The sequence below is a fragment of the Vicugna pacos genome, chromosome 3 (genome assembly GCF_048564905.1).
Source record: "Vicugna pacos chromosome 3, VicPac4, whole genome shotgun sequence".
Lineage (NCBI taxonomy): Eukaryota > Metazoa > Chordata > Mammalia > Artiodactyla > Camelidae > Vicugna > Vicugna pacos.
Window position 1 is genome coordinate 52,130,163 of NC_132989.1, and position 144,179 is coordinate 52,274,341.

Consider the following 144,179-nt stretch of genomic DNA (forward strand, 5'->3'; position numbering starts at 1 on the left):
TGAACATCTATATGAAACTTTCATTGCCCATCTAAATAAATGCCACACTAAGCATTCGGTATATTTGAACGTGCAGTCTCTCCTGCAAAAAAAAAAAACACTCTTTCTTCAAACCATAATGTTATACATTATCTTACTACGGGGCTTTTAATATCATATTAGAGTGTGATTCTGTACATATCATCTTTGGGATTTTGTGCTGTGAGCCATGGTCTGTTCCTGTACTGTGGTGCTGGGATGAATGGACCTGAGCTTTATTATCCCACTGCGAAGAGAAAGTAGAGCAGAGGTGCTTGTCACTTACATGACTGTCTCTTATTTGGATTGTTTCATTTAGAGAATAAGTCTCAGTGGCATTAAGGGTGATCTGAAAGTTAAATATTGTAAAGGATTTCCAAAAGTAACAGTGGGCAGCTTCCAACAGCACAATGAACAAAATCCACTTAAAACTCTAGGTTGTATTTATTTTTTTTTCTTCACTTCTTTTTATTCTCCTGTAAGCTTCCAAGAATTAATTAAGCAGCATCCCTCCCTTTTTTATCTAAAGCCTGCAGCGATACGGGGCTTCCTGAAGTTAGCCATTGTAGGAAGTGTCAGACATAAGCTGCCCGATTGCTGTAAAATCCTACGTTTCTTGGAAGAAATATATTGTCATTCTCAGAGAAATGTTAAATAACAAAACTCCAATGTGTGTAACTTAAAATAGCTGTCACGTGAGTCAACACTGATGACAGTAGAAAATAAACCTAATGAAACCTGAATCAGCTTACTTAAAACCCCAGGAATTATAGTAAAAACAGGAAGGAACAAAGATGATAAATTTCTTAATGAATGCAAAATCAAGGAGTGACCAACCAGTACAGCGTCATTCTCAGTCACTTTCTGTAATGGGTAATATGACATGCACCCAGACACCCCCTACAGGACGGGGTCACTCATTCCTCACCTTCTGGGAAGGCCAACAGCTGAATCCCTCTCTAGAAATTTCCTTTCGCTCAAGAGAGCATCTCTACTCAGGTCAGGTCTCATACCGTAGTGGTCTCAAGGCAAAGTCACTCTGAAGAGCCATCCCAACTCCAGTGCCTCCCGTGAAACTATATGAGCTCATCCTTTGCAACTGCATTGAAGTTCAGCTTCTCTCTTTGTCCAAGGCTAGTGCTTTTCCTCCTACAAATGCTGGTGTTGAGAGCACTGCCCAAAACTTTCCACCTGCAAATCTCCAGCTCAGAGTCTCTTTTCCAGAGATCCTAACTTAAGACAATTAGTGTCAGCAGTGGTCTAAGTAAGTAAACCATTCTTACTATGGATATTGACGCTGGATGCCCTGCCAGCAAGCTGGCAAGGAGAACGCCATCACTGGTGGGAGGTGCAGCCCTACAATTATAGCAGTTAGTTTATTAAAACTCTCACCTGTGATAAATGGGTTTGATATACTCACAGGTGCAGTATCTCAGGTTTTTCAGTGACTGAAGGAAGTAATAGTTAGAAGGAAATCGCATCAGGGGTCTCCTACTGAATGACTTTGACGCACCAGAGAAGACCAGTATAAGGCTGTGGGTGATTAATCACCAGTTGAAGGTGAAGTGCAAAATTCAGAGGGCCTCCCTGGCAGCATATAAAGAGACTCTTATCTCCTGCAGCTGGAGACAGGAAAAACACTGAGAATTCAGCCCAGGAATTAATTACAATAATAGCAGAGAGCTTTTCAGAGAAGGTTGAATTTCCAACAAAGACTGTGCCAGTGAGAGATTCCTGGTTGGGAAGCGTGAGATCCTGAGGCTTGAGCCAGGAACATTTGGGTTGATGGACTCATTATATTAGCTCTTTATCCCTTGAAACCTTTGGGCTTGAAGAAGAGGCCTGCTCCTTCCTTGTAAGGGCTAGCATGCCTCCATTGCTTGAAAATCATTCAGGAATCACTGCCTCACAGGGCATCATGAACACCCCTCAGCACCTGGCTGTAACTCCCTTTTAGTTTCCAAGCCGGGGAAGCGCTGAGTAGGCTAAGGAAGATAGGGAACTGTATCCTCAAAGACACTTGAGGGCACCTCCCAGTAAACTTCTAGTGGGTTCTGCAGGACCGAATCAATATACGCTGCAAGGAGTTGGGAGAATTTTATTGAGACTGCATCCTGAGGGTCCTGTATCAAAAAAAGTGTGCCCATTTTGGCAACACATATGTTAAAATTGGAACAATACAGAGAAGATCAGCATGGCCCTGCACAAGGATGACACGCAAATTCACAAAGTGTTCCATATTTTTATATGTGTAACTGAATCATTATGTTGTACACCAGAAATTAACACAATATAAATCACTTATACTTCAATGAAAATTTTTTAATTAAAAATAAAGTGTAATAAAAAGTAGAACATGAGATTGGATAAGTATTCCTTAGTTTATTGATAAGGGGAGAACTATCCTATGATAAAGGACCTAAAAAAATAGAGCTAATATACTAAGATGGTTCTTGGAAGCTTGGAGAAAGTGATAGCCTATAATAAGTAGAATAGAAAAGCTAAAAACTGCCATGGCAGACATGGGAAAAAAAGGAATTTAAAAATACACAAAAGTGGCCAAGCTACTGGATATATTATGTAAGGCTGGGAAACTTACCACTTAACCATGTTCTGAGGGAGAGCCTGGAATCCACCTCAGTTAGTTCAAGATGTGCAGATACTAACTACTATATATAAAACAAATAAATAACAAGTTTCTACTGTACATCACAGGGCACTTCATTCAACATCTTATAGGGAGCTAAAATTAAGAAAATATGAAAACGAATATATACATGTATACGTATGACTGAAATATTATGCTGTACCCCAGAAATAGACACAACATTGCAAGTCAACTATACTTCAATTAAAAAAAATAGTAATACACTGGTGAGAGAAACACCATCATCCTTGAGAAGCTCAAGGGCAGCTGTCCTCTCTTGGTAGGGCTCATGGCAATAAATGCTGTTAAAGAGCTGTGTTCTCTGAAGGTAAGAAGGATTTTTGCGAGCTTGGTAACACAGAGGTCCAAGGCAACATCTAACCGTCAGAAGCAAAGTGGGTACAACTGCCATGATGAGTAGCAAGTACCTGCCATGGGAGCTACCTCTCAGGAAGTTGCCTTTAAGTTACCTTTCAGACAATGTAAAACAATGCAAATAGAAACAATGCGAAAAGTCTACGAAAACACACGAGAAGCCAAGATTTGGAACTGGCACTGGCTCACTCGCTACCCAGCAGGTAAAGAAAATGCAATCCTGAACGGAAGGTGGGACATTGGTGCAAGGTGTGGCCCAACTCCTGACAATTTCACCAGTGGTGATCTGCAAAAATCACCTAGTAACACTTTGCAGGTGTGATGACATACCTATTGGTGTCAGAGAGGAGTAAATGTGAAATTCATGTGACCCACTTGGACACTTCTGTTGCTGGTTTCTTTTATTGTAATTGTGAAGAGACACTTGCAGCAACCCTGCTCTACGAAGACTGTGATCACCAAGGGCTTGAAACCCTCATGAATGGAGGTTTGGGTCAAACCACCAAATAAGCCACCAAGACTTTCAAAGGTGACTGCTGAGGAAGGAGACAGTGAGTACAGGATATGGCCCTGTGACCAACAGCAGTGACAGGCTATATTTGTTCAACCAACCACCGTCTTCCAAGGTTCCCCTCAGAAAGAGAAGCCCATGAGAATCAGAGAAGAACTGCTTCTTGAACACGTGTGGAGAAGTAGATCTGGGGCAGGGTGGGTAGGTTGGATGGGTAGAGGTAAGTGGCCCTGAAAATGTCCCCCTCACATAACTGATACATTCTGACTTCACTGCCACATTCCTGCCAGGACCCCACTTCCTATAGGCTGCTCCCAGCTAATGAATGATTGTGGCAGAAAATCCAGTGCCTTCCAGTGGACAACTTTGTCTTGAGGATTCTCCATATGCTTGATGAAACTCATAGAAGTGTACTAAAGGCTGGCATTTATTTTCCACGCAGCCCTCCTTCCTTCCCTCTTCGTTCACAGGGGTAAGACTTGCCTAACAGTCTGATGGATTTCCCTGCCTCCTCTGGCTGTCTCCTGGTATTCCTCATAGTCCCTTCCTCCCATACATCTTTTGTATCTCTAATCTTGTCTTGGCTTCTGTTTCTCAGAGGAAATAAACTAACACATATGTGATTCCCTAAGGGAGGGGAAATGCTTGAGGTGAGCCTCATGTTCACACTAGTTTCTAAATGTGTGCCACTTTCTGGATTAAAATGCAGAAAGTTAGGAGCCAAAGAGAATACAGTTTGCTTAACTGCAGAGCAGATACTGGATTTTTGGACCCCTGAGTATGCTAGAATTTGCAGGATAAGTAACAGAAGAGATAGAAATATACAGAGAAGTTGCCCCAGAATTCTGCTTGTGGTTCTTACGCATTATTGCTTGAGAGCAGGGCTGCAGTTGCCACAGTGAGTCTTAATAAGACCTAACAGAGAGTAGCTGCTGCAGGATGAGAGCTAATGCAGACACCAGAGGTCATGTGAGGATGGTAGATGTTGGAGTCACAATATAACCAACACTTCCTCTAATGTATTATCTCTCTCCAGTAGCCACCATACAGTTTTAGAAGAAAAGGAGAGATATGCAAAACATGTGACCCAAAGTCAAGAAAAAAAAAGAGTTCATAGAGACATATCCCAAGATGACCCAGATACAGAAATTATTGGGGGGGAAAAAACCTTTAAAACAGCTATAATAAGTATAGTAAAGATGTTGCAGGGAAAATTGGACATGATGAATAAGCAGATAGAGACTCTCAACTGATTTTTAAAAATCTACAAAAGTGAATTAAATGGAAACACAAAAACGCAAGATACAGTATCTGAAATGAAAAGTTTAATAGACAAGCTTAGTGGGAGATTAGATATAGCATGAGGAAATGTTAGTGAATTGGAACACAGTGCAGGAGAAATTATCGAACCTAGAGAATTAAGAGGAAAAAAAGACAAAACTAGGCTCAGTGACCAAGGCTAAATATCAAGTGATATGATACATGTCATCGGTGTTCCATAGAAGAGGAAAGAAAAAAATGGGTCAGAAAAAGAGCTCATGAATGATGGCTAAACTTCATGAAAAAATCAACCTACTTATCCAGAAAGCTTGTTAAACAACTTCTAGACATCATAATCAGACTGCTGAAAACTAAAGATAAGAAATAGAATGTTGAAAGATGTTGAAGAAAGCCAGAATTAAAGGTCCTTGCTTATAGAGGAATAAATACCTAAATCACAGCTGCCTTCTCATAAAAGAAATAATTAAATATAATGAAACAGCATCTGTAAAGTGCTGAGACAAAAACAATAAATACTATCTACTCAGTGTTCTATATCAAGCAAAAATACCCTTCAGAAAGTTGGGTGAGATGAAGAACATGTTGCCAACAGAACTGTATCGCAAAGAGTGTTGAAGGAAGTGTTTCAGGTGGAAGAAAAATGGTGCCACATGGAAATTCAGATGTGTACAAAATAAAGAAAGAAAACCAAAAGATGATAAACATACAGATGAATACAAACAAATATTTTCATGCTATATTATCTTTAATTTTTTTAAAGTAAATTAACTGAAGTAAAAACAATATTGGCAGTTTATAATATGTGCAAAATAAAAATATATGACAACAGCACAAAGTACTGGGGTAATACATGGAATTACTACTTACAATTTTCTTACATTTTACATGAAGCTTCATAATGTTATTATATGTTTTAAGTATGAACATTCTAATACATATAGCAGTCACTCTATAAAACTAATAACTAGAAATATAACTAAAGATGTAAAGAAAATAAAATGAAATGGTTAAAAAATGTTTGGAGTATGTACAAAAGGAGGTAGGAAAGGCAGGAAAAAAGAAAAGAAGAACAAAAAAAGGACCAAGTAGAAAAGTAGTATCAAATTAGTATGCCTAGACCAAAATATGTTAGTAATTGAGACTGAAAAATAGACTAAAAGCCCAAATTAGAAATTTAAAATTGTAAAATTTGAATAAAAAAATCAAGGCCTAATTACATCCTATCAGCAAATTCTCCTTAAAGGCAAAGATGAATAGAAAGAAGAAAAAGTTTACACCATACAAACTATCAATAAATACAGCATTGAAAACTCTCAAATCCAAGTCACAAAAGAGTATATACTCCATAAGTCCATCCCAAGGAGCTCAAGAACCAGATAAACTAATGTATGGTGAGACGAATAAGAAAGACTCATTGCATATGGTAGATGGAGAGTGAGTGGAGAGAGGACAGGATGATGGAAATGTTCTATGTGCTGGTCAGAATGCTGGTTATTACTTATAGACTTCACCAAACTCGTCAAATTGCATCCTTAGTAATAACAGTACATTTCACTGAACGTCAATAATTATGATATACATACTGATTTATTGATAATAAAATTAAAATGGCCCTCACTAAAGTCCACAGTGGACAAGGAGAAAGAATAGCTAAACTCATTGTTACACCTCTGTGGAAACTTCAGTTCTCATAGCCAATTGTACCTTTGTATAATTAAGTCTTTCTACCTTGATCAGGGAAGACTGGGTTGTTGGTTTGATATTCCAAAGTTTTGAAGCCAATCTTTTAACTATAAACATTATTAATTTATTAAAGCAATATAATCAAGGGAAGACTTTCTCTAAGTTTAAGAGTCAGGAATATGTGTGTATCATGTTGGTTCTCTGGAATTACAGAATAGCTACATAGCTGTGAATATATAAATGTAACCTGACTGTAGGGATTAAGAATGCTGAAGAGTAAGTGTGCCCGTCAGGAGGGGTCAAGACTAAACCAGAAATACTACAGAAAAGAAACTTGAGGATTGTAAAGTTTTGGCAGCCAAGCATAATCCTATGGAAAAAGCTTTGGCCACCAGCCTTCAAATACATTTAGCCCACTGGCAAAATCATCCCTATGCTGAGGTGAATAAAACAAGCTATTAGCTTCAAGGGCTTAATAATGCAAGCCTGCCCTTTGACACGTGGAGCATTTCTGCAGTGATGACAAAATCATATATCAGAGTCAGTAATTTGGTGGCTAGACATTGGATCATGAAAAATTTACGATGGAAGAGTTGCCACTGTCTGAGGGTTTTAGGATGTGGACTAGCTAACCTTTCTTTTCTAACAGTGTTATTCCCATTGCTTCACCTGTTTTTATTTTCTGTGATTTTTATAGAAACAAATATTGTTGATATTTATTCTGTCTTTGATTCCTTTGGACCCTGCAGACTTTGTGGTGTTTAGGTTTCTATCCAGATACAAGTCTATCTACCTAATGTAGATTTATCCGCTGAATGTTAAAGACTTATTTATTATCTCTTTTTATCTGATATGAAGTGTCGGTGCTACCTTTCAGTGGTAGATCTTATTTTTGCTGGTAAATGTTCACTCTCTTCTCTTTGTCGTAAGGAATTTACCCAGCCTTATTTGTATGGACACACAGCATGCAGAGCCCTACAGTCCTGTCTCACTGGTTTGGTTATTGGCTGCACTTTCTCTAGTCTTCTCCACTCTGCACTTTACAAAAGCTGAAGTTATCTAAAGTTCAGTACATTAGACAGGTAAATCATGAAGTATGTATCTTTTAATAGAATTATTTACACGAAGAACTGCAAATTCAAACACCTGCAAGGGCCAAGAAGTTAAAATATAAATATTTATATAAATAAAATATTTTAAAAATTCTGGAATAAACACAAATTATGAGAGGTGAAACAGCTGCTACTTAATGCCACCTAATTGTTACCATCAGAGTAAGTGAATCTGCTATTGACAAGTCTTAACGATATTTTTGAAAAGAAATCTGAAGTACTGACAAATAAGTATGTGTGTGTTTATTTTATTTCAGTCCAGTTTGTGGAAAAACAAAAGTCTTCTGCAGGCCATATCCAGCACCAGTTTGCCAGTTAGTAATGACCTCAACATTATTTTTCTTTAAAATCTTCAAATAATAAACATTAAAAATCATTTTAAATGTCTGCTTCACAAAATTCGATTTACATAGAACTGTTCCATGTTATAATACGTGTATCAAAGCAATATTTTCCAGAGATACTCATTGTGTACTATTATAACAATAAAAGCAATTACATAGATACAGATACCTAAAAAGACACACACAAATACATTTTTTAGCCTTGAACTATTTTACTATTTCTCTTTTGCTTTTATTATGGTGAATTGAAAATAATATAAAGGAAGGTGGGTCCCATTAAAGAGGATGTTAAGTGGGTGATTAGATTGGGCAATATAAGAAAATACTAGGAGAGGAGAAAGAAATTGGTTAAATCAGATACAGGAGAGACTTTCAGAAAGTACACAAAGATCAAAGAAATTACAACCCCAAGCAATGAACTTCCTAGATAGTGACACACAAAATTGCCTATTAAGTGACCACTATTCAATAGCTAAGCAGTTTGGAGTAACATTTAGCCTGATGGTTACTCTCTTTCTACCAGATAGTTTTGCCCATCACCATTAAGCAAAGAAAAACAGCAAAAGGAGAACACAAAAAATATCACTAGGTAATAAGGTAGGGCACCTAGGACTTGCCAAAATGTGTATGGGATAGTGCGTCTGTTTATTTTTAACATTTCAGGAGTCTGCACAGTTGGAAATAAAATAGCAGGAGCGAGGACTGTAGAACTAAATGAGTTAAAGACTTTATAAGCGTTTAATATGTGGACTGTGAGCAAGTGAAGTCCTATTCCAAATTGAGGCATATTTGACTAGCAGTAGTTAAAAGAGGTCAGAGAACATTTCAAATGGTTATTACAAATTAAAGGATATTTGACTAACAGTATATGAGAATTGTCTCTTCTAAGGGCATTCATGTTTAAATAGAGATTAAGTATTAAATACAAAGGATAATGTAAGTGACATGGGCTAAATAATGGGGAAGAATTGAGAATGGCAGTGATAGGATTTTTCCTGTTCTTCCAGAAATTATACAAGATTCATAATTGTATCTTGTACCTAAATCAAAATCACCCTTCTGCTGTAAGCTTACTATATTTGGTTACTACTGATGAAAAGAAAAAGTAACAGAAGGACAATGAATATACATACAGAAAAAAAATCTGTGAAGTTTTTATGAATATTTACGTGGGCAAAATGAATTAAGTTAGAATAAAGTTTTAAAACTGGGTATTTTGTCCAGAAACAAATAAAGAGATTGAGTTGATTAGTGGTGAACAGCTGAATTTTCTCATTAATATGCTTCTTGTTTTCTTGATCATTGATTTATAGGTAAAAGGCTTTGTATGAATAATTCTCACTATATTGCAAGGTCATAAACAAGAACTTCAGTCAGCTCATCTGTGATGGTTAATTTTTTCTGCCAACTTGATTAGGCCATGACACCCAGGTATTTGATCAAGCACCAGTCTAGGCATTGCTGTGAAGTTGTGTTTTTTTTAGATGAGAGTAACATTTAAATCAATAAACTTCAAGTAAAGCAGATTACCCTCCATAATGTGGGTGGGCTTATAAGCTGAAGGAGTTAAGGAAAAGTAGACTGTGGGGTTCCCCAAGGAAGAGGGCGGTCTGCCTCCAGACGGCCTTGGTACATGAGCCTCAGCATCAACTCTACCCCCTTCCAGGGTCTCCAGCCTGCCAGCTTATCTGACAGAGTTGGAAACTGCCAGCCTCCACAATTGTGTGATTAATTCCTTAAAATAAATCTCTTTCTTTCTGTATGTACACACATTCTATTGGATCTTTTTCTCTGGAGATCCCTGACTACTACACCAACATTCCCATTATTAAAATGCCATGCATGCTAGCAAGGAACAATTGGAATTTGAAATTTAAAAAACACCATTTATATTGGCACTCAAAAAATGATTTAGTTAGATACATATCTAACTAAATATGTACAAGATCTATATGAGCAAAAGCACCAAATTCTGATGAGAGGAATCACAAAAGAGCTAAATGAATGAAGAAATAATCTATGTTTATGGATAGGAAGACTCAATATTGTTAAGATGTCAGTTCTTCCCAACTTTTTACAGATTCAAAACAATTCCAGTCATAATCACAGCAAGTTATCTTCCAGATATTGACAAACTGGTTTTAAAGTTTATATGGAGAGACCAAAAAAACCAAAATAGTTAATACCGTATTGAAGGAGAACAAGGTTGGAGGAGTGACACTACCAGACTTCAAGATTAACTTTAAAGCTGTAATATCAAGACAATGTGATATTGGTGAAAGAATAGACAGATGGATCAGTGGAACAAATAAAGTACCCAGAAATAAACCCACATAAGTATATTCAGCAGATCTTTGACAAAAGAATAAAGGCAACAAAATTTAGAAAACATAGTTGCTCAACAAATGGTGCAGAAACAACTAGACACACACATACGAAAAGAAAAGAAAAAAGAATTTAGACATATACCTTACACTTTCTGCAAAAATTAACTCAAAATAGAAAGGAAACCTAAATGTAAATTGGGAAACTGTAAAAGTACTGGAAGATAACACATGAGAAAATCCATCTGTCCATGGGTTTGATGATGACTGTTTTAGATACAGCATCAAAGGCATGATCAATAGAGGAAATAATGGATAAGCTGGACTTAATCTAAGTTATAAACTTCTATGAATGTCACTGTCAAGAGACAGAAAACAAGCCATAGACTAGAAGAAATATTTGCAAAAGGCATATATGATTAAGGACTGTTATTTAAAATATACAAAAAGCTCTTAAACCCAGAAAAAAAAATGAACAACCTGATTTTAAAATGGACAAAAGATCCAAACAGACATCTCACCAAAGAAGATATACAGATGGCAGATAAGCATATCATATGTTGTCAGAGAAATGCAAATTAAAACAACAATGAAATAGCACTACACACCTATTAGATGGCCAAAAGCTAAAACGCTGAAAACAACACTGGTGAGGGTGTGGAGGAACATGAACTCTCATTCTTTGCTGGTGGGATGGAAACAGTACACTTGGTAGTCACTTCGGGTTTCTTACAAAGCTAACCATAATCTTACCATCGATCCTATCAGCAACAGCACTCTTTGGTATTTTCCCAGATGAGTTGAGAACATGTCCACACACAAACACAAATACCTGCACATGTTCAAAACAGCTTTATGATTGCCAAAACTTGGAAGCAACTAAGATGTCCTTTAGTAGGTATTTGGACAAGTAAACTGTGGTAAAGCCAGATAATGTAATATTGTTCAGCATTAAAAAGAAATGAGCTTTCAAGCCACGGAAAAAATCTGGAGGTATCTTTAAAGCATATTACTGAGTAAAACGAGGCAATATGGAAGGGCTGCATACTGTATTATTCCAACTTTATGACTTCTGGAAAAGGCCAGCCTACGGAAGTAGTAAAAAGATCACTAGTTTCCTGGAACTGACTGGGCTGCGGGGAATGGATAGCCAGAGCACAGAGGACTTTCAGGGCAGCAAAACTACTCTGTACGATGCTATAAGGGTGGATATCATTGTACATTTGTCAAAGCCCATAGAATATACAGTACCAAGAGTGAACCCTAATGTAAGCTAAGGACTGTGAGTAACAGTGATGCATCAATGTACTTTCATCGACTTTAACAAATGCACCACTCTGGTGTGAGACGTTGATAGTCGGGGAGGCTGTGCATGTTTGGAGGTGACCACACATGTGGCTGAGCCGCTCTGACTCTGTTTGTCAGCTCCATCCTCCCCACTCCCCTTCCCTCATGACTGAACTTTTCACAAGGAATGCATCCAAGCCAGATGAGTTCCCTATCAACTTTTATCCTTGCCTTCATCTGATGACGAAAACTGGAAGAATGCCTTTTGCTAATGCAGGTAGTTAATGGTCTTGGGCGTCCAGGGGAGGAAAAAGCCCTGGTCTTAGTCCCTGTAGAAGTGCTTCTTGCTTCATAGTCAGATTCTATTTTTAGCTTTGGCCCCTTTAAATTCTCCTGTACCACCTGTACCCATGGGTGGTCAGTGCAGCTACGAATACCCCTGGATCATCTGTGTGCTAGATCCTTACTGCCTGTATGTAAGTTACCCACAATAAACTTCCTCATTGCACTTTTGGAATTGCCTGCTTTGTTTTTCGATCTCAAAGTTCCTTCTCAGTTCGGAGGATATTATTCAATATCTTTGCCTCCCAAGTGGATATATTGGAAGTCTGTACTTTCTACTGAACATTACTATCCACCTAAAACTGCCCTAAAAAATAGTCTATTAAAAAATGTCATGGGCTATTAAAAATTCCACCATGAGATTGCAAATGTCTATTCATTTCTTTCCAGCTGAAGTTGAGGGCACAGCCAGCAATTAAAACATGATTTACATTAAGTTAAAGGATAAAGTAGCATTTTAAAACCAGCTGCCATTACTTGCATTATTTATTCATAGGGTGCTGTGTAATTGCAGATTTGTGCTGAATAAAGACAAATGTGTTCTCTTTATTGAAGAACTTACAGTCCAAAGATAGAATGGAAACTTAGGAACAACTTTAATTTTTCAGGATCATCAAAACAGGCATTCTAATGGAGGAAGTTAAGCCCAAAGGACTCTTCTGTGGATAAGACTTTTTACCCAACATCTATATTTACAGTTCTTGTACCTAACAGCATATTGAGAAGAACAAGACTGTCCTCAACTTGGCATTAGTGTTGGCCTGTATTGTTTTTTTTTTTGACTTCGCAAATTGTTATGGATGCATATTTTATGAATCTAATAATATCAAACAAATGACATTAAATTACACTCTCAACACTGAATTGTTCATATATGGAAAGGGGAATCTCTTGAGTTTCACTGAACCATTATCTATCATTCAGAAGTGTTCACCTCAGTATGAAAGGTGCTATGCTTAATGAATTCAGAAACAGCAGCTTTATATAATTGGAGAGTTAATTTTTTCTTTTCTTGATATTTAAATTTTCTTATATGTTTCCGTAACTAGTTCTTGGTATGCTTTAGTTGTGTTGTTTGTGGGTTTGTTTTGTTTGGGCCAGGTGAATTGTTTCCCCAAATTTACCTTAAAGCTTAATACATGAATTAAAACCACTATCCTCTTGAAGCTTTTCATGGTGCAACTTTCCTATCAGAGAAGACAGTTCGACACTGTGGAGCGTTAGATTATTATGATCACACTGAAGACATGTCCCACTACTCTCGCTTCCCACTTCCTGTTCCAACAGTATTAAACTACTTCCAAGTTCCCCCAAAGTTCCAGCATTTTATTCCTCTCTGTGTGTACGTACTTTTTCCTCTGCTTACAATGTTCCACCCTCCCTCTGCCTGGCTTCGCCCTTCACTTTGCAAACCTCAGTGTATGTGTGCCCTTTCCCAGGAAGCTCACCTTCCCTGCTGCCAAAGACAAACATTTTATCTGTTTCCATCCAGTAGCTTACCCAGATACAAGGTATATACTTCAAATGCTGCTGTTTAGCTCATGGTGCCGTACTGCAACTTATTTTTATTTAGTTATTTTTCACAACCTGTCCCTCTCTGAGTGAGTGATCTTTGTGTCTGGTTAGATGCTGTACTTTATTCATCTCTGTGTTCCCATGGCCTTACACATTGTCTGGCCCATAGGTGTTGCTTAAAAAGTGTTGGAAGAATTTAATAAAGTGATGCATATTACTCCACAGCAGCAGCAGCAGCGAGTAGCGTTTTATTTGAAATCCAGAATATGTTTGTTTACTGCTTAAAAATCAAAAGATAACCTAGAGTAGTTAGCTTCCTAACCATGCATTGCTGCCCCTCCACTTCCCGCCCCCACCCCTCCCCGTGGCATCTCAATATCCTTTTAACTTAAATGAGAAGCTGTTTTATTCTTGCTGTTTCTGCTGGTTGAGAAGTCAGTGTGATAGAGATGCATTAATGCAAGCGGGATTTGCCTAGACATCAATAAACGCAAAAGGCTCCCGGCGGGCCACTTGTAGTGTCAATAAAGGTTCATAATTACTTGCTCCTTTGAGCATTTTAGACCCAACCTCCTATTTGCTCTGTTGTAAATAGGAGACTGAAGACTTGAGAGGTTCTTAACTTTTTAAATCTTAGGGGAAGAATGGCAAACATTGCCAGGGATCGCAGGTTTTTAACCAAAGGTGTTGGCTGTTAGCTGTGTTATTTTAGGCTGTCAAGGGACTAGAAATTAAGAATACCTGCTTTTGCCCTCCTCCTTCCATGGAGGATTGGTGGTGAGTCTCACCTTTTCTGGGTTTAGGGAGGTGTAAACCCCAGGTACCAAGAGTGGATGACAGCTGGAGACACTGCTCAACCTGAAGGAACAAGGAACTGAACTGAGAGAGGCTCTGGGGGAAGGGATGGAGGCGGAGAGCTTGGAACCTGCTCAGATACATGGGGGAGATCCTGGCTTCCGGACACTGTCTCACGCGAGGGTACCACGGACCCATCTCCAGCAGCCCCGCGGTAAAAGCCAAACCATGGCGTGGTGTAACCGGAGTAGCAAGCTTCTCTTTGGGTGAGGGTGGGGACCAAAGACGTGGAGAGGTACTCTGACTAAAGACTTGACCCCAAGAATGGAAAAGTACCCCTGCCACACAATACAGTAGAAGTGACAAACAAACAAAACAAACAAAAGACAGTAGAGGGGAGGAGAGGGTGAAAATTAGGCTAAATACACATTATTGAGACTTTCAGAGAACTTGCTCTTCCGTCTTCCTTTCTTCTTCCTTCCTTCGTGTGTGTGTATGTAGGTACACTTGCGTTTAAACAGCAGTTTCTGCTTTTCTCATAATCCTGTTTCTCCACAGCGAAGTTTAAGTGGGATTGGGTTTTCCTTGACTGCTGCGTGAGGAGTTTCCAAATAGCAATGAATAAGAGTCACATAAATATCCATAAAGTTCCTAGTGACACCTCTGTCATCACTTGCTTCCTGCAAGATTCTGAGTTGGGGTGGTCATCTAGGACCCTCCCTGAGTGGACGATCTGCTGATCCGCTCATGTGTGTATCTGTACTTTCCAGATTGAGCTGTGCACGGAATATAAAACGTCCTCCGACTCCTTCCCCCTCCCTCCCCCACGCACTCTGCTAGGAAGGCGTGCGTTTGTGTGTGCGCGTGTGTATATTTAGCAAAGACACTTGGAAGAACCTACCCCTCTTGCTACCCACCCCGAGCTTTATCCGAGCAGGACATATCTCTGATCTGTCCCCAGCTGAAGTATCCCTTCCACGCTGATGCGGACAGACTATCTCGGTGCTTCCTTGTACACGGAGGTAACGCTTTGGTGTCCCGGGAGGGCGACCAGACTTAATCCTAGTGCGCTGCGCTCTTCACACGATGTGCGAGTACTGGTGCGTGCGTGAGTGTTTGCGTGTGTGTGTGTGTGTGTGTGTGTGTGTGTACATGACTGTGATTTTGTGAGCTTCCTCTCCCGGCACTGTGCAGGCAGCGCCGGCGACGTTACTCTCCAGCAACGCAAGGCAACAGCAGCCTCCGCCCCCTCAGTCCCGTGATTGGCTGGTTTTGCTCATCATTTCCCTGCTAGGAAAAGGGAAGGGCCAGTGACGCCCCCGAACCCAGCTGCAGAAGCGGCCGCCACCTCCAGTGCACAAGGTGTCTCTTCTGAAAAGAAATCTGAGCCCCAGGGAGGCAGCGCGGAGAGACTAGGGCAGGGCTGGCGGGAACCGCGAGGGAGAGCGCTGGGCAGCGTTGAGAGACCAGCGGGAGCTCGGCCGCAGAGGACCCTCGAGACCTGCTGCTGAAATCCCAGCCCCACGCTCTCCTCGCGCTTTACAGATTACCCCCCACGTCCCCGCGACTACATCTCCCCAAAACGGAGCCTTCACATGAAGAGAAGGTGAGGGAGCTGGGGCAACCAGGACTTTCCCGGGCACCCAAGATGCGCTCCATTAGGAAGAGGTGGACGATCTGCACGATAAGTCTGCTCCTGATCTTTTATAAGACAAAAGAAATAGCAAGAACTGAGGAGCACCAGGAGACGCAACTCATCGGGTAAATGCAAAGCTTCATTTTAGGATATGACAAAAAGTCTACCCGTAAATGAAATGTGAATATAGACTATAGAGTGAGGGGATAGTATGTGTGTTCGTGTCAGCTTGTGTGTGTGTTCCGTCCCAGGAATTAAATAACAAAGGCTGTTGTTGAGGTGTGTGTGCTTCTCTACGGCGTGCTCCCGGTACGAGTTCAACTTGCACTGTGCGGTGATAGTGACAGTTGTGTTGGCGCCAGGGCTCGCACGCCAAGGAGAAGTCACCGCAGAAGTGTCAACAAAGAACGGGTGCCCTTGTCCTTTTCATGACAGGTCAGAACTCATCCGAGATGTCTTTATTCACCATCTGGTTGTCCTGCCTTCTTTCTCTGCCCTATCGCTATCCGGAGATTCTAGAGAAAGCTGGCTTCCTGAAAGGCTGAAGTTAAAGCCCAGAAAGCAGGAAATGTGTCTCCTCTGTTTCTTTACAATTCTTTGGCATTGGATAGGTCTGTGTATCTTAATTTTAATTAGAAACTCCAGGACAACCAACGATACTTACTTGCTCTCCGTGGGTAAAATGCATGGGCGTCATGGTTACAGTTTTGGAAACCGGGTACTGTAGCTTCACACAGACTGTATTTCTGCTTTCTTTAGTTTGTCTAGATGAGTGCAGAATCTTCCTCCACCCAGTAAGTTCTCTAAATATCACACTTCCTTCCTCCCTCCCCCTGGCCTCTGTGTCTTTGAAGTTTACCCAGGAGGTGGCTGCGACTTTGTGTTGCTTACAGAGCTTGGAAGCGTTTTCTGAGGATGTGAACCTGGTTGTCAACTCTGTTCAAAGTCCTGTTTCGGAAATCCTCCCTCATCTGGAGGCGTCCGTTGTTGCTATCGGAAACTCAGAACTAGCAGAGATATCAGCCTGGTTTTTATTTTCCCTGACATTTATGAAAACGAAGCTAGAACCTTTGCCATTGTGTGTGTTGGGGCGGGAGAGGGGCGCACAGGACCGCTAAAATGTGCGTGCGCGTACACACACACATACACACACACACACGCACAGAAACTTCATGCACTCCATTTCGTAATATTCCTGCTCCCCCCTAAGTAAAGAGAATTTAAGTGAGCAAGACTCCGGCTTATCCTTACAGAATAAATTGTTATTTTGTAGCAAATTAAGAAAGAAGTACAATCTAAAAGGACTGAAAGAATGAAAAAGCATATAAGGGATGGGTTGGATGATTGTTATGCATCAACAAATCTCTAAATGGTCTATTTTATTCGGGGCGGGGGGGGGTGCGATGCCGAACTCTATGAGGCCGTTAACACACGGAGTGGGTGGGTGGAAAATTCAGCCTAGCTCGATTGTCAGAAAAGAAGGGCTCCGGGCGGGGGTGTGGGCATCCTCTGTAGACCTGCGCTTTCCAGGCAGACAAAGGGGTCTTCAGGAAGGTGGTGAACCGGCGCCTGGGGGAAAGGCGGAGGCTGGGGCGTGGGGGTCGAGGCTCTTTGTTCCCTTCCGGTCTGGTGGGCTCCGAAGATAAGCTTGAGTCCAGACAAAGCGGCCAAGCCTCGCCAGGACTCTGAGGTTCGGGCCCTTGGCTCGCAACCTCTGGAGAGCGAGAGTGGGCGGGACGAGTGAGGCGAGAGGAGGCGCCACACGCTGCCAAGGCGCCTTCTCCCAGCCTCCCTAAACCGCCGGCAGGAAGGAGGAGCGCACCCCAAGTCCCTCTGGGGGAAACAGACTTGGGATGCCCCCACTTCGCGGGCGACCTTCCTCCTGTGGCCTTTGCTGGACGCGGCCGGGCGTGGACGAAGAGGAGGCGGGCGCAGGCAGGCAGGGACGCGGCGGTCGGGCTAGCCGCGGGGTTTCTCCCGCACCCTTTTCCGGCTGAGCCGACCTTTCCCAGCTCCTCTGAGATTGCGCGGGGCGGGCGCAGGAGTTAATGAAGCAGGAGGAGAGGTGCGCACAGGGGCCTCCCCTTGCTCCCCGAGGGCTGGCAGCGTGGGTGGAAGAATGAGCGAGGAGACGGGGGAAGTTGTTGCAGGAATCAGGCCCCCTTAAAAATAATAATAATAACTTTTACTGCTCAGTCTCCAGCCGGGCTCCTCCTCCCTAATTAATCGCGTAATGACGGCTGTGCGGGGCGAGGCGGAGAGCCGACTGCCGGCGTCGCGCGTGCCCGTGTCCCTCAGCGCCCGCTCCCGCCGCCGCCGCCGCCGGCTCTTCCCTGAGACCCTGGAGTGGGCGCCGCCGGGGGCAGCGTGAGGACCGCTAGTGCCCCTGGGTGCCTTTTCCCTCCTCCCTCGGATGAATCGTTCAGAGGAAAAGCTTGTGGTACCAGTTGAAGATTTCGTTTCAACTCCTGACTAGTGCAGCTGGTGGAGGAGTTGACTCATCAAACATTCGTCTTTTTGACTCTCTTTCCAAGCCACGTGGAGGGGCTTCTTTTGAGATGAGTAAACTAGAGTGGCCGTTTGGCCCCAAAACCCGGGCCAGTAATCAACAGTGAGGTAACCGTTAGTCGCTGACCTTTGGGGGGCACTGCGTGCCTTGAGAGTGGGCAGTAGATTCACTTAAGGGCCTTATGTAGTCCTTGTGTCATAGAACATCCTCCGAGATTCATATTTAGCTTCCCTGCTACCATTTTTGCCATGTTTATTCGACCTCCCTTCCTTTTAACTGGGGGTCCCAACTAGAGTCAGTGCAAGTGTTCTTGTTCTATTATATATATATATATATATATATATATATATATATATGTATGTATGTATAAAAATACTGAGCAGTCATTCCACGTGGAAGGAAAAAGAACAGGAGCACAACTTTCCTACCAACCATCCATGTTCCCGTATCTCCATAGGAATTCTAGCAGCATGTTTTTTATAAGGAATTATTGGAGAATAAGTCAGGTAACTATTAGATATTTAAAAGTATTCATTTCAGAGCAAATCTATTCATTGCCTTATGTTGATTAGTTAATAAAGTTTAACTCAACGGGCATTGGGGGTTGAAATGGTCTATTTTTGATTGATTTTTTTTCTTAATAGGAAAACTGGCACTTGCCTCACAATTGACCTATAGTTTTACTAGCTCTGTGTGCTCTTTGGGTATAATTTGAAATGTGTTAACTTAAGGGTCCTATAGGTAAAAATATGTGGGTATGCTCATTTAATGAGATAATATATATGAAAGTGTAACACTAACTTTAATACCATATAAACATTTGTTTTGATTATTATTCCTTAAAATTTGCCACATACTCTTTTCCTTGTTGCCCATGAGACTTTAACTTAATTTTCTTATTATCTAGAAATCTTTATAATTTGACTGTGTGCTTTTGGTTATCTCACTAAATGATCACCAGTATTAGTTATGAAACTTTCGGTAGAACTGACAGTGGAGATAAGCATTCGTACTTAGAGTGTTAATTATTGTCAGCAAAGTTAGTTCCAGTTTGTTCCAGGGTAGAACACACTTTTGTAACTCAGGAAACCAGAACCTGCATGTTACTTCATATGTTATATTTGGAATTCTACTAAAAGCCATGGACAGTAAGTTAAGGTAGTACATCTCATCTTTATTTTTAGTTGTTTTAACACTTAAGTAATGAAAACACAAAACTGCCTGCTGTTAGTGTTCAGGTTTACTCTGATGCAAGTTCTTTTCATTTAAATGATTTAAATTTTTATATTAAGGAGGAAATTTAACCTAAGGGAACCCATTCATTCCAAAGCCAAGTCAAGAAGAGTTTACGGTGGGGCTGAATGTAGGGCTTTTGGGGACCACATTCATGAAACCAAAATTAATCATATTTGTTGTGTACTGCAGAATTAATAAATTGTAGTAATGCTGGCAATTCATACTTCGAAGAGAAAAATATTTGTAAAGACTCATAATTATTGATTAGTTTCTGTCACGGGAATCGCATAAGTAACTAAGTGGATTTCTCTTAGCTCCATATAAGCAAGAATACTTTATAGTATATATTGCTTTATGTTGGGTTATTTTTTTTGAGGTGTTGAGTGATTATCCCTTTAGAAGTACGTTTTGAGTTTTCCTGTATAGAGCCGTATGGAAGAAATGTTTTCATGCAAGAAATGTTTTCGGTGCAGCTGTTTAGCAGTTGTGTGTGATCTGGAATGAGAAACTAGTAGGGGGTGGTAACATCCTTCATGCCTTGCATTCACAGGAAGGAAAAGCCTTTTCTAAGACCAAATACAAGATCACAAGTGAGAAATCCCTTGGGACTCATTTAACTTTATACAAAGAAATTTTCTCCAGAGCCTCAAATTGTAGGAAGCCTGGCCTTCTCACACTGAATTCCATTGACTTCAAGGAGAAGTGTGACTAGTTGTAGCTATTTTCATTCAGAGTTCTTTCCAGTGATAGAAATCTGAAATTTGACTCTGAAAACAATTCAAAGAGCAGAGTAATATGGTAGCATTTCATTAATGTAAAACTGATTTAAAGTTTTAAACCACTTTTTTTTTAATCTTAGAAGTTCTGAAAAGGGTCTGCACATTATAAGTCATTCCACCTTATAGCAATGTATCTATATCTACCTGTCAGTAAAGCAGTCTTCCACAGATATTTTAAAATGCCAGCTTTCTTCTCATATAAAAGCTTGTTGGTGGTGAAAATAATTATTATAGCAGTCTGTGATTAGAAAAAGATGGTATTGATACGCCAGTTATTAGCAAGGTGAAGATTGGGAAGACCCTACACCGAGAAATGATGAGAGTTTGTGTCCATGCTTCTTGAAGGCACATCTCCTAAAGTGTGATGGTTAACTCTTTATATCCAAATTTTCATCCAGATGTAGTTTTATCATTAGAAATGTAATATAAAAATTGACTCTGAGCCACTGAGTAGTAATTGCACCCTATGTTTCCTTGCATCGTAAATGACCTCGATACAATGGCTATTATTAGCCATGTATAGGCATGCAAGTGTATCATTTTCATCAGTAGGACATTTAAAAATATTAATTTTTATAGAGTTCTTAATTTCACAGGGAGTAGTTGCATTTGATGTTTTGAATTGCTTCAAATTGAAACTACATGTTTAAAAAAGAAGGCAAACCAAAATACCAAACTATAAGCCTCCAGTTACAGAATTCATCTGGCAGCTGTTACATAGGCAATGTTTCCATTGATAGTAAGGGAGCACTGCCTACATAATAAACACAGATTTAGACTTTGTGCCTGAACAAATAGCCATGTTACTTTTTAACTATGTTTTTGAGATTCTAAAAAATTAAAAGGTAGCATGTAAAGAAATACATGCAGATATTGATAGGGCTATACCGTAAATAGGTGGCTTTTTAATTCTCTGAGTCTGGGTTTACAGCTATAAAGTATAAAGAAATAGTCTATTGAAACAATGCATAAGTTTATCTATAAAGATCCTAATGGCATGAATGCGATCATAAGTATTTGTCACCATCATCACCACCACCAGAACCCTGCTATGAGCATGCCGAATGATATACTTGCCTGATACTGTTGATTGGTGAGGGTAGCACAGTTGACTTTTTGATATAATAAAAGATACCAGTAATAACGGCTACTGAATGGGTTTCCTCTCAATTACAATATCTCCTCACCACCAGCTATCAGGAAGTGTCTCATTGTTGAGATCTTTTGAGACCAATGCAGTTTTAGAAATTAGCACTTCACTTGTGCTTTATAAATTCCTTTCACATACAGAGTCTCAATCCTCATGAAGTCAAAGCATATTAGATACTATTTTTGCAATTTTAAAGCTAGGCTAAGGCCACAGTAGCTTGGGAAGAGAATATTGTCGAAGGACATACAGCCTAACAAGTGGTAGAATTACAGACATGCCCAGATCACCTGATAATCTAAGGTCTCCTTACTTCAGAACAAAAGCTCTTTCCATTATATTTCTGTGTCTTCTGTGAAAATAAAATTACAATATTGGGATGCAGGAGAACTGGCCAAACATCCTGTCTGTATTGTCTAAACACAGCAGGGAGGGAGGGACTAAAGGGGAACAGAACTTTGATGGGAGTTTTTTTTTTTTTCTTGAAATAGCACAAAGATCTTTTCTTTAGATGAAAATATTTTTATTTCAAAAATAGTAAGTGTAAATGATTGTCCTGATAAAGCCATATTCACCTAATCTTTATAATGCCTTCCATCATGCTCATACAACTGTTCTTCTAACTTGTAGAAAAAGTTGCATCTATAATTTGTCACCTGTACTCTAAATCAATTATGTATTATGCTACGTAAACAAAATGCAGCTTACTTTCACAAAGCTGACATTTTGGTTTTTTTTCAGAGATGGTGAACTGTGTTTGAGTCGATCACTTGTCAATAGTTCTGATAAAATCACTCGAAAGGCTGGCTCTTCAATCTTCCAGCATTCTGTAGAAGGTTGGAAAATCAATTCCTCTTTGGTCCTGGAGATAAGGTGAGTTTCCTTAATAAGGCATAGTAAATTTCACATCATGTTCCAGAACACGCTGGGCTTGGCAAACTTACATTGAATGCTTGATTTATAGTTTAAGTATGAATACTTTAATAAGAGTGAACCAGCTCTATTTAATGTTGCTCACTGAAGGATGTGAAACCATAAAACTGAAATCATTATACAGTGAGAAATTTAAGGATGAATATGTGAGTTTTTAATATACTGTCTTTATACTAATGGAATAAAATATTCAACAGAATCCTAATATTTAACATACTATTCTTTACTCTATTACTCAGGATGGACATATATTTTGAGAATTATCTTTAACTTCTCTAAAATCTTCATACTGATCTTGTATTTTCTCACACTGGATAAAAATAGAACCTATCCAACTCCTCTTTTACTAACAATTAGAAATAAATTTGACTTTCTCTGTGAATGGGTATTTCTATGTGAGCTCCTGTAACAAAATTCTCAATAATTATATCCTAAGTAGGTAAAAATCAGCAAATAAGCTTTCTAGAATATTGGTTTATTTTTTTTGTAGGATTCTGGCATTTAAAAGCTTAAACAGCTCTTAAAATCAAACTTATTGCCCACACATATCCATTATATCTTGTTTTCTTTGATTATAATCCTCTAATAAGAAAGTTAGGGCCAGACCTTCCTAATTATGGAGGAAGCAGGCAGATCATTTTTTCTACAGTAACATTGCTGCATTGTTTGGTATGTTTAATCAGAGAATTTTAGTAAATCAGAGCTCTTTTAAAAAGTTCAAGAGAACAACCATTCTTTACATAATACAATCATTGCATTTTTCTAGTATTGGCAAAATGCTAGTTATTCAATGATTGGATAGTAACACAGATTTTGTAAGGGTAGGTTAGTGGTTAAGAGGGTAAGCTGCTGATCTTTGGATTTCTGCCTCCTCACTTCTTGAATCACATCTACGTCTAATATAGATTATAAGCAACTATAACTACTAGAAAGAGTCTGCTGCACTCATCTTTAGAGTTTGCATAGCAGTTTATAGAATGCATTGCAGCAAAGGCACTCACTGAAATATACTTCAAAGAATGTCTGGGAATTAAAAAGAGATGAGTGCCAGGGAAATGCAGGCATGGTTAGGCTATTTTGTTTTAAGCATTCAAAGTGACTGGAATGGCAACAGGAATCAAACCACAGCAGTGTCAGCTGGTATATGTCTGTTGCTTTTAGTTCAGAGAGAACTCTGTGTATTTGTAGGCAGAGTACCAGAACAAGGAGATGACTAGAGTCTGATGTAGTGCAACTCTGATACAGTTTATAAATTGGTGTCTTCTGGGTAGAATATGGTCAGCAAGCAATATTTATTTCAACTGGATAAAAAAAAAACTTAAAGCAGTATTAAAAATTAGGAGATGACTTTTAAAAGTACAGATGTTCATATACTCTTCAGAAATTGAAAAATGTGACAATTCTGGACCTTTATTTCTCCTGAGAACCTGTTGGCTGAAGCCAACACTAATCATAAACTCTAGTTTGACAGTTTTACACCTGGGGCTCCCTTTTCTCACGATACCTACGTAGTATCTTCCCCACTATCTCATACTCCTTTACCCATATTTGAATTTAGAAATTGTAAGAAATGAGATAATTATGAGGACAAAGCTACAGAAGGTGAGACTAGATGGAGTCATAAATACAGTGGTTGAGTTTAAACAGAGTAAGGACTTATATTTCTTGGAATTAGATTGAAAAGAAGGAAATACACATGATTTAAAAAGAAAATATTAGATCTATAAGAATGCCTAAAAAGAACCTCCAAGTTTGAATGATTTGGCAGGAAGGGTGTCAGTTAGGTAAGGCTCTACAAGTCAGGTAAAGGAAGCTAACGGAAGAAGGTAAAGTAAAATAAGAAATTGTAATTGTTTAATTAATATTATCTAGCCGTGCTAAATAATATATCAGATAAAAGAAAGTCTAATAAAAATTTAAAAAGTAAAAGATAATAGTTTAATTAATGTATCTGAGCATGCCTTCAAGCTAAGGGTATTTAACATAAATCCCTTTTGACCCAAGCAATTCATTGTTGCAACTTTATAAATTAATGAGGGTTGCATTTATATCTTTGAGGGTGATTTATTTTCAGTTATAACAGCTAACAATATGAATGAGATGACAGTGCTCTTTCCATATGGTTCTCCTTCACAGATAAAGAAGTAAACAATAAAACAGTGAGCAAATACTGAATAACACATGCAAAGTTGCCACTTCCATATAAGGAAATAATAATTTGTGAAACCATTATTGTACAATGTACAAACAGTTCATAAAAATTATAATTGCCTGTAACAGTCGTGACTAGTAAATACCAATCAATTTGACACCTGTAATACAAAATTTAGAACATAAAAATGTCTGATTGTTGGCTTAACTTTTTTTTAAGTCATGCTAGAAACATAAGGTATTTTGGATTGTTATTTTCCTTTGCTTCTTCCCCACATCTATAACATTTATGAAGAACCATATTACTTTGTGTCTGTGAGTGGATATGGGCATATTTTACAAATGTTTTAAAAATTCTTCGAAGTTTTGGATTAAGACATTACAACTAGTCGTTTTTGATCTTACATGATTGAACTATGCTTACAAATCTTTCTCATTTTTAAAAATCTCATTAAACTTATAATGCTCTTGTGCACATTCTTAATAAATTATCTATCTATTTGCATTAAAATGTGGAACAGTCCCTGAAGATAAATTGTTTTTCCCTACACTTGTAGACATGATTTTCTTTGTTATTACTAATTCTTTCAGCCGTATATGCACTCTGCTGCTTTCACAAGCACATCAAGAATTGATTCATATATATTCATTAAACAACTGTATCTCTGGGAGTTGTCGGAGAGATGGTTCCGTGTATTAGTTCATTGTACTCTGAAAATTCATCAAGATTTAGGGAAATTTATGCATTCCACAGCTAATGTCGCAATTAAACTAATTAATTTGGTTAAAGGCTTGGTTTTATTGGTAGTAGTTTGTTCTTTATTATTGTAAGCGGAGACATGACACATTTATGATACATCAGATATTGTGAGTATCTGTGAACATTGTACTGAGAGATTATTTGGTTGTGTCCAACACTTGTGACTTGATTTTTTTTTTCCATCTTTGGGTTGTTTCTCTTTTTTCTCATTTTTCATGTGTTGAATAGAAGTCTAAAGATTTCAATACTAGATATGGATATACAGAAATGTATGAGCTCAGCTACTCATCAGGACAGATTAAGCACATCGTAATTAATTAGTCAGCAAAAATATTCTCAACTCAGTCATCATATATGAAACTTCTTGAATGGACAGCATTTGCAGGCTGACTAAACATAATTGCAAATTTATATGTACTTTACCCGTCAAAAAGAATTTGCTGTGGTGTGCATTGATTTACTTTAGAAAAAGATCAACGCACATTTCTTCCACTCACTTTGTTCAGTAAGTGACCAGTAGAGCACATCTTGGGCCACACAACTGGTTGGTCCCAGAGTCGGGCTGCAAAGCCAGGCCTGTCTGACTGCAGAACCAGAGCTCTTACATGAGACAATTTTTTTTGGAAAACTACAATACTAATAATACATACTATTAAAATGTATCTTTGTGAAGTACACAGTGGTTGTGTTTTTTGCTCTAAAATGATCACGTATGAGATAGTACTCACTTAGTATTACCAAATGCTGGGGGGTGGGCCAAATACCAAATGGCCACCTGAGATGTAAATTAAATCAGAAAAGTGCTTTACTTCAAGCTTTTTGAGGCAATTTTGCCTTTTCATTTGATTGTGTTCAGGATTTTTTTCTTTTGATACTAGCAAGAATATCTTTCCTATAATAGCTAGGATCCTAACTAATCTCAGAAGCCCTAACAAGCTACAGGTTATTTTTTTTCAGAGTTTTGAGGCACGTTGCGTTGCAGAAATACTCTTTTGAGACAAAAATTATGTTCTCTCTGCTTTTTTGTAGTCATAATGAAACTCTTGGCATTTCTTAATTTTTTTTTTTAATTTTAGTAAACTGTATCAGTAACAGTTGAGTTGATTCAGGGATTTTTGTCTGGAGTCAAAAGTTTGCAAAAACAGATTCCTAGTATGTGTATCATTACCTAATTTGTTTCTCAACTTGTGATGCAGTCCAGCTGTAAGATTTGCCTCACAATACTTATTGACGGAGTCAACAGTGTCATTTAGATTAAATTTTTAGTTGTCGTAGCACGTGTGCCTGTTGTTGACGAGAAACCTACAGAGAAGAAAGAGTGGCACCTGGTGATAGGTTAGCTATATTTAACATTTCACAAGTGAAAACAATGTTTAGCAAATTAATTCCTCGGGACTCTGCAGCTGCTATTTCAAGCGATGGGTGATGTTTAAAGGGAAGTTCTGCTTGAAAATTCAGTTGAAAAGTTTCTGTATAGAATCTATTCCTGTCAGTTTAACAGTCTACACCACCCTTTCAGTTTGAGCCAACATTGCCTAACAAAAAATAATCTTTATGATTAAGTTTTTCAGTCTTACCAAAAGTGCAGCATATATTCAGTTATCTTTACCCTAAAAGAGTTGCTGAACTCAGGTGTTTCCGTTTCTAATAGGGCTTCAAAGGTTACATGATGCTTACAGAGTGACAGGTACAGGCCTGTAAAGAACTTTTCTGTTGTTGCTCTTTTGAGTCACATGCAGAAAATGCAATCCCCTGCTTTAACTATCTGGTAATAACTTGACCACATATTAGGAAAACTTAGCTGGTACAGCCTACATATTAAACGTTAGCTTTTGTTGATTCATGTTTCTGTAGAGCCCAGAAGTTGGAGTTTTCTCTCTCTCTCATTCTGGAGTAGTTTTAACCTGCTGTTTTCATTCCTGTCAATTTCCTTTTGAGCAAAGCATATGTGTTCTTGGTGATACTTTAAAGTGTTACTTCAGTTCAGCATAAATACAATAGGTTTTCATTCTCCCAATGACATTTAGTTAATTATATTTAAGCATAAATTTTCTTCTTTCTTTCTTTTTTAAAAATACATTTACAGTCTGAACAACGAGTAGACTTAGCAAATCCATAGCACTTTAGTAGTCCATTCCATCTATAATCTAAAAGATGCCTACAGCCTGCAAGGGAGAGAAAAACGTAACTTTACTGTTTCCAAAAAAAATATTAAACATTGAAGTGACAATATTATTCATTCAAAATAATTATTTTCAGTCTTTTTTGCTTCTTACGCCAGGAATCTTAGCTCAGATAAAGCCCTAAAATAGAAACTAAAAGTTTGGTTCAGTGTAAGAAAAAGAGTCAACTAGAGACATTCAAGGTTTCCTTTCCCCTCTTTCTTTCAGTTAAAAGAAAGCAAATTCTACACTAACAATTTTTCTGAGTTTTACTTTCTTATATTTTGATTAGTCTATATGAATTAGTGTTTTGTATTCTCAGGAAGTGTTTATACTATTTTTACTGCTTCCATTTAAAAAATAAACTACTGTTGAGCCTGTAGGACAGCATTGGAATAATACATACAATAATATCTGTACTTGATACTTATTTATCTGATTGAACATTATTTTCTTCATGAGCTCACTTTTTATATCAACTTTCCCTGAGAATGAATAAATTAAAGGTGTTCTATTATAGTCAGGGATTTAGAGGACTTAACGTTTGAAAATATTTTTGCTGCTAGCTTTCTATAATACAGCAAAGGTGCTATTATTGGAAAGTCCCTCTTGCTCTCAGTTGACAAGCTTTTAAGTGTTAACTTTTTCTTTTTTTAATGAGTAACTGGATTTTCCCTTTTGGATTTCTAAGCTAAAGAGTCTTCTTTCAAATCTGGACCTCTCTTCTCTTCACGCTTGCAAACATGTCACTACTTGTGAGTTACATGCAACCCTTTAAATTATGTTCGAAGGAAAATAACACCATCTAGCTTGGTTAATTTGACCACATCCGTGCAGTCTTTATTTTAGATTCAGGCTTGTCATTTTCACAGGAAATGAAAAAAAATGTTGAAATACAGTGTCAGTCATTACTAAATTTTTTCACCAAATAAATGGTACTCAATAAATACGTACAAAAGTTGATTGCTGCTCTTGATGCTAGTGGTTAACTTTTATGAAGAATCATAAGTGCTTAACATAATAAAAGACCTCTTAATTTTCTGCAATTCGTGTATTCTTTGGTTGCTGATTTCACCAGCAATTCTCTTCTTATATAATCTGCACTTCGTTAAGATGACTGTTACAGGGTCTGACAATTTCTATTAATTTTAAGACTTTATTTGTAGGGCATGTATATAGATTTTTCCCATACAAATTCCACTCCTTGTGAACCTCATATTCCAAATATTTGAGAAAATTTTTTCAAAAAATATTCTCCTTTTCAGTGAGCTGATGGACATATTTCTTATATATAATATCCGGCCAAATAATGTTTTTAATCACCTGGTTTTCTAATTAGACCACAAGTTAAACTGGGACCTATTTAAAGCAAACCAAAATAAAGAAAACAAAAGGAAAGATATGAGTTAGTGATTTTACATCGCTTCTTGCTAGTCATCCTTCTGGCTTATAAGTATGATTTGGGGAATTGCCCTTTTGATGGAGTAATAGGAAGAGATCATATTTTCTGCTCAGTGACAAAGTTTACAAAAGTGATGAAACTTTAACAATAATAGCATTAGAGGAAAAATATGTCTGTCATGTTGAATGTTATAATAATGACATTGTTTTTAGCACTCTGAAAATACAAGCTTGCAGCAAGAGCACTTCAGTAAATAATAACCAACTTCCAACCCAGAGAGTGCTTTCTCAGACTGCTTCTAGCTGGTGTATGTTTGGTAGCTTGAGAATCAAGCAGTCCCAGACTTTTGCAGACCAGGGTCACTGTTTTCTTTGTCAATAGGATTCCCAAAATTCCCTCAAAACTTTTCTAGACTCCTGGGCTATTTCCATGTCATTAGTTCCTGGTATAAGTAACTCCAAAGATTCCTTCTGAACACAGTTCTTTAGCCTTCTAATTCTCCTCTAATTATTCAGTCCTCTCCCTCCTTTTCCTCAGTGTACTGGCAGCGACTTTTAAGTCCTTTAAATCTGTAGACTCAGGGGAGAAGGCAGTATCCCTCTTGCTGCTGGGATGGCTCTGATTTGTAGTCTATCTCTTGCTAATTGGGTTATTGGAAACATTTAGGAGGTCCTAGTTACTGGATTATCACACAGTTTAGATTATTGACTGTTGCAGACAGTCTCCTCCATCTGAGCTTCCAACTCAGCTTTTTCATGCCTGGCTTCACCTCTTTTAGTGCCTTGCCAAAAGGGGCAACCAACATAAAACAACACTCAAGCGCCTTTTAGCCAGTTCTCCAAGAGCAACAGGCTTATTAGATACAGGACGTGACTCCCAAATTACTGTGGACAACGTTTATATCAGATGCTATCCAATATCATGCTAGGGATCACCAGCTTTCCAGCCAGCTCTATTTTATCATTTTTCATCTAACTTAGCATGTGCATATATGTTTATGTAGCCTTTCACATCTATTGTCAGTTTCCTTATTAGGTATGAGATGAGCTAGACTTCCATAAAAAAGGAGACTTTGAAATACAGTGGGTCAGACAGGCTGGAAGTTTCTTTCTTTCTCATATAGGGATGCACGTGACCCACTCACATCCTGTTTAAGAAAACTAACTCGCGTAAACAAACCCAGCTGCACCTGGATTTGGAAACTTGGAAATGTTCTAGCTGAGCATCTCTGTGCCCAAATAAAACAGAGAGGATTCAAATATGGAAAGAAAAGGGAAGAAAGAACGATCAGCTATCTCTGCCACACATGGTCCAGTGTTCTATCTGTCTGTCTTTTCCTCTAATATACCATCTTACTTTCTGGATTCTTGAGCTTGGAAGAAAAGCTTTCATATACCATACAGTGATATACTTTTAACTTTTCTTCAAATAATTGTAATATACCCATGATTTGGATAAATGTTAGTAAGCTTATTGGGAAAGTCAATTCTTTTAATAGAGTTAACTAAGGTATAATTCCAAACAGTTTTGAGTTTTTTGTATTCAACTTAATTGGACAACATGAAACAAAAATAGATAACTATAGATAATGAATTAACACTAGCAGAATACTATCTAGTTAAGCAAAGTCAAGGCATGGCACTTATATTTTACCTAATAAACTAATTTTTCCTTATATTTTGATAAATGAGGGGGATTTTTTCACTCCACAAATAGATGTGTATACTACATATCTGTTTACAAAATCATTGAAAAACTATGTACCAATGATTTTTTAAAATATTTTACTTCTTACAGAATCTGCTTAATTGGTTGGTTTAATTACCACCTGAAAATTAAAGAGTAGTGATTTACCAATTTACATTTTATCCTAGGTTACTTTGTAAATGGTAATACCAGTCCTTGAATATGTTGTCATTAACGAAAAACTTTGTCTGTATTTCAAATATAGGAAGAACATTCTTCGTTTCCTAGATGCAGAACGAGATGTCTCAGTGGTCAAGAGCAGTTTTAAGCCTGGCGATGTCATACACTATGTGCTGGACAGGCGCCGGACGCTGAATATTTCTCGGGATCTGCATAGCCTCCTACCCGAAGTTTCACCAATGAAAAATCGCAGATTTAAAACCTGTGCAGTTGTTGGAAATTCTGGCATTCTGCTAGATAGTGAATGTGGAAAAGAGATCGACAGTCACAATTTTGTAATAAGGTGAGCTTTCTTCTGTTCCTAAAGATTGGAATTTCTTCAAAGATGTTTTAGGAGTAGAAAACCGGCAGAAATGTTTAAATCTAATATGAGTAATCAGTTTATGAAAGCTCAGACAAATACTTATCTATAATATCTTTATCTGTAAAGTATCCAAATTTACATTTACCCTGGGATGTAAAATTAAAATTATTGTATCATTGAAGGAAAAGTTGATCTTATAGCAATAAGATTCATACCAGGTTTTTTTTTCTTTTTTGGCCACTTGACAGTTTTATTAAATTCAATACTCACACAGAAAAGCTATTTCATTCACTAACAACAATTAATTATTTCTATTAGTGAATGAATTAATTCACTTAATTATATTCATAATCTTCTTTATATTCGTTGATTATGTTAGTTTACTCATAAAATTATGAGCATTACTATGCAGTGATGTAACAGATACGAATTAATTTTACTTTTTTTAATGACAATTATTTAGCAGATCCTAAGAACGTAATTTAAGTTTATATTTGATATCTTGGGCCAAATTGTCTTAATTAGTCTTCATACATGGTATTTATGTATGTTAGTATATTTTAGTTTTTGAGTTTTCTCACATAATTAGATAATTCTGTTTGTTTTTCATTGATGGTCAGCATGTATCTGGTGAGCCACGTGTGTGATTCACTTTTGATTAACTGAAACACAACAGTAGACATAGGATTGTGATGACAACACAAGATATTACTTAGCACAATTAATTCTCAATTCATATACCTGAATGGAATTTTTGGCTTGTTTTAGTTCTTTAGAAAAATTTGCTGAATAAATGAAACATGTATGATGAAATATGAAATACTGCAATATAAAGATAGGTAGGAAAGTATACTGATTTGCCATGTTGACAAATAACGTGAAGTCTTGAAGCTATGCTGGAATCCAGCCTATATAGACCTTGAAAAATCTTTTTGAAATATAGCCTTAAAATAAGTATAATTATATAAGTATTAATCATAGTCAATAATCTTTTATAAATTGATAATAGCCGTGCAAAACCATAATAGAGAACACCCTCAGGGACTATGATTTATAACAATGAGTATAATTCATGAACATTTTACCTAACTAGTGTAAGTTTTCTCCATTGGAGGCAGGGTTAGAGATTGATTTGACATCAGCTGAGTCTTCAAAAATGTAAACTTTTAAATCGATTGAACTGAGAGAAAGACCCTGTCAACATGTAGATATACAAAGAAAATTACATCCAAAGAGGAGGCAAAAACATTTGATGAGGGAATGACAGTGGAAGTGAAAGTAATGAGCTTCAAACATTGAAGTCTGTGTGAAGTGTGGTTGTGAGGAAAAAGTGAGGCTTCTAGAATTTCTGAAGAGACTAAAATCAGAGGGCAAGTAAGATAAAGCAGAAAATATCTTAGAGCATAGTAGAAATTGTTATAATGTAAAGAAGAGAATTTTTGGAGTCAGTTGATCCTGGAGGAATCCGGGATCCAAATCTGACTGACTCCTTGTTCCTACATCCTTCTAAGCTTTGGGGATCTACGTAACCCATCAGATCCAGACCCACCTCTAACTCTGAAATGAAGATTGTAATGTTAGCTCACACCTCAGTCAGTTCACATAATTATCTCTTCTTTTTCTGTGGTGTCAGTAATTAAGATCTAGTATTTTAGCAAGTTTGAGGATAATACAGGATGACTGTAATCACTGTGCTGTGCATTAGCACTCCAGAACTTATTTATCTACTTATTGCAAGTCACTCACTGGTGATCATTTGTAAGGCGAGTGTTTTTAGGAATAGAACTTCAAGAGTTCTTTATATTTTTCTAAGCTATGATTATTTTTAAAACATATTTAACAAGAACACAATAGTGATCAATCCTGTGAATCAGTAGTTGTTTTATGGTCTTATCAAGAGGTATAGAAAAATTAGGATAAGCATCTTATGAAGACATGAAAACCATCGTCATAATTATTTTTGTTTTCTGCCTAGTTTTACTGGTTTCCAAAAATAGAAGTTGGAATGTTCTGGATTAAAGTATGTAATAGGGAAGTATAGCCCAAATTGGGTTTCTGATTTTCCAAGAAAAATTTGGGCAAGGATCCACCTATTATTAGAAGCTAATACTCCCTGCAGAAAATCATTTTTTCTTTTTCTTTTTCTTTTTCTTTTCCTTTTTCTTTTTCTTTTTCTTTTTCTTTTTCTTTTTCTTTTTCTTTTTCTTTTTCTTTTTCTTTTTCTTTTCTTTTCTTTTCTTTTCTTTTCTTTTCTTTTCTTTTCTTTTCTTTTCTCCTTCCTTCCTTTCTTTCTTTCTTTCTCTTTCTTTCTCTTTCTCTCTTTCTTTCTCTCTTTCTTTCTCTCTCTCTTTCTTTGTTTCTTTCTCTTTCTTTCTTTCTTTCTTTCTTTCTTTCTTTCTTTCTTTCTTTCTTTCTCTCTTTCTCTCTTTCTCTCTTTCTCCCTTTCTCCCTTTCTCCCTTTCTCCCTTTCTCCCTTTCTCCCTTTCTCTCTCTCTCTTTCTTTGTTTTTTGTTTGTTTGTTTTGTAATAATATCTAGTTGGGGCATTCATTCCTTTGAGTCTTATGGATGCAAGGAACTTCAGTGACATATTATACCAGACCTCCGTCCTTTCTACAACTCATCTTTCTCATGGCATCTGGCTCATCATGTGTGCACCAAGTATCTTTTCCTTCCCCAAGTATATGTGGCCTTTTGTTGGACGTGTGTCTCTTCTACTCTAGAACTCAAAGCCCCACTCCTTCAAAGCTTCCTTTCCATATCAAACTGGTTAAAATTGTTATAAATTTTAGTAACGATCTTTAAAGTCTTTCATACTTCTCTCCTTTGCAGAGCTCTGTTGTGTGTATGTGTGTCTGTATAGCAACAGCTCGTTTGAGTTGGTCGTTTGCACGTGTAGCCTGTTGTTCCCGGTTTGTTTGCCTGTTTTCCCGTTTTCCTGTTAGATTAGTAAGTTTGTTGTGAGAGGATCTGTGCCTGATCTGCTTGCAGAGGGCGCTGTTAGTTTAGTGACCTCCCAAGGATCAGATTCACCCAGGGATTGTGTTTAGGTTGGCCTCTAACTTTATAAAGCAAAGCATTATTTTTAGGTACAAGCTTCATTTAGCATTAGAGTTTAAATTTCACTGTAATTTTTTCTGAAAGTGCTTTAAAGAAATAAAATGCTGTCTTCTTGGTTTAATGACATACAGAATGCATTATTACATGCAAACAGGAATCTCTTCCTCCAAACAGTTGTCCTGTTGAGGAGCAGGGCAACCCACAGATTCATGGCATTATTATCCCGTGAAATGTAGTTTTGGAGAATGTTATTTTTAATATCCCGCAATATTTTTAAATAAGCCTGTGAAAAGCACCCATGTTTTATGTTGCACATATAATGGTAGCTATACACAAATACAGGTGCGCACGCACACACACACACACACACACACATTGTCATGTGTTACCTCTCCTAGAAGAGATACTCCCTCAGTGGCTGTTTATGTCATAAAGAAATCAACTAAATGCTGGGTTCCGTGGGCTCTTACACAAAATAGGAGCCCTGATCAATATCATTACGTGATGCTTAAAGGACAAAAAATGAGGGTAATAAAATCAAGTAAAGCCCAACTTTGATTCTGTAATTACTGACTAAATACTGAATTAATTTGTAAAATATAGGTCTCATATGTATGTAAATAACAGAAAATGAACAAAGGGAAATAATTTTATTTCTTAAAAATGCCTAAAACTCCCAACTCAAATAATAATGTTATTTCCATTTCATCAGTATTTTTTCTATGTGCAACCCTCAAGACACCCAATCTGTAGTTCCTCAAGTAGGGAGCGCCACGTTGCAAGGAAGGAGGCCAAGGTAGAGAAACACGGGCAGTCGGTCACTCACCGAGATTGAAAAGATCTTCTCTAGACCTACAATTCTCTCTGAAAGGGAAAATTTATACAGGATGATAAAGTTCTTGTGAGTCCTTTATCTTGTATTAAAGATCGTGTCATATGGCTCCAGATATGCAAAAATTTAATTTAGCCTAGCATTGATGTGTCAGTTATAAACCTTCTCTCATCTTCTTGAGAAGAAAAGAAAATGGGGGCCTAAAAGGAAATTTTTTATTTTCCTAGCTTTACTGAGATATAATGGACATAGAACATTGCATACGTTTCAGGTGTACAACGTGTTGATTTGATACACATATATATGCAGTATGATCACCTCCATAGTGTTAGCTAACACCTCCATCATGTCACATAGTTATCATTTCCTTTTTGTGATAAGAACATTTAAGATCTACTCTCTCAGCAACCTTCAGGTATTTTATACAGCATTGTTAATTATAATCACCATGCTGTACATCAGATCCCCAGAACTTACTCATCTTCTAAATGAAAGTTTGTACTCTTTGACCAGAATCTCTCCATTTCCCCCACCGCCCCAGACCCTGGTAATCACCATTCTCCTCTCTGTTTCTACATATTTGGCTACTTTAGATTCCACAAATAAATGTTATTGTATCACATTTATCTTTCTCTGTCTGACTTTCTTCTCTTAGCATAAGGCTTCAAGGTCCATCCATGTTGATACAAATGGCAAGAGAGGAAATATTATTGTAAGATTATTTATTATACCTACTTCTTCAGATATTGGTAGGTGTTTTGAATTCTCTGGATGTGCTATTTTGAAACTGGAGGAAACAGTGGCTTCCCTTTATGTGCTCCTGCATCCAGGGAGTAGGCACAGACCAGTATCTATAAAAAAGAATGTTCTGCTTGACGTTTAACTTTATCTCCAATACTATCCTCTTTTTCCTCTCTGGGATAAACTCTTCTTATCTTCAGATAACACCTGCATCTGTGCTGTTTTTAAGTAAGTGTGGTTTTAGGTCTGATGAAAGCTTTATTGCATTAATTAATAAAAAGATATTCCAAATATTTAATTGACTAATGTTACAGTTTTAACATCAATTATAATCATGTTAGACAGAAAAAAGCAGATATATATATATATATGATTTTAAAATTGTGAAACACTCCCTGTACCAGTACTTTTAAGACCAGTCAGTTTAGAGGCCTCTGCAAATAATTCCCTAAAATCCTTCTCGCATTCAGGCGCCACATTATCTACAATTCTAATCTTGAAACGCATTTGTGTGGTATTATTCTTACAGTCATTTTAAATGAAAATAACATGTTAAAAGGCAAACATCAGGTTATTTTCTCAAAGGTACTAACTTACTATATCAGTTTGTTCATAGGAGAAGCCTTTATGATTGCCAGCCATGGGCCAGTCATGAGTGGAGCACAATTAGAGACAGGAGTGTCCCAGTATTCCTCCTAAAGGAGGCCTGGGGCTGTGTGGGGTCCGGAATGATCACTGAAACAAGGTATCTCTGAAGACAAATGGTAAATTTAAAATATTTGTCTTTGGCCAGATCTATTTCCAATTATGCAGACTAATTTACAAAACTTTTGAGAATAAAAGGTTTGCTTCTAGTACTGAATGACACTGTTCAAACTCAGAATTTTACCTGAAGTCTTTGAAATATTCCAGGATGTAAAATATGTAAAGTATCACACACAATACATTTTAAGAAGATGTTACAGAACCTGACGAGGTATTAGTACCACGAACTGTCTGACAGCCTGTCATACACTGACCAGAGCACACCGAACAACTATACACCTTACAGAATGAATGGGCTAAATCACTGATACTCAGTCACCTTTACATGGTGTGGAGCAATAATTAACACAATCTAAAGAGTATGGTGAGCCCTACTATAGCTAAATTGTAAGATAGTTGAAACTACATTTAGACTTTACGTGCAGTTTATGGGATGGTCTGAGTAGTACCGTATCTGAGCCAAATTTAACTTAAGTGACTCTTTAATGTCACCTGAAGATGAATAATGATAACACTAGGAGCATCATCATTAAGTTAATAAAATTGGTAAGCATTAGAGACATTGTGCTATTGATGTTAATTTGTGTATTTTATATTTGGGTGTCCTAACTTATGCTAAATATTGGAAAGAGAGAGAGAAGGAATCAGTGCTGTACAAGAAAACCACCTCTTGATAATAGAGTCCAAGAGTCCAGGCGAAGTTCTTTGCAGGTGACACTGGATGAAGTTATGTGCCTTTCTATGCTACTTCTGTTTCTCTCTTCCTAGAATGTTACAAGTTTACCTACTCAGAGAACCCACAGAGTGAAAGCATTGCCTCTATTAAATCTCAGCCCTACATTTACCCCAGGTATAATTACTTACCTAAAGGTACGCTATAAAATTTGAAGAATTTAGAGTTTAGAAGACAGTATATATCATTTATATACCACTATAGGTGAAAGAAAACATTTATGGTCATTTAAACCCTAACAATTAAAAAGAAAATACAGAAGTACAGAAATACAATGAGTAGTATAGTGAAATGTCTGAGATATCATGAATCAGAACAGCTGAGTTCCTGACAGTTACTAGAATCACTGTGTTGTACACCTGAAACTAATAAAATGTTGTACATCAACCATAATTCAATAAAAATAAAATAAAAAATAAAAGCAGGAAATGTAATATCGGACAAATATCTTATTTTCTGAACATCATTGTTTTCACCATCCAGTGATATTAATAATCATCATAATAAGCCTATCATTTCAAAGTAATTTTCTAAGTATCAGGAAATACAGTAAAAAAATGCATGAACTGCAAATCCAAACTAATGACGATTGATACTAAAGCACATCTTGCTTGAGTTAAATATTGCAGTTGAAAGTTAAGTGTTACATTTTCTAATAGCCATGCCAACTGACTAGAAAGGCCAATTCTCATTGTCTTCTATAAACAAGAGTACAGCCCTTCCCCAAATTTATCAAATTTATCAAACATGTGTATAGTTGACACTGAATGACATACTAGATAATATAAAATGTGAAGACTCAGGGACTACTCAAATAGACAGAAGTGTCTATGAAATCTGAGTGTATAAAATTAGAAATAATTGTAGTGAAGAGATATATTTCTTAAGGAAACTAAAGCATTGAGATAAAAATGTTTTATTTTATGATGATCTAGCTTCCTAAGAGAAGGGAAGAGATGTTTCACAAAAGAAAAAGATGGAAGAATTGACCCACCTTGACCGATACAATGCATTTTTACAGCTCAATCAATGTTTGATTCTCCACTGGTGGGTAATTTATAGCAAACCTTAAATCATCCACTTTGCCCTTCCATGAATGCTAACTCTTTTATAGCAAAATAGACTCTTCCGGGAGAGAAAAAATATGCCTACTTTTCTATGTGTTCACACAGAACAAATGGCGTTATTTTACTGCCCTGCACTCTAACTGGGAATGTTTGTTCTAAACTCAAATGTTTTAACTGCAAACAACCAAGTTCCTGGTAGGGAGCCTGGTGCAGGGCATTTAAAAGATTTTAAAAAAATTCTTATTGATTAAAATAACCACTTTATATTTTAGAAATAACAGTATCACTTACGTGATATTTGCTGCATGTATTTTCTACCTTATTTTTACCTAATATTTCATTCATATTTTTAATCTATGAAATATTGTAGTTTTCAGAAAACTAATTATCTTTGTGATTTCTGTTGATTGTAACCATGAAATTCATGTTCTGTGTAGAAATCAGAGTTTCTATTTTATTCTGGGTATTTATGATTTTTAAAATTTTACTTAAAACTAAATGTGGAACTTTTTATAGATTGTGATGTGAGGTGGGCTCTAACTTTTTTTCCTCCAATCATGTCACTCCTTGGATAAAAAGATTTTATCTACAAGAGACACTTTTAAGATTATTTTTGAATGCTGATCTGATTTTCTAAAAATGCAGTGTTGTAAGTAAATACAGTTTCTCATCTATCAATCAAACAAGGATATTTAAAATTCTTAATACTCAGTGGAAAGTTACATTGATATTGGCACTCTTGTGAAATGCTTTTAAAAATGTAAATTGACACATCTTTTCCAAAAGTTAGGTCAAAAAAGTCCACCAAGCCTTAAAACAAGTGGATTCCTTTATTCGCCATTTCCAGTTCTAGGAATTTACCCAAATGTGAACAATGGTTTAAGATAAAGGTATTTTATAACACACAGCAAGAAAGGATTAGTAAATAATTGTACATCTGGATGATTAGTCATGTAACATGTGGAAGAGGAATCTCAGGAAGAGGGAACAGTAAGCACAAAGGCAGATGCTCTCCATGGTCTTGAGGTAAGACAGAGTTTGGGACTACTCGACTGTTAGGTTCATATTGAGGAACAACGTGGGAGGGGAAATGGCAAGGTATGTTGGCCTTAAATAATGAAGGACTCTTTCCCCGTGTTAAGGATTTACATGGTATCCTGTAGTCCAAGAGGGTCCTCACGGTTGGTTGGTTTGTTGGTTCGTTTGTTCATTCTTAGTAGGGTTTGGTTGTTGTTCCTGCTATTATAAGCAGGAGAAGAATGTAGAGGTATAGAAGAACGAGCGTATTTGCTGATGGAAGGGCCACGATAATAAATAAACCAAAGGTAAGAAATAGAAAGAGTGCTCAATAAGCAAGATACTAGAGGAGGCAGATGGGATGAAACCCAAGTCATAGGACAGAGTAAGATGACAAGCCAAGCTTTGATGGGAAGTCTTATAAATGTCAAATATTGTAGAGATCATTCTTCTGTGACATCCAATGAGCATTAGCAAATGGGCAGCTGGTCGTTCCGTAGATTTTCAAAATAAGGCCTCAGTTTGGGATGTTAAGCATTTGTTATTTTTCTGTTAAACTCAACTGTAAGTGGACTTTGGCCCAAATATGTACTCCAAGGCCAAACACAAAGGAACTTTTCAGTATTGTTTGTTTTCAAGTGATACATAGCAGAGCTTTGATCTGTCTTATAATTTATTCATTAATTTCTTCACTCCTTTATTCAGCTACTTATCAGGAAGGTACAGAAATGAAGAGCAAGCCTTTACTTTTGAGATGATTACAGTCTAGTAAAGGAAATAAAGTAATGAACTAATAATGTACAAACTGCTTAATTAGAGGCACTCACAGAAAAAGACACTGATAATAAGGCGGAGAGGAGACATCAGCTGGGTGGTCAAGGATGATTTCCTGAGAGAAGTTCATTTATGATGAAAACTGAGGCGATCAGAAAGGAGAGAAAAGAGAGTGAGATCTGGTTCAAACTGGATCGAGGATGTGTCATTGGACTTGGCCTTAGGATCCAGTGGCTTTTCTGGGCCTCTGAGTAGTTTCAGTTCACTGGAATAGAAGTTTGTGTGTGTCAGTGGAAGCAGTTGAGGCTGGAGAGGGAGGCTGACAGACAGGTTGTGCAGGGTCCATTGTATCTTGTTAAGGAGGTTGGACGTCATTTAGAAGGCAGCCTGTGGAGCCACTTAGCAAAGGGATGTCATGATCACATTTAAATTTCAGGAAAATTTCTAGGTGCTAAATTACAGGGGGACAAAGATGGTAATACTGAAAACAGTCTAAAGATGGAGATAATGAGGGCAAAGTAAGATAGTGACAGTGAGGAGAGACGGTGGAAGCCAATTTACGAAAATCAAGGAATATATGAATTATATAATACATGGAAAGGGCAAATGATAGTGAATGTGAATGTGCCACGTTTTAAAGTGTAACATTTTTTGGATGACGGAAAATGAATCTTGAATAATACAAATTGGTTCCCTTTGGTTCCACTGAGGAAGTTAGGCTTAGGTTAACCAACCACATTTTCCCATAGAACAGAGTTTGAGTGGCTTTCCTGAGCGCGCGTAGTAAGTTGGGGAAGGAAGCACCAACAGAGCTTTTTTTCTATGATACTCAAAGTATAATACCTTATTTTCAAATGAAGATTGGAAACATTTATCTTTTTCAGTTAGAAGTAACAGTGCTGCACTAGATTGTAAAGTAATCTGATTATATGTTTACTCTGCAACGTGAAGACCAGTGAGAAATGGTTTTAATTAGGGTACATTTCAAATTTTGATAACTTAGCATGAAAGACAGAAGAGTGAATGCCTTTTAATGCCTGACATTTCCACAAGGTACCAGCCATTTTTCAGAGTCTAGGCTAACAAAAAACAAGTTGAACAACAAATAAAATCACATACACACAAAGACACAAAATGGTAACTATGTGAATGGTAATTAGGTTGTGTCAGTCATTTCACAATATGTACATATATAAAATGATCATGTTGTACACCTTAAACTTACACAAGGTAGTATGTCAATTATATCCCAGTAAAGCTAAGAAAAGCAATAAAAAATCAAATAAATACAAAATAAAAACACCAGGTTGACTTTATAATGTTCAGCATTTTCCCCAGTTGTGATCAACTGACCATTTTGTGAGAATTCCTTTCTTTTATTAAGCACTTATTGAGTGCCAAAAATATGTCAAAATTTTCTAAAGACAGGTAAATGAGCAGGATACTCCTGACCTGTTCTCTTATGGAAGCTAACATCTTACAAATGAGATAAAACTTTAAATCAGGTAAATCTGGATTCAGGTTCCATCTTTTCCATCTAATACATGTTCATTCTTAAATGATTTATTTATTTTTCTAAGCCCCATTTTTTTTACATGTAATATGAGGAAAACAATTTCTGTCTTCCATTTTTGTGAGTATAGAAATAAAATAGCATGTGTGAAATTTTCTGGAATAAATCTAAGTACAAATCAGTTACGTATGCAGTAAATGTAAATCTGTCTTCCTTTTGATGATTTAGGACTAACGTATTTGTAGATTCATGGTGTGAAAATTCTGTCTGTGACCCAGGTACACAGAAGATGTAAATATTTGCGGTTCAATGGCCATTGTTGCTGGGTAGTACGTACTCTCCCATGAAGTGTAATTGAAATAAAACTCAGCAGGCAGTTTAGAAACTTGGATCCTCTTGCCAGCATTGCCACTAAATATAGCTGTGTGACTTTGAACAAGTAATGTCACCATTTTGAGTTTTAGTTTCCTGATATGCCAGGTGTGGCTGTTGAACTAAATGGACCCATAAATTCCTTTCTGGCTCTGAAAGTCTATGACTCTATTTTCTTATGATTCAGTAGACAACTTTGGAATAGATCCTGTCAACTTGCATTGTTGTCTGAATTTTTTTTTTCCTTCTGGTTGCCATGTTTGATGAATAAATTTCCTTCTCATCAGTCGACTTGTGGAAATAACATTTTCCTCTTAATATAATGTCCTTCAATCTGGCTTTTAGTTTCCTTTGGTTCAGGAGTATTGCCTTTCCTCCTGATGTATGCAGGCCAGTGTTAGGTCTTAGAATCATAGAAAAGGTATCATTTCTTAGCCAAGAAAACCCCAAACTACGTTTTAATGATTAATACGGATTATTGTAAGTGTGATGAGGTCAGGCTTGAGACATCATGTTGTGTATAAAATTTGTAAGGAAGAACCATTGAATAGTTATTGTCAGACGGGAGAGAAGTTGTTTTACAACAGCGTTGTATAGTATAATTTTGGGGAAAGGACCCTAGCATCTTTCTAGGAGATAAGACCTCCTTCCCATATCTTCTTCACTAGCAATCCACCGAAATTCTTGGAACCACAATTGGATTTATGCCATTACTGGAAACTTAAAAAATATATATATTAGAAGTCAATATGGTACCAAGTGTTAATAGTGATTGTCTTTTAGAGGGGGACATACCAGTGTGTTTCATTGGAAAAGTAGCTTCATTTATGTTTTTGTTAGTGAGTATCAGTGTGTGTGTGCATATTTCCCCATGCAGTGAACACAAATGCTGTTTTGAAAGTGAAAACAGTCTTAGTTTTGAAGATTATCTTTAAAATCTGGAGTGTAAATGGGAGGAGTAATATACTGGGCATTAGGAGATTTGGGCTTATGTTCCAGCTCCAGCACTGCCTGAGTGACATTAAGCATGAATTTTTTTTTTTTAACAAACACATAAAAATTCAACCTACAGAGTTTTGTAGTTCGTAGTTTTCAGTATTCTGTCATTAGTGTCAAGTGTAGTATGTGTTTTGTGTGTGTGTGTGTGTGAGAGAGAGAGAGAAAGAGAGGGAGGGAGAGGGAGAGAAAGAAGGAATTAATATGTATTTTGGATAATCAAAGCATTTCAACCTGCAGTGTTGTGCAGTAAGTTTTGGATCCATAGTGTTTTAGATTCAAAGTTGGATTTAAATTTCTGCTCTGAAGATTTGTAGACTGAAACTTTTTTCCTCACTTATAAAATATAATTACTTATACTTACTTATTTGGATGGTCTTTTAAGTTTGAATAACTTGGATATGTATAGTATCTGACATCAGGGAGTAGCTGATAGCTCTTGTTATGTTTAGTGAATTATGTAAATGATCAGGCTAAACAACATGATCTTGAGCCAAAAATGTGGTGATCCTGTAAAGAAGTAAGAGGTATTTTTCTATTGTGATTAAAACTTATTTAGGAAAAAAGTGCAAAATTAGGGTCCTATAATTATTTTTTAAACATTTGTATCACCTTTGGCAAAATGTAGGACTCCTCAGTATGATTATTTTAAAAATAAAGAAATACATTTATGTGAAGTTTAGAAATGGAAGCAGTTGCTCCATTAATTTGTTGTCACATTAATGCAACAAGTATTTCTTCATTCAGCAGCAGTAATCAAGTGGCCACTAGATGCCAAGTTCTGAGGGACTTCAGTAGGTGTTAGGGATATAAGGAGAGATCACTTGGGCTCTCCTGTTTGGAGTCTGCAGTCTGATGGAGGAGACAGATGTGGAGACAGGGGTCACAAAGCCGTACGGTAACAGTAATGGTAGGGCTAAGAGCAAAGCACTGCTGCCAGGGAGGCAGAAGGAAGGAATTATAAAAATGAATGAAACTGAGTTTTAAGGCAGCTGTGTTTGGGACAAGAAAATAATTCCCTTTACCGGAATGTTGTATTTTTATGGAAATTCTTGCCCTTATTCTTGGCAGTCAATTGTGTGGATGTGCTTTTCATGCTTTTTAGCCTCAATGACTGGGATCGTTAATAATAATCCTGCTTACCTTTCAAACGTGATCATACACACGCCTTGCCCTTCACTTTTTTTCAAATTTCCTAGGCATGATCTCCCGTATGTGACTTAAGAACACTATTAATACTTGGAATGCTTAATTTGGTTCCTTCAACACAAAGATATTTCTGATCTCTTCTTTATTTAGTGAGAAGATTTCTAAGTCTTGGATAATTTTAATGTATAGTAGATTTTTAAGCATATCTCAATATTTTATGTGATGTTTGACAAAAGAAACAGAACAGTGTCTTGGTTAAGGGAGAACTGGGAGTTTTATTTATATAAAACCACAAACTAAAACTGTTATAAATTGAAGGGGGGAGGAAGCCTACCAATTGGAAGAGTGCTAAACAATGTAGTTTCTTTTTCCACTTATCATCCCTATGTACCAACTCTTTTGTGGGTAAGTTTTTGCTTATGGGTGTTTTTAAAAATCAGGATGAAAACAATTATCAGCCTTTCTAGTCTTTCTTAACTTGTTTTGAATGATGACATTTCTACTCTCGGAAAACATTACTCCCCTGAAATGCCCACATCAGTCGAACACATTGTGTTTCTTGTTTTAATGTAAGTAATTCCAACTTAAAAGGATGATTTTTTTCAATTTAGATGTATTTTAGTTAGCACACCTTCTGAGAGAGAAACATTTTAACAGCTACAGTTGAAGTACAGTTTTCAGATTAACGACACCCTAGTATCTTTTGTTTTCCTTAACTCACCTCCCAAAACACATTGTATCAGATTTCAAATGAAACATCTTTAACATGTTTAACAGAACAAACACGTTAAAGATAAAAATTAAAGTGATTGTACAGGGAATCCGAAGATTTAGTGCAGAACTCACAGATTGTCAGTCAGGGAGCCCAATCCAGGTGGTAGATTTGTTTCCTTTAGCATTTATCATCACAAGCCCAGGAGAGCCTGTCCCCTTTAAGTGGGGAAATATCCAAGCAAAATTACACATTTTTCAGAGTTATGTTAACCTCCAGCCCAAGGGCCTTTGTGTTTTCAGAACTTGATTTAGAGCCTCCGTAGCAGTCGTGGAAGACTGAGATATTAAATATCATTGTAAACAGGTTCTCAATTCACCCAGAGTACCAGTCATCATTTTTATGGTTAGCTTGACTAATTGCATTAAAGATATCAACCCTGTACAAGCAACTGAATATAATAGAGTTCCATACAAGGTAGAGTAAAGATATAAGTAAATATTTTAGAACAGTGCAGTAGAAGCAATTAGTTCTGCCAAAGAAATCATGTAAAGCATTGCAATGGATATTAGCCTTTGAGTTTTAAGGGGAACAAAGATGCCTTTTTTTAGGTTGGAGGCTAGAGTGTCTTGGAGAGGGAGGGCTTTTCAGGCAGAGACATCACCATAAGTAAAGGGTCAGAGATAGAAAAGTACATGGAGCAGTGTGACGCCATTGGGGTCTAAGACAGGCAAATGTGTAGAGAGAAACTTCTGGAAAGTAAGGGTAGGGAGGGACAAGTTATAAATGCCCTAGACTGATGTCACTGAAGATTTTTGTTTAGGATAGTAACATGATCAAATATTCATATTAATAAGATGATATCATCCTTGAAACAGAGAATGACTAAGTTGGAGCCCTTGTGTTAGGGAACTGGTTAGAGCAGTATTTTTTAATGCTGTTTAATAAAGATGTGTGGCAAGAAATACAACTTACATCATGAGAATATTCCTACTGTTGCTTCCCCAGCTGCTGTTACTACACACACACGCACACACACACGCACACACTCGCACACACACACACACACACAAATCTGAAACAAATTTCCATAAAGTTATGTGCATGGAACACTGTCATTTTCTACTATAATCCGTTGTATTCTTATTCATTCTTTAAAAATTGCTGATCAATGACCCCAAATTTAGTTCTTGATTCACTAATGGTTCTAGCTAATAGTTTGAAAAATAATTAGGAAATTATTGCAGTGAAAGTTCAAAAAACATGGTGGTGTCTAAGCTCAGAAAATATCAATAGAAGTAGAGAACAGAGAATATATTCAGGAGAAATTTCGGAACTTTGTAATGAATTAGATATGGAGGATAAAAGAATTATGGAGATCAGGGCCTTTCAGTCAAGTCAAAATGTGACTTTCTACTAAAATAGAGTATGAGAAAGGTCCATTTAGAATTAAATATGGTGTAATAAATGTGAAGTTGCATTGGCCTATCTTGTGATATAAGAAAATAAAACATTCATTTTTATCCATTCATGACATGATACTTTTCTGAATGCTTGATGGGTATCAGAATGCCTAAATCAACTGTCTTTCCAGGAACAGGTGTCAGATAAATCATATATATTAAGTTAGAAATCATTATTTATCCTTGGATTATACTTTCAAAAAATGAAAAGAAAAACTATAATTTAGAATGACAAAATTTTTGTTTTCTTAAACAAGAAAATTTCATGTCAATGCAGTGTCACTGTGAGAAGTTTAATGGTGTAATCACTAAAAGTTAAGAAACTCAGGTATGTTTCCCACAGCCAGTGTAACAACCATATTGTACATAGTTTATTAACACCATGAATTGCAAAGAGAAAAAGTTACAGTTGTTCTACCTTGGTTTTCTGGCATGGGTGATTAAAGTCTCGGCCATAGTATTTCCTGAATGCCATTTCCTTCCTTTTAATGCACAGCATAATTTTTAAGAACATAAATTCCTTGCTGAATCAGTTCTTCCCTCTGTAAAACAACAGTAACTGCTCAGCAGCCACCGATCAGTGGAGTTGTGCTGTTCCCTGATAAGGACAAGAGTACTTGGAAATACATTTTAAGAATCTTGCTTGGTTTCCCACCCTTTTGTCTTGGCTATCACAATAATGAATTTTTACCCAAGACAGTGAACAGCTGCCAGAATTTTCTCTTCACACCCCCTTCAGAAAATTTAAAATGATCTTTCTTTTTTAATTACAAAGGAAAAATTTAGAAGGTATGCTTAATATTCATTTTATATGTGTTTTCAAGAAACTTGACATTTATAACAATTCAAATAAATATTAGTCTTGCTACTGTCTATGTTCACTTCTGTAAAACTTTTGCACAAACATGCAAGTTCTTAATTGTGATGAAGAGTGAAATGAATAGATCATATTTAAATAACTTTGAAAATTCATGTAGTATAACAACAAGTGTGGGGTTTTTTTTCAGAGATGCCTTGTTATTGACCACCTCTCTCTCTTTTTTTTTGGTGGCGGGTAATTAGGATTTTTAAAAATTTATTTATTTATTTAATGGAGGTACTAGGGATTGAATGCTAAGCATGAGCTCTGTCACTGAGCTGTACCCTCCCCCTGTAAGTTTTTAATAATGCTCATAAAATTTATGAACTTCTATAAATATATTAAGTCCCAGGTGGAGAACAGCAGTTAAAGCTCTTACCTTCATGTAGCTTAGTGTACACAACCATTCATTGACAACCAGAAAGTGTGAGATTTTATTTTTAAGTGAGGAAAATAACATATGCAAATCACTGTCCTTCTGACGTCTTACTTTTTACCTCTTACTACCACTATTATTCCCCTTCCTCTATTTTTTCATCTTTTCTCAAAAAATAGATGACTTGTAATATAGCCACTGAAAATTAAGTAGGCTCCAAGAAGAAGGATGATGAATGCTAAGTTTGAGCTTGATTAAAAATGTAGAATTACAATGAAAAACTCTTCCTGATTTCCATGATGCTAGAATTAATCATGTGAGATGCAGTCTAACATACTTCTTGGTATTCAGATCTTCGTCTTCTAGAATGAGTTTAATTTTTTTTTCATTCTGCAATTTCCCTATAAATAATATGACACTGTTCTTCCCACCTTTGCCAGTGATGTAAACAAATCTGGGTTTGTGAAAAAAATTTCTCTTCTGTTTAGTCACTTAGTTATTTTCATGATATGTGTCATTTGCGTTTATTTCTATCCACTTGAAGATTTTATTGTCAGCAAGCATAAAATGTGATATGTGTGTGATTGTGTATTTTTGTGTCCATTTACTATACTGAAAGTACAAATCTTCAATATGCTTCGTTTCTGTTCCTTATGCTTTGTTTACTACATAATGGTATACTACATATAAATCAACTGTTTTTTTTTTCTTTTTGCGTTGAAGTGTAGTCAGTTTACAGTGTTCTGTAAATTTCTGGTGTACGGCATAGTGATTCAGTTATACATAAATTCTTTTCATATTCTTTTTCATTATAGGCTAGTTCAAGGTACTTAATATAGTTCCCTGGACTATACATATAGCAGGACCTTGTTAGTCTATTTTATATATAGTAAAAATCTGCGTCTGCAAATCCCAAACTTTGAACTTACCCCTCCACCTACCCCTTTCCCACCCTGGTAACCATAAGTTTGTTTTCCATGTCTGTGAGTCTGTTTCTGTTTTGTTCAACTATTAACCCTATGCTTCATGTTTCAAAAAGTCACATAGATTAAATATTTAATCATTTTACCAGTATTTTGAAAATCCTTTTCCTCAAGAGATCTGAGGTGAAAGTATTATTTTTATGTTTCAGATACTTAAAGCCCTTTGTTTAATAACTGCTCAGAATTTGGGAAATGTCATGACTGAGTGGCCTTATATATTATGCTTATGACCAAATGGTAAGGCATTCTTTCTTCTATAGGGAGGTTGGGGCAAAATATGAACTTAAAGACATTTTCTTTGATTCTGAAAGAAATCCATGTGTAAATAGTGTCAGTTAAAACTCCTGTCCTGAAGTCATTCTAGAATAGGTGTGCTTTTCTTTTATATGCACTGTGTCCTCAGACATGTTTCTCAGTTACTTTGACCTAGTTCCTCACCTCTAAAGTGGAGGTAGTTCCTTACCTCAAAGTATTGCAAAATTGTTGGTTTCAGGTCTGTTTGGGGCCTGCTGTCCTCACCTCAAGAAAGTCAGAGAGACCGATAGGGTACACGTTTCAGCTTCCCCTAGCCACTTTGAGAGAGTAACCACAAAGCCCCAAACAAAACCAGGTATTAGAGATTCTCTGTCCTCTTGACTCTTTAAGCTCAAAAACAGGATGGGAGCAGACAGGAACCATCAGCTTCCTCTGAGGGCAGAGGAGAGGAGAGGTTATCCCCCATTTCATGCTCAGTTGACAAATGTGATTCCACTGGTAATGCCAGTTTGGGCTGAGGGATTTCAGCGTCAGTACAGAGAAATACAGAGTGAGCTTGGCCAACCGAAGGAAAAAAAAATGTGTTTGGAAAATCATGTGTTTGGAACTCCTCTGAACATTAATGATGAGAAAGAATAGAGGTTAGTCTGTGATCCACTCTTGTTTCCTTCTCATTTAATCTTTGTCATATGTGTAAAGACTGAATTAACAAATTCCCGTATCACAGTACGTGCTGTTTTACCTCAGTGCCTCGCATGACTAGTCCTGTGGGGAGCCCAAGGTGTCACATGTGCCGTGGATGCATCACCACGTGGCTAGCTGAATGAGCATCATCCTATTGCTGTTACTAGTAATAACTGTCGAGATTTTATTTTGACCAGATGCTATCATTGTAAAATAGCACGAATAGTAAGATAGCTGTGGAAAAAGAATTCTGAGCACTTAGTGAAGCATCTGCACAATGAACTCTCAAGGTGTATCTGTTGAGCTCTTGAAAGATGGACCTCCTGGTTGCTTAGACCGTTAAGCCATAACTTAAGGGAGATGAAGAGAATATGGACAAGTCTCAGAGATCTGTCTAACTAAGGAACTCAGTGATCTTGAGGTATTACACATGAAGTAAACACTTCTTTCCTTAAAAAATTGAATGAATTAAAGCATTTTTATAGTTGTGAAATGAGTGAAAGTACCTTTCATTCTGCATAAAAGAAATGTTGAGAGGCAGTACATCTAGTGTGCGATCACAGAAGTTTCAGAGGTCTAGACTACAGGTGGAGCTAGCTGTATTCCCAAAGGTTTTCAATCAATGACGGAGGGAAGAAAAACAAATTGAAAAGTGGGCAGCTGAGAGTAAACAGGGAGTTTGGCCAACATAACTAGCTCTATATGTATGTTTTCATGTTTTTGAGATGTCGAAATATTTGGACAGTACAAAACATTTAATTTGGCTAAAGAAGCAGAACCTGAGTGTATTAACTATTCTTAGGCACTCAGTAGTTTTGACTCACAAAAATCCATCATTTCAAAATTGGGCACTCTTCAGTTTTATGAGATTAAGAGTAACATGTAAAGTAAATAAATAAATGCTTGCTAATGCATTCCGACTACTTTTGAATATTATCATCCCCAAGATTTTTTTAAAAGGAAGATGAAGAATGCGTGATTGCAAATCTATTCATGATCCTGCTCAATCAGCAGTATTGCTACTAGTAACGCTATAAAGTTCACAACAAGTCTCCTGAGTCGCTGGATTGCAACACAGCTGGTTGGTTATTTTGGCTTCCTTAGTGTTCGCCCTGATTATGTGACATTTGGCTAATTATATGACTAAATATCTAACTCAGCCACAGAGAAGTTAATTTACTGGCCACATGTGGACATGATGTTAATCTTTCCTTCCAGTGAAAAATTAAACATAGTCACTCCAAAGAAAATGAGCAAGCAGGCTTATAGAGCCAGCATGCTTTACATTTTACGATGTGTCCTTCTGTCATGCTATTTATTTTCAGTACCTCTGTTTCCATCCCTTACAAAGCCTGGTCGGGCTATGCTTGGATCTTAAAACATTTACAGTAAAGCTCAGGTGGTTTGATTATGCTTTGATCTCCTGGTGCTCGTTCAGTTCACACCACATCCATTTAGCATTCTTTGATTGCATGGAGTACATTGGCTCCTCTCCTGGATCAACCCTATTCTCCAGAAATAGTGTTACTCTGTTAGTTTCCCTTCACTTCTGAGGTGGAAAGTCCCTGTCTTTCAGCACTCAACTTAATTGACGACTGTCTTATTAGTCCTTAAATAGCACATGGCCAGACAGTCCTGTTTCAGAAACACACTGAGTCAGTCCTAAAAGAGTGTGTTTTGCAAACATGAGTGTGGGAGGGCTTTTAAATATGTGATGAGAAAAAGTTATGAAAAGCAGAAAGAAATTAAGTGATTTTTTTTTCCTGAAAAGATAATTCAGTAGAATGTTATTTTGGCTCTCTGTAAGGGGACTGGCTCTGATTATTTTTACAATCATAGAGAAAATCAAGTATAGATATTATTTTTCTATGGTGGAAATTCCCTGAAAAGAGTTGCTTGAGGAACTGTTACAGCAGAAAGATCTGTCTGAAGCCATCTTCCCTGAGAGGAACCGTTAACTGTCGTGTTAACAAGTGTTGTCTATTTTTTACCTAAGGAAGGAGAGGTGTGTGTACTAATGTTCAGAATGCATTTACTCATAGTGTCCAAATTCATCTTATAATCGGGTTGGTTGGGATTTTAGACTATTTTTAAAACTGGTGTGGAGCATGTTTTAGGACTTTAAAACTGGTCATATTCTCCTTCTTCCATGAGTTCCACTGTAAGATGCTCACTTAGCTTCTTTTCACATGTCACTGTCCCTTTTCAGGGCAGTCCCATTCCTGATATTCTTACTGTAAGGGGCATGAATGATCACTCGTCTCCAGTAGTGCTGGATCACGGATGGAGACAAAATACATACTCTGTCATATAATATAGTGGGTGTAATTAAAGTCATATAACTTGAAAAGATTATTTATTTCTAAATAATATGACATGTTAATTTTTATTTGTTTTCTCTCTGAGCTCACCCTGCATATCGCAGACTTTGTTTAATTGTGTAAGGTAAAAGATATTTGTTGTGTTAGATAAATGATGTCAGAGATCTAGGAACTAATAAGATGTATTAATTAAAAGAGATAAGGAAAGATATATAAGCCAGTTATTTTGATAGCCAGAGCACACACTTTACTTTTTAATTAAATAGAAGTTGTTTGAGAAATTAGTTAATGTGGCAAAATGCACTAGGAAGAGAAATGTGAAAAACTATCCTAATGCAGTCAAGCCTGCAAAAATGCAGAAAGATACAATTAGGTTATTTTCCCTTTGCTTGAAAGGCTGATATAAGGAACAAAAAAGAAAAAAAAATTATATGTGTATGTGTTTGTCGTTGTGTAGATTGAATAGGTTCAAATGATTTTTTTTTCCAAATTAGCAAACTCTTGCTTGTTAAAAATATAATTTTTCACTTGTCAACTAATTAAAATATGCCTTTTTCAGCAAGTTGAACTATTATAAAGTAAAAAGGTGTTTTTTTAAGTCAAGTATCCAAAGATCTGTGTGACAAAATTATGAAGCATCACAAACTGGTTAAACACAAAATTCAAGGTGCTTTCCAAAGCTTTCTTGTAATATGTGGATGAAATCAGATACTTAGTGAGACCCTGGAGCTTCAGCTGCAAGAACAGGACAGCAGATTCTGTCCCTCCTTCACAGAGGGCACATGGCCTATTAGTAGGGGAAACAGGTATTTTGACGATGTCCTCAAAAGGAACAGAAAGATATTTGATCCTATAGTAAGGACTTTTCTGCATTATTTAACATCTCAAAAAGACATTTGAAATGTGATAACTCTATTTTTCTTACTTTTCTTTCCCATTTAGGCCTATAGAAGGCAATTACAAATATGTTTGTGGAAAATGCTGTAAGGAATTGTACTTTTCCCTCAACCTCAGGGTACAGAAAAGACATCTTCAGTGGCTTATGTTTATAAAGTTGTTGAAATGACTTAAGCTTGACAAGTGGTGCAGATTGAAGTATGAGGTCTACTATGTTTTCCTCACGTACAGACTAGCATGTGGTTTACACTGTCTGCTGCCTGGCGTCAGAGCCCTTGCAAACTGACCATCATAAGTTCACCTGTTAGGAATTCATATCGTGTTTTTATGAAGATAACAGTAATAAGACTTTTTAGACAATAGATCGAATTAATATAAATGACAATTTGAACCTCATACTAAGAGTGCACATCCTTATTGAAGACAGTATTCCTGAACGTGTAACAACTTATTAAAAATGTAATTTTACCGAGCAAATTATCTTTTTTTCCCACCTGGGAAACAAAACAAAACAAAACCGACAACAGAAAAACAAACCAAGAAAGACCATATTCATTCCCCATTCTTCTTTTCGTGCACACCATTTTAGGAGTGAATGTTTCATATTTATTTTTCATTTATCCATTAATTTTTTCCTCTTCAGGTGTAATCTAGCTCCTGTGGTGGAGTTTGCTGCAGATGTGGGAACTAAGTCAGATTTTATTACCATGAATCCATCAGTTGTACAAAGAGCATTTGGAGGCTTTCGGAATGAGAGTGACAGAGAAAAATTTGTGCATAGACTTTCCATGCTGAATGACAGTGTCCTTTGGATCCCCGCTTTCATGGTCAAAGGAGGAGAGAAGCACGTGGAGTGGGTTAATGCATTAATCCTTAAGAATAAACTGAAAGTGCGAACTGCCTATCCATCACTGAGACTTATTCATGCTGTCAGAGGGTAAGTGTCTGGAAAGGACCAGTCTGTCCTTGGAACATGTAACTAAATATTTTCCCTAGACAGGGAGGAGCTTCAGTAAAGTCTCCCAGTAGATACATGTTTCCATTATTTTATAATCGCTACTCTCTTCAGCAACTTGAATTCTGTTAATGCACTGTTTTATTTTAACTCATTCTCTTTCTTTGAAAAAGCAAATATTTGAACTTGGCACTTCTGTCTGCTCGTGAACAGATTACTGATTTTTATATTTTGCTGTGTTAGAGTAATAAGAATTCATAGTAAAATTGATGAATTTGGGGATGAGAAAACTGCCAACAGAACTACAAACAATCAACAGTGCTAAGTAGGTCGTGGACAGTATTGTGGGACCTTAACTGTTATGTGTATTTAAGGAGCAGTTAAGTCCCCTTTGTAGTTAAGAGGCCTACTAGTGATAGAGAAGGCTGGCTGAGGTAATGTGCCTTAACGCTTCCCCTCAAGAGGCACAGATGGCATTTTTATGAATTAAGTCAACATGTCCCTTTTATTAATATAAGCTCAAAAGAAAGACCTACAAAAATTGACTCTTGTTTAAAAGTGGCAAATGACCAAAAGGCCAAATTCAGTCATGCAAACATATGAGTGTGTAAAATACATTACACAAATAGAAACAGTTATGTGTATTTATTAAATATCTCCTAAGTGTCGGATACTGTAAATTCAAAAAGAATGAAGTACTGATTGCTGCTTTAAAGGAATGCATAGGCTTTATGATAGAACCAGAGGCGTGTACAACCCGCTAAGGCATAAACAAATAATAAGGGGATGTATTGTCCAAAGTGTAGAATTTGCCTCAGGTTAGCAAAGAAGTCTTAAAAATCTAACATTTGAACTAGTCTTTAAAAGCAGAAAACGATTTTTTAAAATTTTTTAAGTGATTGTCGGGGAAAGAAAGTGATAGAGGAAACCAGGAGGAAATGTTATTGCCTCATTTGAGCAAACTGAGGCAAGGAAATAACTAAGAACACGGTAAGCTTATGGGATAATGGAATGTATTGTGGAGCACTGGAAAAATAACTTGTGATCTGGTTGGGAAGAGAATCAATTTTATCCTTTATGGAGCACAATTAAATATGTGGGTTTAGGAGAATAAATCTTGTAACTGCAGACTCTGTAGTGGCAAAGAGAGATGCTAGAGATACGAAGACCATTTAGGTCTTTTGATTAATTTACTCATAAGATGATCAAGACATAGGGCAAAATCAGGGGACATGGAAAAGATGGGCAAGTTTAGAGGACCAGTGAAATACAATGGTTGGAAGTCCTAACAGGAAAAGGTTTTCAAACCCAGAGTTATATAAATAGTTTGCTTGGGACTGGGCTAAAGTGTTTTCCTTTTTCTTTTGTTATTGAGATATTTTCCTTCAAAGACTTACCATTTCCTTGTTTAAGACTTAAGACAGTTTCTTGGATTGTTATTCTGCACACAGTTAAACTGATTTCTTATAATTAGATCATGGTTAGTCAACATTCATTCTCTTGATGTTTGCCATGAAGTTTCAACAAAGTAAAATAAAATACAAGCATTTGGAGGAATAAGGAATTCTTTAAGTTATAAAGATTCCTGGTAGTTCCAGTTTGACAATTAAAAAAAAAAAGACACGTTCTTAACAGAGAGTAACTTCATAATGTGCTGTGCTAGGAACATATCTTAATTATTTTTTCAGTTCTTTATTGAATGCATGTATTGCAAATATTTTATCCAAGTCTGTGGTTTGCCTTTTCAATCTCTTAGTGGTGTCTTTCGATGAACATGAGTTTAAGTTTAACAAAACCCAATTTATCAATATTTTTTCTTCAATTTTAAAAAATTGTGATAAAGAACACATAAGATAAAACCTACCATCTCAGCCGTTTGTGAGTGTACACTTAAGTAGTATTAAGTTAAGTTCATATTGTGGTATAACCATCACCAGCGTCCACGTCCAGAACTCTTCCTCCTGCAAAACCGAACCTCTATACCTGTTGAACAATTTCTCCCCATTCAGCTGCTGGCAGTCACCACTCTCCTTCCTTGTCTGTGTGATTTGACTGCTCTAACTACCTCACCCAAGTGGAATCATCTTTATTTCACTTAGCATAATGTCATTGTTTCTTACAATGTTTTTTAATTTAAAATTTACTTTGACAGTATAGCCACTTCTTACATTAGTGTCTTTTTTTTTTTTTAGGGTCTTTTGGTGGTGAAATATTTGAATTTCTTGCTTCATTTGTGTATATTCTAGAGCTGTTTTCTCTGTGGTTGCCAGACAGATTTCATTTAAAATCCTGAAGTTGTAAAACTTTTATTTGAATTTATACCAGTTTAACTTCAATAACATACAAAAAAAGCTCTGTCCCCACCCCTTTTGGTTGTTGATGCCACGAAAGTTTATTTTTATACATAGTATGTCCCAAAACATAAACTAATAGTTCTTTAAAATGCATTAGTATTCCAAATTTATATAGAAAAGATTTGGAGTTACAAGTCAAAGTTACAGTAATACTAGCTTTCACACTAGTAATTTTTTAATGTAGTAATCTCTTAAATCATGTAGAAACATATGAAAAAAGACAGTTACAAACCATTGTTACAATAATACTAGCTTTTTGATAATTGCCCATGAATTTAACTTTAGTGAGATCTTTATTTCTCCACACATCTTTTTTGATATGTTAATGTTGAGTATCATTGATTCATAGAAAAGCGAACAAGTCTCTGTGCCCTGTCTTACACACATACACTCTCCAGTGATAGCTTATTAAGATGAAAAACCAAGTATTTTGAAGTAAGTACTCTTTGATTATAGGAAATTAATAAGAACATTTAGTTACTATGAATTAGTATTTTTAATAGACTATTTTTAGAGTAGTTCTTTGTTCACAGAAAAAATTGAGCAGAGAGTACAGAGATTTTCCGTGTACTGCCTGCCCCAGCACGTGAAGAGCCTCCCCTATTGTCACCGTCTTCCACCAGAGACCTACATTAGTTAAAATTAGTGAACTTACATTGATACATCATTATCACCAAAGCCCATAGTTTGCTTTTAATTTTTATGTTCCATGGGTTTTGACAGATGTATAATGCTATGTGTCTACCATTATAGTATATAGAGTAGTTTATAATCCTACAGTACATGGGGTAGTTCCACTAAAAATCCTTTGTGCTCAGACTGTTCACCTTCTCTCCCCAGTAACCCATGGCAAGCATTGATCATTTTACTGTCTTCATAGTTTTCCCTTTTCTCAAATGTCATATTGTTGGAGTTATTTGGTATGTAGCCTTTTCAGATTGATTCCTTTTACTTAGTAATGTGTGTTTAAGTTTCTTCCATGTCTTTTCATGGCTTGATAGCTCATTCCTTTTTAGTGCTGAATAATATTCCATTGTCTGGATGTACCAGTTTATTTATTCATTCACCTATAGCTTCCAAGTTTTGGCAATCATGAATAAAACTGCTAAAAACATTTGTGTGCAGGTTTTTGGATGGACATAGTTTTCAACTCATTTGGGTAAATACTGAGGACTGTGATTGTGGGATCTTCTGAAAAGAGTATGTTTAGGTTTATAAGAAATTGATGAGCTGTCTCCCAAAGTGGCTGTACCATTTTATGTTCTCACCAGTAATGAATAAGACTTCCTGTTTCTCCACGTGCTCTTGTGTTTTCGGTGTTCTGGATTTTGGTCATTCTAATAGGTATGTAGTGATATTTCATTGTTGTTTTAATTTGCATTTCTCTAATGACATATGATATGGAGCATCTTTTAATATGCTTTTTTTGCCATCTTTATCTCTTCTTTCAGGAGATGTACGTTCAAGTCTTTGGCTCATTTTTTAAGTCGAGTTGTTGGTTTTCTTATTGAGGAGTTCTTTGTATGTTTTAGATAACTGTCCTTTATCAGATGCGTCCTTTGCACATATTTTCTCCCAGACTATGGCTTGTTTTTTCTTTCTGTTGACATTGTTTTAGTGAAGCCCAGCTTATCAATTATTTCTTTCATTGATCATACCTTTGGTATTTTACCTAAAAAGTCATCACCAAACCCAAGGTTTTCTAGATTGTCTAACATGTTACCTCCTACAAGTTTTATAGTTTAGCATTCTTCATGTTAATCTGTGATCTGTTTTGAGTTAATGACTATATTCATATGGGTCTATTTCTGGGCTCTTTATCTGTTCCATTTGATCTGTTTGTCTATTCCTTTATCAGCACTGTACTGTGCTGATTACTGTAGCTTTATAGTAAGCCTTGAAGTTGGTTAGTGTCAGTCCTCTGACTTTGTTCCTCTTCATTAACATTATGTTGACTATTCTGGGTCTTTAGCCTCTCCACATAAACTTTGGAATTATTACCTTTGTTCTCTAGACTCCAGTTTGTATTTCTCTGTTTACTACCAGCAGCTAAACACTTAATAAGGGCCTGCTTGAAATACACCATTTTCAATAAATTAGAACCCAGATAGAATTACATATGATTAACAGCAGTAAACTCATATAAGAGATTTTAAATATAAGAGATATATAACCATTTACTAGTTAATTCATCAGTACTCTCATTTTATATTTTATCTTATTTACTTTTCTTCCATAACCATTATGAATATAAACTACTTCACTCTTTCAAAAGCATTTTATTCCAAAGAACAAGGCCAAACTTCTGACCACTGGAAAGTTAATGATATGCTTACGTTAGGTTATTTTGACAAGACTTATTTTTGAATTCTCCAGAAAGAACTTAACTTGCTACTTGCCTGCTTAAACATCTACATATTTCCCCTCAGGGTCAAGTGATTGATTTCTAAACTGTGGCCCAGGATATAAAAAGTAGCTCTAGATTTGCCTTTCAACTTTCAAATACCTTGGAAATTTGTACACATGGTATATAGGAAAGGTAACAGAACTAATGAAATTAACACATTAATGCATGCAAATATGTTTGTACTCTACAAAGGGACTAAAACTCAGAAAAGAAATAAGGAAGTGTGATCGCTGATGAAACAAGACTTACATGCTAAGAAAGCAAGAGCAAACTCCCCAAAGATCATTCGTTTAAGTATCTCTTTTACATGTCTCTGAAACCCTGTGATTAATTCCGTTCGGGAAAACAGTTTAGAGTTTCATCTGCTCTGTTGATTACTAGAGTTTGTTGTCTCTCATGGAAGGTCTTTCATGCAGGCCATGAGTTTTAGGATGCACATAATCACAACATTAAAATGTGAGGGCCTTTCTAAGTACTGCAGTTACAAATAGAAAGTTTAAGTGATTTGGAAAGCAAAAACAACCTTGAACACAGTGAGGATCACTTAGTTTTCATATCATCAGGCTTCATTATTTAAACTTCTTCCTCTCTGAAAACTGTAATGGCTTACCAACCTTAAGCATCCATTTAATTGTAGATTTTTTTAAAATCTCTAAAAATATAACCATCAATCACAAAACTCACTTATGTTTTAATGTATGGTCATTCTTAAGTCATGTTAAGTGAAACAGGAGGGGGAAATGTTGCTGGATTCTAATTTTAAAACAATCTTACAAAATTATTATTCAAACTTTTATATATAAATCCTTTGCCTCTTGGCAAATATCATGAATTATTATTAAAATACTTAAACCAAAAATAAAATACCTGGGGGAAGTGTATAGCTCAAGTGGTAGAGCACATTCTCAGCATGCAAGAGTCCCGGGTTCAATGCCCAGTATCTCCTCTAAGCAGAAATCAATGAATAAACCTGATTACCTCTCCCTCATAAAAATAAAATATCTGCCTTAATTATTTTATAAATTTTTATGATCCATTAGTTTTATTTTTTAATTCTACTATAATAAAAATAATGTATTTGCCCTATTTTGTCACCATATTCTAATTATTAATTTGCTTGAATATAAATATTCAAGTAATAGGGACTACAATTTAATTAAGTTGATAAGCTGATACTTTGTATTAATCACGATACTTAGATTGAGGATTCACTAGTGATCATTGAGATTGATAAAAATACTTAATATTCAGTGATAGCATCTTCATAGTTAATAATTCTAAAGTTATCCAACAATTTTGTAAATAGAGGTCGTCACCAAAATGATTTTTAAGGGAAAGACGAATTCGGTTCATACAGATTTTTAAGAATTTTATGAGTTCTACTTGTGACTTTTTTCTTTATCTTTTAATCAAAAATACATATGCTACCCTTGTATTTGACAAATCTTCCAAATGTGTATTGTTTGAAGGATAATTTAACAACTATAAAAGAAATGTGCAAGTGTGAAATAAGTTGACTATATGACTGCTTTAAATTTATTTAGAATTAAGAATTTTTATTTGAAATGCTTGGTAGAACTTTCATGACCTACAACAGTGTTTCTCAAATTGGAGTTCACAGGTGTATTTTGCAGGTTCTGAGAAGATATTCTTATTCTCTTTAAACGTGTTTTTAAATTGATCCAAACTAAGAGCACTGAATTATAGAATTTGCAAGAATTATCTGGAGTTTGATGTTCAAGGAAGGCCAAAACAAACTCCTCTTATTCTGACTGTAGACAAGACCATTTATATCCTTGAGTCTCAGATTTGTGTCCTTTAAAATGTAGGTATTGACATAAATAATCATTTAGATTCCTTTGGGCTCTGAGTTTAGCTGGTTCCATACTTTAGCTGTTCTTGCTCACATGAATATTCAAAATGCCACAACAAATATTTGTACTTAATTTTCAGAAACATCCTCAGGAATGTTTTCCTTATAACATAAAGGAGGTTCGTGTAACTATTGAACATCGTGATAAGTGGAGTGGCTTACTAAAATATCCCTGCTTTAAAGTCATTTGTTTAGGAATTTAAACATTCATATTCTTCAAGGTCATAATTAAGTTAATCCACCCTCATCTAAATGTTTCCTGTTGATATTAAAAGGTATACACATGCAAACACACACACCTATAAACACACGTGTGTTAATGTTCATATATAAATAGTTATAGAAGAGACTAGTATATATGTTTGTTATGGGACCACTTATTCCATTGAATTTATTTTTTCTTTTGATTTCTATGATTATTAAACCTTAAAAAAGCATAGATCTTCCTATAAGTACAAATATGAAAAATTATTTCTGGAGTAGTGTTTATATGTTGCATATATGAAAAATAAAAGTAATATGCTATATATTCAAAATACTATATTTAATACACTGCTAAGATCTTACAATATTTAATATACTGTTAAGATCTTATATATAATTGTAAACATATAATGTATAATACACTGTTATATATAATATATCCTAGTGATGTATTTTATAAGAACTTATTCTATGCAAGTTGCTTTGCTAGATCTTTTGCATGTTAAACGCAGTACCAAGAATACATTTACTTTTCTTGTATTGATGATACATTGTTGATTTATATTCAACTTGTCCTCATTTGGATTTTCAAAAATTGGTTTTTTTCTTGCTTAATACACAGCAGAAGTCTCCCACTTCACGTTGTTGGCATTTGCTGTGCTATCTTGAATTTATTTCTAGTAATTGCATCTTGTGTTGGGAGACTAAGTACTCTTTTACACTATTACTGTAAATGACTAACTTTTCAATTATTTCTTCTTATTCAGATTATAAGATAATATCCTAATTACTCTGCATAATGCATGATCAATATATTCATTTCTTGACTTTTGTCAATAACTAAAATTATGTTGAACAGTTGGATATCAATTAATACACCCTAAGTGTCCCATGGTTTTGCTGAATCACTGATGTTTTCTTTTGGCATGTAGCCTGTAAACTGTCTGAGTACTTCATTCACAATATAGTGTTCAAGGTTATAATTCCTAGCTTGTGGATTTCAATGTAGGAAGGAACAACAAACCTTACAGAAATTGTATCAAGTGACATCTCTAGCTCACCTCTTATCTGTGTAGCTGTCAGTCTGTTATAAAATATTTCACTGGTCAAGTATATCTTTCTATTAAAAGAAGAGAAGCACACATTCGTTGTTTTGTTACACCATATGATTTTTGATACGGTTCTTACAAGTAAACAGATTGTATTTTCATACATCTTCCAGCATCAACTTTTTTTCCAGTTTAAAGATTAACACAAAAATACTGTATCTCAGACTTTAGTTACTAAACTCATCTTTCAGGTAAAAAGCTCTCAATATTAAATGACTGTAAAGATAAAAGAGTACATAAAAAATTAAGGTGATCCTCTGCAGGCTAAATTCATGTGAATGGCCTGTCCTTGCAGAAGTTGAATCAGACTAGGCTCCAAATAGAGTCCCCAGTATAGTGTAGGCTGAAATACACTGTTGGTAGCAAAGTTCAGGAAATTTGAGCTCATCTCTGTTATTCAAATAGGTTATTTTGGAGTATTGAATCAACTCAAAGCCACATAAGGAAATGCAGTCTTATAAGAATAACTTTGAAAATAAAGACATTCACTCTAAATGCTTTCTGAAAATGATTTACTTTTTTTAAATTTAGTCTTATGCCAAAAACATTTTCACATGGCTTCTATTTTGACTAATGAGCAACACAGCTGTAATATTTCTTTATAAAACATGTGTCCTTTAATGCTTTTGAGTAGCAAGATGCTGCATAATAGGTATTTCAAACCTCATGATATTTATGTTATGGAATATTTCTCCCTTTACTGGGGACTCTGATATCCACCCTTCCGCATTGCAGTGTTTCTTGATATCTTAATCTGGTTACCCTTCAGTCAGTATGATTTTCTAGCAGCTCCCATCGTTCGTATTTCATTGTGGAATGTGAAAATATAAATGGCTTATCTGAGAAGTCATTCACAGGTGTATGGCTCAAATAGGACCCTGTGGGAATCAGAGCTGTCACCCTGCCCTTGGCCAGCATGTTTTCCAGTTCTCAGTTCTCTCTCATTGAGACTAAAAGCCTTCGCAAAGTATCTAGAGTGTGTTTTGAGGCGTGGGGAAGCCTTCGTGCCACTCGGTGACATTGACATATCCTGCATTTTCTCCTTGGTGTGCATTTTTTTCTCTTCTCCACCTGGATCATTTCTACTCCTTCAGTTTAAAGGTAAGTTCTGATTAGACACAATTCCTCACTCCTGTCCCTTTCTCTGAAATTGACATGGGTGTCCTTTCTCTGTATTTTCTTTGCAAAGGCCGTATGCTTCAAATAGAATAGTCATCAGAGTGTATGACTTTATTTTGTTCTTTTTATATTGTAAATTTCATGAGTGAAAAGGTTATTTATTTATGCCTTTATATACCTAAGAAAAAGTATAGACGCCCAGCATGTTTTCCACTTCTTGGGTCCCTGTATTTGTTATGGTGGGGGCTGGGGCCCAGGTGCAAGGGGGTAGAGAATGGAGTCATGGAAAAGGGCAAAGTTGTGCTGAAAAAAGACTTTGAAGTTTGTTTTAGGGTTAGTTCTTTAGAGCAATCCAGGAAGCAGGGCAGCATACAGAATGGAGGAAAGAGTTTTTTAATGTAAATCTGGGTACCACTGGAAGTCATAGTAACCATTCAGCTTCTGTTGAAGCAGAAGGAAACTATGCCAGTAAGGAATCTCAGATAATGAGGATAGAACGTGGGTAACTTGTCTTTCCAGCCATTTATTAATTAATCAACTGTTATATATCAATAACCAACGTGTGCCCAGTATCCACAAAACTGTGAAAGCAATGCTTGCTAAACTTTACCTGCCTAAGGTGTTGTTAGGATGAAAATATAAGAATAAGTTCTGATTAAAAAGTATACAGATCATAATAATGAAGTGTGACACTTCAGAACATCTAGGCTGAACATCTATAGATTTATCCTGGCCACCTGAGAAAATTGCCTTAATTCCACAATTTAGTTATCTCTTGATTATTGTCTTTCAAAATCTGTATGTGTATGTGTGTGTGTGTATACATATATTTGGATATTTTGAAAGGTACATATGTAAAGATATATACAGAGAGAGAGAAATTGTTCTATTAATTTTTTAAATAGTGCCTATTTATTATGCTTTCTAGAAGAAAATGGTTATTTTAAACTCTTTAGTCAAGGAAAGAAATTTATTTTCATCATTTAAAAAAATTGCAAACTGACTATTTAGTATTCTGAATAAAGGTTGGTTGCTTTATTGCCTTTCTACTCTCAAGATCCAATCTTGTAATGAGTGGTAGAAAGTGCATAAGTAACCTTAGAAATTCCCTTGTTTCTCTGACCTTTAAGGAAAAAAGAGGAACACTGATCAATATGCAAAATAAGTCTTGAATTAATTGGGGTAAAACTATTGTAATTTAAATCCAAGTGGCCTGGCAATTACCACATTCAGAGATTCTTATACATTAAAATAATTAGTTGTGAATTTAAAATAAAAGGTAAAAATATAAATTTTTAAATAGTGTGACTAGATACTGAATATGCTGAGGAAGGTTGTTGAATCAAGTATCCTATAAATCTTTTAGAATTTATAGTTTCTTATCTCAGAATAATTTAGATGTGGTTTAGCTTGAAAAGAATAATAGTTCAGGTTAGTTTTTTCCCTTTGTTTGATCAAAGTCAATCATCTAACTCTAGCTCCTAATATGATTGATCACATGATCACAGCCTCACACTACAGCTTACAAATTATAGCTATAGATATTTGAAATGCCAACTCCAGATAACAATAATATATACAAAGAGAATAAGGCAAAAGGCTTAGGGCTTAACCACTAAAATTGCCACATACGAAACAAGTTATTGATAGTCTGTTGCATGTTTCAAAGGCCCATGCACCAGCATACCATGATTCCTATTGGTAAGAGCTAAAGGAAAGAGCCATCTCTTTTTCTCTCTTCTCAGCAGCCTTACCCCCAAATCATTTAAAATTTGAGTAATTAAGGATATTGTAGTAAGTGAGAATACTGAACCAGAATAAGGACTTTTGACTATAAAATATTTGCTAAATTCCTTTAACAATTCCTTTATGTCTATATACAAACCAAGAGTTGGAAGTCACATTGACCAGGGGCAGGCTGCAAGCTCTTTTTCTACAGATCCAGTTGGTGCCAAATACCTGGGATTGACTTCTCAGAAATGATATTTGCACTTTCACACCTCATGGATGAAGTAAGTGAAGAATATTCTGAGAGACAAGAGAAGAATCAAAATCATAGAACACTAGTAAGACCCAGGATTCAGTGGTAGGAAGGGAAACCATGTTGCAGAGATCTGAGTCTGGTACCTCTGCCAAGCTTGTCCTCATCAACGCTCATCCCCAAAAGCCAGGGCTATTCTTTGTTCCCCACTAATATGCTGAATGGTGCTCTTTTTTATGTATTCATAAGCGAATGCACTCCCCCTTCAGGAGAGGGCATTTGTAGTTCAATACGGTTTTCTGAAGAATGTATTTGAACATAAGGTATGTTTGTTGATATATTGGGGAAATATTGTTCAATAGTTTATTTGGAGAACCAATCAAGTCACATTATATGAGTTGCAAATTCTTTTTTTTTTTTCCTGTTTTTTTTTTTTATTGAAGTATAGTTGGTTTACAATGAAGTATAGTTGGTTTAATTTCTGGTGTACAACGTAGTGTTTCAGATATATATAGATATACACACACACACACACACATATATATATATTCCTTTTCATATTCTTTTTCACTATAGGTTATTACAAGATATTGATTATAATTCCCTGTGCTATACAATAGAACCTTGTTGTTTATCCATTTTACATGTAGTAGTTAGTATCTCCAAATCCCAAACTCCCAATTTATCCCTCTACTCCTTCTTCCCTGCCAACTCCAGGTAACCATTAGTTTGTTTTCTATGTCTGTGAGTCTGTTTCTGTTTTGTAAATAAGTTTTTTAGATTAGATTCCACATATAAGTGATATATGATATTTGTTTTTCTCTATATGACTTACTTAGTATGATAATCTCTGGGTCCATCCATGTTGCTGCAAATAGCATTGTTTTATTTCTTTTTATGATTGAGTAGTATTCTGTTGTATGTATATACTTACATACGTACTGCATAAGTTGCAATTCTTATACTTATTTTCTCAGATCAGGGTTCATTGTCACAACCATTTCTTCTAAATGATATTATGCTGGAGCTCTCACCTCATAAGCCTAAGTGAAAATAAAATCCTGAAGTATTTTCTCAGTTCTTAAGAAAGGGTAGTTTTTATCCTATCATAAGAACTTTAGCCTTCTAATACACACTTGTTACTACTTGTCGATAGATTAGGCTTCTGTCTATATGGTAGGAGTTTTGTATGTGCTATGAAGGATTCCTCATTCCTCAAAAGACCTTACTTCTATATAATTTGAACAGATTTTCATCTTAATGAGAAATAGCCACTTAAACTTCAAATATTCAGGAGAGAGACAAACTTAGGGAAACGGTGAGGTATACATAACTGATAGGTAATTTTTACCTAATGGCAAGTAAGTTGTTGGGATTAAAGGAGAATGATCGTAAAGACGCAGTGAATATACAGGGGGGATTTGGAGACTAAGAGGTGGAAAAGATGTGGGCGCAGCAGTGCTGCCGATTTCCCTGCTCATGGTGCTCTTACTCTGAGCATCGTTACCCAGCTGGGTCGTGAAGCTGGGTCTCGCAGTCAAGGTCAGTACCAAAACCTGTAGGTGACAAGTCACTGCTCTGTACTGGGTAAATAAATGCCTACTTCTTTCTTGCTTTTACATGAGTTTTCAACACAAGACCTCATTACCTCAGCAGTGGTATTTTTTAGCTATATTTCCTGATTAAATTTTCCTGGAGAGACTATCAATTGAATGCTACTATACTAGGAACTCAGTTACAGACGCTCAGTTCTGCCCTGCTTTTACTTTTTATCCTCCAAACCATCATCCAATGGCCATGTTGGTGGTCAAATGAAATGTGTGGCAGAGATTGAGCTGGCAATTGCTGTCTTATCATTAATTTCTTACCAAAAACGAACAGGTTTTGTTTCAGGCAGTGTACATTTTCATTAGCAACACCAAATTGTTTCCATAATGACACTGTGGGTCCTATTGTTTGTCCCATTCTCTAATTGCTCATTTAAAGCACACTTTTGATGAAAATATTGCCCTTTGATGTCACTCTAGAGATAGTAAAATCCATGGAATAATCCATTCTCCTTCTATTAAAAAAATAAACAAAACATAATAAAGTAATTAGGAATTCTTTGTTACTTAGCTTGTGTAAATTCCACTAAATGAATTATATGGACTGAGTTTTCTTGGCCTTTGTAACAATGTCAGAGAAATTTGCCAAAATTAATGAAGCTGTAGCACCAAGCACCTGAGTTCAGATTGAGCGCTTCCTTGTCTCAGATATCAAATGACATTTGTGCCAGTTTCACACTTGGATGAAACTATATAGCTAAAACATTCATGTTACATCTGGATGTTCTTATATAATCTAAAATGCCAGGGAATCTATATTATACCAGTAATACTTTTGCTAATGTAGTCTAATATGATCTAACTTCATTATTTTCCTTTGCTCCAGTGGATCTTACTTAAAGTAAAATTATTTGCAGGTAAAGTTATGATTTTGTATTTTATTCCATTGATCATCTTACTTTTCTCAAGGGAATTTTGTAAAATTTCTGCAGAAATTATTTTATGACCATATGTAAAATTTTCGCAATATGACAATCTGAACTTACATTAAAATACCTGTTTTTCAGTAGTGCTTGAGAAAATTGTAGAGTCATCATAAATATTCAACAGTACGTATTTTAAAATAATAAAAATTAAAGAAACAATGTTGAGGTGGAATGTAGTCATTTTCCCAGAACTTTCATCTTCATTTTGGCTTCTTGGTAGTCACCATTAAAAAAAAAGAAATTGATACTCTGTAGAATTCAGCGTTGTAGTCAAATCATCCATCAGCAGTTCTCCGTCAGTAAAAGTCACTAGGAAGAATCAGTGCTGCTAAGCACCTTTTGTAGTTTATTCAGCTGGCAAATATTTTTTTTCTTTTTTCCCTGGAACAGATGCCTACAACAGAATTGCTGCCAGTATCAAAAATAGTAAGCTGATTATTTTATGGGAAATAATTAACACAGAGTAGTTTTGTACAGATATTTGAGTAATGTAGAAAACAGAGCATTCCTATCAGACTAGATAAAAAATGAGATACAAAATTTTTAATTTAAAAAGTTTATGTTGAAGTGGCAAAATACTTTAAATCACGCAATTCCACACTGGGAAAATCTGAATAGATGAGTTACTTCATGCTTGCTCCTTCAGCACTTAGAGAAGCATCCTGTGCAGGAGCTGGGCTAGGTCTGAAGCTGCAGCGAAGGTCACAGAAGCGCATCCTTCATAATCCACAGGTTCACATAAGGAAGAGACCGGGCAGTTTGGGAATGCTAGCCCCAGGGACTTGGAAAATGTCTGGAATGCTTCCACTGGGATATGTGAGTTGAGCAGAGCCACTGAGCAGAGATGCACAAAAGAGTTTCCAAGCAGGATGAAAGGTTAGCTAAGAGTATAGACCAAGAACTCACAATAGTGCCTGTTGGCAAGTTGTATCTCAGCTAAATACTGCATAATAGTCCTCTTCTGAAAGAACTAGATAGAATGACTTTAATATTTTATGGCTTGATTTTTTTTTAAAGGAATATTCATCAAAATCCCAATTTGCAAGAAGCTTCAGAATCCAAATAGTGATTCTACATGCTAAAATTTATTTTAGAAAGGAATGGAAGGTGATAAAAGGAAACAGTTATACAACGACTGAAATGAATAATCTGTTTAGAAATAATTCAAGGTGACAGAACAAAATTATAGTCGAGTCGATTTATGAATCTCTCCTCTTTCTCCACCATGATATATGGTGGGCTTGACATTTCTTTTGCTCTGGTTTCCTCATTGTACTTGGTGTGCACAGGAACTAAGTTCTTGAACATGTGAGTCACTGAATATGACAATGAGAAAGCCTAGGGGGACTGCATACAGATTAGGTGGAAGGTAGGGATTTACTGGAGAACAGAAGAGGAAGAAGCAATTACCAAAAGGAAAAAAAAAAGTGACCATACTAGACAAACTGTTTTCATTGACGTTATTCATTTGGATCTATGTAACAGGAAACCTTTGGAGATTGGTTTTCTTATATACTTCAGAAACCTGGGGACAGGCAAGTTACAAGAGCAAGCAGAGGCTGCCTGGGAAGGAGACTCAAAGGCAAACCAAACTATTCAAATGTGATGCTGCCCTCACTGGCCAGGGGCTGATGGGGGCATGTGGTTTCCTCTCCAGCAGTTCATGTGCTAGGAAATGACTCTGCATTGCCCCAGCCTTGTGAGTCATGATGCAGTGAACTGCTTGGGGAATTTGGCATCTCCACTCAACGTTCTGGACCTTTTAACACTTAGGTTTGATTGGGGACTTTCTAAAAAACAGGCTGATGGTTGATGATATTAGGGAACATTTTCATAGCTTGTTCTTTATTCCATTATGGTAATACACTGAAAACAAGTTCTGTCGTTTCTTTGAAAGTCTCCCCTCTTTTACCCTAAAGGAAACTCTGGAATTGCCATGTATTTGTGTGTGTTCATTAAGCAACTGTGTCCTCTGCTTTAGATTTCTTTAAAACCCACACTATATTCCTCCCTAAAATAAGCAGAAAATATTTGAAAATGTTGAAAAAGGTGTGAGGAAAGTCATAACTGCTTAGAAAAATTTAACCCACTTGAAAAGCTGAAGCAAATTTGCATCAGAAAATTTTGCTGTGTCTCACTGATAAAGCCATATATAATGTAATATAAGGTTCAGCATCAGGAATAGTTAAAAAAGATGCGAGGTGTAGTGGAAATATTTAAATGATGTAATTTAAATATGTTAATATATTATGCATAGCTGATTAGTATATATTTAAGAGACTTTATTGATCCTTTGACATAATCAAGCTAAACCCCTCATTTTACAGAGCAGGCTACTGAGGCCCAGAGTCTCATCGAAGAGTAGACATTCAGTGGCAGAGCTAGAACCGCTGATCCCAGCAGCTCACTTTCCACCAGTATCTCTATGGAAGCATGTAGCTTTATGTTAGGATGACAGCAGTTGTGCCATTTTATCATTCCTTTTGGATGTATGGTTTTTCAATATAATAAAACCTATTAATTTATGTAGCTTTGTACTTTTTGCCAAAATGATATCCAGAAAGTGAATGCATTCCGTTTTTATAAGTTATCACAGATCTTGAGCTGTTTCCTGGCCAGAGATAAGAGAAGATTATTTTTCATAGACAAGGAAAGGAAACAGCTAAATAAACACCCTATCTAGCAAAGGATTTATACCCCAAACTTCAGACACAAACCTTTAAGTAAGTCTAAAATAGCATTCCAGTTTTTTTTTCAACTCTAAAAGAGACAGCACAAATCCCATAACTGTGTTCTGAAGCATTTAGTTAAATTTCAGTTCATTTATCTACTCAGGCTTTCAGCTGACATCTGCAGAGCAAAATCAAGATCTCTTCTAGAAAACTGATTGATGGTGTGCCATATTATTTGTAAAGCTCAAACCATCTAAATTTGAGATATTTTATTTTAAATGAAATTTGAAACACAATAAGGAACTTTAAAACTATTTGGCCACAGAACTAGTGAAATTTGTATCACAACTAAATATCAGTTCTTACACATTCTAAGTTGGTGAAAGGTTGTAGAAATAAAAATAATCTTCTGTGTTTAGAACTAGCTTTTGTCACTATTGTTTAAACAATTTTGCTGGCAGGTTTAATGTGGATGACACAGGGTAAGAACCAAAATATCCTTGTTTCACAACTGGCTGAAATTACGTAGTGACCATTTTGTTTTCTATTGTACACGTTTATTATTCCATACAAAGCCAATGCTTATGACAATATACCCGAAAAAGTGCCAGAACATATATTCTAAGTAGCTGCAATGTTGATGGCTTACACTTCAGTCTCTGGACCTAACAGTCTTTAAGTTTTTAAGTTCAGATTAAACTAATTGCATTCTTATAGATAAATCAGCAAACCACTTGTTACACTGTGACATTTATTGTAGTTTTTACTTTAATGAGTTTTTTGCGCTAGTGCTCCCTGTAGTGTTCCAGACATAATCAGCTACTGATGTTTGGACTGGAAAGAGAAAAGTATAATTTAGATATTATTTCTGACCAAGACAGATTTTTAAAATACTATTTTCAGTGTCTATTCACTACTCATCTCTTTGCTAGTAGTATAAGCATTATAATGTTAGTCTTCATTAAAATACCTGATTTCTTTCATTTCTCTTGTAGAAACACCCTACTGCTAGATTTTCTGTTCCTCTTCCTGATTGTGGAATAGAGGTACTGAACTGATGACTAACAATTTGATTCCGGGCTCCTGACCTGTTGAACAACACATATATTTAAAAATGAAACTTTTTGTTTAAGAACCATAAGCTTTCAAATAAAAATTTTAGGTTTCATTGATTCTTTAAAAAAGCAGAAGATCTGGCTGTGCTGGACCTTCATTTTTGCAAGATGACTATGAGCTAGAGCTGTGCTCTTCTGTCTTCTGTGTCCTGGCGTTGGTCTCCATCTCTTCACCAGCCACCCACCCCTTCCTCTCCTCCATCCTGACAGTCAGCCTGATTGATCCATCCTGGTTTTTTGCTTTATCCAGCTCTTCACCATTAGTTTTATTATTCTACTTCCTAGGCGGCGAAGGAGATATAAACATATGTGGTAATTGATTCAGACAGTCTTAGAACTGGAGAAAACTTTGCATATCATCTAATAAAAAGTCTTATTAAAAATACTGACATTATGGCCTATTTGGGTAGGTTAAGGGACTCTGTAGACAGTAGATTGGTCTCAAATATCCACCTTTTGACACCAAATGCCATGCTCTTTTCATTATTTTAAGAAACTGGTTGTGAAATAGTTGCAGAAAATTACTCAGCGTTTCACCAGTGGAGGTTCTTTTCAGGCAGTATGTGCTAATAAATGTTTAATAATCAGCTCCCTGGGAAAACACACAAACCTGGATTATAGCACTTGGTGATTTCCATAGTATAAACACTCCCACTATGTCCAATTTCAAGCTACTGATGAGACGTCAGCCAGCTTTAAAAATTCAAGAAAATGTAACAATGGCTCTGGTAAATCATTAAGAGCCAGCTCCAGCCCACTGAGACAGATGTATGATTCAGGGAGATTCCTGTGTGTACTGCAGACAAATTCAGGCCATTAACACACAAGCTTATTAAGTGAAATCCTTTCTATCACACTGGCAACTCAGAAATGCTATCTCACTTATCAGAATGTTTTCTTTCTATTGTATTTGTTAGCGTGGTTTAGATCAGCTAACACACATGCACTGACAACACTGATGTATATATGAAAGCAAAATCAATAGCTTTTATATAATCCACCTCTTTGGTTTTATTATTCTAATCAAATATAAACATGCATAATGAATAATTTATATAATAATCCTGAAAGTGGAGTCTCTCAATATTATTGACTAAAAAATTACTTGAATTCTATACTCTGCTTTTGAACTTGGCCGGGCTAAATGCTTTCAAATGGCCTTCGATTTTATGATGTTTGTCAGAAATGAATATTTAAACTTATTATTACTTACCTACATATTGTTCTTTTTTTCTAAAATGTAAGAACAACTAATCTTATTAATGATAGTTGTGATATGACAAAACTTTAATTTCTCTACTATAAATGCTTGAAAGCATTTCGACAGAAGTTAAAAGTTTCTATTTTATTCTATAAACTTGATAGCTTTGACATTGATTCTCATAGATAAGAAATGTATTTATTTCCATAATGGGAAAATTTTGATTTTTTGACTATGTAAGCTAAAAACCAAGATGATACTAGTAAGAAGGATAATAACCTATATGAGGAAGTAAAATTATATTGTCATTTCATTTAGTCATAACTAAAAATAGAGGAAGGGAAAATAATTCTCGTAAAAATGTTATAAAGAAAACAGAAATGAGTTTTGATATTTGATAATACATGATTAAAATCCTGTAACAAATTTATATATTTGTACATCTGTATATATGTGCATGTTAATGTGCATCCAATTCTGTGTTAGGTATTAGATATTCCAGAACTCTAATGCAGTATTCTATTGAACTAATTGTTAATACAGATTAAGATTTGTTTCTAAATAGAAAAAAATATGTATGCAAAGGAGCAGTTCAGATTTAAAGGGAAAATATTTAATCTGTGTTTTACTATAACTCTCAGTTATCTATTTCAGAGAAGTTATAGGTTAAGAAACTGGAATATTGTTTCTTTCTCATTCCATAATAAAAGCATGTCAGCAGAAATAATTAGAACCAAATCTTCTGCAGCAATACCTGAAATCATATGTAGCTGATCATTACTCTTTTTTTTTGAGCAGTTTTAATCTTGTAATTGAAGAGGATGATTTTTTTTTTCCCAAGGAAAAGAGCTGTACTGGCAGAATAGTACAGTGGATGTTTCATGTAAAACCTCTTAATTCATTCCCATGGTCGAATGTCGTTCCACTGTAACCATTGCATCTACAGTATTTCTTCCCTGGTGCAAGAAGAGGCTTGCCTAGTGCCACAGAACCAGTATGTGTTACAGGCAGCAAATCTGTGCCATTGGTTTCCATTAATTGTCTTATCTGGGTGAGAGAAGCAATAAGAAACATGCAAATAATAGCATTTGATTTGGGAAAAGCAAAAAAGAAATGACTTGGAGATGAGCATTTAAATCCCAGTAAAAGGTCGTGCTGTGCACAGGACGTGTGAACACCATTTATTTTATTTTGTCTGTGACAAGGCTGGCAAAATGGAAGAGCGTGTGTGTGTGTGTGTGTGTGTGTTGTGCTGGGAGAATCACTTGGCACAGTTATTGAACTCTGTCTTCTGTTATTTATAGTTCTTCACCTGTCACATAAAGGAGATCATCTCTTTTGCCCAATGGTGTGAAGAAGGTTAGGACTTTGAGTTTGGGGTGAGTGATATATGAAAGAAAAAAAAAAGGGAAAGAAAAAAATAGGACATAGGGGAAAGTAAAATTGCCTGTGAGAATTATCCTTGAGACCGAATTTGGTTATAGAAATGGGGACATAAGATTAAGGTATAAATGAGCTTATGATTTTGTTTTATCTGTTTTCCCCAAATTTAAAGAAAATATGAAAAAGGTGCAGAAATCTATATCTAGCTAGCTATCATATAACTGTCCAGTCTTTTTTTCTTTCTTTCCTTGTAAACCAAGTCAACACTGACTCCCCGAAGTAACTCTGACACTTATGATGACTCAGATTTTACAAGTGAAAGTAGAGCTAATAATCTAAATGGTCTGTTATTTCTCTCAGGTATATTGGGGTGTGTGTGTGTGTGTGTGTGTGTGTTTTAGCACTAATGAGAAAATTCCCTAAACTTCCATTAGAGCTCCTGTGAGTAAACTCAGTAGTGGTAATAACTGACATGGGACTGTTTTCACCTGGAAGTTGGAAAACCAGCCTCCAGAGTATTCCATTTGAATGTCAGCACAGAACCGTAGCGATTTTCTCTGATGGATTTTATTCTTTTCCGAGTATCAATGTTTTTTCTACCAAATCTAAGTAGAAATAGAATCCAGAGATGACAAAGTGCTTTTCTAGAAATTTGTTTTCTAATTATGCATAGTTCAAGTTGATTGCTTAAATTATTTTTTATTCCTCAAATTATTTGTCCCCTTCAGAGAGACAGAATGGTAACTTTTATTTGGCAAGTTAAGAAGTCAATATGGGATTTAACATTTGCCATAGAAGTCAAAGTTGTTTAATTCAGGTTGCTCTTAATAAGCAGTACCATATATTTAACAGAAAAACACATTAACCTTTTTTTATCTACAGTAGATTTTAGAAGGGTTTCTACTTCTCCTCATTTTTTATCAGTTAATGCAACATGCCTAATAACTGATCTCAGAATAATACCCAAGAAAGTTATAACATGGAATATTGGACCCTTGGTCACATTTTACTTTTTAGTAATTTAATTTTTTAATTTGAAATTTAATTGCTGCAATGCCAACGAAAAATTGCATGGCCAAATTAATAGCGTTACTGAGATTCAGCTCAACGCAATTTTTAAGGCACAGGCTCTAGAGGCAGATTGCTTATTATTTCCCATTTCCACAGTTTACCAACTCTCCAACTTTGGGCCAGTTCTTTACTCTTATCATGCTTCAAGTGTTTGATCTGTAAAATGGGGTTATTTAAAGTATCTACTTCGTAGGGCTGCTGAGAGGATCTTTTGAGTTATATGTAGAGTATATAGATCAGTGCCTGACACATTTTAAGTGCTAAACAAAGCTTAGCTCTAATTAATGCATCACTGAAAAACAGGTTCAGTAAATTACCCTTTGGGTGATGAAGAAAAGCTTATTTCTCTCTTTAGATAGCCCCCTCTCTTTTGGCAACCTCCCCTTCTTTCTGCTGGTTTATTTAATTAATAGCAGTTGCTTCTAATATATTGAAATAAATAAAAACTTTGGCTAGAAAAACCAATAGGGGACCCAGTAATTACATCGTACGCCTTACCCTGATATCAGAATGTTCTCTACTCCAGATGTCTGAGTTTGTCTTCCTCTCCACTTTCATATCTCCCTCAATTTGGTTTGAATTCAGCTGATGTTTATCTTTCCATTCTGGTGAATATTAATAATGGATGAATATGTCTACTGAATCCCTAAAAGGGGAAATACATCTATTCTAAACTTGGCAGATGAAACAGATCTGCATTAGTTGTTGGTAAATCTCTATTGTATTTTACTGTGGTATTTCTGAAATATTAATTGGCAACCACAGCATCCATAATATCTTTTTCCATTTTAAACTTCATCTTAAACATTTCACGTAAGTGAGAAATACCACTTCTGATGAAACTTTGGTGAGAATGAATGTGAAACCTATTCCAGCTACCAATAATTTCAAATCTGCATGAAGCCATTTTCCAATGTTTGCCTTCTATAACATCAAACACATTCCAATTTCAGGTGGCCACATTTATTGTGACTGGAAAAAAATAATTTTTTGAAAAATTATTGCTTTTCCCATGTATGCTCCTATTTCTTCACACACATAATTCGGTTATGTCTGCGGAAAATGGCAACGTCTTTCAAAATAGAGAACCCTGCTTGGCTGTCAGAATAGCCAGTAATTCCATAAACAGTTGACTGACTCCTCACGAGATAATCTCTGGAGTGTTTTCTGATACTAACAACAAATTCTTTTAATTTTCTGGACACCAGTTGTATGTTCAACAATTTGATTTAATTTCAACAAAATCTATCTGGAGTTAGCATCAGATCCCTGAAGTTGAAGGACTCAGTTCCATGTGCCTGCCCCTACTACAGACACTAATTCTAAGTCCCTGGCTATGTGTATTTCTGACAGACCAGCTATAAATCGAGGGTTCTCACAACCCCTTCCTTGGGTTTGATAATTTGCTAGAACAACTTAAGTAACTCAGGAGAGTACTTTACTTATTACTGATTTATTATAAGGGATATAACTCAGGAACTGCCAAATGGAAGAGACACGTATGGCAAGGTTTGGAGCAGAGAGTGGGAAAACTGGGGTGAGTGGGAGCTTTCAGCACCTTGGAGGGTATACCAGCCAGGGAGCTCTCTGAATTGCCTTGTTCAGAAGCTTTTTGAGTCCCAGTCTCCAAATCTCCATCTCACCGCTCCTTTCTGGCCGTCTAGGTGGGGCTGAAATTTCTCACCCTAAAAAAATCAGTTGGTCTTTCTAATCACCAGCCCTAGTCCTGAGGAATCTAGGGACCCCACCCTAAGTCATCTTGTTAGTATGAACTTAGGAGTAATTTAAAATGAGCCTTTACAAAGCACAAAAGATACTCCTATCACTCAGGAAATTCTAAGTGTTAGGAACTCTGTGCCAGGAACTGGGGGCAAAGATCAAATATATTTCTTACTATACCACATAATCTAAAAGAGAAATGTCACTTTGTATAGTGAATGAAATGACCACTTGCTAACAGACCTGAACCTGTGTGTGTGTTTAGAATTTGTGATGAGAACTTTGTGTACAAATTGCAAAGACCAACTTAGTATCATTAGTAGCACTTTTGGGGATGCGGAAGTGCTGTGGCTACAGATGTAAGAATATAAACTGGAAGACTTCGTCCCATTTTTCCTTTGTTTTATGGCTTTGAAAAATTAATTCAAGAAGGGTAGGTCAGTTTCATCAAGAGTGACAGCTTGAGAATGAGGAAAAAGCTTTTAAACATCCAGAAATTCAAAACCCTCAAAATAAGTCACATTGTAATTCCTTCTAGCAAATGTTTTAATGTTCGCATTAGATGCCACATTACAGGCTTTGTCACAAGTAAGGACATTTCTTTTTTATGTAAGATAGACAACCAAGGGGTTACTGTGTTTAACATCCAAGTAAAGTTTTAAGAAATGCTAAATCCTAAGCTGTTCTACTCTTTCTGTGCCCTACAAATTAACAGTTGCTCCTTTTGTTGCTATAGGATTTCACGTTTTATTTCTTTTTATTACTTTCCTTTTTCAACTTTTTAAATTCTTTTAAAAATAGACCTCAATATTATATGCACATATACATTTTATATATGTTGATATATTTAGATTGCATTTTATACTAATATCTTTTACTAATATTCACTTGATTAAGATGATTTCCTAAACTTCAGTTTCTTTCAGTAATTTCATCTATTTATTCAACTTTTGTTGAACATATGCTATGTGCCAAGTACTTCACTAGGTCTAGGGTGCAAACTTGGATTAAACAGACTCAGTTCTCACTTTCTTGAATGATTATATTGAATGATCTTGGTAACCAGGAAATTACAGGACGGTAGGATGCTGTGTGAGAGTCACTTCTAGAAGAAGTGAGAATGGGGGCTTAATTAAAAGAAAAAGGCCTACTGGAAAGATTGGTGTGTTAGTTAATGCAAGGAATGGTGAAGAAGTGTTCCAGACAGAGAAAATCACATCTGTAAAGACAAAAGCCTTTTTGCAGTCATTTCATTGTATAATATTACAACACTCATGTAACACTATGTGGCAATCCGTGTTACAAGTGATTTTCACACTACATAAACAACCAGGCGAGCTACTTCTTTTATTACTTTCATTTTCCACATGAGGAAACTGAGGAAGGAACTAGTTAAGTAACTTGCTCAAGCTTACACAACTAGTAAAAGGCAAAGCCAGAGTCCAAGCCAAGCAGCTTGATTCCACAATCAGTGCTCTTTAGTGCCTTTTACACTGGCAATGCTTTAAAGTAAAATTCTAATTTATTATGCTAGGTCATTCATTTTGGAGCCCATTAAAACCAGTAAAGTTATTTTAGAGACCAACTCACAATAGCTGAAATGGTATGAATCACCAAAAACCCTGTGTGTCGTTTATCATGAATCAGAAGTCCAGAAAAGACCAGGAATTCACTTCAACAAAGGTATACTGTCTTCCTCTACATGCAAATGTTCCCTGGCAGGACCCAGGAACAGAAAGATCAATTAGTTTAATCTCTGCCCTCCAGGGGTTCTCAGTTTTGCCCACAAGGTGAGTGTTAACCAAAGCAGTGTATAAAACTTAACACCAAATACAACCAAACAGATGACTGTGTGATGTGATATCAGAGAATTTGCCTTATTCACCTTTGAATTCATTAAATGGTATCTGGCACCTGATTAATTAAGGACTGAATGAATGAATGAATGAATGAATAGAACAGTGTGCAATAAAGAAGAGTTACTTTAATCAGTGTAAATCATGAGCTATTTCATCAAAAAGAGGCATTTTGGGCCTTGAAATGTAGATTGGATTTCCCTAATTGAAGATGGTAGATCAGCAGGGTAAAAGAAACTTGCTTGACACATAGAGAAGATGAACGAAGTCATTAGAATAGAAATAACTGAGTAAGAGAAATGAGAACATAATTGAATGAGACAGTGCAACATTTTACTAAAAAGTTTGACTAGTGTGAGATTCTAGAAAGTTTTGAATGGTGTAACCAGGAACTTTGTTCTTTTGAAAGTGGAGAATCAGGAAAGGTTTGTGAGCAAAAAGTGTAAGGTCAGAGCTGTACTTTCAAAAAATTAGTCTTGTATTGGGTAACTGGAGCCTATAGGAATGTTTTGAAACTTGATTTGCTAAGTTGTGTGCATATTAATGATGGTCTATTGTAGGCCAATAAAAGCAAGAAGAGAGGGAAACAGAAAGATGGAAGTTACCTAAGGGTATATTGAATTTTTAGAGTGTATGATGCATTTCAGTGCACTAGCCTACATTAATTGAAAGAAGATTCACACTTTGAAAATAAGAACAATTTCCTTCACTTCATTGATGGGAATAGCAAATCTTTCTTCTTATTATCGTAGTTGCTCTGATCCAAGGCGTGTTTGAAAAATGAAACATCTGTGATGCTGAAATATCTTCAATAACGAAACATCTGTGATACAGAAATATCCTCAATATTTTTTAAGAATTGGGAAGGCTTCCCTCAGGCATATGTCCCAGATACGCAATAGCACATTTCAGGTCTAATCGCAAAAACTGTGGTGTGCCTACAAAGCCCCGAAAGGAAAAACTAGTCCATGTAGAGATAACTAAAAAAAAAAAAATTAATTTAATTAAAAAACCTAAATCATGGACTGATTTGTATCAGAGCTCTTGCTTTAAGTGTGAATGACACATTTAACTATCTAGATGTGAAGTCTCTGTTATTGATAGTCAGTGTCTACTTAGATCAATATAGTGTTGATTTTAAACAAAACTAGTTTCTGTTTAGAACTCCTAAATACATTCTAAGCCTTTTCAAGAATCAATGGTTTAAACAAAATTAGCTTCTAGGTTCTGAGGCTGTATTCAAATACTTTCCATTTGCGTATATAGATTGGTATGTCACCCACCTGTTCTCCCCTGCAAAAAAACGTAGAAAAGTTACATCTAGAGTCAGATGAGAATTTTAAACATAAAATGATTTTTGGTTTGTCCCCTCAGAGATGATCAGGTCTGGCCCATCTAGGAGCACTCCATCTAGCTAAGAACTAGACTCCAACTCCAATGGAAGGAAGATCAAGTGGTGGAGCAGAAGTAGTGGAGAATGAAGGGAAGATGAGGGTGATGAGGCAGAATGAGGGGGAAATATGCTGGAGAAGAGTTGTGTGTCTGCGCGGGAGGAAGGACATGGCAGTAAGAGTAACTCTGTTGAACATTTATTTCCTCATTTAATCCTCATCATCAGTGGGTTTTATAAGTCTCTTTTTAGATGAGAGCAGTTGAGGCTTGGAAATAGTAAGAAACTTGTTCAAGAATCCAGGCAGGAAGTTGGAGAATTGGGAAATGTTTCATTTCATAAGATATGCTCCTCATAGTTTTATGGTCATGTTTTGGAGCATTCCCTGATCTGGCACCTCCAAGGCACTCCGTACATTTCCTTGCTTGGCTTATGAGCAGCTCGCTGGGTGCTCAGTAATAGGATGGAGATTGTAAGTTTCCCCAGGTTGGTAAACCGTGTCTGTCCTGTCCTGCACTTGTCCCCCCGCAGAGTGCCTGGCAGATAATAGCCCCTCAAAACTAAGCGGTTGAGGAAGGACAGGAGTACACATGAATAAAAGAGAGAAATCTTTCCAAAAGGAATGTATGTAGATAATCATGTAATATAGCTAATGATCCACTGGTAAAACTAGCAACTTCGTTTTCAACTCCTAATGTTAAAGAAAGTTGTCAGTGGACACTCAAATCAAGTCCTATATGAATTCACATTTGGATTTATTTGGAGAAGCTATGGGTCTAAATTTTATGAACTAATGTGTTGGGTCATACTGTATTTTAGCTATTTGTTATTAAAACACTGTACTTATAGTTACAGACTAAGTAAATGTAATAAAAAAATAAGATTTAGATTTTAAGTCATGCAGATATGGTTATATAAATATATATGACTATGTATTTAATCCTGTTTAGAAATCATTTGTACCTTTTAAAAAGTGATTTTAGTTGTATTTGCACCTGTATGCTTTCTGCATATCTATACACATATGCACACACACGCACAAATATAACACCACCATTCTAAAGGATATCTTTGTCAAAATAACATTACAATGATTTGCCATATTTTTGAACCGTTCTTGACTGCTTGCCTAAAGTCACAAGCATTATTATAATACATTATCACCCAAAGATATTACAAGACATAAAATAGATCTATTGAGGTTTTGAAAGGGTTTCCTGAATTCACAAGTATAAAATGTTTGTTTTATATGGATATTAGCTGCATATTCACAGTTTCTAACTTAGAAACAAATCGAGCTTTAAAAAGTTGCTTTCTTATTGGGTGTTGTACTATGTGCCAGGCATTGTTACACTCCTTTACAAATCTTAAATTATTTAGTCTCTATAACAAATCCATCAGGTGGATATTACCCCTGTTTGTTTGAGATGGAGTGAGACACAGCACACAGCAAAGTTAAATATCTTGTATAAGCTCGCACAGTAAGTGGTAACGCTGGGTCTTGAACCTCTTCAGTCTGTCCGCATTGTGACCATAACTACTCACAGTGATACGTCTAGCTCTCCTGCCTTCCACTCGTTTGTCCCTTGGAGCAGGTCTTCTTGTACAATGTTTTACAAATCTTTATAAAGAGCTAAACTCTTAAGACTGGACCGCAAAGGCCCCTTATCTTTCATGTTGCACATTCATGGCTGAAGATTGCAAAAACATTGCTATTGAACTATTACTAGTACAACATAAATAATAAATACATAAGATTTTATATCTCTTTACCTTGTTTAATTGTACTTTAGAAAAATCAATTTTACTTAGTAGAGACTATGTTGCTAAAGGGTATGTTCAAGATTTTAAAGGTTAAGGACACGAATAATTTATTGTGTCTATTTTCTGTTTAACTTATGACTTTCCTTTCCCTGTTGTAGGTCTATCACTGTCAATATCCTTTGTTTTTCAACCTTTTCTTTATTACTCTAGAATAGAATTAAGGCAAAGAAAAACTGCAAGGAAATGAAAAGCTTTATCAAAGCATTTGGTCAATAGCTGGGAGGAATTAAGGAAAATGGATCAAAAAGGATATATGTGCTTTTGTTTGGGAAAAAATTCAGGTTTAATTTCTAATTTAGGAGAGAAAAAAGACAAAGGAGAGGGTGTCAGGCCTAAAGATAATTGCTTTGAAGGGGAGAGAAAGAAGAGTACTGGGCAGCTCTTATCCCTTGCTCAGTTAGGGATTGATGGACACCTGTGGACTGAGGACCTTCCTCACCCCATGCAAACCGCTGGTCCTCCTCTGCTGAAATGCTGGAGCTTTCTACCCAGATTGTCCCCAGGCAAACTGCAGGTTTAATCATGAAACATGCCTCTCGAGTCTCACAAGTGAGAAAATCTAGGATACCATCCATGCTTTTGGCCTGAGAAGAGTCTTTTAACAAAGATGGGCTTAAAAACTGTAAATTCAACCGATGTTCCCTTCTAATACAAAAATATTTGACTCCATTATAAGCCACTTTCAAAGGTTTTCAAAAAGGTATTGCTTTCTGAGCTCTCAGGGAGTGAAAAGTGGAGTTCCGAGTTTGGAAGAGGATTAACAGTGTTGTTCTCTCTGCAGCTCTGGGTGAATGCCCTGAAAAGCTGCTCACCTGGTGTGAAGAGGGGGACTCAGAAAAGCAGAGGGAAGGACTCCTTACGTCACCACATATTAGATCCCCCATTAGGATTTTGAACCATGGCTGGTTTATACAGGGCAGTTGGTAATGAACTCAAGGAATGAAAACTCACCCCCAGAAGGAAGGACAGGAATTGACTTTCCAGTGAATGGGAATAGACAGACTCATGTTTCGTTGTTACGATCACAGTTTTGCTCTGGTTGGCGAGATGTTCCAGCACTAAATTAAGATGTTTTATTGCTTATATCGGTTTATACATCTGTGTAGACGTACATCTGTACAGACACAGACAAATAGGTGTAGATATAGATTTCAGTTTGAAACCTGAGTCACTTAACCAGTGTTTACCAGCAGTGTCCATGGTGCTGACGCTGCCTGTGGGATCGGGAGAAAGTGCTACAATGGGACGCAGGAAATCTGTGATCATAAAAGGCACTTAGCACTGCTGTTGCAGAGCTGCAGAGATTGCTGCCATGAATGTCACTGCTATTTAGGGAGTGACAAAGGTACATCTTGAACTTCTTAGAATGGCCTGTAGCCACACGTGCAGCTTGTCTCGGAAACCAGGGAGGGCCTGATTAAATACAGGGCCTACCCACTGTGAGAAAACCCTCTGGTATCCCAGCTGCCACTCAGAATGAGCAATCCAGGATATGACCTGTCGAGATGAGCCACTTCAGCACATTGTGGCAATGCAGCTGTCACTGAGATACGTTAAGTCTCCGGAGAAAAGCATCCAGACTTTTTCCACGGTGGAATGAATACAAATGCACAGCTCCAGTCACATTTGAATGTGATTTGTTTCAACAGGAGGGTCTAACTAAATACGCAGATGAGTGGAAGTGACCCTGAACCTCTTCTCATCTTCGATTGCTGAGCATTTTCTGGAGGCAGATTTATTCAGTATTTCTCTTGGCCTATGTTTGAAAGGGGAAGGGAGTATTTGGAAGCCGTATGGATTTAAAATATGCACTGCTGTTCTCCTCTTTCTTCAGTGAAGACGGAATTGGCATAGATCCCCCAAGGTAGTTTAAAGAAATGTTTGAAGGAGAGAAGGTTCCGCAAGCCAGATTAAAAAGAATTATTTCATATTTATTCCTTGATACTGAACTTATTCTATTCAACATTTTTATTAATTAGTAGCACTAAAACCAAAATTTATAATAGAGTTTGGAAGCTTCTAACTTGTGCATTAATGTCAAGAGAAGTTAGTGAATAAGATTAGTGATTATATAAGCAGTTTCTTAATAGAAAATTAATTTTAAATCAATAGTAAATCAATTTCAGGGCAAATTTATTTTAATTTCATTTTTAAAGTTTCTGAAAAGTAGGAAATAGGTCAAGTACCAAATTTGGTACATTCTTGATAAAATTGGCTAAAATAAATCTCATAACAAAAATGCTTCATCGTAGGCAGAGTTTTATTAGGAATTATACGGATCTGCACTGTCAGCCAACAAACTTCGTTCTAATAGTAAAAAGGAAATGAGAGACTTGATTCAACTAACACGACAGGTAAAAAAAGTCTTGCTATTCTAAAATGTCTTGAGTTGAAGGCAATATTGTCACCTCTGTACTTGATATTTGATATACCTATGCGATATTTGTGTGTATATATATTTGCATAGCAAACTAGTGACACATATTACATATATATGTTTGTTTACATGTGTATTTTTATATATTGGTATATTATATATAATTGTGTATGTAAATATAATATGCAACGTACACCTTTATATTATATTGCCATAGTTAATAGTATGCTTACATAGAGATTTACTTTATTAGAATCCTAATCATAACCTGTAAGAATTTGTTTCACTTGTTTGTGAAACTCTTGCTGAGAAAACTCTTGCTTCCATTAATTCATTCATTTTTATTTAACAAGTATGTCCATGCTGACTGTGTAAAAGTGCTTCTGGTTTGTGTGTATATAAATTCAGAACTCGTCTATTCCAAAATACCTGAAAGCCATCACTGAACTATGAGGTAACCTTGAGACTTCCACACACGTTATTTCTTCATTGCACTGTGACAGTTTTTTTTTCCCCCAACTACCCGTCATATTCCCCAGATGGTTTAGCCATCATCACTGGCAGATTGTGAATAATGTTTTAGGTTGAACAAATGTAAGCAATTTATAATTTTTCCCCTTTCTGAACTAGCTTTGTTTTGATGAATCAACTAGAAATTGAAACTTACGTAGAACTTCTGTTTGAAAAGGAATGTTGTTTTCCCACAATGAAATGTGTAATCCCCTCTTGAATATGGACAAGAGACAGTGACAGGGAAACTGGCCAGAGTGTGTGATGTATAAAAGCTGCAAGATCCTCACTTAGCATTGCACTGCAGTTCCAATTTCTTTAGTCCATAGAACCACATATAAAAAATAGTTTTAGATCATTGCAAATCAACCAAACCTCCATTACAGTTTTTTTTGAAATACAGTCAGTTTACAAAGGTGTCAATTTCTGGTGTACGGCGTAATATTTCAGTCGTACATATACATACGTATATCCACTACATTTTGAAAAGAGGATTTTCAACTAGTATAAATGTCTGGTTCCCTGGTTTTCTCTCTGGTCAAAATACTCTTCAGAGAACTAGAGTTCTGGAAATGCAGAGTCCTGATGAAATATTGAGAGGAAATGAAATAAACTATTCTTCTGATAAGGATTTGTTGATTCTGCCAAATTACATTTTATGTAAATTATATGAATTAACATTTTATTTTGACCTTAATATAATCAATTTAAGTTAAGCCTTACTGGCAATTCAGTTTCAGGGAAAGCTAATCTACAAGCTATGAATTAGTCAAATACTCTTTTGTTCGTTTTTTTCTTAATCTACATAAGACAGATACACCTTAATTCTATAGCTACAAACTGCACATTTATTTATACATTGATAGTGATGGGCAAATAATATTATTTCATATCATAACCCTTTACTAGGCCTAAAAAACCCTTTTAATGTCCAAAATTCCATCACTGCCCTGCACTCCCAGAGCCTGTCGCTGACCTGATAATTCTAGCCATAAGAAAAGCAACCAAATGAGTGATTTCAGCTTTCTTTAAGGTCTGTGAGACTAAAAATAATAGGCAGTTGGTCTAGATTACAAAACTAAGAATTAAGAATATTTAAACACTTAATTTGGGAACTCCATATACTACAGACAGAATTTAATAACCAAAATGTGAATTATCCAAGATAGTTGTCAATGCACTTTTTCGTCTCTGCTCATTACTACACTCCAACATCACCAACTTAGAAAGTTTAATGTTAATATTATACAGAATTTAGGTTGATTTTATAGACCATCCTCAAAAGCATTTTTAAACCTTGTCCTGTTTTGAAAACCATGGAATCGCGTGCCTTCTTTATTATACTTGGAATTTCAAAATAAATAGTATGACTTAAGCCCAATCAAAATAACTATAATTTTTATTAATCTTTTGCTTCTACTTCACTCCAGAAATCTACCTGTCTCCTCTTCTCTGGTGAATAACCAATGGTTCTAGTAAACTGGATGAAGATCATATTTACCAAGTCTCTTATGTAGGCAACCACTTTGAAGAACCCACCAGATGTATTTTCGTATTTAATTGAGGAACACTCCAGAATGGCCTAGGTTGGCTTCTTTTTTTTTTTTCTCTTAAGACTAATTTAATGTTCCTCAGATACATCACTCGGTCCCTGAGTTTGAGTTTGCTTTCATACACCATTGTTAGGCCAAAGGCAAAAAGGATCGTTCTCGTGCCTGTGCAAAATGAAGGACTCTCTGGACAGCTCTTCCAAGGTGCCCAGGAATTTTAATGCTTTGCAGCCTTTTTGGTAGTGCATTTCATTTATCCTCTTTATTATTAAGATAGCAACTGAGAAATTTCAGAGGTGTTTTATTAGTTAAGCAAGACCATTAGAGATTCAGTGTGAGATTTCTCAATATTTTAAGCTGATCACTTTTATTCCAGTAGTGTAATGTGATTTATTCTCCAGTAGTGTAAACTCCCTTTCTGAACCTGCACATTCCCCAGATTCATCTCTTGCTTTCTGCACTCTATGCATGTTTCATGTGTTAAGGAAGTTCAAATGAAATTCAAGTCAGCATACAAAATAATATCACATGAATATACTAACACAAAGAGAAGCAGATGGTCAAGAATACTATACACATGCTTTGTAAGCCAACTCCCACAGATTGCTTGTCTTCAGATTTTTTTTCCCAAGTAGAATCAATCATCAGACAAGTAATTTGTGATGCTTTATTATGGAAATATTCCTCTTGAACAACAACAACAACAAAAAGCCATTTCAATTACATTTTCATTTTAAAGAAAGTTATGTTTCACCCTCTTGATAAGTTTATTGTTATGAAGTCTGAGCTAATTATCTCCATCAACTTATATTCTTATTCAAAGAGTCTAGAAAAAAGTTTTGTGACTCTCATTCCTGAATTTCTATTATATCAGTATAGCTAAAGGAAAACAAATGATATGAAATAATGTTTGTCTTAGGCAGTGCCTTTAAATTTATGTGAATTTCATGATTGCTATATTCAGTTGAATTGCATAGTTCATATTCTAGAAGGAAATCTAATGATCATTTCTCCCTGCCTCTTAAAATTTATCAAGTTTAAAAGAAGTAACTATCGGGTATTTTGTTTGTTTGTTTTTTCGTTTGTTTTGTTTTGTTTTGCTAGATGATTTTTAAGCCCTCATTGTGTGCAGGCAATAATTCAACAAGTTCTTTAAACGAACAAAAACTAGAACTAAACTGAGCTCAGATTCACTAGTCGAGTTGAGTGTTATATAGGCACATGCACAGGTAATCTAATACAGTTGCATCAACATAATATATTCAATTTTATTTGTGTATAAATTCATAATTCACAGTGAACTCTTACTTGTATCATATTATTCAGTTTCTCCAATATCCCCAAAGGTAAGATGTTTTAGCTCAGATTTACAGATCAGGAAACTGAAGTGCAGACATGATCAAGGAAGGACCAAGTCTCACAAAGCAAGTTCTCATTTGAGCAGAGCTCACTCTGATAACTGACTCCATTCTACGTCCGAGGATTTTCCATGTCCCGAAGCTTCTCGGTTGTACAACACAATAAGGCCAATTTCATACTTGCTTCCCTGTTATTTTTTCCATTTCTTATTTTGAGAAATGTTACAATATTAAAGAGACAGTTCATACAGTTGTTGTATATAATAGATGATATGGATAGATTGATAAATAGATGATAGATATCTAAGTTTTAAAATCTATTTGTTGTTTAGTTTCTGTAGGGTTATAATTCCCTATTCTTTAATTCTTGAGAGTTGTGAACAAGTTATAACATTAAAGGAAACTGATACATTTAACTTAGGAATTTATCTCCTTACCAAAGTAAGGAAAAAATGCTCAATGTTACTTTTTTTAATATAATAGCTTTATTGCTACATAATTCACATACTATGTAATACACTCTTTAAAAGTATACAGTTAAATCAGTATGTTGACAGAGTTGGGCGACTATTAACCACAGTCAATTTTGGAACATATTCTTCACCCAAAAAGAAACCCCAGACACATGAGCTGTCACTCCTGATTTCCCCCTCAGCCCCCGGCTCGAGCTCTTGGCAATGCTTGTCTACTTCCATCCCAGTGAATTACTCTGTTCCAGGCATTTCACATAAATGAATCAGGTAATCTTTGCTCTTGTGTAACTGGCTCCTTTCACTTATGATAATGTCTTCAAGGTTCATCCTTGTAGCATGTATTAGTATTTCATTTTAATTGTCATGTAATAGTCCATTGTATGGATATACCCATATTTTACTTATCCATTAATCATTTGATGAAAATGTGAGTTTTCACTTTTCAGCTATAATGAATAATGTCACTATAAATATCTATGTACAAGTTTTTGTATTACCATGTTTTCTGTTCTTTTGAGTATTACCAAAGAGAAACAGCCAGGCACTGGCCAAAAGTGATAAAGACAGATTTTATTCAGAAACTATTGCAATAGGGGAAAAAAGACTTCAGTATAGAACTGACCTCAATTCTGAATACAGCAAAAATAAGTCAAGATTTCTGGCCAAAGAGGGGAGTAGGGGTGGGAAATTCTAAGAGAAGACATCAAGGCAGGGAGAGGTGGGTGGTGGAGATTCCTGCCTGCACAGTTAACAAGATTCTGCTAAAGCTAGGCCCAAGGCTTGGGCATCAAAGTTGGGGTATGAGAAATCTGATCAGATGTCGAGTGGTCAAATAACAAGGGTAGAGGGAGTTTCACCAAACTAACTTGGCAGGATTCTTCCTAAAACTAGACTCAGAGAAGATGGACACAGAAGGCCAAAGTAGAGGCCTGGTTGAGAGAAGGGCTCAGAGATGCCTAAATAAAGTTTGGTTGAGTAGAGAATCGTGTACCCAGGTGTGCAGTGGCTGCGTCATATGATAACTCGATGTTTAGCCTTTCGAGGGTCTTCCGGACTTTCCAGAGAGGCAACTCCATCTTACTCTCATACACAAGCACCAGCAACACATGAGGTTCAGTTATTCTCATCCTCGCCTGCACATTATGAGTTGTCTTTTTTATTATAACCATTCTGTGTGGTACAAAAATTATCTCACATTTCCCTACTGCATAATGATGTTTACTGTCTTTTCCTGTGGCAATTTGTATATCTTCTTTGGGAAAAAATGTCTACTTCTTTGCCCAGTTTTTAAGCTGAGGTTTTTTGACTATTTATTATTGAGTTGTGGAAGTTATTTATGTATTTTAGGTGCCAAGTCTCTTATCAGATACATGATTTGCAAATATTTTCTCCCATTCTGTTTTTTTTTTTTTACTTTGATAGCCTTTGAAGCATAAAAAATTTTTAATTTGATAAAGTTCAATTTATTTTTTGTTTTGTCTCTTGACCTTTTTGGTGTCATACCTAAGAAGGCTTTGTCTAAGGTCATGGTATGTTACTCCTGTATTTCTTCTAAGAGTTTTAGAATTTAGCTCTTAAATTTAGGTCTGTGATCCTTTTTGAATTGTTTCTTGCATATGGTGTGGTGGAAGGGTCCAACTTTTTTGTTTCCAGTGTTGCATTTTAACTGAATGTTATGACAAACATCAAAATAGGGGCCAGTCTCAGGCATCGTATAGTTTGTTACACAGGAGCCTGATTTTGTAGTACTTTTTTCACTTTCATACTTTCCCATTGCAAAGAATAGTATTTACATAGTGTAAGTGTCTTTACAGCTGGATTTCTGATAGTTTTACTTCCTCAGAAGAACAAGATATTTTTTAAAAATATCTACTAAAGGTCTTCCATTTAGCAACTATTTAATAAATGTGATTTTATAAATTAAGTGATTCTACCTACAAATGTGTTGAAGGGATCAGCATTAAGTGAGACTAAAAAAGAAAAGGGAGGAAAATTAGCATTGATTCCATTAGATTGGACTTTGGTCAACTAGAGATTGGCGTCTAGAGGGAAAATTACTTATCACCCTAGTCCTTCATAGGTTTAAAAATAAAATTTTTAAATTATCTCCTAGTTAATCTTGTTGAACAGAATTACAGCAGTGGTATTTCTAGTGACAAGTAGCTTTAAGCATATGATGCAGATCCCAAAGCCTGCATCCGTGGCATTGCCGCGGCAACATTCTTTCATGGGGCTTTTCTCTCTTTCTTAGCTTAAATGCTCATAGAAAACCCTTTATTGAGGGATAAATTCATGCCAAGAACAAGGCAGCTTTCTAAATGGGCAGTCTCTTCAGCATCACACACTTCATGACAGGAATAAAAATATAGAATAATGATCTATATTAGACTAACTTCCCCAACTGTTACTGTTTTGATACTTGCTGGGAAATTTTTAAAGAACTTCTTTGAGCTTGCTTGTAACTGTCTTGATTCTGTTCCTTCACTGGGCTTTGATAAGAACTTTGATCTGTGGCTGATGTTGTTTGTACACTTTGCTAGCAAGCATTTTTCATTATTGAATGTATCATAGATCACATTGTTATTGAATGCATTGTAGATCACATTTGCTGATCCTTACTCCTCTTGAAATAGATTTTAGCACATCTCCTATCTAGAAGGTTAATGTAACCGGACGTATTGATGTAAACTGGGCATATCCATTTGTAAATAGTCCAGATGAAGCTAAAAGAAGATCATCAGGCCATTAGAAGAGTTATTTACACTTTGTTACCATAGTAATGTGGACTTTTATTGAGAAACTGTCCTTATGTTGACTGGAGAATGTGAAAGTATAATCTCTAAGTGCCTCCTTAGAATAAATGTTTATGCAAAGGAAAACATTTCATGAATAAAACACTGCTGTCATTTTAATCTTCCAATAGCTAAGCCATTTATGCTAAGCATTAGGATTCCCTGCTCTACTTACTTTTAATTCTACTTCCTTTTCCTTTAAGACTCCATGTCTTATAATAAATGATTATACTGCTTCCTTTTAATCTTACTAGGATAAATATAAGATTTCAGTATTTTTTAATTTTAAAAAATCAACCTGATCTCATAAAAAGGATCATTCACGAAGCACTTTAGCATAACCTCATTTAACTCCTTCGTCATGCTTCAAAGGACCACCCCCTTCTGTGTTTCTAGTATTTCACCTTCCGGACGTCACCACTCCCTCATTCTGGCAGTTTAGATTGTAAATTTCAGTTGTCTTTCAGAATTCAATTGGATTAAAAGAGAAACTCATTAAAACCTGTGGCATTATGTCTACTTTATTTTTTGCCATAATCACCATGCACTAGTTCAGGCTTTTAAGCATTATCTTTGAAAGGCCCTCAAAGATATTTTATTAAATACAAGTGGAATCCATCTATAATTATTTCTTTTAAGTCTGTTTCATCAGTATCTGATCAGCATATGATGCAGTTTTGGAGTGATCTATCTAAATTCCATCCTGGTTTCTGACATGGTAAATAAAAGTATTCCCTCTTTATTTTTGTTTAAGTTTTCTCACTTCTCAGCAAGGTTTCATTTTTCCTATGATATCACTTTCTTCCATTAGCTTTATCTTTGAAATTATGATGGATAATTTTATAATTTTTAGGTAACAATCAATTTATTACGATTTTTGAAAGTGGAGAAACATCTTACGCTCTCTAATTACAAGTATTACAGGAAACCAGAAATGATGTTAAGTTTTTCAGCAGGGATGATTTTTATCAAACAGTTCTGTCATGTTATTGAAGGGAAAGGCTGCATATTATGTCAATGCATTATTAAAGTGGGAGTAGTTAATAGATACAAGCAAAATGTAAAGATCCAGCTACTGCGGTTAGGTGGACACTCATGTTCTTCCATCTAAATTCAGATTACTTGTGACCTTTTATAAAGGAGGGTTGTAGGTGTAGTAGAAACCATATTAAGAATCTCATTTTATTGGTAAGCAAACTGAGGCTGAATGAGTTTAAGTGATTTGTCCAAGACCACGTAGTTAGCTCAAGGTAAAGCAAAGCCAGGACTCCAGCTTTTCCAGTGCTTTCCCACTGTTGAATGTTGTCACTAAGAGGTTGTCACATCATGAGTATGCTCCATCTTATTAGCACTACAAACCTCTAAGATGCCAGCAAGAACAAATTAAGGAAGCACTCATGATGTACCTACTGTGTACCCAGCACTGAGCTAGAAATTATGAGATAAAAATAGAAGCAACAGTCACCTCTATTTTCATTATGTAATGATGTTAAACTTCTCTGTTAGTAAGAAGTGACACCATCTTTACAAAGGTGCAACTTATACCCCCATCTTCTCTCCTTGCAAATAACATGTATATGAACAACTACCTGGGAATCTTTCTAAGGCAGAGTTCTTTAATGTTGAATTTTATCATGCAAACCGAAAGGAGCTACAAGTCAGGAGGAATATTTTCTGTCTCGTCTACAGTGTACTGACGCTGGCTTGTACTGGCTTGCAAGAGCTGGTTTTGCCATCTCTCCTCAGCTCAGTGCTCATTGGTATCAGGTTAATAACTTGAAATCAGCTGTGATGGGAGTAGCTATACCACAGAAATTGATGAATGCTATGATTCACAGCCCTCTGTCCCCTAGCCAGTGTCTGCGTTAAAACAGCCACCAGCACACCAGAGCAGGACATCAGCATTAGCTAGCAGAGTTGGGCAAATTATCTTACTTCTAGAGCTATTAACTGCACCCTCTGTGAAATAGAGATGGTAATATGTACTATAGCATATATTACAGGAGTCTGTAAGACTCATGTGACAATACTTTGAAACTGTGAGTGTGAAGTGGAATTACTACTATCACAATAATGAGAATCCTATGGTCACTAATAAAATCTGGCTCTTGACAAAACCGGTGGAGTATATGTAGATTTAGAGTTTCTTCACACTGTATCCACACTCAACCTGACTATGTATCTAGCCAGATAAAAATATGAGTGAAATTCAGAGTTAGGGTCAAAGCCTAATTCCTACAATGGAAGTCAAGTGACATAAATAGGTACCATACAGAATGTAGAGATTATTAGGACTAAAGTAGTATCTGTATTCCTTTTTCCATGTCATGAGTCCTCTGTGCCTCTGATGAATTAGGCTTGAGGGTGGATAAAACATTTTCTAAATGTATACTACGGAGGGCCTCGGCAGAAAGAATTTTCTGTTTTCCTTTTATCAACTGACCAGTACAGAGATCTGTGTACAAAGGGCGCACAGAAAAAAAAACTATTGATAGATTGACCTCTTATGGTTACAAGTTCCTGCTTTCGTTTTAATGACACTTCAAAATAGTTTAAGAAACCTTGTTCAAACCTGCATGGAAATCCCTACCCTTTGATTCACTGTCACTGCCTTTGGCATTTGCAATGTGGTTAAGTAAGTTACATATTGAAACTACAAAATTATCTTCTGATTTCAAACACTTTTGAGAGCGCTCATGGGAAAAATGGGTCCTTTATTCTGGTCAGCTCTTATTTCCCTTGGAAAAAAACAAAAAGCCAAAAATCTCCATGTGTAAAACACATCACTGTTGACACCAGACTGTTGATCACCAAAACGCCATATGGATGTTTATTTTTCCCTGTGTGAACTCTATATTGAAAATAGTCCCAAGGACTTGCTATTCCAAGCTACATGATATGAAAAAGCTAAGAAATCCAATTCTTTGCTAGTTAAATTGAAATCATCATAGCCAGGTGTAAGTGGGTTTGAATCCTGGTCTTGTCACTTATAATTTCTGTGGCTTTAATCTGGTGTTTAACCTTCCCAAGCCTTGGTGTACTCATGTGTGAAATAACACCTATTCATAAGTTTATGGTGAAGATTAAATGAAAAATTCTACATATGTAGAGCTCTTAACACTGTCTCTGGATCATTATAAATACTCAATAAATTATTATTATTATTATTGCTGCCTTTTAATACATTGCTTATGTTTTTACTCCCGGATTTACTCCTAGCTTGCCAGGACACATTAACTGCCCCTTTGTTTCCTCGCATGAGAAGTAGGTGTAAAACCTGTCACTTTTGCTTCTCTGGAATAATATAAGGATTAATTCATGGTGGACTGAATCATTCTCAGTGAGGATAGTGCTGGAAGTTCTATTTTGTTTTTAAGAAATTATCACCAACTCTAGTTTTGTGACAAGACAAGCCATCTCATAATCTTAAAAGGTATCATGAACTTTACCAAAACATTTTTAAAACAAAATTAAGTTTTATGCACTTTAGAGAATGAATTCATGTAGCGTACTATACTGCAGTCTGGGAACATAATGAAAGGATGATTTAAACAGTTGAAAATAAAACTTCATGTGCTCAAGGATGATTGCTTTAAATTTTGTATATTATAACACATACATATATACTCCTCTGAAGAATGAACCAACATATTGGCCAATATGGAGGACAGAGCCCCAGAAATTCATATATAATATTCAGGTATTATACAAGAATTAGTTTGGGGTATGGAATGTTGAACTGGGAAGATGCAGACATCTTCTGCAAAGATGTAGTATAGAAAGCTAATTCTTCTACAATATCTCAAATTCCTGTAGATATTTTATAACCAGAATGCATGTTATTTACCTTTAACAGAATCTTCCTTTGGTGCTAAGCACAAAGCTCAGTTGTGGGAATATAAATATGAGAGGAGGAAGAGAGAAGACTCCTGAGAACTCAGTGCACAAACACTCGTTGCTCTGGACTCTGGCTCACGTTCCAGAGCAAGTAATCTCTGGACTCATGAGTGGAAACTTTGCATATAGTATGATAGTAAGTTAGAACTGTTGACACGGTGGAATTCCATACTCTGTATTCAAATTCTTCTAGAAATTTTCATGGTCGATTTTAGGGAGAATAATAGTATTTTAAGAGGAAATACATTACTTCTAAACTTCTAGGCTTCTTTATTTAAACACATACAAATTAATATTCATTGTTTTCCAATATGTTGAGTGTGAGCTGTCATCAGTATATTAAAGACTGCTACTGAATGTAATATTTTTTGCTTTTATTTCTAAAACATTGGTTTCCTGAAATAATCATGTATTTTGGCTCATCAGGTGATTATTATCTAATTTATTATGAGATAAAATCTAACACATTGCCAGCTTTAAAATCAAGAAGCATCTATTAAGTATGTTAACCAAAGTTTTAGAAACAGAGACCTGATTGAAAGGAAAAAGGTGTTTATTTGGGATTTGTTAGGACTGCAGCCTAGGAGACACATATTCAAGAAATACTGGAATTGTGTTCCACAGGATTATAAAATGGGGGAGGCTAGTAAAGGCAAAAACCATAGGTTACAGTTAGTTACATGAGTTGTCTGTCAATAATTATAATTGGAGCTGGCAAGAAATAAGGATGATTGTTAAGATTGGTTGGAGCCCGAAGTGGTTGCGTAGTTACAAGGGGAGATCTTGAAAGCATGAGGCTGCAGCTGGCAGGTGTTGTTCTGAATACGGCTGGTGGTATGCTCGGGTCTGGTACAGTTCAAACAGAGTTCAGGTTCTCAGGGTGCAGAGGTGTGTCTGAGACGAGATCCTCAGTGGCCGCACTGACTCCATTTTGTGTGCCTGACTGTTGTTACTCCATGATGATGTCAGTTTGTTATCAGGTCCCTTCTTTGCTTTGCAGTATGTTAAAAACTGAAACAAGGTAAAGGGAACAGAGCGGGGAGGAGGAAGCAGAGCGGGAGCAAGAGAGTTTCACTCAATTTCAGGGAGCTTGCAGTTTCGTGGAGAGAAGATTTGAAACAGCAATAGAATCTTATAGACAGAGGAAGCCCCAAAGCCAGTCAGATGGTTTTGTTTCTCAACTAAAGAAACATGCCATTGAGGTGAAATGACATGACCACAGTTGTCCAGCCGATATGTAGTTACAGAAGGCACCAGGAGAAAGTAGGTTGTGGAGTGGACTGGAGAATGGGTTGTGTGGGATGTGTTGAAATTCAATTACTGTTACTTCCTACGTGTCAAGCTTTATGCTATGTTCTTACATACTTAGTATCTCTTTTACTTTATCATAACAATCTTGTATGCTAGATATTACTAGCCAAGGTCCAAGGAAGTGAAGTAGCTTTCCTGAGTACTCATAAGCATTATATTATAGGTTCACACCCACATCTTGTGGCCATAAATATGGCCTTCTGTAGCACACTGGTTTGGTGAGTAAAGGCATTCCAAGTGTGGAGTTAGTTTGAAATAAGAAATGGGGCTGATATGTTGGATGAAGAGTCGGTAAGACACCTTGCTTAGTAGGAACAAAGCTTCCCTGCTGGGAAGTAGTGAGATTTATGGAGAGTATTGCATCTATAAAAGTCAGAAATGTTCAAAAACTTACATATCAAACGCAGAGTGAGTTTGTTTCATACAGCAAGACAAAGTATTAGAGCATCAAAGCAGAAGGGAAGGGAGGGGAGAGAGAATTAATAATACCTGAAATAAAACAGCCTAGCTGATGAAAAACGTTCTATGTATGTCTCTGAATGATTGTAATATATATGAAGATCCAAACAGCTAGGGAAACAAACAAATGCAGGACATTACGACAATAATTCTTTCTATGTGATTGGACTATAGGTAATATTTTTCTTCCTCATTCGTTTCTTTTTTCCTTCATATCTTCTGCAGGAAACCTGCATTGATTTTATAATTTAAAAAAAAATCAGTTTCTGTAAAAAGGAATACATACATGGAAACTAGATTATTTGCTCAATTGAAAACATTGCTAAATTTTAAAGTAGAACAGATACGAATTTGAGATAAAAATTAGGGCAGCTTGTGCTGAATTAGAGCATGAATAGTTCATTATTTTATCAATGCCTTATTTTCCTTTTATTTTCCTGATTCGGATAAAAAACTTAATAGTCTGTTTTTGATCAATCTTCACAAGAAATTTGTAGTTTTTTAACTGTCCGCTTTTTAGATAAAAGCAAATACTTTCAGATACTTAAAATTATACTATGTTCTTGTTCAAATACTGAAACTTGATACTGCAGGTTGGCCTAAACAATTTCAGACCTAACATTAGATTTGTAGTAAGCACATAGAAAACTCTTACTGATTGTGTTCAGATCCACTCCTATGTCTTTTAACACAAAATGTTACTGCTTGTGGCCTTAGTTCTTGACAGGCTTTAAGGTTTTGTTTCAATTTATCTGTTACATGTTGATGCCATTTATTAAGGCCTGCTTTCCTGTGATTTCTTCTTAGAAATTATTAAGATAAGAGGCATTTATTTTGCATTGTTTCTCCAAAAATATCCTGACAAATGAGTAGCTTAATTTTCTTTGAAATTATTCGAATTGTTCAAAGTCAAACATCACAAAGCTTGTTTATAATGTGATCTTATATATAATGTGACCTCATATTATTTTCTCCTACCTATTTTTTTCCCTCATTTGAGAAATAAGATAATTCAGCATGACCTTCATGCTGCCAAACTATTCCCAATAAGTGACATTCTTTGATGGAAATAACCATTTTCTTGGCGGAGTTTGAACTTGCTTCACCCACATTTATAACATTTATAAATAAATATACTTTTTATAAACATTTATAAATAAATGTACTCTTTAAAGGAACCCACTGCATCAGCTGACATTTGTAACCACACACAGATCATGCTCACAGAACTTTTCTATAATAATCATTTCATGTTAAGAACACCTGCTTTCTCAGAGCTGCGAGAGCTTCAGGCTGTTTCTTCAGTGCCTTCAATCTGTAGATTAACTATGCTCCATGCACGAAATCTCTGTGGTTTCTTCATGATGTGAGCAATATACGTGCTACAGTTTTTGCTCATACTTTTGAGTTATGAGGAAATTCATACATGTTCTTCTCTGAAAATTCCTTATGAATCTTCTTTCCTGAGAATATGCTTTCTCAAAACACTTGTGATAACAAAAGTTCTGCAATACACTTCACCTGGTGCACAACATTCAGCACATGGCCTTCACCCAACAAGCAAAACTGAAAATATGAACGGTCAATCCTGGTTCAAAGGTAGGGGGAAAAAGAAGACAAAGGGGGAAAAGAAGACAAAGGGAAAAAAAAAAACACAGGAGTAATAACAGATAAGTGTATTTTCCCTGTTTTGGATGTTTGTAATGAGGTTTGAAAGTCCAATATTTCTTTAACCAAAAGAATTAAAACAAAATTTTGTTCTTTTCATATTCAGTATTCTAGATGTATTTGATCTACCTTGGAAAGCTTCAAAAATTATTTTTTAAAAGAAAAAGGAAATAATATTATGTGAAATCTAAGGCAAATGTTTAAACACAGCAACAACCAGAATCTAATGATCTCATATTTGGATGGCTGGGTATATATTTCCCTACATAGGAGATAATAATAAAAACAAAAATTAAAAAACCAAGCAATTTATTAACTTTATTTATAATTGGACAGCTTTGAAAGTAAGAGAAGATCCATATTCTTCCTCTTTTAGCTTATTCCACATAAGATAATGAATATGCCAAGAAGTGTTGGAAACCTCCTTCCCTGCCAGAGGTGATGATTAACTTATGAGTGTGCATGCTTTTCAGATGAACAAAGTTTGGCAACAATGGTGGATCAGACATTTTGGAATATTTTATTGCCTCTTAAAATGAGTACTATAAAATACATATCAGCATTGAAATATATTTTACCTATTGAACAAAGTTTTAAACTGTGTAAATGGTAAACTATTTACAAATATTTGTTTTATGTTGTTCTGTGGGTTGAGGCTATATTCTTAATTAGCTGTAGTAAAATGTGACTTGGAAATTGGAGTTGAGTAAGTCAGTTAATATAATACAGGCAAAGCATTTATTTGTTTAAGTTTTTAATTGATATATTAAAGAATTTGAAAAACTGTAGTCGTAGTTTCAATCCTTCTGTCCTGGGAAAATTACTTAATCACTGCCCAATTACTGTGCCTTTTGCAGTCATATTTAACCCTTTCCGAGGAGATTCTACTATGTAAAATGTTTGCTGCTAGTTCATTTTGTATATAAGATTCCACAGTCATATTTACCTACATTCCAGGTCCCCTGGCTATTCATATGACCTCAAAAATAAGCAAGAAAATAAAGGGTAAGAAAGCTAAAATAAATGTATTCAATTTTCTAAATGCTTAAGGAATGTATTATTTCTTCAGCAATCTTTTGAATGTCATTCATAAACTTACTTCTCAAATTTTATTTACTTTATACGTAGTAGACTTGCTACAGGGTATGTTGAGTGTTTCTCTAAATTCTTCTCTTGTGTGTGTGTTTTTTCCCCCAGTTACTGGCTGACAAACAAAGTTCCCATCAAAAGACCCAGCACAGGTCTGCTCATGTATACACTCGCCACAAGATTCTGTGATGAAATTCACCTATATGGATTCTGGCCATTCCCTAAGGATTTGAATGGAAAACCTGTCAAATATCATTACTATGATGACTTAAAGTATAGATACTTTTCCAATGCAAGTCCTCATAGAATGCCATTAGAATTCAAAACATTAAATGTGCTGCATAATAGAGGAGCTCTGAAACTGACAACAGGAAAGTGCGTAAAGCAATAAAGCACATCTGAAAATACAGACTGAATATGCACTTCTTTTCTGAAGATGCTTCCTGAGATTTGCAAATAGGATCCAAAACAAGACTGGATTTCAGCATCCACCACTTATCTGAAAGGTGATAAAGGACATTCATGAGAAATCCACTACCAGCTGATGAAATACCTGCAAAGTGCTCTAAAAATTATGTATTTTGACTTCAAGGGTCCTAGTAAGTGCCACTTCCACTAAGAACACAGTTTGAATGTATAAACAGTAGTGTTTACAAGATCCAACAATGCACTTGTCATTAGTTAATGAAGCAAATATGTTCATCACTGTTGGGCTGCCACTGCAAGGCCAAGCACATGAGAAGAGGAACCCGGGAACACAACTCAGCCCTCGGGAAAACTGAAGCGTCCTGTCAGCAGAAATCAAGAGGGAAACAGTTTGAGCAGTGAAATCCTTAAGATTAAACAACTCAAGTCAATGCCTTCAGTCAGGACTCTGTGTTTGATCATGAATTTTATGTTTTTGTTTCTGTTCTTCTTTGCCTTCTGGAATCTCTTTTGGTTTTGGTATTGGGGTGCTTAGAAATCCTTTCTGAGATAAATATGAATGAGATGAATAATCTGCAAGTGATCATTTTTGAAGTTCTTATATTTTTAAAGAGTTATCCCACAATGACTTTGTAAAAAGGTTTTATTTTGCACAACTGTAAACCTCCAGATTTTTTTCCAATGGTGTAGAAGGTACCAGCTAAACTGCATCACTCGGTAATCTTGAGCCATTCTAAAGGAAAGATATTCCGAGATGATAAAATTAGCAGGAAAAAAAAATGTACTTTTGGTACCAAAGATTATAATGATGTGTCTACACAACAAACCATTCTCCTTTCATGAAGATAATATATTAATATATTATTATGCTACTAATATAAAAGTTGTCTCTGGATATTTTAAACTTTTCAAACTTTATTTTTATTTGACAGAAGATTCCACAGCTTTTACATTTCATAATGATTTTGTGGAAGCATTTTGCCCTTTAGAGTAAATGTTCAACTGATAGGGCTGGAATGTGACTTCTAGTTCTTTGATATCCCCCTTGTTATTCAGATGGAAAGACTGGCACGCTCTCTAGATTATTGTTAAATTCTCTTAGTGCAAAAATAATATGATTGATAGAGTGTTGTTTTCATCACAGACATCATTACTTTTAAGAGGTTTAACAATGAAACTGTACATCAGTATTTTGCACTTCAAGTTAAATTAACTAATATTTTTTTCTGTAGTTAAATTTATTCATATTATCACATTAATGTGTTTTCATACAAGCACATGAAATTAGTAATAAAAATTTAAAAACTTTTAACATATAGCAGAATTGACTAGTAGGCCAATTTCTGGTAATTAGTATGCTGGTAGGTAATTCTGATGGTAAATTGTTTCTTTAGAAAACAGAAGTGCTATGTTCCCACTTTTGCTCTTGACCTGAAACAACATAGATTACTTCTTGTTTCTTAGGGAAGGCAGTCTGAGAAAAGAAGAAATAGCATGAGGAATATATGTACGTTTTCAAGGACAAAGGATATTCATGGTAGTACAGTTCTCAATAGTATGTGGTATTCTTTTTTAAAATATGGTAGAACCTTGGGATACAGAAGATTATATTTTCTGAGAATTTATGTATCTCTGAGAAAACAAAATAGAATCCATAAAGGAGATGCATAGCTAAAAATGGATAGAACATGATGTGCTTTTATCATTGAACCTCTTATTTATTGGAAATTTTTGAAGAATTGGGTCCATATTCTGAATGTAAACTTGAAAAATCGGATTTACTTAACGAATCCAAAATAGGTTAATTACCTAATTTGGACTATTTGCAGACAGGTTGTTTGAGTAGCCTTTAGTTTGAATTCAACAGAAATGTTTGAAGTCACAGGTAAATCCTTATAGATAAAATCCATCTCAGAACTCACTGAAAGTATGTCTCAAGAAGCAGCAGCAAGGTACCTTGCCGTTTTTACTGCATTTTTCAACAAATGCATTTAAACAACTCTTAAGGCCACAGCGAAAGCGTCCCCGACGTTCACTGTTCTGTGCGGTGGTGTTTATCCCGTAGATGCGTTGAGTAGTGCCTTTTTAGCTTCACGTGGCTTTGTTGGCCTAGGCTTTGTGTTCTCTAAATACGTTGCCCAGTTCTGAATACGCTCAGCATGTAAAAAGGGCTTCAGTATCGACTGAGACTACTTTTGTTCATCTCAGGGAACTTTCAATACTCAAGAATGAATTCAATTAAAGGCAGTTAGTGTTCAAAGACAAACTGTACAAGACCATTTCATTCCCTATTGGATACCTTTCCGTGTCCCTCCCCCTTCACATCCGCTGTGGCCTTCTCACAGGGACAGGGCAAGGACGTCACCGAAGGCTAACAGCAAAAGGAAGAAAAAGAATTGAGATTTAACCCACTGGGGGCAAAAGGGAGCGTGATGAAATCAGATTATAAATACATACTTGAAACACCTGTTTGTTTGTTTTTTTTCCTTTGGAGACTATCATATGTTCACAGCTTTAATCTTTTTATTTCTTTTCCACGATGTAACCCTGTACCTGGCAGTGCTCGGGCAGCTGATTGTGAACTATTCCTGTCCTTCAGAGAACGTGGTTGTTACTGTGCTGTTGACAAGAGTAGGCCGTAGGAACATTTTCATCATTATTACCCAGCCTGTCGTGTACTTAATATTAAGTTGCTGGAATACAAAAGAAACAAATAACTTAGTAACAGATTCTTCTGGGCAAATCCAATGATTTGGCCCACAGGACTGATGAAATGACTGGAAGTTTTTCTACCTGAAGAAGGTGCCGGGCATTCCGATGTCTTTATGTATCGTCTAGCGTAGGAAATGTCTATCAATTGCTAATGAGGATTTCTACGTATATGCTTACAGAAGAAATTTATTTAAATAAGCTATAGGTAGTGTACATACCAACTAGTTATTAAGCTACAACACAGGAAAAGGGTGAACAAAGTAATTTATTTCTAATTGAGCTGGTTAGTCATAATGCACACAGTGTGGTATTTAGTTCATAAAAGACTCGTTTTCCCGTGGATATTGTTGGGAATATCTGTAATTGTGGAAGGGGTGTAGGAAGAGTTATGTATAGTTAGTTGTTACCTCTACAAGTTTTGAGAGTTTCCCCATCAGACATTATCAATATACCAGTGTTTTGCAAATGGAGTGAGGGAAGGTTATTGTTCATATTTGTTGAAAGAAAATCCAAATAAAGCCCACCTAGAAATAGATATTTTATTATATATGTGCTATAGCTATATCTACATAGTACAAATAGACATGTGTGATGCATATATACAATGTTATATATGTGTGTCTGTGTGTATACACACTGAGTCTGTAATATACACACACTAGCTTTGTGTAATGCTGACATCTTCGGGGGCTGCCCTGTGGAGCACTCTGGAGATAAGACCGCTTTAGAATAAAGAAGTTCTTTTGAGACTTCCGTTACTAACCTGCTTTAAAGGGAGCTACTTTATAACTGAATTCTATGCTGTTCATACCTAGAGTTAAAATAAGGGTCTAGTATATCCAAATCTTAAAAAAAAAAAAAATTAAAAGTAAAAAAAGAAAAAAAAAAAAGTCTTGAAGCTGGCCATGTATTTGAATTGCAGTTTTCAGATTGTGGCTTCAGACCCTGTGTCTCCCCATTTAAGTAGCACCTTTTAATAAATACTGTTTCTTTGTGTAGGCAAAAGCACAAGTGTTTCAAATGTATATAGCAGGAAAAAAAGAGTTTACAGAGATAGCATTGCTGCACAGGATAATTGCTACTGAGTATTTCTTACATCATTTGTGGAATTGAAAGATGAGGTTTATTCTGTCAAGTTCATTCTGTTCAACACTGTTTCCCTATTGTTTATGTATAGCAATTGGGTGTTATTGTTTTATCATTTGTAAAACTGTAAAATAAATTAAACCCTCCCCCCTTTTTTTTCAATTTCTCTCTTATCTCTTATATCCAAGACCTCGGTTCCACCTTACATGTCAACATAAGGTAAGAAAAAGCTTTAGCAAGCTTTAGCTAGCGCTTTTGTTCTCCCTGCCCCTCAGCCCCAGCCATTGGCAATTTGGCAGATCATTTATTGTAAAGTGTATATATGTCAATAGGAACACTATCAAAAGCCCCATGAACATCAGAACCTCTTTAACAGTTTTCTGTGTGGTGCATTATGTTTGTGGTTGAGGGAACGGAGTGTCACACGAGTTACAGTCATTTATCTCCAGTTCACGTTCACACTGGCTGCTGTCACTGGGTCTCCAGCTTCATGGATGAGGAGGCCAGTGGCTCCTTAAGCCCTGCACATTCTTATGGCTGCCCTTGACTTGTGATTTCAACTGCTGTTGCACCCACTTGCTACTGTTTGCAGGTTACCTTCCAGAAGAGGATTCTGAAAACCAAGTATTTAAATCTTCCATGGCTTTCTGTAACTAGCTAGTCTGTGTTCTCAGACTGCACTATTTTCTCTAGAAATTATTTCCTTTATTTTCATGAGTTCACTTTTAGCCTTCTAAAATTTTGAAGCATTTCTAGAAACCAACAATGAACCATGAACAATGGTTGATGAATATCGATCTTATTTGTATGTGCATAATTACCTTCTACTCTCAAAGATCCATGTACAATGGGCAGTCCTGATTTATTTTTGGGATATAATCAGACCTCACCATGAGCCTATGTGATGCTTACTACAACATCCCAGTTTTACAGATGAGATTAGCTGAGAGATTTTGTGGTTTGCTGAAGGTCACAAAGCTCAGAAGTGAGAAAACAAGGATTTAAATTCAAGTGGTCTGTCTGACTTCAGTGACCACCGTCTATTTTGAGCACAGATCAAAAGTCGAGGTAAGTCTATAGGTGGGGTATATAATTTAGACTCTGGGAAAGTCTAATAAATGAAAAAAGAATGATCCTCTCGAGTGGTAAGAAGAACTGTGCCTTCCAGGGCAATGTGTCCTGGATGGTGCTGTATAAACTGCCAATTTTTGACGCAAATTTTCCTGCATTTTTTTTCATGCAAACTGGGTTACTCTTATGTTAGAATCTGACTTTATGGTTCACAAAATTTATTTATTTTAAAGCCTAATTATAAGATTCCTCTACAGTTTGATTGAATTTGGGTGTTTCATTCTCACTAGTAGCAACTATTTACAGAACTATCTTAAGGTTGAAATTCTGCAGATGGCTAAGTTCATCTATTTTACATTGATTTTTTTTTTTTTTTTACTAGTTTCCTTCTCTTCCTGAGAATGAGAGTAACCTAATCTCCAAATTAAGGGGACCGCTCAGTGATTTCCCCTGCATACTAGCTTCATCACGTATGAACGAAAAGTAAACAAATAATCTCAGATATAAATGTATAAGTATTGTTTAATCCATTCTTAAAAGATAGATTTCAGTCACTTAGGTGCTTAATTTCTGGAATCTCAATAAACAAATTATGTGAAAGAATTGAATGCCAAGATAAATAGCTCTCTTTTTAAAATGGTTTTGCTTCCAGATTGATGGCTTCTGACTCAATCCTCAAAGTCGAATTTCTCAAGTAAACACAAGAGAATACTAGTCCAGGACATGCTCCACAAAAAAATGTGCTCTTTGGATGACAACTCTGTGTATCTCTTCCTTGGAGATTCAGAAAATACATTAACATAGGAAAAGAGCTGAGAAATCTTGCAATAAAGAAAGAAATTTTATTGTTTAAAAAGTCATTGATAATTTTGTATATAACTTCCATTAAGTGTGAAATGATGTCCTGCAGAGCAGATTTTGGATATAACACTTCTGAATATAACAATACAAAAGAAGAGAACAGATAAGAGCTTCAGTTAGAAAAGTTGATGCTTAATTTATTCAATGTGTTCTTTTCCCATAGGCCAAAATATTTTTGAATATTTTCAAATAGGAAAATATTTTAAACTTACATATTTATTATCTAAACTTTTTATATTTTTACAGTAACAGTTGCTCTCTTTTCTAAAATAATAATTCGACCATGACAACATTCCTAGGAGCAGTCCCAGACCTAAACTTTATTGCTGGGCAATGCACACATTAGTTAGCTTTTAAAACACTAATAGCACAGGAAGAAAGAAACATGCTATGAGGTAATAATTTGCATTTTCTGGAACAAGTCAGTGTATTAGAGTAAGCTCGCTCTGTCTGCCCAGCCCAGCTTCCTTCGCTCCAGCCTCCCATCACCGCACAGATGGGCTGCCTACTAGCACATCTGCCAGTGCCGCCAAAGAGTAAACACTCAGCTGGTAGCAGATGTTCTCCAGGAAAGATCACTACACCAGAGTTGCTCTGCTTTGGATTCTATGTTCATTGGTCTCCGCGACTGGGCATGAGGTCATTGTGTCAAACAGATCTAGATCGTTTGTCTCTCAGGTACAGAACAATAACAGGGTAAACGCAGGCTCAGATGTTTCATATTTACCACATGCATTATGCAGAAATGTTTCTGAAGGCTCTCCTAATAAGTCAAGATTTTTCTTTTTTAAAATATGGGCTTATATTTTATTTTAAGACCTTATTTGCTGAATGTCCAAAGGTAAAACATAGGCTTAGTAAAAGAAAAGTAAGTATACTTTCTGCTTTTCTATGGACACTGTTGTAGCTGTTAGTGTTCTTGTGAGTTAGAATAATCACTTGTATTCAATATTCTCACTCCTACTTTTTATCAGTATACGAGGCATTCACTTATGGGGTAATTTTATTTCCTTCTATAGACACCGATGGCATGTTTTTCTTATGTGAATTTATAAACTCATTTAAATATGTATGTATGTGCAAATTTGATGGTATGTGAAACCTAAAAAATAATTTATCTTATGAAATGGTTAAAATTGATTCAACATTTATAAAGTAATACTACCTACTAGGCAGTCTGTGAAACATGAGGAGTACTTTTCGTGGTGGTTATCAAAATTTAGATGAAAGAGACAAACAAGGAAATAATCATTTCCTTTGGTGGCAAGTATTCTATTCCTAGAGTGCCCAGAGAGCTGGGGGGGCGTAGAGGAGGCCAGGCAGAGGACACAGGCTGCTCTGAGCGTGACTTGTAGTCAGGTGGCAAAATCAAGACAAGCAATACTCCATTCAGAAGCCACGAAGAACAGAAGCAGGCTGCATTTTTTTTTTTTTTAGTGATATAAACAGTAGAGTTTGAGAAACTATTATTCTAAAAAACAGAAATATTCAACAATCTCTGCTTATGGAACTTTTACAACTTCCACCCCTACTCCTTACCATACTTCTCCAGAATCATTATTGAATTACAAAGTTAAATAAAGCTGAAATTGACCCTAAACCAAGCACTTACCACCAAAGCCAAGTAACCACATACCTACTGAAACAATCCACAAGACCCTCCACTTCCAAGTGTCTTTGTCTTAACATTTACTTGGTGTTCCCAGTTTGAAGGAATCCACATAAAAGAACACATCTTGTACTTGCTTCTAAGTAATGACTTTTTAAAGTGATTTATTTCTAGCCCTTCAGTACATGTTTTCAGATTATCATTACTTTTAAGTTTGATTTTGGGGGGAATCCCAGAATTTGAAAATCCATGTGCCCAAACTTTCCAAGATGTGGAATGTGAGTCTCCTAATATCACTTCTCACTCAATGATTATATCCTCTCTTCTCTGGGGTCTCCTTTTCTTCTGTCCTTATCTAAAATGTGTTTCAGTAGGATTTTTCTTGTCTTTTTATTTCCATACCTCTTGAAATCTTATCTATTCTGATGCTTTATAAAATGGCAGATGTATGGACATGTGGAGATAATAAAATAAAGAATCTATTCATAGAAAAATGTGCATTTGTATGTCACATTCAGAGTTTAGGTTTCCTTTTAAAACACAGCTCAAAGGCATTTTAATGCAAATAGTCTATTGGGTAAATGCTCCCAGAAAGCAGAAGTGAGGAACCAGGGTGCCCTAGACTGAATATCTGTGTCCCTCAAAAATTCCTATGTTGAAACCCAATCCCCAATGTCATTGTATTTGGAGGACATTTAGGAAGTAATTAGGCCATGAGGGTGGAGCCCTCATGAATGAGATATGTGCCCTAATGGAAGAGACCCCAGAGAGCTCCCTCACCTCCTCCATCATGGGAGGGCACAGCAAGAAGATGGCTGACTTTGAACCGGGAAACAGGCCCTCACAGGACACCAGGCTCCTGGTGGTTTGATCTTGGACTTCCCAGTCTCCAGAATGGGGAGAAATAAATGTTTGTTGTTTGTATGCCACCTGGCCTATTATATTTGGTTATAGCAGACTGAGTGGGCTAAGATATAGGGAAAGTGTACCAGAGAAGGAAAGAAAGCTTCTATAAAGATGTGTTTTTAAACTGACAGCTTCTGTGAATACCGAGCATGCAATCCCACTTGGACTATCTGAGGAAACTTATGATAAGGATCTCAGGATTCAAGGGATGTAAAGGGGAAGCAATTATCCATCAGACACAATCTCTCCTTGAGAGTTTCTTTATGAGTCATAAACCCCCTGAACTTCTGAGTTGCACATATGAATTCTAAGCTAGCTCCCACAGGTGTCCCAAAGCATATGCTAGAAAAGGACCCGAGCAGTATGCAAGAGAGGCAATGCTCGCGTGACAGGAGGCACTGTCTGCACAATATTTTTTGCTGAATTAGTGACTGGAATGAGAGGTGAGGCAGAGAAGAAATGAGGTACTACACAAGGTGTTTAATATAGTCCTTCCAGTGTACCACATGCAGAGGCTTGTGCCCTCCATAATCAACTCTCCAATTTGTTAGTTGGTTGTAAACTTTACAGAAGAGTTCATATAAGAGGGTTAGCTTGGCAGCTATGGTCCCACCATCTGTAAATCATTGCAAGCCATAATGGGTGTACATTCTCTCTCTCTTAGAGCTCCATCACTTCAGCTGGTGTGGCATTCTTGCCTAGGGGGAGACTCAAATCTTCAAGGAGTCTGAGCACTTAGTTGACTTGTCTGTGGTGGACCTTGATTGCTGCAAGTGTCACTCAGATTTATTTCTGGGCCCTGAAGCACCAAGAGCCAAGCAGTGAAACTTCCTGGTCCCAGACATGCCCGCCCCTTTAACTAGCAAACAGCACTCACGCTAACTCTTTGTCATGTTCAGTGCCAATACCCTGCCAGCATGAAAACTTTCTTCCTTCCTACTGGCCCATTGGCATGAGCAGCCCAATTGGATGAGGGGGTAATTTTAGGTTCTAGTTCACTTGAGATCTTTGTTGTGCCCCCTGGAAGAAACATCCCCCCAGGAGAAATCAAGACATGATCTAGCAGAGTCTAAATTGTGACTCCGTGAAGCACAAATCTCCAAAATGGATTGACAGGAGTAATAGGAACAGGAGCCAATGGTACTTTTATTAGTTGGTTATGGGACTGATATTCTAGATATTGGGGACATAGCACCATAGAATGGCCATAAGTTTAATGGATATTGCACATTTTAATGGACAGCATACCAAACCTGCATGGTGTCTTGGCTCTGAGCTGTCATTTTACTGAGCAGTTAAGAGGTAGTTCCATTATCATACTAGTTTGGCACTTCGTGGTGATAAGGTATATAAAGACGCAAGTAGATTCCATGGTAATGGTACTGTACATTCATCCACTGCCTCACCATTTTTGCCGTAAAATTGTCTTGTTAGTCTGAGGAAATTTGCAGGATCCCATTCCAATGACTTAGGGATTTGTAAGAGCCTGGATGGTATGGTTGGCACTGTGTGTGGAAAAGCAAATCCATATCCAGGACTACGTCATTTCTGGTGAGATTAAATTGTTGTATGGTGCATATCAAACGAAGAATTTCAGTAAGCCCAGAATTTTGCACCTTCCCATGCACAGAAAAACCCTAACTCCTTGAGATACCTGGTTTTCTTTAACTAACAGTAATCTTTTGATATTCCCACTACTTGGTTTTGGTTGCCAGAACTCATATACCTGGCTCCTCCCTTGTCTCTTCCGAGCCCCCTCTTAGAGGGATCTAAGAGGCTGCATCCCAGGCTTAGGTTCTCAGAAACGTCCACCAAAGAAAACTAACTCTCAACTTTAAGGCTGTGTGTTTTTTTCAGTCGACACATAGTTTTATCTCAGCCACTATGGACAATCTGTTCAACAGCTCATTGTTCAAACATTGTGCCAACTGAGAAATGAGCTGACAGACATTAGCAGGATGGGCCATCTTGTCCACCTAGCAGTTGAAATTCTTTTCAGTGAGAGGGGCTATATGTCTCTGTTAGACGTTAATGTGAGACACACAATAATCCACAAATTTTGTGTCTTCTCCCAAGTCCATCTGCATATAATATTCCAGACGTCCTATTTTCTGTCTCTCAGTCTTTGTCTATCCAACTCAACAAAGTGAAGGACCAAGGATACTACTCCCAGCTCTGCTCCCTGGGAGGGTCTTCTCTCACCACTGTCCTGTAGGACCACACCTAGACTGGGCTGAATGACAGCAGGTGGACATTTTCCACTTACATCAAACTATTAAGCTGACCCATATAAGAGCCAGACCAGAATTTTCCCTCTCTGTCATTCAGTCACATGGCCCCCCCAAGGAGGTCATAGATACCAGCTGAGGGACAAACAATAGTTCAGTAGAAGTGGTAGATATGCATTGTGGGCCACCTATTCATGTGGCTCAAGTGTGCAGCCTACTCTGCCTTAGGCTCTCTCCTCACTCAGTGAACTCAGGTGGTGTCCTAACGCCATGTGACAGCTAGAGGGGCAATGGTCATTTAAAGGACAGTAGAATTGAATGGGTATTGTTAGTCACCAAACTGGTACCCTAGAAAAACATAATGAAAAACGATTGCTAATTAACAGGCAGTTGAAAAGTAATATAAAAGATAAAAGGACTCCTTGGGAACTCACACAGATACATTCTTCCTCTGAAGTGAGAAAGCAGAGACATCTGAGGATCAGGCCCCAAACCAAATCATCTGAATAGTCCAGCTGCAAAGAAGGTAAAACTCTCAACCAAGGAAGCTTGTTTTATCAAAATCAGGTCCCTGGCTGGGAGAAAAAAAAAAAAATATATCAGGGACACAGAGGTTGACGCCTCCCCAAATACTGAACTCATAGATTTTCCTGAACAACTGTTAAAGTGTTCGATAGCAACAGAGAGCTAATGACTATTGATGTGGAGAGCACAGCCCGACAGTCCTTCTTTGATAAATTGTAGGGACTTTCACAGTCAATAACAGGTTATGCCTATGTGGGAAGCATCCCAGGGCTATAGACAAAAGGGCTGGTCTTGTCCTGGCTCCTGCACTTATTTGCTGTGGAATCTCTGGTTTTCAATCTGTTAACCAGAGAGAAGAATAATGGCTTCATAGAGTCTGATACTTAGATATGCTCAGATGTCGTAATTAATGGAAAATAATTTTAATGGTGAGAAGATTTTGTGATATACTGTGCACTGAGGGCACTATATATTAGCGCTGTTGCTAAGGCAGTAGTTCTTGTAAGGAATAACCTTCTTTGTTAGTAGAAACATTAACATATATTAACATACGTTCATAACAAAACAGAATATAAAACTCCTGAATTTCCATGATAATTTTACTGCATGTTTATATCATTAAACCATATATAGTTTGTTACACATGGTTTGAATCTCAGTAAAAGTAGAATCATACTTTATATATCATTTTACCAATGGATTTTTCGCCAAGCATGATATGTATGGGCTATATTTGTTTTAATGCATGTAGCAGCATTTGAGTTATTTTCACCACTATTTAGTATTCTATTGCATGAATGTACAATTTTTAAATCCTGTCTGTTGGAATACTCCGATGGAAGAATAATTTTCAGATGATATCCTGCCACCAGCTTTCCAGATGCAAAGCAGAAATTTCTCTGCCTGGGGCAAGACGTATTCTATGTGCACATCTCTAAGTCTCAAGTCAAAAAGTTCTGTTACTTACAGGTTGATCCTCCGTTTAAATAGTTTCCTTACCACCAACACTTAATTCCATTCACTTCAAAGGAAAAGGGTATCTCAGGGAGAATTTGCACTTAGCATGACTAGGACCTTGACTGTATTAAGTGATAACTATTATAGATCTAAATGTGGTTTTCCATTACTCTCACCTTATTAGCCCTTCGGGAACTTGTATCTTTTTGTCTCTTTAATCACATTCTTGACACTTACACCCTATGGGCCATCCTTTTCTATTTCCTCTGGTCTGCTCCTCAGAAACCCCTGCCTGGCCCCCACTACATATTATCTGACTAGCATCTATTTATCATTTAGGTCTCAGCTCAAACATCAATCTATATTTCCCACAGCAAAGCACTGTCAAAACTTTGTTATTATTTACTGAATCTGCAAACTGTTGACAGCTTGGGGACAGAGATTGTATTGTCTTGGTTCTATGTGTTATGATTAGAGCGCCTCTCACAGTACCTGCCACGTAGTAGTTCTGTGATACTTTCAGTTGGATGGATTATTTAATTACTGTGTTTTCTTGATTCCAAGGCATGGATATTTAAATACTCTAATATCTCTGAAGTCAGAGTGCCTTTTAGCATTGGTAGTGTTTATAGATTAATTGCAGAATTTGTTTTGTTTTGTTTTGTTTTAATTTCACCTGAAATTATAGTCACATTTGAGGATGTATTTGATTCTACAAAAAGATGGTAATTAATGATGAAAATACTTGAAGTTTCAAATCATCTTCTCACTGTAGTGTTTGACATTTAATAAATGGTAAGAACCTTAATAATGTGAAAATGAGTTAATTATTAACCATCAGTTAATGTTGACTAGATCCTTTCTGTTCCCTTTGTATTCCCTCGAGAAGTTGCTTAACTGTTTCTTTCATGCAGCATTAGCTAGCTCTCATACCACAAATTGCTGCAGCTCAAAATTGTGATCAACCAAATCCAACGATGAACATAATTTTCATGGCCAAATTGACTTTAAGTTAGAGTATATCTTAGAATAGGGAAAAATAAAGAAGAGGAAAAGAAAATGTATTAAATTTTTTTTTCTAGAAACCCCCTTTTCTTCAGACAATGCTTAGTTTTGGGGACACTCCAGTAGGTTTTGGTGGGAGAGGGTCTGCCCATCTCAAGTGAGTGGAGAAGAGTTTAAATTTAGGCAAGCTTGTTCAGCCATCCCTGGCTGGATGCTAAGTGGCTCTGTGAACCATTAGAAAGGGAGAGCAGGAGTAGGGTAGTCCCTGACAAGCACATCCACATAGAAGATACATTTGTTTCACCAGTTTACAAAAACCCTTAAATGTTAAGCTGCACACAATTTGATTGAGGCTTTCATTCAGGGGTAATAGATTAAAAATAACTTAGCCAAATCGGTTCTTCAAGCTTGCTTTGCCATTTGCATATAGAGTTCATTCATAGGAAGTGACTGTACAGTAATAGAGGAAAATGTAAAGCCTTCCATTTGAATTGATAGATATAGGACATTTAGTTACTACCAGAAGGACTGAGATGCTGCTCCAGTTCAGAGTCGAGAATTCAGTGCAATGTTATTTATGTTCTCCAGAACGTAGGATGCAACTGTGTTTTTCCATTATCTATTGTTCTTGGAAGGCAATTCGTTCCAGGAGCTATGTAGTCAGTAGGAAAAAATTAAAATGCCCCCACCTATCCCTAATTAAGATTAAGAGAATTCCTTTCATGTTGAGCGTATTTAGGCATAAAATTTGACATTAAATTCTCATTACTGTATTTCCCCAGAGTGCTCTTTTTACATGTATCTGTTGAAATGTTGACTGATAACAATCTTGCTTTAAACGCCATTCCCTTATTTACTTTTTCTTCTTTCCTCGATTTCACCCCTCCCAGTACCAAGAACCAATCTCTTCACTGTTACGAAATTTGAAATTCAGGAACGAACTAAAAACAAAAGAAGTACCAGTTATTTGCCCACTAGTTTACATAAGTAAAATCGAGGGAGGAAACAACGGAGAAGAGCACTCACACTAAGCAAGCGCCTGAGAGCCCGTCTCCGCGTCAGGAGGCCGCGCAGCAACCGGAAGGGGCGGTGCTCGGCCGGGCGGGGCGGGGCCCGGCGGGGCGGGGCCCGGCGGGGCGGGGCCCGGCGGGGCGGGGCTCGGCGGGGCGGGAGCCGGCGGGGAGGAGCCGGCGGTCGCTCCGCTGCTGGCTGCTCGCGGCAGCACCGCCTGCGTGACAGGAAAGGACCCGGAGCTGTCGACACACACAGCCTCCCCCACCTGCAGTTCAGGTAAGTCCTCGAGCCCGTTCGTGTTGCACAGAGCCCCTGGGGCGGCTGAGGCCAGCTTCCTGACCGCGGCCTGAGAACTTGCTCCTCTCAGCTGCACACGCGCCCCTGAACTTTGCTGCCCTTTGCGCTCCAGAAAAGTCGACGTGCACAACCTTGGACAGTGGCACTTAAAAGGGGACGTGCTGGCTTCTTTGCCGCCTTTAAAAGTCCCTTCTGAAGGAAGTCAGTCCACAATATCATTGTAGCTCCCACTAGGACCGTACTGCTAGGTCAGCAGTGCGAACGAGTCATGCACTGGAGACAGGAGAAAAAGATAAGAATATTTGACTCCAAACCTCCCAGCGATTTTCATTAAAAGATAAATCTGCCTCAATCTGTTTTGAGCCTGGGTTTTTATAACACAATAATAAAAGGGGCAGTGTGAAAAAAAGACTTCATTTCATCTACCACATTTTTCCTAGTGCTCGTTCTCAGTCTATAAATGCATTTAGCAAGTCTAAAGGCAATTGGAAAGTGTGTGGCATATGGTCGCCTTGCAGCCAGGTGAAATATTGCTCAATCAAGTTAGAAAATTCCAGATCTGACTCTCCCAGAGAGAGCTTCTTTGTTCATTTCTGAGAAGACAGCAAAAGTCAACCTCCTCTCCATCTGAGTCTCTTCATGTGAAGTGACAACATGATTAAGGGCTGCCTTGTGTGAAAACACAGTAAGCGGCAGAATGTCACCTACCATTTCAAAGCTACACTTCAGGGCACCTGGGAGTCTGAGGTGCCAAATAGGTGATTCAGTGAGGAAACCTACCTTCAGTAGGTGATGTGTCTCTGATCACACTGCTTAGTGATGTTTTAGAGAAAGACTTCTTGAAGGAGGTCTTCTGCTGCAGAGTCAGGTCAGAAGGATACAATCACGTGGGAAGGTGTAATTCTGATAGGATACAAGGTCACAGATATCCTGGGTTGATGTATAAAACCTGGCAGTATTTAAATATTAATGAGTTTCTAACATTTTTTAAGACTAATACATAGGTAATATGAATGATGACTAAAATTAATGTGCGACTTAGCATTGCATTCCAACTAAATATTTATGTTGTTGTTATGATAAGGGTATCAATATCACTCAAACATGGACAGCCTCAAAGGCAATGGTTAACATTTTGTTTGTGGTCTGAGGGACTTACCTACTTTGTCATTTCTGTCTCATGTAATTTAATTTTCCTCTGTTTTCCATGAATTTCAATCTATTTATTCTTTCTACTTTTCTCGTACCATCACTCCAGTACCCAAAAAGCAAAAGAGATTTTCTCAGGTACCCATTAATTCAGGAAGCTCCTATTAAGCTCAAATAATGTCTGTGAGAAGCTTATTATTTTTAAGAAGACACATTTTCTCTGACCGGCCATTCCCGGAGGTACCCATTGCCAGATCTTGTGTCCCAGGACACAAGGAAAGAGCCTCGGTGCCCGTCCCCTAGAACCATGGCAGGAAGTCAGGCCAGTGCCAGCTAACTGCCACACAGCAGGAACAGAGCAGATCAAGCCAGAGGCTAAGGCCCAACGTTAAAAATTTAAATTTGCGGAAGTTTATCTTTGCACTGAGAAGACCCTTAGAATGAGAGGGTTTTATTCATTCTTATCGAATCTTAATCAGGACTTGTGGAATATCTACCTCATGCAGGTGTACTGTGCAGGGCACGAAGTACAGGTGGGCTGCGGCCCGTCCTCGGCTCTTCTGCTGCTGCGTGCCCTCTGCAGGCCGTCTCCTCCATTCCAGCTGTCAGTGGTCTCTTTATACCAACACCTTTAAGGTGATCTTTCAACCTAGAAATGCTTCCTCACGTCCATACTCAGACAGACAACTGCTTATTGGCAAATGTAAAGTATTTAAAGGTAAATATCGCCCCCCCCCACATTCCTACCCATGTTCATCTTCTATGTTTCCTCTCTTAACAAACAGTATCATCATCCACCTAGTTACTAAGGCCAAAATGCTGTCATCTATTTTCTTCAGTCCCTACAAAGAATATAATGTCATGAATTATAACTGTATACCTCTTGACTACACAGATTTGTCTCCAACCCCTTTGACACTAAAATAATCTGAGATACTGTAATCTTTCACTGGGACAACTATAAGATCTTCTGTGCTGGTCTCCCTGACCCTGTGACTCCATTCTCACACAGAAGCAGATTCAAAGACAAAGCTGATTACATCCATCCCTTGTTTATAACACCATCAACCTTCTGACAGATCCAAGACTTCTTAACCTCTTTAGTGAAACCCTCCATCGTCTAGTCCCAAGAACCTTTCTTTCCCTTCTCAGTTTGTTCTCTTGCTCTTGCTCAGAAATCCATGCATCAATCCCTAAGAGTAATTCTTAAACAGAACCAAATTCACTCACGCCTGTATATAACTGTTTGTTCTCTTTCTACACTCCATCCTTCATTCCTTTAATATGGCATACTCTTGCACATCGCTCAAAATCCAATTTAAATACCAACCTCCTTGTAATACTTTCCATCTCCTCCTATAATACATTACACACTTCTAGGATTTTTTTTTGAGCTCATGATAGACAATTAACACAAAATCCACTTTTTTGTGTGTGAAAGCCATACTCAAATAAGACTTTCAAATCATCCCTGAATTATTTTTGAGATATTAAAAAGAACATAATTTCTTCTGTTGCTGAAAGTTTGCCCTGGGCTATGTGTACTGGTAAATGTTTTACATAAAGGACTTATTTTTTTAGTAGTCTTTAGTTAATATCATCTCTTTTCACTAATGAGTAAGCTGAGTCTACATTAGTGAAGGATGAAGCTGGAAGCCAAGGGTAGGAAATTTGACTTCCAAGGGACCAGCTCACAGGTTAGCTGTGCTGACTCAGACACTCCTGATTACAAAACAGCCCAAAGGAAAGGCAGTATTTGGGGCTGCAGAAGTCAGCGGTCACTCAGAGAGAGGAAGGATTGTAGTTGTTTGAGAGTCTGCAAAAGATCATAGATAGTAATAAGGAGGGAACCATGCTAAATGGATTGCCAGGAGCCAGACTTGGTCCTGATCCCTGGTGTGGCCCTGGCTTCCTATCCCACCTTTAGATGTCACTTCTGAACTCAGTCCTTAAATGTCTGTTTTGAATTTTATATAATATTTTAAAGGGTGAATAAAAATTGGCTACACCTCTGGGTATTTTATAGGAATTTCTTTGAAAGAAAGTGTTTATATCTTCCCAACCCTGAATTACACCATAGACAACTCTAAGTTACTTTTTCAAGATTCCAATAACTAGACTCATGACATCCTATATTTGCCTAAGATTATTAATAATGTTATAATAAAAATAGAGCCTATTTATAGCTTGTTAATAATTATTGAGATCTGCTGAAACAGTGTATTTAATGTTGGAGGCAGACACTTGTTTAATCTGACAAGTCATCCTATGTCCTCATAGGACTGTATTTCTACGTCCTATGATATACCTATAGTAGGTATAGCATATGGTGTACCTATACCAGGTATATCATAGATGAAAGCATTTATTAAGTGAATGAATGAAGCAATGGTTCCTCTTTCAAGGCGCTTCTGCACCAGGTGGGAATATGAAAGAATGGAAGCACAAGATGAGTGTCATGTTAACACTAACGTGTTAGAGAAAGACTGAATGTTGAGGGAGGCAGTATTATAGACAAGGGTGAATTTTAAGTCACATACACCTGATTTCAAAGCCCTCCTCTGTTACCGACTAATCTGGTGAATTTTGGCATATCATTTCTCTTTTTGAGCATTAGATTTCACATCTGAGAGATGGGTATTATCAAAGCACATAGTTTGCCATTTCATTGCTGCATGAAAAATGAAAATAAAATTTGAACACTAGTGGAAATCAGAGAAGAGCTTGAAGAAGGAGTGGACTATAAGCTGAGATTTTAAGAGTGGATACAATTTTAGATAAATGAAGCAAAAAGAAATAAAGCTTAATTCTAGTTGCAGTAAAAAATAAAGGGGGAAAAGAAGTGCTTATGTGGAGAAAATGGTTAGGAAGCTATTGGTAGTGTGGAGAAAGAGAATGGTAGCTTTGAATAAATCAACAGTGATGATTGGACTGTATTGCACATGGAGTGAGTCATGGATTAATTCTTATGCTATGGTTTGTGAAATGAGATGGAAACTGATACAATTCATTAAGGCAAAGAGCACCAGATAAGGATCAGACTGGGAGAGTAACTGAAGAGCTCTGATGTAAGTTGAATTGCTAGAGATTTTTGACTTTAACATGGAGCCATTAAGGAGTCAGTTGAATATATTGAATGTATTGATCTGGAGCCTAGAGGTTTTAGTTAGAGAGGTGATTGGTATTAAGAGGAGAAAATGGAAGAAGTAAATGCACTAAGGAAGAGATATTCTCGAAGTCCCACATGGTCAGAAAGGTCTGGATGCCAGAAATGCTACACATGATACAGATATGAAGTTTATGGATGGGGAGCTGAAATTAGAACTAGAACCATAAGAGAAATCCGCTGCTAAAGAAATGCATGAAAAAATTTCAACTTAGTAGTAAAATTTGAAGCCACAGGAGTATGTAAAAAGTATGAGGGAGAAGGCATAGAAAGAAAATGGAAACTTGGCAGAAGCCCTCATTTATGTAGCGGAAGGGGCAAGAGGAGCTGAAACCGGAAATGAAGAAGGAGTGAGTCAGCGGGAGAAAAACTAACTACAGCTTCACAGAAATTGAAGGAAGAGAGTTTTAAGAAGACGCTCCCTGTGAACAGTTGTAGGAGAAACCAAAGAGAAGAGACATATCCCATGAAACTGGGGATTTTATCATTATTGAAGGCAGTGATGGAGGCTAGAGTCAATTTGCAGGAATTTGTTTTCTACAGATACTTTTCAAAATATTTACTGATTGTTTTCTGAAGGACCCAAAATCTTTCTAATAATCAATATTTCTTTATCTTTGGGTTCCACATGAGAATATTAGAGAAACAAAATATTTTCTTTTTAATTTTTTCATTACAATGTACACATGAAAATATGTTACAAACATATATGATATTAGTTATAGATGTTAACAATTCTCTGAATTGCATCAAGAATAATATCTCCATTTCTAGATATTCTAGGCCAAGGAAATATCAAGTGACTTGTCATATTTGTTCCAGTAAATCAGAGACTGAGTGAGTCTATCATTTTATATGAATAGCACTTGGAATGCTTTCCAGTTTGCCTAAAATAAGATTTTCATTTTCAGTGCATTATTCCACAAACTATTTTTAAATAAATTATAGCAAAGAAAAACTGTGACATGTTAAGCATAAACGCATGCAAAAAATTGCTTCCAAACTTATCTAAAGCATTCTTCTCTCCTTTGAATCAATGCCGATGTAGGATTCAGTAGAAGAGACAAAGCCCTTTCTTGTATTCTGGTACCATGTGACTCAGAATAAACACTTCTTCATTCATCATCTTCTGTGTGAATCTTAGTTTATACATATATAAACATGCCTATATACATATGCATGGTTTGTTTAGATATACACATATAAAACCTATATTTATATATATAAACATATACTCTTTATGTATATATGTATAAATTTTTTATATATATGTAAGTATGTATCATATAAGCAAGCAGTTTTTTTAAAATAATTTAAGCCATAGTGTAGAATTATGATAGGGAAAAGCCTGTACTGCATTACCAAGTCCATTACATCTGCAAAAAAAAGGTAACACAAGTGTGAATGTGAAAAAAAACTGTTAACATGGGTTGATCTAATTTTCTCATCCCCATGCTTATCTCTGAATGGATTGTTGTGTAGTGAACAAAAGGAGATCCACCCTGGGAAATTTTGCCATATTTTAGAAGAGTGATGCTTAGTTTAAAAAGAAGTCTCTTTGAATTTAGAGAAAGTTTTCAACAGTAAGCATGCTCATTCTTATATGTGTTTGTAGGTAAATGTCAACTTTTCAGGCTTGGGCACCCTTTGTCCTGTCCCCTAGTCCACATTTTACTGTGCATGCCTGGGGGCCCATGCAGAGGTCAGCCTGCTGGAAAAGTAACTCGAAGTGAGAGCCTGTTCATTGCTGTGAGAAGCCAAGTGTTTGATTCCTGGTTCTAGCAATAGTATCTCCTTTATTACCAAGCACTTAGCAAATTTTTAGATTAGTCAGTGAAATATAATATGTTATATTGCTGCAAAAATGCAGCAATTTGTACACTGGATTTTCTTGGATCACCTTTACCTTACTGGCCATAGGTTTCCTATTTAGCTCATTTCCCCTGAACTCAGGAATTATTTTTTGTAATATCCATCTTAGATACTCTTTTTTTCCTTCATCTTCCTTTCCTTTGCAAAAATCTGCCAGCCTGACCTCTCATCTCACCATCTCTTGCATGTCCTAAAATTTGATTAGCTGCACTTTTCTGTCATTCTCAGAAACTTCCCTCATCATGTCTTGTATCAAGGAGACAAAGTAGCAGGTCACAACGCTGGAAAAAAAAAAAAAAACCTTCCAAATGTGCCACCTTTTTGTAGTAAACTGTTTTAATACTGATTTTCAACATGTTCTTGAAAACACAAAAGAAATTCCTTCATTACCTTGGTACAAATTGCTTCCTTCCACAGCACAATTGACAGGCACTTGACTAGAACTTGAGGAATCTCTGTCTCTGGAAGGAAATTATTTATCAAGGCCACTTCAAGGAGTTTTCTACCTTGGTGTCAGTGTAGTTCAAGATTAGGGTTCATATTTTTATGCTCCCTTCCAATTTTCTTTCCATGTACTTTGTATTCCTCAAACTGCATGAGATGTAAAGTATAAGAGAAGTAAGAAATTATAAGTCACACAGATAAATGTAAAAAATATCATCACCCCCAAGAGGTGGTCTTGTCATAAATGAATCCTAAGAGCTCTGTAAATGATAGAGCTGTTACTGGTAATCAAGAGGTCGGAGTGTTGGACCATATCTTTAAGTGTGACCCAGGCAAACAAGCATATTCTTCATGGCATGACCCTCAGAGTCCCTCTCAGCAACAGAACACGGAGCAAGATGGCAGATGAAAATGTCCCTTCATTGGCTACCCCCTTTCACTGTACTGCCTTGGTGAAGAAAGTCTTGCCAAAATACTTCAGCAGAGTCGTTTAATTCCATCCTGATCAAATTTTACAGGTCTGTGATTCAAATTATTCCACGTTGTCGGCTGCAAGACTTCATCAGGAATGAATTTGTTCTGCTTGGAATCCTTAGTTAGTATTCGAGGAAGACCTCTGTGATTAGCCAAATCAAAACCTTTCAGTGGCAGCCGCAGCCTTGTTCACACTGAATCTCTGCAGCTGACTTTTCTAAAAAACAAAACATTATCTTCTCTTTAATCAAGGGCTAAAACACATGATTTTGTTTCTAACTTTCAGTAAATAATTGAACTGTGAGCTAAAAGCAGAATCTGGGGGAGCTAAGAGCAACACCCCACCCTCCCCAGGTAAGCAAGGTGCTCCTTTCTAAAGCCACTCTCCTAAAGCCTCTGGGTCCCTCAACCCAGCTGGGCACTCAGAACGACATTAAGTGAGACTTTCGGAATCCTTTTGCCAAGTGGAACAGATGAGCCCAAGTGACCCAAACTGGCTGAAGAATCCCAACAGGCGCACAAGAGGGAATCTCTGCCTCACCAAACAAAGGCACGTCTGCCCCACTTAGCAGCAGAATCTGCCTTAGCTTCATTCTCCTGCTTATTGCAGGAAGCTCATTTCCCAAAGCCTCCGAGAGCTGTAGCTTCCCTCCATTATGTATAGTGCTGGCCACGTTTCCCTAGGTCTTGATGGAAATTCTAAATGCCATCTTGCATTTGCCTCACCACCCCCCTTTTTAAAAGCTCATTGACTGGCATCTCTCCTAGCTTAAACATGCATACAAGTAGAAAATTCTGATTTCTTGTTTCATGCATGGTTAGCTGTTTATTGTTATCATTTGCTGGTCGGCTAAACTCTTTGATGACTTTAGAAGGCAAGTAAGTACCTCCAGTTTATAGCTGAGTACCTTGGTTGGCGGCTGGCATGGAGCTGTGCTGGATGCAAGCTTATTTGAGAGTCTGGTATTTGTTCATGGTTTCTTGATGTTCTTACTTCTGCTTCAAAAATGGCAATTAATCAAGACATCTGACCAGTCCTCCAGGATTCTTATTGCCTAGAATCACCTGCCTCCAGCCCCAGAGAGAGAACTATATTCACTAATATTGCAGAAAATGCATTTTAATGATGATCCTCATGGCAACTGTACTCATAACTTTTTTTTTATACTAAACATTCATATTCTTTGCCTAATTCTTATTGTAACAGCTATCAGATAGCTAGATGTCAAAGGTGAAGTCTTGGACCATCAGAAAAGAATAATAATGAGAACAGTTAAGTGCTATTTGTTCATTTTTCTTATTTAATCTTTGTAATAACCGTGACAGGTATGTACAACTATCCTTATTGTATTAATGAGAAACTAAAACACAAAGAGGTTAAATACAGCTGAGAAGATCACAATATTATTAGCAGAATTTTCCCTCCTGTTATTTCCACCTTAACGTTTCCGACCAAGCAGTGTGTTCATCAACATAGGACAGGATTTGAGAGTGAGAAGGAAACATCTAGTCTCTGACTTGTGTGTATCCCCAACCTAAGTTTGACGATACAGTATTGGAGGAAAATATCACATTAGAAATTATACCTTTAGAGAGAAAAATCAAAATTAGGGAGTAGGAGGCTGCTTTACCCTCTAGACTAGAGAAAAATTCTGCCGGTTTAGCTGTCTGTGTATGTGTGGTGGAGGGAGAAATGAAGAAAAAAATGAAAATGATCCTGAATTGAGGATCCTGTTTCCTGTGGAAAACCTAAGGAAACCTTAATTGGTAGCAGTCCTGTGCTGTACACGGGACCAGGAACAGCCCAGATGAGTGTGTGGTCAGGCCACTCAGGATGGCTGTTCTCTTGCTTTCTGAACATCCCCTGCTCCGCCAGTGCCTGCTTCATCTGCACTTACAGGACTGACCTTCCTACACACCTGCCCCAGCTAGTGACTGTTCTTATCAAAGGGCCCGTGATGGGCGTGCCCCTCTGCTGGTTTCCCTGGTAACTGACATCAGTTCCCCCTAAACTGCTAACCTCCCCCTGCCCGGAAGGAAGAGTGCCAGTAAGTCCCACCCCACCCTCTACTGCTCACCCTGGGGAGTCACTCCTTGCTTTGGACAGATAAGCTCCCCATCCGTTAAACTGCTGACTTCTCTGTCGCTGACTCCAGGCCCTTTCTCCAGTCTTGAAACTGCAGGGTGCAGCCCAACAGTGAGTTTTCCCCATCAGAGGTGACTGGCAAAGATGCCTCCAGAAGTGAAATCTGAAAGAGTAGATGGGTGATTTTACGTGAACAAAATATATGCTAGATTCTCATTACATGTTTGTAAAGTTAGTCATGTAGAGTTGGAGGGAAAGTGAATTTTAATTTAGAAATACTGAGTTTGTGGTGGCACCAGGGCATCTAGGATGAGACATCTAGGGAGTAAATTGGAAATGTAGTACTTAGAATTAGGAGAGATCTGGACTAGGGACATAATTTAGGAGTTAAGCATAAAGATGTGTGGTTAAAGCCATGAAATAGGGTCATCGAAAAGGCATTGAATATAAGCAGCAATCATGTCCCAGTCATTTTTGTATCCCCAGTTTCTTAAACAATACTCGGCACATCACTGACTGGACTTATTGGACAAATGTATGAAATGAGGAGATAGAGACAGGGAAGGAAGTCAGATGCTTGGAGAGAAGAGCCAGGAGCATAATCTGCCAAGAAACTGAAAACTTTCAAAAGGATTAAGATCCTGTTGACTAATAAGATAATCAGTAAATGAAAAGATACAGATTATTTTTGAGGGTTTAAACCTGGCTGTGTATTCGTATCACTCGGGGAACTTTAAAAAATAATTAAGGGAAAGAATGCCTGGTCAGACCACTTAAATCCAAATCCCTTGAAGTGGGGGAAAAAATGACAAGGTTTTTACAATACTGTACCTCATCTGGTTCTCAGGTTCAGCCAGAGTCAAGAACTACTGGATTAGGTGATTTCTTAAATCATAGACATTCCAGCTTTCAGCAAAATTTAAGTATTTTTTATATAAATAGTACATTTTTTTGCCTTGACTTCCTCAAACCTTCTCAGCGTACACCTTATTTAAATGCATCATTATCCTTTTGTTTCGAACACAAGTTAGTGTGCCTGATACACAGTGAGGCCAAACAAACCAAAACAGAGTGATTGAAGCAGAGAAAGGTTCATTGCAGGGCCGAGCAGGGAGAGTGGGTGGCTCGTGCTCAAAACACCCAAACTCTCCAATGGTTTTCTGGGAGAAGTTTTAATAGGCGAAATTTGGAGTGAGGGCTGCAGGACTTGTGAATTTCTTCTAATCGGTTGGTGGTGAGGTAATAGGGCAGTGTTCCAGGAATCTTGTGTTCAGCCTGAAGTTGCCATCCTCCATCTGGGTGAGGGCCTTAGTTCCTGCAGAAGAACTCACAAGATACTGTTAGGTTTATTCCTCGAGTAGGAATCTGGCTCCTGCTTTAACAGCTGCACTGTCTTTTTATGATTTTTCCTCCTTTGTTTCTGCATTCCCTTACTTCCCTGATAGGCAACTGTTTAAATCTGCTCTTTGGAGCTTTGGGAGGTCTAGGAGGCTGAAGTCTTTAGGTTGCAAATAAGAAACAGGGGGACACAGAAAGGCTTTTGTGTCCAGGAGGGCCTCACAGGGCCTGGTTTTATGATCTGTATCCAAAGTCATTTTGACCCTTATTTCTCCCTCATTCCCTACACCCCCACATCAGATCCCACTGTTTCTTTCTCACAATTTATCCCTTATGTTACATCTTCTTGCCCAAGCTGTGGTTCACCTCTACACTTTCCCTTGCTAAAGTGTCCATTTGTGACATGATCTCTTACTTGAATATCTTGGCTCTGCAATCTGTTACTTTCTTTGCCACCAAACTTACCTCGCCAAACACAGGTCACTGTCGCTGGAGAATAGGTTCTTGTCTTGTGCAGGAAAGATTTCAAGAGCAAGGCATAGTAAAGTGAATGCAAGTGGGGTCCCTCTCACTCAGAAGGGAAAGCAGCTTAGGAGATACACATTCCATAAGCAGAATGCAGGCCATCTCAAAAGGCGAGAGGGAGAGAGACCAAGAGGTGTGGGGTGTTTAAAGTAAAAATATACACCCTCCATAGACACAGTGGAGGCTGTCTCAGAAGGCAAGAGGAAGAGTGACCACAAGGTGCAGAGTTGTTAGTTTTTATGAGCTTGATAATTTCATATGCTAACGGGTAGGAGGATTATTTTAACTGCTCTGGGGAAGGGGCAGGGATTTCCAGGAATCAGCTGCCGACTCCTCACCCAATTTTTAACCTTTTACGTCAGCTTAGGAACTGTCATGGTTCCTGTGGGTGTGCCATGAGGCTCAAGGTCTACTGGAATTTGAATCATCTGCCATCTTGGTTGTAACTGATGCAGGAAAAACGGATGTGGGGCATGAGGGCAGCCGTTTCTCAGGCTTTGGTTGAGCCCCTGGGACGTGCCCTGCCAAGTGTGGGTCCTTGGCTTCGCGCAGGAAGGAATTCAAGAGTGAGCCACAGTTGAGTAAAGGTAGATTTATTTAGAGAGATATACCGAAAGGCAAGAGAAAGGTCACGAGGTATGGGGGTTGAGTGCTCAGATGAGTAAAAGTAGGTACACACTCCATAGTCAGAGTGCAGGCCACCTCCAAAGAAGTGGGGAGAGGGAGAGGAAGAGAGAGGGTGGAGGCGGCAGCTGCGAGGCACCATGTAGCCAGTTTTTATGGGCGTGGTGGCTTCATATGCTAATAAGTGGAAGAACCAGTCTAACTAGCCTGGGGAAGGGGCTAGGATTCCCAGGAAGTTGGCCATTTCCTACTCTTTGAACTTTTGTGGCCAGCCTTGGGACGGCCATTGTGCCTATGGGCATGTTATTTACCATGTTAATAGATTACAGTGTGCATATAATGAAGCTCAAGATCTGCTAGAAGTCAAATCTCCCACCATCTTGAGCCTCAAGGTCTCCTGGGGGTTGAATCTTCCACCATTTTGATGTTAATTGCTGTAGCATTCCTTGAATGGCTGTCCCCTGCCTCCTTCCTGTCTCATAACCAGTTTGCCCTGTCCTCAATTGTTGTGTCATTCCTTCAATAACTGTCCCCCTTTCCTCCTGTCTCACCACTATTTGGCTTACAAACCTTTTTGTGAATTCCTATTACTTAGCAGATAGAGCCCGAACTTGAGTTTGCATCCAAAGTCCTCCCTGGTCTAACTTCAGCCTCACATTCCAGCCTCATCTGCTGCTGCATTCTCACCCTCTCCCAGTGTTCTAACCTCCAGACACTCTGTGCTCAAGTCTCCTGTGTACGTTAACTCCTTGATGTCTTCGTGTTTTCTTCTTTCTTTTACCTATCAATATCTGAACTTTTTAAAAAAAGAACTAGCTCAGAAACCACTTTTAGGAATCTTTTTCCTTCCCCGGTCAGAATTAATTCTTCCTTTGCTCTACTCTCTTGTCACGTAGTATCTCTGTTACAGCACTTAATACATTATGTCTTACTTTATGGTTAATTGCTTTAAACTCCTTTCTCCTGTACTAGATTGTGATCCCTCAGAGGCCAGCTGTCAAGTCTTAGTGTCTTCATATCCCACATTTCATCTAGCACTGCACTGTATGAAGAGTACTTAGCGCAGGATTATTGCTCCGGCTCGAACTGAACTGACTCGAACTACACTCCAAGCATTTTACCTAAAAGTTAAAAAAAAGAAAAAGCCTTAGTAACCTAGTAAACACTTTTCCATAAGAGGCATGCACTGAACTTTAATACAGCTAATATGACTCCATTTCAGTTTGAAACATTTATTATTGTTTTGCGGTTATGAGAAGGTCTAATAAACAAATCCATCAGTTTTTTTTTAATTTGACCCTTTTTATCTGTTAAAACAGAAGCAATTAACAATATAGGCCTGAGAGAAAGGGCAGTTCATTTAAGCAAATTGCCTTTGTTCTTTCGGGACTGAAGGTAAATTGTGTTTGTAAAGTAATCAGTTCGGATTTAGCCCATTTCTTTGTTCACTAATGGATTTCTTTTTCTATTTAATAATTATCGTAATTCTGTTATTTCTGAATAACTGTGGGCTTAAAATTTTTTTAAAATGACAGCTCTTAAAGCCTTGCTTTCCCCTCCTTTTCTATGAAATGAAAGTCAAAATTGCTCCCATCGTGTCTCCTGGGTTGCACCATGCATTAAGAAAACATTCTACCAGGGAAAAATAGTAAATGGCTTTCCCAATCACATGCCTTCTGCTTAACTAATGACCTGGTTAGAGGAATCCTAATCAGTGCTTCCTTCCTTAGGCATATAGGTGATACAATGCGTGGATGGAAGCTATAGTTAGAGCATTCATTTTTTTACTTTTCCAATGATTCACAGAAAATCGCCTTTCTAACTTGCCTGCAAAAATACCTTATTAATGAGGCTCTCTAAAGCCATGTTGTAATCTGTATTAAAGAAAAAAGTCAGTGTCTATTATTTTCCCCTCTGTATTAGAGTTTCTTTACTGGTTTGCTGGTTTCTGGTTTGCTGGTTTCTCTGTTGTTTTGTCTAAGGACACACATGCTGTTTGAATACAATAACAAAAAGTAACAGCATCCCTGCCTGTGAATGAATATGTACCTTTTGGGTGAATCAAACATATGCTGCCATTTTAGAAGAGAGAAATGTATTTTTTAATGTGAACTATAACTGATCATAGCAAATCATAGAGAGTTTTTGGTGGTGGTGGTAGGAGAGGGAATCTTGAAATGTAATGTCTGTAGAAAGGGCATTATTTTTCTGTAGCTAAATGCTGCAAACCAGAGACTACTGAGAGGCTATGTGAACAATCACACCTACTCATAGATCTTTTCCTATAAAAGTCTAAATTTTTATGTCAAACAAAATAATGTAACATCAGTCATATCTGCCTCTGTTTTGGGGAACGAGGGGCTTATTTGTATTATGCTTGTCTACCGCTGCCCTGAGAAGCTACAAAAATAAAAGTTGTATCCAGGACATTTCTCTTAGCCTGTTTGGAGGCTACTTACACATCTGTCTGTCCCATGTATTCTCCTCTTCTTGAACAACTTAATTAATAGCCTCTCTACTCCATCAAGGAACCATTTTCATGATCATCCTAATGAAAAACAGCCCCCTTTCTCTATCATATTAGCTTGCTTTATTTTTCTTCCTATCACTTACCATTATCTGACATTATATTAGGTATTTTAAATTTCATTTGTTTATTAGTTATTCTCCACCAGAAAGTAAGTTACATAAGTGTAAGACTTTTTTTTCAGTCATATCATATTCACTACTGGATCCTCTGTAGTGAGAGGCACCTAGAGCAGTGCCTGATACAGTGTGGGTGCTATTTAAGTATATATGGGGTTTTGAATAAATGAGCACTGTGCATTACTTTCAACTCCAGCAAAAAAAAAAGTCACAATTTCAACTAATTTGGTAAATTGTAACAAGTTTAAACTTTCAGAAAGAAAGCGAGGTTACTAGGGTGGGGAGGGGTAAATTGGGAGTTGGGGATTTGCAGATTACACACTACTATATCTAAAATAAACAGCATGGCCCCACTCTGTAGCACAGGGAGTTATATTCAATACCTTGTAATAACCTATCATGAAAAAGAATATGAAATGAATATATATGTGTATAAATGAATCACTATGCTGTACACCAGAAATTAACACAACATTGTAAATTGACTATACTTCAATTAAAAAACAAAACAGAACAAAAAGGAATGGCCAATAGTCCAAGAAAACATTGTTAACAAATAAGAAACATTAATATTAGAGATGATAATAAGGATTATGCAACACCTCTGCATAATTACTAAATTTAAAAACATTATGGGTTCCTATTATGGTCATTTTTTGCACAAGATTGTGGAGATATAAATGTTTAAAGTATATCAAATTTCTTCTTGTGAAGAATATATCTCCTCAAGAAAATCATATTCTAATGAAGAAGTAAGATAGGTAAAAAAAATCTCAGCCCTGTTATTAAAGGAAAAAACCAAAAGCTATAAGATATGGTTGGTGGTACAGGGGGAAGCATGATTGTCTCTTTTGGGGAGGTCATCAGAGAAGCCTAACAGAGCAGGCAAGGCCAAGCTAAACTTAGAACACAGTTTCCTCTTATACTTCTTCTGGAACTCCTTCTGATGAGAGAATGAAAAAAAAAAAAAAAGATCATCATTTTTCAAGTTACTGTGGAGGAATGAGACTACTGATGCTGAAACTGAATTTTGCCCACACTGACTGAGAGTTCACCCAGAGGCTTAAAATTTTCACTTAAAATTAGTGAGTCCACCCATAGAGAAACATTGTAATTCTGATCAATATCATAATATTGAGTAGATTTCTATATGAGTACCACTTAGCCATTGAAATTTTTAAAACTGCCATCTACTGAAACCGAGGGTGTTCAGTCAGTAAAGTTATTGCAAAAATATAGCAAGCAAGGGTTCAAGCTGCCATTGGCTCAATAAATAACTGGCTATGTTTTCATCCAATTAAATTCCATGTATCTTTCTCTGTTTGATCCAGACTGTGGCCATGGCTGCCCCTGCAGGCAAATGGGTAGCCAGACACTTCAGAGATTCTATTCTTTTCTCTTGTTGTACTATGAATCCTTAGGGGGGAAAAGCCCATAATATCTCTGTATTCTATTCAGCCGTGTAAAGAAGGAGAACAGTCCTCTCCTCTACGGGATGATTCTCCGCGACAGCTAGGACTCATGTTCCTCCCACTCCTGTTACAAAAGAGTATTATTAAGCACTATCTTTGCCCTAATACTGCATTTTGGCTAAATAATACCTATTTAATTGTAAAATATTTAATACAATGAAAGTATGTATTGGATTTTTTTGTCCTTTACAATGAAAATAACTAGTCTCTCTGAAATTTTCTCTTTTCTGACAATTTTTGGCATCTAGCAGACAGTATACATTTTAATAATTAGGATAGATGGTTAAATTTCCAGGATCCTGTGACCAGTATTTTGCATTGACAATGGGAAGTTGCTTAAGGGTTTTTTAATTAGGATAATGAAGTTAAGACTAAATCAGAGAGGGCCAAACTAAAGGAGGACGAGCCAAGTTTAGAGTGTGCAGAAATCCAGCTGATAGTGACCATGGTCTGGACTAGTGACATTAGTAGTAGAAATTGAGAGGCATAATGGATTTGATAAATAAGTTAGATTCAAGAGGAGCTTGAAGTTAAGCAGGGTAAAGAGGGGAGGGAGAGAGAGAAATCAAGACTACCCTGGTGGCTGACTTGAGGACTAGTAACATTTTCATAAGGAAACTAGAGGAGGATCCAGTTTGGAGCAAGAAACAATGATCTAAATTTGGAAGTTGTTGAACATTTCGTGTCTAAGAGTCATTCAAGTGGAGGTATTTAGATAACTAATACATGGATCTAAAGCTGAGAAGGATCTGTGTTAAAGATACACATTAGGAAATCAGTACATGTGATACTCTGTGAAGCCCTGGGAAATGATGAGTCAGCTAGGATAGGAAGCATCTAACTGGAGGAGAGATCACCTGCAAAGTACCCCCCCAGAACACTCACACAAGTATGAAAACAAAGAAGAGCCACTAAAGGTTATTGAGGAGTGGAAGGCAGGCAAAAAATTCAAGAGAAAGAAATATTTTAAGAAACTGGGAGTGTTCACCAGCATCATAAGCTACTGGGAGGTCAAGTAAGTATAGATTTGAAAATGTGCATTACATTCAGCAACAAGAAGACAGTAACCATGGGACCGCAGCATCCACAGGGACCTGAGCAATGGAGATAAAGGCAGATTTTGAGGAAGGTTCAGGTGACAGTGAGAGCCTCAGCTCTTTCATGGAATTTGACTGTAAATGAAGAGAGGATTGCTGAGAGAGGAAGTTGGCACATCGTTTGTTACTTTGGATTAGAAAGAACACGGCATGCCATTGTGCCAGTAAAAATGAGAAGCTTAAGAGCAGTAGTGGGGCGGTGATACCCTTGTGGTAATGTTCCTGGATTCACACTCTAAGTCTGGATAATGCTGGTAATCTGTTCCCCCTTTAAAACATTTATTATGTATAATGGCATTTTAATAAAGCCTTTATGAGTTTTGTGGTGAACCTATTCGATTTTATGTATCCCAGAATTTCCCCAAACTAATTTGATCAAAGAGCATTTTTTTTTCTTATGGAGTACCTGTTAATTATCTAAAGAAACAGAATTCCTTAAGAGCTTTGTGGTAAGATAGGGTTCCTGAGGGAAAGAAAATGATGAGATTCTGGGCTCAAGCGGAGGGATTCATCTTAGCAGTAGGATGAGCTCTCCTGGTGTGACAGGATGAGGAAAGAAAAAGTATGGATACTGCCAGGTTTATAAACTTGATGGCAATAAGTTGATAGCTTCTCTTTCTCTCAGAAGGTTAAGATAATACCATAGCAACACGCAGACACAGAAATAAGCTCACAAACTGACAAACTGAGCCACACACATAGAAACCCACACACAAATATGTGCATAAACATATACAACACATATATAAACTCACAAACGCTAGCGTTTAAATATATACAAATACAAATAAATGGAGAGAACATAGTGCTCAGATACTGTAGGACTGGAGTTTATGAAAAGGAGAAGAGTAGTGAAACTGTTGCTGAGGCCATTTCCAGAGAAAGCTGAGTATGGTTTCTCAGCATCGCTGGGTCCCAGGTAGTGTAGAAATCACAATTTATATTCATACTCACTTACTGAGTGTAATTCCTTGAGCGGCTTTAAACAGCCTCTTTGTAGACAAAGATAATGCATAATTGAGACTGATTCAGGATTAAGGTTTTCCAGGTGGCATGATGGAAGAAATAGGGTAAAAGAATTAAACATGTTGGGAAAAGAGAGATTGACTTATTATTCAGTGAATGTAACTGTATAAACGTGATGCTGATAGTAACTGTGATGACAGAAGGTCATCAGAAGATTGGGGACCCTAACTCAGATAACCTGGCTCCAGATTTTGTGCTGTAGAAAGCGATAGTCAGAGTAGAGAGATAAAAGATCAGGCTGTCTTGAGGGAATCAAAGATTGTAAAGGTAATAGCTTGATGACTGTAAGGTAAAGGTAGAATACTGACTGGATCTCTCATATGGCTACTGAATCCTTCCGTACCTTTTGAAATAGAGGTAGCAAAGGTGATGGTGATCCAGATTCTAGAGCCCTCCAGGAACTGTGGTGGCGGGTGGCAAGGTAATAAACATGTAGAAGATGGTATCACAGAAAAGCATAAACTAGATACGAGCTGGAAACCCTTTTTTGTAAAAATAGCTTTTCTGAGAGTGATATCACTGAAGTGGGGACAAAGAAGTCCCCAACCTCAGTCTCCCAACAAAGATGAACAATTAGACAGGTATCCATTAGAAGCTGTAGAATTAGAAGGACACAGCTCTGGGAGAGCTCTGGAGTCCACTTAAGAAATTTCAGCAACACAGTCATCAAAACACTGCATTTAAAAAAAATTGAGAATAACCACAAAAGGGACGGAACACAGCTTCCCTTTGTCTGCAACATCCCATCCCTGAGCTGGCATTGCTCAGTGCTAAGAGGGCACTTCCCAGATCAAATGAGTCCCCCTTGCCAGGAAAGGAAGAGTGGGTGAGCTACCAGCTTTTTCAGCCTTTTGGGGCACCCCCTCAAAGATTCCTCTTTAGTTTCACTCCTCCTAGAGCAAAGCTGAGACTTAACAAAGACAGATAGGAATAAGGAAGAAAAGCAGGGACTACCGATTAGCAGCCCCACAATGGGAGTGACTGTATTTCACAGTGACCTGCTCTCCTGACAAACCCAGTAGCTTTCACCACTGAAGGAGGAACCGAGGGCCAGCACAGCTGCCGTAGAATCCCTGCAGATTTCACCAGATCTCCCTCCCAAGGATCTGCATTTGCTGATGTCAGTTACTTTAATCCCTACTCCCCACCCTCTGGGAGCCCCAGGAACTGCACTGGCAGTTCCTTCAGACCTCTGTGGTTAGAATGCAAGAAGCCAACCTAGACCCCACAGCTGACCCCCACCGCTAGGCGTGCCCCTTGGGATTAACCCTTCCAGCACAAATCGGTCTGCTTCCTCGTAGAGGACTATCAGGAAAGCTTGCAGGGAAGAAGCAGCAGAAGAAATGTGCTCAGATTATAGTTTTCAGATAAAAGAATAAAAGCCAGTATCTCCAAACCAATTAAAAGTTACCTGTGCTCATTTTCTACACTGACATTAGCATTTTTATAACTTTTAGCATATTTTATACGTATGCTAGCATATACACCCAGGGATGCACATGTCTTAAAAAAATACTGAGAAAGGAAAATAAGATATAATACATCTATTATACCCTTGAATGTGCTACACATGATTATTAAGTATTACTTAATATATAAGATTCCTTTAATGTTACCACATAATATCAGACATATGTTTTTAAAAACTTACCGGCTTTTTGCATTATGATGTATTTCACCAAGACACAAAGCATGACTTGACAGAACTATAGCAGTCTGTTCATATCTGACCCATGCAGCAGTATCAGAGTGTGTGTACACAGACAAGGGGCTCACGTGTGTTAACGCATGTGTTCCACACTAGAAGTCCCTAAAAAACATCCATGGAAAATTTCTCTTTATCAGATACTGTCTTATTTCTGAAGGTCTTCTTCCTTCCAAAAATTATAATACTCTTTCAAAAAGAGTGTTCAATAGTTTAAACATTTATAATTTCCTCTCAGTAATTTATTCTAAATATTTTAAAAATAGCCTTTGGACTGGAAACAGATTTTTAAACTTTTACCAGCATGATTCATGACATAGGCTAAATCCATAGGTAGTATTTTTTTTTTTTCACTTTTAGAAGCTGATGGACTGTGGTTGAAAGATAGTTATTCCGAGACTAAGAAAATGTGATGTGCTTGCCAGTGAGGAGGATAAAAAGCTTTTGGGTTTATTCCAGGACAGCTCTATTACAAGCAGTTACGCTCCAAGCTTTAGTAACATTTCTTTGAGAACAGGCACCGTGGGGAGACGGAGGATTTGCAGATGGAGAATGGCAGTTACCTTTTAGCATCACAGAATGAGGGCAGTCGTTCACCTTTGTGGACATCTGCCCCTGTGGCATAAACTTGCATGTGGTCCCCATGAAAGAATATCACCTCACTCACTGCAGGCTGTGTAAATTAGAAACACTCTCTAGACAGATGAGGATAAGGGCAAAATGGTAGAGTTGTTTTGTTTTGTTTAATCAAGTTTCTTATTACCACTGGCTTAGAAGCTTGTCTTTAGATAATTTGTTCAGGGTCAAACATAAAATATTTCTTTGAGTGGCACTAATCTGAATTAACCTACCTGTATAGGTGGCTGTTTTTCACCTGGGGCTGGCTATACCTGCCAGGAATAAGCCAGAGTTTTAGGGCCCTTTGCTGGGCAAAGAGAGTCACTCCCTAATCTATTTGCACATCTTTAAAGAAATATCTTCACTCAGAAAATGAAAATGTAACTTTGGATATAATAGTTCTCAGAAATGCTGGGAGTAATTCTAGCCAAGGGGAAGATAGGGATCTCCCCTTTCAGTCCTTCTCTGTAAGCATTTAATTCTCCAAATAATTATTTTACATGCTTTTCTCTTTATAATATATATTTCTGTCACTCCTATAGTTAGGATACCAGTAGCTTCTCTGAATATTTTCTGAATCATTGTGCAGAAAATTATGGCATAGAATCGCTTAATTACAGGATTATGTCAAGGAATGATTTACGTCCTAGTTAAAAGTACAAAAATCATAGATGAAAATTTCCCATGTGTGAGAACTTTCAGGATGCAGAAAAATTCCCTTTCCCAGAAGTTCTGTGGATGATTAACTTCCCTCCAGCCTTCAATGAGGAAGTAGATACCTACAGTTCACTAAACATGTCAAATGAATTAAAATTTTAAAAGCTGGCTAATTTACGGAAGGTATGCTCATTGTTTATGGAGCAAAAGATGCAAATTCTCCTTTGCTGAAATGGTTTTGTTTGTATGATGCATCTTTATGGTTCATTAACCCCATTTTTCAAGTCAGCATCATACTTCCTTTCTTGCTTATATGTGCCCACCGTCTGGATGGGCCAAGCTTTAGAAAATGACTTCATCCCCTACTTACCTGGTTCTTCTAAAGCAGAGAAGCCTCCAGATGTTCGTCAGTACCCGAGGCAGCACTACCTCTCTTCACGGAGCCTACTCTGCATTAGCTGAATCACAAGCAAATCTCCCTCACAGCCCTACTGTACATTTTTCTTGGAACCTGCTGTCTTTGGCAACTTTTTTTTAAGAATCCTTCTGGTTGGCTGGTCACAGAACACTGAAACAAGAAAAATATGAAGCTATATAATAGTAAAGAGAATATTGACTGCTTAAGAAAATCTGTGTTTAAAATGTTACCCCCAGAAGACCATATTAGTTATATCCCAACTGCATTCTATTCTAGGAAAATGACATTACTTTACCTCTTAGATGTCACTGAAAAAAAACTAATGAAATGCTCGAAGACATAAATTGGGGGGAAATGTGGTGAAAATAAATTTTTCTTCCTTTCTTAAATATATGAGCTATTTTGGGGCATATGTTCTGTCTCTGTGCATATCAGACTTACTACATAAATAATAATGATGCTAAAATGTATGAAACATCCATGTGTCAAGAACAGGATTAAGCACTACGTGGATTATATCATTAAATTGTTCTACTTGGCACTGTTATACGTAAGCAAAATGAGAATCAGGCATTGTTATATGTAAGGAAAATGAGACTCAGAGAACTTAATTGACTTCTCCAAGGTCACACAGCTAGTAAGTGACAGAGACAGGATTCAAACCCACGGAAGTCTGATGTCAAACTCAACCAGTATTATACCATACCATAACCCTTCTCAGTGTCTTAATGGAGAAATACCTTTCCATTGGCCAAAAACAAACTAGAAAATAGCAATTCTCCCTCACTCTCTGTTTTCAGGTGTAAACTCAACCCCAAATTGCTAACTCTGTGTGCAGAAACAGCTGGTAGTCATATTTATCTTTTAATACAAGAAAGGAGTTTGTGTTGATCAAGTACATTTTTTTCCCTGAGAGATTTAATTGCATATGCTATTTAAACTGTACATGGTATATTAAGGAGAAAGGTTTACTGTGGTTTTTGAGATAAGTACTTTCAAAGAAACGGAAAGAGATAAGTACATATCCGGGTACAGTTTCCAGCTGTACAGCTGTATGTTGTTTTGAAATAATGAAAATCAAATACCATCAGCAGTAGTGGTTCCACTGAGGAAAACTCACCTTTAGAATGGAGGAATTTGTGTATTGCTTATGCTGATTTGAGAGTTACAAACATAAAAAGGATTCCCTACGGTGGCTGATCTAATCTTGACACGGACAGTATCCACAAGATCTATTGTCAGTCACAGCTCAAAGCTGCTGCCTTGGGAAGAAAAAATGCTTTGATAACTCGCTGTGTCAAAGAAAAGGATTTCACTGTGTGAAATATTGATTAAAACTTTAAAATAAAATTGATACTTTCTGAAAGAACCTTGTAAAGGTAACAAAGAAAATAACAAAGAAATTCCAAAGGGTGCTTTTAAGATTGTTTTCCAAAAGGTTGATCTTTAAAGAAAATCTTGCAAAAAAAATGTACATTACCTTTTAATACCTACATCAATATAATTTTTCCACTAACAGTGACAGTATATTTTCTTCACATTACTGTTATTACTTTTTGTTTTAAGGTCAAAGGACATTCACTGTGCTTTTTAGCTAATAAAGTAAATGCATTCCAACCCTAGCCTTCAGATTATTATTTCTCAAGGTACAAACAAGTCAAGGAAAAGTCAACAGTGCAAATAGATATTTTACTGTCAAAGAAGATCTATGAGTCTCTCTAGGCTTTTCAATTGTATAATGTATTTATAAAATACTATAATGCTATCACAACAATTTTGGAGAGAATTACTGTTCTATTAGGGGATGTGGGAAATTCTATAATATTATGCCAATAATAATCACAAACAAATTGGGCCAATAGGGACCCCATGATGATTACATTATTAAGGGGATTTTGACAAATGTTTAAACCGTGAAAAGTCATCCTGGATAAATTTTATCTTTTCAGGAAAAAATGAAGGTGGAGTGGGAAGAAGGCAAGAAGATTGATCTAAATGGGGAGGATCCCGTTGAATCTCACCTCAATTACTGTAGACCCTTCAGAGCAAGGTAAGAGCAAAGACTTTTCACTCCTGCACCCACTCTGACGACTGCTCTGATAAGGGGAGGTCTAAACACGTGACTCCTTTTCTTTGATGAAGAGATTTCCAGTGAGGCATTAAAGTGAGTAAAGTTTGTCTAAAGGCAGACATGGTGTTTTGAGATGAAATATGATGGGATGGAGCAAAATATATTGGCACAGTGCCTGGAAAATAGTAAATTGTCAAGAAATAGCAGTCGATGGAGTGTAGCGATGATTGGGGGTCCTGAGGTGCGGGTGGGTTGTGGGTCCTAGTTCTTTCTCTGACTTAACTAGGCGTGTGACTGTGGGTGTGGGACCTGCATCTCTGCTGGTAAAGCAGGGACTGAGGCGCCAACCCCGTTCCTCACTTTAGAAGTTCTCTGAAGGACTGATTCTGGCTCTTGCAGTGTTAATTATATGACTTTGGAAAAGGGAAGTGTTTCTCAGGCGTTCTCAGCACAGGGAAAATAATAAGCACTAGACACAGGGCTCAGGAGCCTGGTGAGGAAGGCACCAGGGCCCAGGCTCTAAATTCAAGCCCCAAGTTTGAATCCTGTGCCTGCCACGAGTTGTGTGATCGTGGGCAAGCTCTCAAGGCTTTGGATCTCAGTTTCCCCTCTGTGAAACAGGGGTATAATTCCACCTTCCTCCTAGGTTATTGGACCAATTAAGAGAGCACATACATGTAAGGTGCTTTGAATTATGCTTGGAGCGGAGTACATGTTCAAAACACTTTAGAGGCTTGTAAAATGGCTCAAGTTTATAATATCCTGGAAAATCATACGGTTCTCTGATTTTAACCTGGTAAGTTTGCAACTGCATCTCTACAGTCCACAAAGCCACACAAGCCCCAACTCGGCTTTATCCTGATAGGCTGGTCCTTCTTGTATACTTTTGACAGGGCTGTGGACCTAGAAGTAGTTACACTACTTGCCAAATAAAATGAAGAAGTGATACACTTAGCTCACTCATTTAAGGACAGTCGCTCCATTTTCCCGTATTCTTTCCCACCCCTGTTGAAATGAATTTGTCTGAAATCTCCAGAAAATGAAGATAAAACCGTGAAGATTTTCTCTAGTAGGCTTGGGTGTCTGCTGAGGTGTTTTACATAGCACTCGGTGGGGGCGTGGGATACTCTAGGGTGAAAGCAGTTACTCTCAGAGCACTCCTCTATTTTTGACTTGGCCTCTCAGACTATTAGTCCTCTTTGTCCTTCAAATCGTTTTATATTGCATAGCCAGACAAATTCAATTATTTCCCTAACGCTGAGCTCTGTGACTAACACTCATTCCTTTGGGGTTTAGTCAGAAACATTAGACCTGCATGATGTATAATACCAAGTCGGGCATATTTACTAGCTTTGACCTTTATCATACATGGTATCAATAAACAATTTAAACACACTCAGGGAGAAGGTCAGGTTAAAGATAAAGCATCTGGTCTCAAAAGAAAGGCCTCTGAGCGGTATTTAATTGAATTGACTACTTTACCTTAAAAATTATGGAGAATTTACCCTTTTCCCGCAGGCCAGTGTCCCACTCCTTCCAATCCATGCTTCTGGCTATGGTACAACTTTGTCTAGCTGTCCTTTTAAAATTATTTTTAGATCATGTTGCTAGCTGACAATGCTACTTTCTGAAGTATTAGAAAATATATCTTTTGGGTTAACATAATTAAAAGTTGGCAATATATGTAAATTTATAATATCATTAGTATTTCAACCTCCTATTTTCTTTTTGTCAACATTTCTTAGAATGCAGTATCAGTACAATTAAATTACCCGCAGATTTAAATGTCCACCTCACCTTATTCATTCAACCTGGAGCTACCCAGGTACTAAGTGTTCACCCCCAGCTACTTGTATTTCACATCAGTTTGACTTCCTTGCTTAGCTGACCTTGTTTTGACCTAGTTATTACAAACTTAAATGCTCATAGGTGCCCAATAGAACTAATGCTTAAAGCAGGTATTAGATGACTATCGGTGTATATTAAAATATATTTTCAGGGAGCCATGTAATGTAACATAGAATTAATATCATTCTACAAATTATACCCTACAATTTTTTGACAGTTAAGGTCTATTTTTCTTAGAGCAGTCAATTTTCTTAGATTTGAATGAGAAAAACTTAAGCCCGGATGTTCATCCATGCCAAAATCCCCTCAAACCACTGTCCATGTGGCACTGTGGCCTGAACCAAACAAATCTTATTTGCATGGCTCATGTCTGAGATACATGGTTACGTGGCTGCCTTTTGACTTCATTTGATTCTTGCAGTGTTACTTAGTGGAAATGGGCTCCGTGTGCTCGTCAGGCTGTAAGAGTCTGTGATTCTGGTGTATCTGCACTAATGCTTCAAAACTCCATGTCCTTTGGCAAATCTAAAAGAACACATTGTGGCCACAATATCAGGGCCACACGACAGAGGTTAAAGTACAGAACCCACGGACAGTTCTGCAGGTGCCCATCATCACGTTGGGCCAGAGACAGTCTTGGTGAACCACCTGTGAGGGTCTTTATGCTCCTTCTTACTCACTACATCACCCTTGCCTTCATGGATTCTTTTTTTTTTTTCTGCTTCAATATTCTACTCAAACCTTTTCTTTTCCCAGAAGAAAATAAATCAAAGCCCTGTAAAGCTTGTCCTATGTTTTATTCAGTACTAGTCATTGGTCCCCCAGTACTGCTTGAAAGCAAAACTGCATGGGGAAACCTAAGATGGTCAAAAGAACCAGGTTTTAGTTGTGTGTTTTACCCACTGCTTCATCCTAACTCATTCCTGTACCTCTGTCTCCCTGACCCGTGTCAGGGACTGCCCCTTCACCCCAGGTCAGTCTGCAGCCCGCTTCTAAGCTGATCCTGACCACTGCAACAACGGTTCGTTACAAACAGTACTTTCATCTTCCTGAGCTTCCTTCCCACACCCTTACAACGGGGAGAGTCTCACATTCTTAACTCTTTGCTTTCTTCCTCCTCCCTCCAAATGTTACAAAAATTGCATTTTTCCTATGTCTGGTTCATGATTGTTAAGAATCTATTTAATTTATGCTACATCGTTACCAGCATGTATTAAATTAGGGAGGCTGGGTGACTGAATGAAATGAGCTAAGATTTCAGGTTTAATTAGACTTAGTTTCAACTACCTGTTTCCTGTGTGATACGATCAACTCACTGAACCTCCGTTTACTTATCTGTAATACAAGGCAAATACACACACTCAAGCAGTTCTGGATTTAGTAAATGAGATGATTAGATGGGCTAGCATAGTTTCTGGCACATGGCCGTTATTTCTGAGGTTAACAATAATCACTAGAGTGATATGAGAGTCGGTATGAAAGCAACTTTTTCTGAGTCTGGTAACAAAAGACCAAATGCTTAGAAGAACGCGTAGTGATGTTAGAGGGTGTTTGAAGAGGAAGTAGTGAGGACAAAACTGTCTCTTTTCAGGTTAGAGACACATTTTCCATTACACCCCTTCCTCCTCTTGCCTTAACCACTCGAAATAAATTTGCATTGAATCAATGAATATGGTTGGATTAGGCTTCGAAAGATTTTCAGCTGTATCAACAAGTCCTCCTGTACTGCTATACTGATCCCACCGACCTGCCATGTTGTCTGAAGAATCCCACCTGTGAGGCCACTGTTTTGGGTAAATTGTGGTGGATGCCTGCTTTAATCCCAAAAGTGTTGTGTAGGTGGTATAACATGTTAAACCCTGATTGTGACATTAGTCTTTTAGATGGATTAGCTGCTACAGGACACAAGGCAGAGCCTCTGGGAAAAATGAAGGGCAGACTGAGATAAAGGATAAAGAATGTTTGCGTGTTTAATTCCTGCTGTCCAGGAAGGCAAAGCCCAGTGGAAAAGCTTGCGTCAACTCTGTGTAATTTGGGGTCTTTCTGAGAACCAGTTATCAGGGAAGACAGAGACAGATTTGTAGAAAAAGGGCCTTACTATGGGTCTTGATCCTAAATAATGGGTGCCCCTCCAGCATTTTTCTTACTTTTCCTTCTTCATATTTAGTGATTTTTTTAAACACTATGTGTTTTAATCTAGATAGTAGCTAGGGCAGGTGGATAACTAGGATAACCTAGGTGGATAACTGGAGGAAAAATTTCACTGAAGGTAAGGTATTCAATAGAGTTAAAGTAGACACAGTCCCTGGCACAAAAACGCACACCTGTGTCTGATATTTTTGAGCACTAGCTATGTCTATTTCCCTGCCATGCAGCAGTAATTCAGAGATTAAAGAATTTATGTTTTCCAGCCCAAGAAGCATCATGCTCTTGTGGAGTAAACCAATACATGCAAGATAAACTAGACTGCAGGTGAACATCTCCTCTTCAAGACCCAAGTCAAATGTTTCATATGTTAAGCCTTAACTGACTCAAATCCAAGGCAATTTGATCACCTCCTTGTAGAAACTCCATCACTTGCAAATACCTTCATCCTTGGGCTTATGATCCTATGTTGCAATCAAATGTTTGTACATCTATCTCTACAACTAACTTGTAAGCTTCTTTGAAGCAAAGGGTTAACTTTTGTTCAACTCTGTACCCTTAGTACCTAACAGAGATTGATTTGTAATGGGCATTCAGATGTTTTCTGAATGAACGAATGAATGAATGACTGTTATAATCATGTTGTGAACTGTCTTTGAAGAGAGCACATTTATTCTAGCAGAGAGGAAGGCGTCACTGAGGAAATGACCTTCGACTTGGGTTTTGAAAGATGAGATAAATTATGCTAGTATACAATCAGACAAAGCTCAACAGATTTCTAAGTGGATTCTAAATGCATTCAGCTAAATTGCTTAGAGTGTCCAAACACAACCTAAAGACAGCTTGTCAAAATAGGCGAGAAATTGCTTAGGGAAATATGCTGAAGCTCAGAGCAGCAAAAGTATTTATTTTTCAAGCAGAATTATCAAGAATTTACAGAGACAAAAAAAAACTAAGAGACTTCATTGCAATGAACTTTTTCAGTGAACACCACATGCCACGTAATTGCTGGGCCCTTTTTCTGGATTTCAGGGTACACAGCTGGAATTTGCATGAGGATGTCATGCGATTAATCCCTTAATAGCACACTGAAGGTACGCTGACAGGCCTGCAGTGGTGTGTCCCATGGTTGACAGAATTTGTCACACTTTGGGTCCTCCTCACATGGAACTTATCACTGGTTCTTAAGTGTCTCTCCCTTCTTGCCTGGAGGGGGCAAATCATCCTTCTAATATTTTCCCAGATATTTCCATGCTGAGAGCTGAGTTTAGTGTGAGGAGATTTTGCTAAAAATAGTTGAGAGACATGTCAGGGCATTATTATGGCCAATTTGACTTGGAGTGGTCCAAGGAAACTAGCTCTCATGTGAAGTTAGTTAAAATCAGATTTACTGTACATAATGGTAGTTTTGTGATGTGTGACCATAAAAAGGACCAGTCTTGGTATATTTCTTGAAATGTAGCAAGTCAAATGTCTCTGAGAGTTAGCTCATGGAAGGAAGATTTTGAAAATCTTAAATTTAACTACACTAAAACTACTGTTTTATTTTCCTTTGTTTTAAGAGATTAAGATTCAGTCCAGTGGTGATAGTAATCTTGGGTACATTTTAACTTGTTTTTCAAGTTGTGCTACATTTTAACCCCTTGCATTAGGCAAGCCATGAAAAACATACCTGTCAGTAGGGTTTTAGCATCCACACCAAGAGAGACTGTGATTTCACTGTACCATCTGTTTACCAGACCACTCCTGTGTTGTTTTCCAGTTATACATACAATGTTTTAAAAGGATCAAAGATCAAATGTGTTGTGCACTGAGGAGGACAGCTGGAACTGAGAGGTGTCTGAATATCGAGACACATGAGGACAGATAAAATAGTTGAGAATATTAAACTTAGAGAAAAAATAACTTTGAAGATCACAACAATAGCTAAAGTATTGTCATGCTGTAGATGAAGTGAACCTTTTGCTTGGCTCCAGAGGACCAAGCTCTGGTGAAAGTGTAAGAGTTACAGGAAAATAGATTTCATTTCCAAGTGTGAAGATCTTGCATAAAGACACCTAATCAACAACAGGATGGAATACCTGGAAAAGTATCAACAGAGTTGTTTAAGGAGAGGCTGAGGATGATCCAGCAGGAATACTGAAAGAGATTTGGGCGTTAGATGGAGATTTGGACCAAATGACCTTACGATTCCTTCATATCTATAAAATTAACCAACCAGATAATTAGATGGATTACAAAGTCATAAATAATAAATATGGTATGGTATCAGACAGAAATAGATAATAGTCAAATAGAATCAGAGAAAGGGCTCAGAGACAGAAATATGAACATACAGAACCTTAATTTATAGTAAAGAGGCCCAACAGATCAATGAATAAAAGGTAAACTCTTTTCGTATCTTAGTGTTAAATAATCTCTCATTATATGGAGAAAACAAAGTTGGATCACTACCTATCAGCACTTTAAAAAGATGATTCCCAAAGAATTAAATACTAAATGTTAAAAGTAATACTATAAAAATATTAGTAGGAAATGTTGAAAAGTATCTCAATGATTTAAAGAAAAGGACTTTTTAAATTTCAAAAGCACAAACCATAGGAGAAAAAATTTATTTAATTACATTATGTAAAATTAAGAATTTATATCCAAAATGGACTCTGAACAAAATTAGTACATAGAAAACAGAATGGGAAAAGAGATTTGAAGTCTATAAATGGCAGAGCAACAAAAGCTAGGATTCCACAAGTCAACAAGGTGGCCCGAACAGGAAAATTGACAAAGCAATTGAAATTGACAAGCTGAATAAGAATTTTACAGAGGAGATAATCAAAATAGTTAAGAAACATAAGGCAGTGTTCACAATCATTAGTAAACAGAGAATTACAAGTGTAAAGGCAATGAGATATACCTATTAATAGCCAAAAAATTAAAAAGCTGGGTAATACCAAGTGTTGGCATAGATATGAGCTATATGAATTTCCATTGGCTGCTACTGAGAATATGGATTGTAATACTCATTCCAGAGAGAGTCTGTCGTTTCCTAATAAAATAAAATTATGTATGCCTTACTGTCCAGGAGTTCCACTTCTTGACGTATAGTT

General features: G+C 36.9%; 1 protein-coding gene and 1 non-coding gene across 3 annotated transcripts; both read left to right on the forward strand.

The window, feature by feature from the left end:
* Positions 1-2,155: 2,155 nt before the first annotated feature.
* Positions 2,156-2,263, forward strand: LOC116278207 (U6 spliceosomal RNA). Its single transcript, XR_004187604.1, has one exon. It is a non-coding gene; the product is annotated as a U6 spliceosomal RNA (small nuclear RNA).
* A 13,295-nt stretch (positions 2,264-15,558) lies between these two features.
* Positions 15,559-103,034, forward strand: ST8SIA4 (ST8 alpha-N-acetyl-neuraminide alpha-2,8-sialyltransferase 4). 2 transcript variants are annotated; one of them, XM_006207971.4, is made up of 5 exons: positions 15,559-15,995; positions 22,283-22,414; positions 30,901-31,158; positions 53,391-53,684; positions 99,106-103,034. In XM_006207971.4, the coding sequence occupies exons 1-5, from the start codon at positions 15,883-15,885 to the stop codon at positions 99,386-99,388; spliced, it is 1,080 nt and encodes a 359-aa protein (XP_006208033.1). In that variant the 5' UTR covers positions 15,559-15,882; the 3' UTR covers positions 99,389-103,034. The 2 variants fall into 2 exon arrangements, with proteins under 2 accessions (XP_006208033.1, XP_072814437.1); XM_072958336.1 differs by lacking the exon at positions 15,559-15,995 and adding an exon at positions 17,683-17,935.
* Positions 103,035-144,179: the final 41,145 nt, after the last annotated feature.

What these genes read in the sequence shown, in the direction of transcription:
- ST8SIA4 (XM_006207971.4), top strand. Translation starts at nt 15,883, where the DNA reads ATGCGCTCCATTAGGAAGAGGTGGACGATCTGCACGATAAGTCTGCTC. An exon ending in AGTCACAATTTTGTAATAAG is followed by an intron (nt 31,159 to 53,390) that starts GTGAGCTTTCTT and finishes TTTCCTCTTCAG; the next exon opens with GTGTAATCTAGCTCCTGTGG. An exon ending in CTTATTCATGCTGTCAGAGG is followed by an intron (nt 53,685 to 99,105) that starts GTAAGTGTCTGG and finishes TTTTTCCCCCAG; the next exon opens with TTACTGGCTGACAAACAAAG.